Consider the following 121,896-nt stretch of genomic DNA (forward strand, 5'->3'; position numbering starts at 1 on the left):
AGCTTTAGATGTGCCATCAGTCAATTCATTTCTGTTTTTGAGTGGAGCATCAGAGTGAATGATTTAGACACAAGGGGGCACAATGGGCACAATGTTTTTGGCAGACGCAGCAAATCAAATACCCGACACGACCGAAACAAATCATATAACAATCAATACAACCACAGAGCAAATTTTTCTCTTTTATCTTATTTTAATCGTATTTCTTTGCACTGAGCGATGTTTGAACAGCTACTGTGAGCTCTCTGGTTCTATGCTTTCCTTCTCGTCCTGGCTTTGTGTGGAGTCCAATAATGACCACATTGTTTTTGGTGCCACCAGCATCACTGGTGGCGAAATGCTCTGCTACCACACACACACACACACACACACACACCGATCGCAGCAAAGAGCAGGCTTATAAGTTAGTGTGTGAGAGTGAGGTAGTTTGCCCGTTTGAAAAGCCGGCACGTCCGCTGATGTGTGTGTCCACATATGTTACTGTCTATCTGTGCCCAGTTGAACACCTTTGTGTACATGTGTGTGTGTGTGTGTGTGAGTGTGAGTGTGAGTGTGAGTGTGAGTGTGTGTGAGTGAGTGAGAGAGAGAGAGAGAAGTAGAGAAAGAGTTGGCCAAGGCAGTGGAAAATGTGCGAGCCAGAGACGATGACGTTGGCAGAGTGGAGAAGGACAAACTACTTCCTGATAAATCTATTCAACGCTTTCACTAAACACTCTCCAGCAGACCTTCTTGTACTCTCTTTCTGTCTTTCTTTGGCTCCAGACTTTCGGTTTTTAACTCGTTGCAGTCTAAAGTATAACCAAATAGAAGAAACAAGATTTTGCTGTTATGGATTTGCGGAAAAGAAACATTAAATGGTTCTCATTTGCCTCTCTTAGTTGAAGTCATTTTTATGATTAACATTTTTTATTACAATAACCCCCTTTGCTCTGGCCTTTGATTAGAAAGTGTTATGGCTATAATTTAAAACTTAATTGTACACATTATTGTATTCATCTTTAAACTCGGCATCTGCACACTCAAATCTGAGCAAATTTAGTTTAGACCGCTTCTTCAAGGTAAAGAATAGGTAGCAAGGCATTGTATTCATGCTTCAAAGTGATTTTGTTGTCTCTTCTTGTCTTTTATCTGTTTGATTTCCCATGAGCATGCATTGGTCCTAGATTGTACGTTAAACTGCACTAACATGTATGTAAGGTGCTATAGAAATAAAGACTTCAGGGTTATTCTTTGCCTCTAGTATCGTCAAGACTCAAAGGATGATGAGGACGGACATTTTCATACATTGTATCCCACATCATCTCTGAGAATGAAAAAGATCAGGACAAAAAGAGTCCCTGAGGGATTTCCACCTCAACACGAGACGAGGTGTTTTACAGCAAAAACACTAAATGAAACAATAATAAAAGGTGGATACACTGAGGCTACACTCTGTCACAAAGATTATTATGTTCACGCTGCAAGGACACACACACACACATGCTCACAAACACATAGATGCACATAACGGTCATGCTCGTCATTTTGCATGCTGCTGTAATCGCCCATCCTTCTCAAACCAGATGCTCCCCCCACTCAGGACTCAGTTTTGTTCAGCCCTGAAGCAGTTCAAACACGAGGACAAACCCACCAGAAACACACACACACACACACACACATTGGGTCAGTCTGTAGATCTAAGCTTTAATCTAATCAAACCACCCAGCCTTAATTCCACCCATGAGTTTGCACAACAATTTACACAACAAACACTTTTCCTTTTTTATCTTTCTTCCGCTCCATTCATCTCAATTAACCACAGATTTGACATTTTTATCAAACACATTTGTAATTTAACACACACCTGTTTCCCAAAAGAATCCATAATGTGAGACTCTTACGCTTTGTAATCATAATTAACATGTTTGTTTATTTGTAATCACATTAGTCTATTCCTCTTAAGCCTTTATAATGAAACATTATTGGGTTTTGTTTGGTTTTGCTGAGGGCAAACTTTGGGTTGAGAAAACTGACATACAAATAATTGATTGGTAAAATTCGAGACATAAAACAGTAAAGATTAAAGAAAGAATTCTTCCTGTATAACTGTGTAGGTTTAGGGCTTTAGTTCTGTTGTGACTTATTATTAACAGATCTTTTAAAGTAACTTCCATGCATCTAAATGTCCAGGGAACAGAATAAAGGCTGTTGATTCTATGCGATACCCTAAGCAGACCCAGATACAATATGCTCCTGGGATATACAGAAAAACTCAGATTTCAAACTTCACATGCATAACTACAAACTTTTCCTTCTTTTTAATGGACACAAGTGTGAAACAAACAAGTTAAGAGTCTTCAAAGAGTTGCATTTCGTCCTCTCTTGATGTACTCTCTTTGTCTTTTTCAAACGCACAAAAGTCAAGTTAATTAGTGCTCAGTGTGCTGTAACCTCAAACTCCGTCATGATGCCACAAAATGAAACAGCCCAATTAAATCTCAAGGTTCTGTGAGTCTTTCAACGGAGCACAAGACGAAAACAGAGATTCTGAGAACAAAATATATTCCTCTGTTTTATCACACGAGTCATCATTTACCTCGATGTAAAGTCAGCTGGTTTTTTATACTTATACTTAAGTGATGGGATATTACAGCAATGTGGGCCGGTCTGAATACACTACACATCACTACCGCCAATGTTCCACCATGTGAGTAATAACAATTATTAATGTTATTACTCACATTGAGATACTGAGATCTATATGTAAACTAAAAAAACAGTAAAAAGGACGAGCAATGCCAGCTAGATAGTCTCCTCTTGTTAGTTTCTTGACTGTCCATGCAGATCTGTGGCCACTCAGTTTGCCCCAATCTAGTCCTAAACTCAACCCATTACACTTCTGCAGCCGACAATTTCATCATTGGAGAGATTTTTCACGCCACTGCAGTTCCTGTTTACTATTTCTACAGCCGTGACATGGTTTATTCATCTGTAAAGTTTCAGCATGTGAGTTTGTGTGTTGCACTGAGAGTAGACAGCTGCAGTTGTCTAAGAAATAACTTCTGCCTCAGGCCAGCAGCCTGCCTCTTAGCAAGAGAGAGAGAGAGACAGAGAGAGAGAACACCGAGGATGGAGGGAGGAAAGAGTGCAAGAGGATGGAAAGAGAGAAAACATTTCTGCGACTCGTTTTGCCCTCAGGAGACTGAACAACAGAGAAACCCATCCACTCTGACACACACACACACACACACACACACACACACACACACACACACACACACACACACACACACACACACACACACACACACACACACACACACACACACACACACACACACACACACACACACACACACACACACACACACACACACACACACACACACACACACACACACACACACGGCTCATTCTTTGCTCTTGGACAAATTTGCTGGCTCATTGGGTCCTTTTAGAAATGGTGGGCAGCAGCCGTTACAAGACTCTGCCTGTAACTAGAGTAACGATGACTTATTTTATTTATCAATCTTTCCTATAAGCAAATTCAGTACATCAGGGCAGTCCCAGCCTGCGGAGGACTTTCATGAAGCCCTAGAAGGCTGGAGATGATAATAAACAGGCCTACTGGAAATATGATTATTCTAACAATCATCTTGTGAACCTCTAGGCTTCTAGAGAACACACAATAGTTATGTTTGGGGAGAAATAGCTCAGGATAAAATGACAAAGGTTCAAGATATTTGATGTGTTCATTTGTGTTAGTGGATGTAAATGATTCGCAGAAATACATGGCACAAATGATTCTAATGATGTTTGTTCACAATGAACAGCATACAGACAACACATAGACGAGATAGTGCATGAACCGGTGTGTGTCTCACAATGTGGCATCCTGGCTTTATAAGGAGAGGAGACAGTTTTATCTGAGGCAGTACCAAAGACAGATACAGGATATGGAGAGGACTGAACGTTCAGCTGGGCTGTCTGGAAAGAGGCTTGTCGTCACTGTGAGATTGTTTTGTTAGTGCTTTAGAGGTACCGCGAGGCACATTTTGATCACTTTGGAGTGAACCAAGCTAGCCATTCCCCCCGTTTCCAGTCTTTATGCTAAGCTACGCCACTGTAGCTTCATATCATGCCACTCTGATATCTATCAGAGTGGCATCACTCACATCTGAGAGAAAATTTCCCAAAATATTAAACTATTCCTTTAAATCACAAACTGCTGACTTGGTTCTATTAGGTTTCTTTGTCTTAAACAGTTGTATGATCTGTTTAAAAGCACTAAGAGGATCATACTATTCTCATATTTAGATGTCTCTCAAGAAAAGCTAAATGCAACGACAGTGATTTCTTTTTCTTTTTAAATGTATACTTTTGCACAATGCATCACATGTTCTGTATTTCTTTGAAGCACAACGTTTCATATAAGTCAGATTTCCCCTTTAAAACAGCTAAATGCTATAAAGAGTAGCAGACTGGGGTGCTACAATCAGTCACTCCATTTTATGTCAATCATCAAAGACACAGGCCCCAAAAGCATCATTTCTGTAACAACATTAATTTACAGGACATACATGAATCACTAGGGGCTGAAAATAAAAAGCAATTGTCACAAAACTTTCAGAGAGAAAGTTATAGCACAGGATCGTGCTGCCTGTTCTAGGATGAGAGGAGTATTGTTACACTCCGTTCAAAGGAATAGTGACATTTCATGCTGTGGAGATATTAAAAACTGTGCTGCCAGTCGTGTGCCAGGGACAGGGCAGAGAGTGAAACAGGATGCACCGTGTCCCTGCCAAATAAAGTCAAACTGTTCATCTGTCAAGCAGAATAAGTATTATTGTTGTTATTTATAAACTAAACTGAAGGCAAAACTTCAACCTGCTCGCCTGTTTATGTCTCCGACACATCCTGGTGACCGGTCACATGGGTGGTAATGGATGTGATGATGGTAAATGATATCAAATCTCATGTTTCCTCTTTATATGATTATGTTTATAACATTACACACTGGAGAGAGAGAGACGAGATGAGAGGACTGACATGCAACACAGGAAGAAGACTCGCCCACAATCCAGACTGCTCGTTCAACACAGAGGAACGAAGGCAGCAGTGTGACACGGCACATCTAAAGCCCTCGTTTCATTTAAGGGTAGACAGGAAGCCACAACATAGATTCAGAAGGCTAGCAATCATCAACCGTATGAGTATCCACACACACACATCATGGCAGCTGGTGCCTGCTAGTCAAAAACACAATCTATAGAGAGTATAAAAACAGCATTTTAGTAGGATTTAATTGTAATTTGCACAGAAAAGCATGTAGAGTGTGTTTCCATCAGCTTGCAAATGCAAATGAGGCAGAACAAGTCGTCCCTAAATACTGCAACAGTTATATTCAAGCTCTTGTGTCTGGTTGAAATAATTATGAATGTTCTTTTAGAGTGGGTTTTATTTAGAGAAGCTTTGGGTTGGTAAGGTCACTGAAGAGTACGCACTGTACTCCACTTATCTCTTCATCTCTTTAGTGAGGCTGAAAGTTATTCCTGCATGTGTAGGAAAAGCTTTCTTTAAAATATCAACCAACCACCTCATTCACCATAAAGAGGCTTCTACTGAAGTGAAGTACTAATGAGAGAATTCAATGCTGTATGTGGATGGAGAGGCAAAAACCTGCAACAAGGGACCCCCGCGAAGAGGCATGTCTGACGGTGTGATGTCACTTTGGCCGCGCAGACATACGTCACCATCACGGATGTATCGAGCATAAATCAAGCTTAATGACGCCCATTTAGACAAGCTGTTAAGTGTGCACTGGACAGCAGGGCCAATCATCTACCACAAATACCAGGATCCACCAACAACACACTGGCTTTCAACCAGGCACAAACAGAGAAAGAGATGAAATGATTGTCTCCGTCATACATCCCCTCTTTCCTCGACCGCTTATATGACATCTGTCACCGCAAACTAACGCTATCTGAAAGAAGCAAAACGCTAAGAGACACAGAGGACAGACGTGAACTGAGTTAACACTGCATTGTCAGCACGCAAGCGCATGTAAAGAGCAATGGGTTCTCACACACACACACACACACACACACACACACACACACACACACACACACACACACACACACACACACACACACACACACGTACACAGGCAGACACTGGAGATCAGAGTGCCAGAGCTGTCACCGGGGTCAGTCGGGAGACGTGCGATATCTTGACAGAACTGAAGTGTTCACTGACACAGAAACACACTGAGGAGCCTCACAGTCTGTCCCTGTTCCTGTGAGCGACCAAGAGTGTGTATATTTAAGTATGTGTGTGTCCTTTCTACATGAAGTTAAGTCCGCCTTTATTAGAATATTTGGTCTGGACTGGGAATCTGCTCTTAGCTCCTAGAAGGAGAATTAAATTAAATCCATTCATCCTTTCCAATCTTATGCTGTTGTTCTTTTGTTGTCTTTAATATTATGATTACTTCAGCACAGTCAGGGCTCTTAAAATCTAAACCCTTATTATATCCAGTTGCTTGTATTTCTGGACGGGCACTTATGGGTAGAGAACATCTGCTAAACATAAAACATTAACATATTTAGTGCATAATATCTGTCAGATTATACAATCAATTAACCCTGGTTCAATCAACTGAATACCCGGTAACTAACAACCTGTGTTGGCAAATAAAAAATGCATGCTCTTCATTTTAAAATAGCAAACATACTTCTGCTAATTTCAGCATCAAGTACAAGTATCTTGCAAAAAATACAGTACTACAGTCACACCCTGTACAGGGAAATACTGCAGCTACATTTGTAAGACATCAAAGATGTCATGCGCTGGTTTATACACTGCTTTGTTCTTAATTTACATTTTAGTGGTTTGTGCTGCATTCTCTTTTTAATGTTGTTCATGCATTATGTAAAGCTCTGCAAATCAACATCCCTTGCCTATCCTGTCATATCTACTGTCTAAATGTAAAGTGAGAAACCATAGTGGTTTTGTAAGTACTATAATGATGCTTTTTACAAGAAGCTATTGTTTACTCATTGTTCACATTATTACTCAAACCTGTGCTTGCCCTACAATGGGAATTAAAAACTCAGATGGAAGAAAATCCATATAAAAATCATATTAAAAGCTAAGAGTGGTGGCTGCTGGTGTTCAGCACTGAACTCAGCAGAGTGTGTGGGCTTCTTTCCCTAAATCTTTTGAGAAATACTCTTGTATAATCAAAAGCATCAACACCAATATGATAATACAGTATGTCCTCATTGCATAAATGAATAGACTATGCCACCAGTACCCTCATTTCCGCTGCTGGTTATATGAGCTCACCTTGTGTCACGTCTTCAGGGACCAGGTGAGACATCGCTGCTTCACTCGGTGGCAGTTTCTGTAACATGAGGAGGGTTGTACATCACAATGCTACCGTCCTGCAGTTAAAAAGTGATACAGAAGATCATATTAATTGGTACAAATTGACATTAATACAAAAAATATTGTATTCACCTCTTCCGCTCTGCACTTCAACAGTAGATTTTTTGAGTATGTGTTATTTTACTTCTCAGGCCTCTATGCTGGTTGATATCATACCTGTCAAACACAGGTGTGACCAAAAAACTATTAATTAAACATACTGCATTGCACCTTAAATGAACACAGCTAATTAGTTACACCTGTGGTGTTCATGCAATAAAAAGTACCATTGGTGGACTAACTAGCTTTAGGTACAATTACTACTGTACGTATACTTGAGGTACTTTTTTGTACTACTTCAAACTTCTACTCCATTATTACGCATCACATAAAACTCTCACGGGGGTATTTTTTCTGCACGAGGAGCACTTTTACTTTTTTAATGTTACCTGAAGTTACATTTTGCTACTGAGACGTATATAACGTTACTTCTACTAGTATTTTTTGAATGTTGTATTACTGCTTTTACTTTACAAAAAAGTACTAAAATATCTTAATACTTCTTCTACTGTCGAAATATATATTTTTTTAAATACCCGCCAGGTGAGAGTTAATTAAAACACCTGTGAGCCGTCATATATACAAACAACGGTTACCACATTAGTTTACAGCACTCTTAAAACACTGATAAGCTCACCTTTTCTTCTGATAAAACTTAATGCGGGTTGTTTTCTCTTTCCTTGCTTTCTTTTCATGTTGGGAACTCTTTAAATCGGAGTTTTGGGTTAAAGTATCTCACAACCTGCCCGTTAGCAAACCTGTGGAAGTGCAGACCAGATCAAACCATTTGATCCTCACTGAGAGGGGTGCGTGAAAACACATTTTTGTTAAATAAATTGTATTAACTTGTTTAATAAGCTAAAGTTAGCAATACATAATTGCACATTGTCGTTATTTCAATATTCATTATTTCCAAATGTGGTAAAAGAAGCTTAAAGGGCAGTTTTGTTTTTCTCTATTTTGTGTCTTCACCTATAAAGGTTTCAAATTGCCCATTTTAATTGTATATCAGGTAATTAGAAGGTGAATAGTCCATATTTATGTCCACAATGTCTCAAGAGATTAGATGTCTTTAAAGCTATTTTTATGTTTTGTTTTAAAATATTTTACAAGAAATGTAAAGTTAGAACCTTAAAACATAACTGAAATGTAATGCCTTTCCAGTTCTGTGGGTAATTCAGCCAAATCAAATAGCTTTTCATCATCACTATAGCTTTTGGTTTTAATATTTTCTGTTTCCCCCCCAACATAAATGTGAAAATGTTCGATTCATATTTTATCTTTTCCTTTTTATCTAAAACGGTACAATTTTAAGGTAGCTGAGCTGCTGAGTTTTTGCTCTCTTAAAAATCTCCTCTTCTCTGTGTGTGCTCATATCAAGACACAGCAAGCAGTGCGTGGGAGGACAGAGACCTCATGCAGTAGCTGCTTGAACTCTCCAGCTTTAAGCATAATGGATAATAGATTAGACATACCAGGGCCTCTTGGTAAACTAAAACACCCACCATGTCCTCCACCACTCTGAGCCAGGACTGCTTCTGCAGAGTTCATGTGAGGCTAGAGTCTATCCAGCTACACATCAATCTAAAGCTGCGGGATTGATTTTGACTAACTTCATAACGTCTTAACCTGGCAGCAAGAGTTCATATTCAAGCTCTGGATCCAGCTCTGTGAAATATCACTGGTTCAAGTCTTGTGTTTTCACTAACTACAATATTTCTGCAGTAAGGTTTTTGTCCATAATCTTGAATGTAGTAGAGCTGTGTGTGGAAAGGTTTCCCTTTCGAGTTACCCAAGTATTCCTTGAGAAAACAAAAGAAATCTCATCTTCGGTTACAGGACACACAGACAATAAATGAGCACAGGAAACGTTTGTGGGACCTGACTCGAGCGCATTTTTATTGACTGTTTATAACTGTTAAAAACATGTATAAAATTGGTCCTGTTTCAGAAACAAGGCACACATAGTCATGTCAATGTTCAGTGTTCATGTCATTATTAGCATTATCATTTATCAACATCAGCATGTTCCATCTCAGTATTTCTCTAATAGTAGTATCAAGCATTCCCTAATATAAAAACACGTTCCAATTACTTTTCACAGAGGTTAAAATTTTATTCCGAGCAGCAAGACAATATTCATGCAAAGACGAGAGTGGAGGAGAAGACGCGAGCTGACTGGACCGATGGGTCTTTAATAGTAGGTCTCCCGTTCCACCCAACCTGGACACACAGGGAGAGAAAACAAACAAACACGGGATTTAGAGGCAACTTCTTGGAATATATCTGATCCTATTGAAAAGCATGCAAACAGACAGAAGATTTTAAAAAAAGAGAGGAATAACACCCTCACTAAACATAAGAATTATCCACGAGGCGTGGAGGAAAAACAAGGGAGAAATTAGCAGCAGAGATGGAGAAAGAGGCAGAAAAACAACAGCAGAGGGAGAGAGAGAAGTAGGAAAACACAAGAGAAGATAATAAAAGCATGGATTCTGGACTCACCTCCTGGGCTGCGTCTGAGGATCAGCTTACGGATTTCATCATAGAAAAAGATGAGCAGGGAGTAAGGGAAGGCGCAGAACCACCAGTTGGGCCTGAAAAAACACACACACAAGAGGTGAGGAACATGATCCAGTGCCCCGGCCTGCATGAGCAACATGAGGTAGGTGGAGTTTTGCACGATTACGGAGTCAACTCGATGTGTGCACGGCTCACTGGCGGATTGTGAGAGACTTCTTTTCTGTGCTTTACTCACTTGAGCGGGTACATTCTGAGGGCGACGTCCATGCCCGGGCAGTAAGAGAGGAAAGCGGCCAGGGCGGTCTCCTCGAACAGTCCAAAGATCAGGATCTTGTTCCTGAAAACACACAGGGGAACAATTAGGACTCACCGTTTGGGACAACGAAACCGGAGACATAAACAAACCAATCCGAGTTGACTGAAAATAGCGAGGATTTTAAAAAACTTCTTCATCTTGGTGCCAGGATTTCAAACTATTGACACTGAGCCAAGGCACTGACGCAAAGCACAGTGTGAAATGCCTTTTAAATACACTTCATATGGTTTAAAGCACAAAATAAACACTGAGGTCATCTAGAGTTCTTCCTAAAAGCACAGCAGCACTACTGAAAAAAGAGGCGTGACATTCAACATGGCAGCTGTTTGAGGAGCAGAGAAGAGACTCGACGTGTTTTCTGATGAAACCTCCACAGCTCAGAGTCGGATGAGGACACGGAGGTGCTTTGAAATATATACTGGGGTGTTTTTGTACTCACTTCATGCCCTGTTGGAAGACAGAGTTCCTCCTGGTCTTACAGATGATCAGATCGGCCCACTGGACGACCACGATGCTGGCGAAAAACGCCGTGTGGCAGGTGAACTCCACGATCTTCCTCTGCTCGTAAGTCTGACAAGGGAACGCACGCACATCAGAAACAGTGTCAACCAGGCGCCGACGGCCAGGTTATGACCTTCTACTTGTGATCTGTGCATTGCTGTTACTGACCCACTGCTGCCCATAGCTGTCCTCCAGGTCATTAACGTATTTATTGTCCCAGTTCACTCTGATGCCCAGCAGGGTGGAGGGCAGGAAGCCATTTTCAGCCAAGATCACAAAGTAGGTGAAGAAACCTGCCAGCGCCTGGATCATACCTGCAGGGAGGAGATTATTTTTTTGATTAATGTCGGAAATTAGTTTGTCTTTCGAGCAGTTTCAGACTGAAGAAATTGATGCAGTTAATTACAATTTGAAACCAAGGATCAATAAATGATTAGGGAAACAAATTGGCCTCGAGGTCTGTCGGGGAAAAATCCGCTAAGAAAGTGAATGAATTTCAGTCTTTTGAGGACTAAACCATGTGTAATTTGATCCATAAATACAAGAGACTCAGCTGTCTTCTGAGGAATTAGAGGCTTAATCAAAATGATGATTAAATGTTGAAATTGTTGCGATGAATAAACCATGAAGCCCATCTGATTATTACAAGATGCAAATACATAATAGGAGAATTAGACAATTGTTTTGAGGAGAACCCGTAAAGAAAATAACAAGACTGGTCTCATAAGGTAGTACAGGAAGTTCAGTGGGTGGGGGTGGGGGGGGGGGGGGGCAAACCTTTTCCTGGCTTCATTACCAAAGAGGGGAAAATCCAAATCCAGAGACACAGCTCTGTCACCACTCTCACACACACACACAACACACATCAGTATGCGCCTATATATGGTGAATGCCTCTACTGGTTATCTTGGACCACCCAGATGCTGAGCTCCAGAAAAATCTACCAAGGAGACATGGTTTAGCAAACTCCTGGTTCTGGTGTGACTTCAGCCGTGTACTTTGTACATTTGGACTTCTCATCGAAGCGACACAGACTGCTTACCGATCTGTCCGTATGCGATGCTGATGAGCCTCTCGTTCACCAGCTTGTCTGTTTTGGGGTTTCTGGGCTGTCTCTTCATGATGTCGCTCTCGGCTGCTTCGTAAGCCAGGGAGATGGCAGGGACCTGGCAGACGGGACACGATACGATTGATGAGCAAGTTGACACATTGAACTAACCTTACAGTTTTGTTTCATCCGGCTTCGGTCAACATGCTAAGCTTTTCTGTCTAGATGTAGGTAGACATTCGGCCTAATTCTAAGTCATTCAAATGTTAGAAACTGAATAAACCAGAATTTATGACACAATAACAGGAATAGAGTGCGTACTATATTATTGATTTTGGATACTTTCACCACATTGTAGAAATGCAACATTTTATCAGCACATAAGTCTTCACCATGTCAGTTCCCAGGTCAATGCAGAGGATGGTGACGGTTCCCAGGGGCAGAGGGATGTTGGCGATGATGAAGAAGAGGAAGGGGGTGATCTCAGGGATGTTACTGGTCAGAGTGTAGGCGATGGACTTCTTCAAGTTGTCAAAGATCAGACGGCCTGTTGAGAACATGAACATTTTAACCCTCCAGCCAAATAGGGACGTTAAAAATCCAGTGGAAATATCATTTCTTTGCTAAATTTAAAGTCCTTCAGCTCAGAAAGGTTTTAGTATTTTGTTAAGTCAAATCTGTTACCTTCTTCCACTCCGGTAACGATGGAGGCAAAGTTGTCGTCCAGCAGGATCATGTCAGCGGCCTGCTTGGAGACGTCAGATCCAGAGATACCCATAGCGACACCAATGTCAGCCTTCTTCAGAGCCGGAGAGTCGTTCACACCGTCGCCTGTCACGGCCACAATGGCTCCCTGCAGAGACAGAGCACAGAAGCGTTGAGGGAAAGATTCATTGTGTGTGTAGGAGTTGTACTCAGACAGAGAATTAAAAAAAGAAGTACAAATGACGATGAACTCCATTTCCAAAAAGTCACGCAAGCTCAGAACTTCTCTGCAACAGGTGTCACAGCCACTTCAGAGAAAAAGACCCATTCTTGCCGTTGAGTGACATTTCCATTTTCTTTACTTACACTGCATCACACAGCGGCTTTTCTTTCACACAACAGGGAATTATTCTGTTTTTCAAAAAGGTTTCAGGGCAATTCTACTTCATCTGACAGTACAGACAAGATAAAAGTGAGGAGGAGACAGAGGTGGAATCAGACGACAAACAGAGCTCTGTGTGAAATGTGAAGATAATACAGATAATTACAGATATGGGATTTCCTTGAAAGAAACGCATTGTTTTTATCATTCGGTATCTTCCCGGCTGTGTTACGTATGTATTCAAATCCAAACATTTAAATTTTGGTCAAAGTTCGTATGTTTTAGCGCGAAAAATCTATTTTCGCACGTGTGCAGACATAGGTTTCTGAATGAAAATATTCTAAATATAGCCAAAAGTGAATGGAGAGACATTTGAAATACAACCTCGGTAATTCTGCACTGCAAATAGCTTGGAGTGTCCGAGTTACTGAGGAAGTGAATTTAAGTTACTGGGTTCATAACAGGAAATATCAACAAGTCATCATTGATCCCTTCCCACTCCTCCTCTAGGAAACATTTGGGAAACACTGGAATACAATATGCTAATTCGTTTTCAACTATTTCAGTAGAAATGGATTATGTAGTCGGGGTTTTGTTAAATATTAAACGTCAAGAGATGAAACTGACATTGTATCAGAATAATATAATATTCGTGGTTGCCCTTGATGAGGCGATAATTAACAAAAACATTTATATATAAATAAATCCATCGTCCAATTCCACACTAAACAGAGTTCTCTGCCTACTGATGCACTCATGAATATTCATGTGAGGTCACAGCTTGACAGATGCTATGCTTGATTATTCCGCCAACTTAAGTTATCAGACCAAAGCAATAATCATAAATAAGCATTGGGGATAGGGATATCAAATATGCACTCATGAATTTACATAATAAGGCGTCGGCACATGCTGTGTTTGTGTTCATGTTTTTCCAGTTTGCCAAACACTACAGAGGCTCAGAGGAGCAGGGAAATGTCCTCCCTGACACACAAACACCTCCTTGTTTGTTTAGTTCCTACCTGTCTCTGGCAGCCCTCCACAATGATCAGTTTCTGCTGCGGGGAGGTTCTGGCGAAAACAATCTCAGTGTGGTACTTCAGGATGTCGTCAAGCTGCTCGGGCGCCAGATCTTTCAGGTCTCCGCCATGGACGACACAGGCCTTGGCATCTCTGGAGTATACAAAGCAATTTGGTTACGTAAACGCAGTTGCACTAGATTAATCAGAAACGGGTTTCTGAGGTCTGAAACAAATGGGGCCCAGAACATGATCTTGGGGTGCTCCAGGTGCAGTTGTATTTCCATGATAACTGGAACAAAACGCACCCAGGGTTCCTCAGTATTGTCAGTACCTTGGGTTGACTTCGTTGATTGGGATGTTCAGACGGGCCGCAATGTCTTCAACGGTCTCGTTGCCTTCGGAGATGATGCCCACACCCTTAGCAATAGCCTTGGCTGTGATTGGATGATCACCTGTCACCATGATGACCTGGGAAGAGAGGAACACTTATCAAGCCTGAGCATTATACTTTAACTCTCCCATTATATTGCCACTTAACAGAACCACTCCATGTGATGGAATTAGCTTCATGTTGACAACAAGTCATTTCCATGATATTGTGGGCTTTACCTTGATTCCGGCACTCCTGCATTTGCCGACGGCGTCGGGCACAGCAGCACGAGGAGGGTCGATCATGGACATGAGGCCGATGAAGCACAGGTTCTCAGTGGGGAAGTTCACCTCCTCAGTGTCAAAAGCAAAGCCCTCTGGGAACTGGTCATCAGGCATGCTGAAGTGGCAGAAACCTGGAAGGGAGACAAGAAAAACATGAATGAAGTGATTTTCAGAGTGGTTTCTGCTCTGTTAATTCATTTATTAATTTCAATCCCAGCTGCCGTCCATCCTTACCCAGCACTCTCTCTCCCAGACCCCCCAGTTCCAGGTATGCGTTCTGGAAAGAGTCCTTCAGCTCGTCGTCCAGAGGCTGCTCTTTGCCATGCAACAGGATGGTGGAGCACCGGTCCAAAATCCTCTCTGGGGCACCTTTCATCACCAGCAGGTGCTGGGACCCCGTTTCAGGTGTGTCATCTTTGTGAATGGAGAGCTAGGTGCACAGAGGTAAAAAAAATGAATTAATATCTCTAACAGCATCTGAAAACAACATGAACAATTGGTTTCCGTATATTAAATGATTGATTAAACTGGAATCTAGCTCCTCGTTCCATACCTGGTACTTGTTAGTAGAGTTGAACGGGATCTCAGAAATTTTGGGGGTTTTGTTTCTCATTTCCAGGACTGATCCGCAGCACAGCTCGATGCATTTCAGCAGAGCCGACTCAGAGGCGTCACCGGCCACATCTCTCTGGTGGGGGAAGATGGAGAACATTAACCTCGACAAACGGCGACTCTATAAACTCAATGCGTCGCTGTAAAAGCCTCCTGAGGACGGACACGAGGATGTGGCACAAGGCCTGGTACCACCGACTGTTTCAAATAGTAAGGTTATAGCGAAGACACACGTGTTTGAGAAGTAGTGAGTATTCAATTAGATTAAAAAAAGATTATATTGCACGAATTGGGAGTGTTTGCAAATGGATGTTTTGATATAGTTTTGCTTTTTCTTCTCTTTAATTCTTTGTTCACTGTGGAGGCATGAGAGAATAACAAAGTCTTCTTCAGGAATTAAACTCAACACGGGTAGTGTAGTTGATATGTCATTTTTGGGGTGAAATATTCCTTACAGCCAATGTTTGTAACTCCCTCACTCAGTAAATCAGAGACAGATGTTTATAGAGCTGGCCCCGCTTTGCTGCAAACCAGCCAAGAATAATGCGTAATGACAGGGAATGACTGGTAATTAGAGCCATGATGCCAGCCAGCCAGTTACAGGTGATTAACACACACACACACACACACACACACACACACGTCAACGGGTTTTTAACACAGGGTGGAGACCGGGCTCCAAGGAAAATTCTGGGAGCCAAGAGACATGCGTACATCTGTGTGCGTGTGTTTGCCGGTGTTCGGTATAATCATGTGGTTACAAAATGTGTGTGTTTACTCCAGGGAGGGAGGTATACGCTGGAAAACAAGCCTGTTGGGCTGAGAGGAAAGCATCTCCATAACGTGCATGTATTGTTGCTGAAGTGATGGGCAGCTGTTGTATATTGCTTTCCAGGAGGCGTGAATTTGTATGAATCTTTTAAAATACATTGCAGTCTCTTGACCCTCATCAGATTTGAACAAACACTCATCTTTTATGAAGAACACTTGAACAGGTGTTGGCATTACTAGAAATGAAGCCAAGCCAATATCAGTGAAAGAAAAAAAGAACAATAGGGACACTTGTTTGGTTTTACTGTAATTTTCAAACCGTTTGAAAAAGGGCACATTCAGATTGAAAGATGAGTCAGCAGTACACATAATGAGCAACAGAAAAAAAGCTTTATTGTTGTTGAACAAAAGAGGACTTCTGCTTTTAGTTCAAAGAGCTAAATTATTTGTCTGATAACGTCAGCCCTGAAAAAAGGGCCGTTGTCTCAGAGAAGCCTTAATATTTGGCATTATGTATTCAAGTAAAACACGATTGCAGGGTACATAAACCCACCTTCAGGATGGGAAGGTTGGACTGCTCTGCCAGGAAGACGGCGCGGTTACACAGTCCGGCGACTCTGGCCAGGGCAGCCCAGGTGGCAGAGCTCTTGTCGAAGGAGGTGCCGCTCTGGTTCTCTGTGGTGTCGGCCTCGTGGATCTGGTTGTCGAACCACATGTGGGCCACGGTCATCCGGTTCTGGGTCAGGGTGCCGGTCTTGTCGGAGCAGATGGTGGAGGTGGAGCCCAGGGTTTCGACAGCTTCCAAGTTCTTCACCAGGCAGTTCTTCTTCGCCATACGCTTAGCAGTCAGAGTCAGACACACCTGGAGATGGGAATCAAGTGTTTCTAACAGTAAGATCTCCAGTCCTTGCATCAAATATGATCTATTGAAAATGAAACTCAGGGCAGAAATGCTGGTAAACTCACGGTGACTGTAGCTAGGAGACCTTCTGGCACGTTGGCCACAATGATACCGATGAGGAAGATGACGGCCTCCAGCCAGCTGTATCCGAGGATGAGCGAGAGGACGAAGAAGGAAACGCCCAGGAAGATGGCCACGCCGGTGATGATGTGGATGAAGTGCTCGATCTCGATTGAAATGGGGGTGCGTCCAACTTCAAGGCCAGAGGCCAGCGTGGCGATGCGCCCCATGACGGTACGGTCTCCGGTGCTGATCACGACACCACGGGCCGTTCCTGTAGCAAGGATGATTACATTTTTTTATTGAATTTCTTTTCAACAGCAAACATCTGTTTCATTACATAGTCTCTGAACTACAGACGAAATGCAGCACCGTCTCTGAATGGCTTTTATGTATCCTGTTGTCGTACCTTCAACACAGTTGGTGGAGAAGAAAGCAATGTTCCTGGTCTCCAGCGGGTTCTCATTGGAGAAGTCAGGAGTACGAGTCTGGGGCTCTGATTCGCCGGTCAGAGAGGAGTTGTCCACCTGAGAAATGAAACATAAACTGTGATTGATGGAAGACGGAAAATCAATGTGGCTACAGGAAAAGAAATAACATAAAAACTGGGAAGAATGCTGCCACAAACAAACTTTATCCTCTATATGTGGCTAGTGGAAAAGCATGCGCAATAAATGGGTCAAGTGTTGCTCTAGGGTGTTGAGTTTAGTTCAGGGCTTAAAATGGGTCACAGACTGGTTTTTTGACTTCCACTAGTCACACAAAAAAAAGACCGCAAAGGAAGGCATACTCTGATAATCAAATGTCAGCGATATGAATGGCTTTAACTCAATTAATATGGGACCTGGAGAGATGAAAAATAACACGCACCTTGCAGCCGTGGGCGGAGATGATTCTCAGATCAGCGGGGATCCGGTCTCCACCCTTCACCTCCACTAAATCACCGACCACCACCTCCTCAGCGTTGATGCACTTCTTCTCGCCGTCACGGACGACCAGGGCTTGCTACGAGACGAGACATGACGGAGATGCATGTGAGACAAAGAGACTGATTGCTTCATTTTTTTTGGTCTGTTTTAGCTGCTGTCGCTTCTTAGTATATTTATGAATGTATAAAACGTTGATGCAGAAATCAAAAGTAAACAGTTAAATGAATAAAAGGTGTAAAACGGGAGGGGCACCTGTGGGACCAGGTTCTTGAAGGAGTCCATGATCTTGGAGCTCTTGGCCTCTTGGTAGTAGGAGAAGCAGCCAGTGATGATGACGACAGCAGAAAGCACGACACCCAGGTACAACTGTGAACGTGAGACGAGGTTAAAGAGGTTTGACCCACCGGTTCAGCTTCTGATTTAATGTAAAAACTCATGAAATGTTTTACATCAAGACACTACACAGGCTACAAGGACCTTTTCTTACATTGTCATTAGCTGGCTCATCCTCCATTACAGCCTGGATACCGTAGGCCAGGAAACAGAGGACGGCGCCAGTCCACAGAAGCATGGAGAACCCGCCAAACATCTGAAGGGAAACAGAACAGGAGGGACCTGCTAAGCCTGAAATTTGAATGAGCACCTGAACCGAACTTCAACACGGACGCTAAAGGCGTCAATATCAACAACTGTAGGAAAGACAACGTGCTCATCACGGCCCTGCAGCACCAACACAGACAGCGGATGTTACCTGTTTGCAGAATTTGACCCACTCTGGGGTGGTGGGAGGAGGAGTGAGGGCGTTGGGTCCATCACGAATCAGAATCTCAGCAGCCTTCGCACAAGTCAAACCCTGATGTGAGCAGAAGATACACGTGTTGACAATTCAGCCACATTTAAAAGCACACTGCAGGCCAGCTACACGCGTACACGCAAACAAGTCCATGGGGGACTGTAGGTGCTACTAGTTGGCTGGCAACACACCATCAACAGAAAAACAGGACGACTTCCTTCATCAGCAGGTAGGAGGAAGAAAAACAGAAGGAAGAGGAGGAAGAAAAGATAAATACACATTTTCCTCTTCATCTCACTCACATTGTTGAGGTCTGTTCCATATTTGCGATTGAGCTCATCAAGGGTCAGCTTGTGATCATCCTGCGAGAACGACACAGAGAAAAGAAGGTGGCGTCAGTTCAGCGCTTATGTCTGCCGCATGCGTGTATCCACAATATGTGTGTGTGTGTGTTCAATATGCAGGTGACATTCAGCGCTCATTGTGTGCCGACCTCTCCGTTTTACAAATGACCACCTTTCACAAGGTGGAGCTGCGACAGAAACAGTCAGAGGTGAGGGAATGAGGAGCCAACAAAAGACACGGGGCAGGTGAGAGGAAGTAGAGAAAGAAGAGGGGAGGATAAAAGGGAAATAATGAGGAGGAAGAGCAGAGGAAGATCGCAGGTGAGCAATACGTCGAGAAAAGAAAGGCATGAAATGAAGTGAGGAGGGAAGGAGAAAGCTGGATGAAAAAAAAAAGAAGAAAGTAAGTGTTTTACGATGAAAGACGGGAGGCAAGAAGAGGTACTTCAAGGGAGGAGAGGCAGAGGGAATAAAACCCACACAATAGAGAGGACAGGGTAGTGATATGGGAAGCAGGAGACAATCAGAGAAGAGCACCTGAGGATGACGAGAAGAGTGAAAAAAAACCCAATATGCAGCTGAGACACTCACCATATCCACTTCCTTCTTCAGCTCATCCATATCCTTCTCTTTCTTCTTCCCCTTCGCCTTCTTCTTGCTGACCTGCTCCGAGGTCGCAGCCAGCTCATACTGCTCGCGGCCTTCCTGGAGACGCAAAATAAACATTGATTAGTAAGATATAATATAAATGATGAGAGGAGATAGAGGCTGGTCAATCGAGACACGACATAGTGAAAGCACAACAGGTCCAGGATCACAAATATGTGGATCCTGTCTTTGTGGACACCAGAGCCACCAAGAGGGAGGAGCAAACGTCTGGCAGTTTTTGGTCAGTTTTTGACAGATCAGGCGGGAGGGTGAAAACAAAAGCCGCTTGTTTAAACACCCACGTTGGCACTAAAGGGTGCCACTGTGTGAGTGAGGAAAAGCACACAACGCTTCCCTCATTCACCAGCTTTCCAAAACATAACCTCGCCAATTAAGTAGCTCAGCCAAACCCCACAGAGGAGCAAACACCCACACTGGAGTCTGTTACTGCTAATCACACTTGGGGACATTTTGTTGATTTTCACTCCGACTGCGACACAAACTCTCTCGCTGTAGGCGGGAACGATTTTAATTAAAAGATAGTTGAACCTGGATCTCACACACACACGCACACACACACACACAGTCCATAATGTGTGTGTCTTCCCCTATCACACCATGAGTGTCGGCCCCTTTCTCTCCGCTGTCTCCTCCACACACATCCCCTCTCACTATCGGCGGCCACCATGGCTGATGGAGCAACAAAAGGTTGCGTCTTCTAGACGGCTGAAAGCCAGACGTTGTGTGTGTGTGTGTGTGTGTGTGTGTGTGTGTGTGTGTGTGAGGCAGAGTGACGGAGAGAAGGTGAGATAGGGAGGAAGACGAGCACTAAAGTGAAAGTTCAAAGACAGGTAGATCACACGGGAGGAAACAACAAAACGATTTCCATCATCTCTTAACTAACCCAAAATAATTTGCCACGTCAGTGTCAAACATCTGCATCCTTGTTGCTACCAGCACCTGTGTGAGCCCACACTCCATTTATAGAAACGTGTTTAATCACAGGGAGTTAAGAGCGTGTGCTTCAGGTAGGTAACAGGAGATCGCAACACTAGAAGCCGACATCGATTAGCTGTTAAGGCTCATCTATAATCCAGCACTGCACACGGATCAGAGGTGTTAGCATGTTAGCAGGGAGGCTGCCCAAAGACTACAAACGAGCCATGTGTCTGCGTGTGCAACAGCCATTTTGGAAACTCTTTAGAAGGTGATATACTTGACATAAAAACGACCCACGTGTGGCTGCCCCACTGCCGGTGTGACCACATATGGACATCCTGCACACAGTGCCGGTCATGGAAATATGCTAACTAATATAGTGTTTCTGCTGCGTTGGCCTTTTAAAGTTTCCCAGGGAGTCACCAGAGCGGGAGAGTGTGATCCCAGCACATGTTGTTATTGTTGATCCAGCCCCCCCCGGCCGGCCAAGCTGGGAAAACACAGAGCCTGGTTCTGGATCACTGCGGCCAGATCCCACCCTCTGGACCCCGAGGACCCCCAGGGGCCCATCTGGCCCGAGGCAAATAATTCACAAACGGGGCAGAAGTACTAGAGGTTTGAGCCTCATTTTAAGCGCCAATACTTATAATTTCAGTTCTGGTTGATTTAGAATTTGTGGAAACAATAGTACTCAGAGTTTAGTAGTCTGGAGTCTTTTTATTAATACATAAACTTCTAGTTCTTCAGATTTGTAATATTTCATAGTAAATATGCAGTTATCTGGATTCATACTAAGGTTTCAGAAATACTGTTTAAGCGTACTAAATAGCATATTAGTGTGGAATTTTGGAGGCAACACTAGTTTGTAATTCTGCAAATATATAAATATTGTAATTCTAATTAGTGTGAGTTTGGCGACTGCACGTACAGTAATCTCAAAACACCTGTGCAGAGCCTTCAAGGGAGAGTCCCATTAGATGGTTTCACTTCATCACTCTGGACTGAGCTTCAGAGATAACAGTCGGGGATTAATCAGTTTACTCACATCGTACAGAAATGAGCTCCAGGCTACCTGCGCTAATCTAACACGAGACGCTTCTATTTGTCCATGTTAGTTAGCGTTTTACAGGATGCTCCTGCAGTAGAGACGTATAGTGGGCACTGGTCGCGGATCTGGTCCCAAACATTTTGGTATGCACCATAGGCATCAAAAGGTGAAATCTGTTGGTTTTACTTTTTATTTTGTATGCAGCACTGTTTTCCATAAAAGACAAAGACGAACTCCCACAGGAGACGAGGAAGTAATCCCCAACCACGAGGAGCAGCGTTCAAGTTTAGCGTCACCATATTGATAAAAAAAAAAAAGAATCAAAGTATAAGGAGGAACAAAGGGAAGGAGGGGAGAGGGTGAGAGGAGGGCATGGAGAGCAGATCTGGAGGGATGCTCTCCAGAGAAGATGTGGTGGATGAAAAACAAACACACAAACAGAAGCCTACTGGACACAGAACAATGGCCCTTTGTACAACTTCCATAAAATCCGCATCAAAAACAAACAAAAGGCTCAAATCTTTCCATGAGACCATTAAGACCACGAGCATGGGGCCACTCCATCCGACGAGCGCTGCGTTTCTTTCCTTCAAGCCCTTAATGGAGATTTGTGGGGATTTTCTAAATGGACTATGGCCAAGGAACAAAACTTTACAAAAATGCAGCTTATTTACGTGTGTGTGTTACAGATCGAGACGCCTCATTCAGTGACGTCAAGTTCGAGAGAAAGGCAGGATTTGTGTGAGAACTGGACTCTGAGAACCCCTTCAGATAGATGAATGAACGATTCTCTCTGAATACCAACGAAACCCCAAAAACACAAGAATTCTTGAGGCCTCCCCCCCCCCTTACTGCTTTTTTTTCCTCGCCTGAGAGAACAACGACCTACGGGCTCAAACCGACATCAGAGGAGAGTGCTCGGTCAAGCGGACGCATATTTTAAAGCACGCACTGGTTTTTACAGGCAGGGTGAATTCCTACGAACTGTCCTCCCGAGTGCCAGCAGGGTCTTTAGCCAGATACACAAGCTGCTCATTCAACTGTGCCGACACACACACACACACACACACTCCTGGGACTTTGCCCAGTTGCTACCAGCAACTATTACCACACCTATTCAGATATGTGAATGGACAGAGTCAAGTGTTGTAGCCCCCCCTCTCCCTCCTCCACTCGTTCATTTCCTCCTCCATTTCCACCCGTTTTTCCTCTCCCTCTCCTGTTTAAAGAGTGAAAAGAAAGGGTGTTAATTTACACACTCGGTCGTGTTTAACACTCCGTTCACGTCCTGAGCATCTCTCAGCTTTCCTCCAGCAGAACAAAAGTGAATGAATCAATCAATGCGTGTCCTTGTTGGAAACTTTGCGGGAACTTGTTTTTTTTTTTAACCGCCAGAGTGACGCACGACGACACCGACATGAAAGATGAACAGACGGCCACCATCAGCTTCCAGTGCGTTTGTTGGTCATGTGAACGTGGTGTCACCCGACTCGTCTCTTGACACTATAATCTCTGTTAAATGTGACAACCTGCTGCTGACACAGACGTGGCTCTTAATGAAAGTCACCTTTCACTGAGTCACAATCCACAATATTTCTTCAAAAGCTTTGTGACCACAGGGTCTTCTAACACAGCGCTGCTTTGGACTAGAATGAATGAACCAGTAAATCAACGGCTCTCCCCCCCCCCCCCACTTTCGGGCCTTTAGCCACACCTCCACGACATCAACCGGCCAACACAACATAGCTGCAAGTTGCATCACTTCCTCAAACCTCCTGCGTTTTCCAGTTGTCATAATCACACAAACAAAGTAGCCTCTGATTCAGGTTTCAGTACCTGACCTGGATTATGGGTTTTCTTTTGGTCACATGTCCTCATGGACAGACACAGGGGGACAGTGTCCTCTGGAGTGGTTTTTTTTTCTCTCGATGAGACTGTTCACAGTGAAAGTTCAAAGAGCCTCAAAGAGCCTCAAACACACACACACACACACACACACACACACACACACACAGAGAGAGAGAGGCCGGAGAGGAAAGCAAAGAGGGAAAGAAAAGAGATGAAACACGGCACAACAACGAAGGGAATTACAGGAAGAAGAAAAAAAAGAGAGAAGGAGAGAGGGAGTTCGCCGTGTTCTGTCACAGACGAGAGGTGGCGTGTGACAAAAGCTCTGGTTAATACACAATGACTGCCGAGCGGAAAGAATGTTAAATCCTCAGAGAGAGAGGGAGGGAGGGAGAGAGAGAGGGAGAGGGAGGGAGAGAGAGAGGGAGGGAGAGAGAGGGTCAGAGGGAAGGAAAACAGGTACAAACACAGAGAACAAGAGGGAAACAGACTGTAAAGAATGGATGTGAAGGTGGAGTCGCGGTGCCCCTTCGGCTGAGATGAAAAGTGGCCGGGGGCTGACATGCTAGGTCAGCTCACAGTGGGAGGAACCATGGGGGGGGGGGGGGGGGGGGGGTTGGTTTGTTGTCCAGTGTTGCCATCTCTGGCCACTAAAGAGATAAATCCTCCATTAGGGAATTCACTGTCTCCTTTCTCCCAAAAGAAAAGACGCCTTTAAATCTCCCCAAAAGACAAGTGATGTACACACTGGAGAGGCATTCGCTAACAAAGCAAACAAGGATATCAAGCGAGTGCGATGCCCCCCCCGAGACTCGTCTGCACCGTATATGTCAAACAAACCTTCGAACTGGGAAATTATTTAATTTCAAGTATCAGATAGCTATAAGATGGACAAGAATATTTACGTTTTGGGATGAAATATGCTTTTGAATTGATGCCGACTTTATAACTGAGTCAATTAGGGAGAAGAAGGAGGTCTGTTGACTCAGGTGAGATTATGAAATATTTAGCTGGACCCCCCCCTCGTCGGTCTCCTGTGAGTTCGACAGCTGTCTCCTACTTTCTGCTCTGCATCGCTGCCCAGTAAACCAGTCACACTGTGCTGAAGACTGCCGACTGTTTTATACATCTTGAGCTCCATATCTGCATTCATTCAGAAAAGAGAAATCATCCACTAACATATAGACAGATGACATCTGTATTCATGTATTCATGTATCCCTTCATCTAAAGCTCAGCACTTTAGAAATGTAGCAGTATTCAGCCTCCGTCATGTCTGGGAGCAAAGTTGCTCAACGGTGGCAATGCGGCAACTGGTGCCTTTTGGCTCCCCCTAATATGCACCCCCCTTCTCCCCTTTGAAGCAATCAATCCCTTCTCTCTCTCTCTCTCCCCCCCCGTTTGTTGCACTGCGCTGCCGACGTGATGCGAAAACACCAAAAAGAGTGATGTCACAAGGGTGGGACTGGAAAACAATAACCAGCACTGTTTAGACTCTTTATACCTGTGCTCACTCTCTCCTCCATTACAACAAAACAACTTTTCTTCTTCCCTCTCCTCCCCCCCCTCCCTCCTCCCACCAGGAGAGCTCTGTGGTGGCGATCATCTCCTCCAAGTTTAGCCATTTGTTTGTGCCAGCACTGAATGTATGAGGGGAGAGGAGGGAAGGAGGGGAGACTCAGTGGGGAAGAGGAGGGAGGTTGGATGGGGGCAGGGCATGGCTTTCATCACATATGGGAGGAAAATCAGCAGCAGAGGAGCCAACGGGAGAGCGAGCAACGGTTCTTTTAGGACCGTGAGTGAGCATCATGGAGAAAGGAAGCGAGACTGAATGAGCCATTCTGCTTCACTTCTCCCGCCAGATCTCTCTTGGTCCATCTCTCCACACACACACACTTTCTCTCCCTCCATCCAACTCTCCACGCCTCGCAGGCTGAATGCATAATGTTTCTGCAGCATGGCAGGGTGTGGCGAACGACTGATATTTCACACACCCGGGTTCAGTTTCATCTCTTACAATTTAAGTTTAGTGGAAAAAAAACAGAACGATAACAGAAGGGCTGCTGGGAGATCCGCAAGCGTCTAAATCCTCCTTCATTTGACAGTACAGCCTCTAAAGGAAGCCTCTTGTCAGAATCTCACACTCTCAGTGGAAATAATACTTTCGAATAAATAACAGGACAGAAAAAAGACACGCGAGTGAAAGATTTTACAACACAAACCACACAAAACCCTCCGTCTGAAGCCGATCACCCCTGCAGGGGAGGAAGAAAAGACGGAAGGAAAGATGGAGATCTTCTTACCGAGCCTGAAACCTCACAGTACAATGATTAACAACAACTTTCACACGATTTTTAGGCAATATGACACATTCTAGTTGCAATATCTATAATCTGTCGGTGATTACTGCTTTTTGGTGCAATTTTCATATTTTTATGACATAATAAGAAAGCTGTGATGGAAAAAAGCTGCAAAAAAATAAATAAAATATGAAGCTTTTTATATGCTTTATTCGTGAACCTATAGGACTAATGTGTTGCAGCCTGAAGATGCAGACACACGCTCAGCTGTTCTCCCTGAACAAAGTGTGCAGACCTGATTTAAGATGAGTTTGGAGATAATTGGTCACAGAGCTCCAAAATCTCCCAGCAGACCAAAAACGTGGGCTGGACTTTGCTTTACCGTTATCCCTCCCACGAGCGAGCCAGTACCCAGAATTCACAGCTGCTCTGGGAAAAAAGTGACACTAGAAGAGCGACATGTTTGCAAACGACTAAAACACATAACGGCACATTATTCCCCCTGGAGGGAGAGCATGCGTCTTCATGTATCCGTCATAAACACAGGAAATGCACACGAATGAAGATAACTAGTTTTTCGGATTAAATAAGACACAAACTAGCCGTGAAATAACCCCCCGCAGCCGTCGTTTTCTCGGCTTTTCCTTAAACGTCGCAGCTAATTCCGTTAGTCGGTGAAAAACTTTTGACAGTCCGGGCGTTCGAGATCTTCCCGTTATGTAACCGGACACCGAGAAGCATCTTTGTATCTTTGTGAGCTATGGAAACTTCTTTCTACATTCTTGTTTCCCCTGCCAGCCGAGTGAAATGATACATTGTCTTGTGCTTTTCTTGGGGGGGGGGGCGACAACACGGAAGTCCTTAAAGTACTTTCAAACAGTTTTGTAGCGAAAAGACATAAGGAGTCTTGTTGCTCATCTTAACACGTGTGGCCGTGTAGCTCCCCACGCGACAGCATCAACATCGAGCCAGTAAACCACTTGTTTGAATGGTAAAGTTCGACATGCCTCTTTCCCTCCACCACATATCTCAATATGAACATGCATTCAACACAAACAACACGGATACTCACTCCTCGTCCCATGGCTGCTTAGGATGTGGACCTAATTCTTCCCAGTTCAAGTAAAAGTTGAGACACAAATCCTTTAAAAAGTATGTACAATATAAAACATTAAAGCGAAATGATATATCCTGGATGTGTCCGCTGTATATATATATTTTGTTTTTTTTATTATTTTTTTGTCCAACAGCACGTGTCACTCCTCCAGGACACACATCCGAGCTCGCGAGCAGTCGCGGCAGACCCTCCAATACTTATAGACGGCGTTCCTTCCATTGTGACGTCGAAGCCGTTTGCCATGGTAACTTCACGGATGGAGGCGGGGCGTTCTCCATTATTGGGCATTTTTTCTTTTTTTTCATGCAACACACACACACACACACACACATATACATCATTCACCATGGACGGGCGAATAAAGACACACTGATATAAATCCAACACAAATAACAGAGCTAAGTTATCAATAACTAAGATGATATTACAGGAAAACACGATGACATCATTGTAAATAACATGCAACAGCTTGAGAGAAATAACATTATTATTTTCCCACAATACACACGTGCACACCATCAAACAAACACACACACACACACATCTTGAGGGGCTGTCCAGCACCTCTAAAACCCACCAATTACCGTGTTATATCTTGTTTGTTTCATCTGAATTTTGCACAAAAGTATAAAAATGTTGCCAACAATTCCTCCTACGGTCTGGTTGCCTGGCAACTGCTCCAAGCTAGGAAATAGTTTGGCACACCGCCCCGCGTGTGAATTTACATTTTTAAACTTTTTGTACGCTTTAAACAAAGTACAACGTGAGAAAGTAGAAGTGCCTCTAGGTGAATTTTGTTATCTTCTGACAGAGCCAGGCCACCAGCGAGGAGGCCCACCATACCCGACACACACACACACACACACACACACACACACACACACACACACACACACACACACACACACACACACACACATCTGATTCATCTGCATCTCACCCGGTTTTAACAGCTGGGTTTGCAGACACCTCCTTCCCCCTGCTGCTCTGACAAGGTTGTTGTGTGCTGAAAGCGGGCAGCCAACTTCTCAACCCTGTGCTTCTAAATCCAGAGCTGCGAATGCAGATTCATCCGTGCAACACTGCCGTCATCGCAGACAGTTATTCTATGATGAATGCATGGGCCCCCTTTAGCTCTGGGGCCCTCTGAAAGTATCCCCCCCGTGCAATGTTTCCTCTAACATATCCACCCATCTTCTCTGTTAACTCTGAATCCCTGCTAGCTCCAGGATGCGCTCTGACCCCTGACCCCCTGCAGAGATGGAAGTTGGAAGGAGGGGGAGGCCGGCCTTCCATGCAGAGACCCCATCGATTATCACATTAGAGCCATGCTAGCAAGTTTAGCTGTACTGTACCCTTGTGGCCAGGAGCTCTTAATACCTTTTATCCCACAACACAAATGAGAGATTTGCTCTTTCATCCCTGGATCTACGCCTGAAACCAGAGACACGCAGCGACTTGTTGTATGTACGGACAGGAGAAGAGGAGGAGTGTGCCTTACCTGCATCATGCAAACCTCTATCTGAGCTTTTGGATGTTTCCAAGGCAAACCGGTTGAAAAGAAACCCATGTTTCTAACCGCAGCAGTAACAAATTCCCTCCATCGCGCTCCTCTCGGCAGCTTGAAAAGCGACCTCTTCAACCATGAAGTAGACTCAGGCAGGATGAGTCCACCTTTGGAGTGCTATTGTACCCTGATAGGTAGACTGTGTCACTCACTGTCGAGCTCCCTGTGTATTCTAATAGACCTGATCAGTTGGCCCGGAGAGCAAGATAAACCCGAGACGGATCAAACAGCGACGGGAAGGATCTGCTCCATCTCGGGCTTTAAAAATCTTTTCCAAAATATGATGAAAATACACAGAACAAACAAAACCATGAGTAAACAAACTAAACCACAGGTGGACTCAATTCACAGATGGACACACAGCAGCCAGCCCTGGCATTGTGGCGGAGTGTGTGAGTGTGTGTGAATGTATCACACTTACACACACACACTCACACTCCATAACTATCGACAGTCTATATTTGTGTTTTGGTGAGTGCATTCACACCCATGCGTGTGCGATCAGTGTAGCTGTGTTGCCAGTGCTGCTCTATAAATAGCCTCGATTTTATTTAGATGTTGGAGAGAGAAAGAGAGAGAGTTGCCATAGCAACAGGCACGTTCAGGGGGCCCTGCTTGTGAATGTAGGATGAAGGTATGATAACGTAAGTGTCTGTCTGCCGCCTCTTTCTCCTCTTTTCACAACAGCTTTCAAATCATAATACGATGATTAATTACATATCTTGAAGACGCGCGCTACAAATACGCCAATATTGTCTGTTCTCTTGCTCCGCCCGTCACTCTCTTTCTCCCTCTTCTCTCCACATCCCTCCATCCTTTTGTCTGCAGACTCCCGCCGTCTGTCTCACACCAGCACCATCTGCTGTAACAGAAACCACCTGTGAATCAAGGAAAATGACCCCCGATCGGCCGGTTGAACCATTCTACCTGAGTCGGGCAGCATGCGGCTTTCACTAGGATGCTTTCTGGTTTCATTCTGCCTACAAGCTCAAGTGCTTCCTAAGTGTGTGTGAAGCAGGCCATCTGTGCACACACACACACACACACACACACACACACACACACACACACACATATCTGAGGGGGCGGGGGCATTCATAATGACCAAGGTAAACAAAAAGTAGATAGCACGAGAGTGGTTCATTTTCACTGAGGGCCTCTTTAGCATTAGCGGTCAACAAAGCTATCCATCACAAACACCATTGTGGCAGACTCTTGAGATAATGGACACACACACACACACACACACACTACTCTGAGATGCTTTTCCTTAATATCTGTTCGGTAAAGATAAATAAGTAGCAGATAACACTGATTAGTCAATCAACAGAAAATTCACTGATCAGTTATTTACTTTAGTCACAAGTATAAATTATTTTGATTTTCTGTTTTCATATATTGTATGTGGGCTGCTGTAAAAACGTCTAAAACAGCTCATTTGCTTTTTGAAGTGTGAATGATTCTCTTTCTCTTTATCATGATTGCTTTAATGTATGTCCCCCTCTGTGAAACGAATCTGAGCCCAGAAGTGAAGTTTAGGAACCGTTGAGGTGGATAATCCCACTGCACGGGTCAGCGGACCTGACTCACCGGTACACATCTATTGAACCTTGAAACAACATCCTGCATCGAAGCCCTGAAAAGCTGTTGTTAGCCTCCACGTGTCAGAGAGGCAACAACAGAAGTCTGAGCAAAAACAAAACAAATTTTCAACGAGCATCAATGTACAATAGTACGGAAATGTTTTATTGTGAATGACATATACATCAAAATAATCTTATTTCATCCATGCTTTTTGTTTTCGGGGTCTGACTGACATATCAGACAAATATGTAACATGGCAGTAAATAACGATGGAACACTGACTGTGTGTTGAGTCAGTAGTATGTCTCCTGCTCCACCCAACCTAGAAACCAAAAGAGACAGAGTTAGGGACAGAGGTTTGGGGGAATTTTTCACCTCACATGTGGGGTCTAAATTCTCCATGTTGTCTTTCACAGTCAAGTCAAAAAGGGACGACGACTCTGGATCTCTGTGACTTTGCACCCAGGCTGCAGGATGACGTCACCTCTCATGTTGACTGACAGCGATTCAAAGAAATTAAATCTGGGAGCGTGAGCGAAAACTGAGTGAAACTGTAAAACTTAATTTAGCACAGGTTTAAAAAGTTAGCTTTGGGCCATGGACACCTCACTTTCTAAGTGTTTGAGTAACCTAAAATCCATCCTTAACATGTAGACTATGCCGGTTTGTTGTAACACTGTGGATGGGCAATGGGATGTTCACTGATAAATAACACAATGAGCATTGAAGTAAAACTCCAGTGCTCAAAGAGTACTAAAAATATAATCTTATGGGCGAAGAAAAATAGCTGTTTCAGCTTTGTCACAATGCATTCACAGCTTTAAAATTGTGTATTTAGCGCATGAAGTATTTTCCTAGACCAAAAAGTCACACTTCAGTCTTTAAGTTATTTTTCTGAATCTGATTTTGCATTTGGCAAAAGTTAGATTCACTCACCTCCAAATACAGAGAACAGAAGCAAACATGTGGAACACAAAAGCATCAGAGTCAGTAAAGGTCTTACCGCCTGGGTTGCGTCTGAGGATATATCTTCTGCCTTCATCGTACAGGAAGATGAGGAGGGAGTAGGGGAAGGCACAGAACCACCAGCATGGCCTAAGGTGAGACACAGACACAGACATTTGATGTTTAATCGGTTCAATATCTGCTGTAGATTTCTGTACATCTTGGACTTTCTTCAGCAATACATTTTCATGCCGTATCTGAATATAAATTGAGAAGCAAAGAGAGAAATAAAAGAAAGAGAACAAAACAAAAACACAGAAGGCAGATGAGACAGAAATAAAGACAGGGAGACAAAAACTGTGAGGAGAGAGACACGAGACTCTCAGACGGAGAGGAGAAGACAAGGTTATTCAGACATCAGCAATCCCTCGAGAAGAGAAAGGTGAGTGGGTGGATGAGGAGACGGAGAGAAGATGAAAAGGTGGCGAGGACAAAAGGAGAGCAGAGGAAGACGCAGAACAATAACGAGGAGAAGAAGACGAGGAGACATGGAGACTTCAGCTAATGAGCCTGTTTTCTGTTTTTCTCTGTCGGGCAAAGAATCTCATTAGTACATTACTATAATTGTTGTCATTTGGGTAAATTCAATATCATGGCTGAGGGATAAATCCCAGATTGAGTATATAATTGTCCGTGTGCATGGTGTACTCACTTGAGAGGGTACATTCTGAGGGCAATGTCCATGCCGGGGCAATAGGACAGGAAGGCAGCCAGAGCTGTCTCCGCGAACAGACCAAAGATGAGGATACGGTTCCTGTGGAAGCAAAGAGTCAACACAGTGAGAACATTTTCACTGAAGCTGAAGCTGTGAAGATATAAAATAATTAGTCTCTCAGAAATTACTCTCAGATTAGTTAGGGCTTTTTTATTGACTCTTATAACGAAGTAAAGTCTCTCCCCAGAGAATAGGAACCAGCTGAGGAAGTCATTACGTTTAGACCAGAGTCTAAATACAGTTTTGGGGACATTTTACCCCCTTAAATAGCCCTGGTTTGGGGGGGAAGTACTTTCTGAAAGTACAGGAACTTTCAGGGTAAGGTTTACAGGGATGACCATCACTGATTGGTCAAACACGCACAGTGTCGCTTCCTCAACTCGTGCGGCACCTCATTATTAAAACAAGGAAGTACTCTATCAATCTAGGACCATTTTAGGACGAGGGGAGAGCATTTCTCTCTCTTTTGTTCAACCTGATTTTTAAATTCCAGCAGCCCTCGTCCCATGTCGGGCTGAAGGAACCTTTTAGTTCTTTGACAAGTGGTCCCCGGTATAAATGACAAGGAACTTCTAAAGATATTAGAAACAAAGCCCAGACTGCAGAAGTGCTGCATTTATTGTGTGAGAAAATAGAAGTTTGGAAGTGTCTGTATGTGTACGTACTTCATTCCTTGTTGCAGGATGGAGTTCCTCCTGGTCTTACAGATGATCAGATCGGCCCACTGGACCACCACGATACTGGCGAAGAAAGCTGTGTGACATGTGAACTCTACGATCTTTCTGCGCTCGTACGTCTGGCGGGTAGAACATTTAAAAAATGATTAGCACAACTCCTCCTCTGTTCTTGCCTTGAATGTGAACATTCATTTTGGGCTTGGCATGGCAGCGTTATTAAGAACATGAGCACTACTCACCCACTGCTGTCCGTAGCTGTCTTCCAGGTCATTTACCATCTTGTCGTCCCACATCATTCTGATCCCCAGCAGGTCAATGGGGAGGAACCCGTTTTCAGCCAGGATCACAAAGTATGTGAAGAAGCCAGCTGTGGCCTGCATCATACCTAACAGAGAAGAAGAACTTTGATGGGTCTGCTGGAGACGGAGCGTCGCCCTTCCACAACACGGAAGAGGGTTCAACCATTTAGAAAAAGCACCAAATAACAACAATCATTCATGCTTACCGATCTGTCCGTATGCGATGCTGATGAGCCTCTCGTTCACCAGCTTGTCTGTTTTGGGGTTTCTGGGCTGTCTCTTCATGATGTCGCTCTCAGCTTCTTCATAAGCCAGAGAGATGGCAGGGACCTGGCAGACAACAAGTAAATAAAACACCAGTCAGTTAAGTATTTTCAATCTCTTTGTCACACAGAGTTGCTTTTATAGCGACTGACACATGATAAAAAAAACGTCTGTTATGCCGTCGCTCAAAGAGCTCACCATGTCAGTTCCCAGGTCAATGCAGAGGATGGTGACGGTTCCCAGGGGCAGAGGGATGTTTGCGATGATGAAGAGGAGGAAGGGGGAGATCTCAGGGATGTTACTGGTCAGAGTGTAGGCGATGGACTTCTTCAAGTTGTCAAAGATCAGACGTCCTGAAAAAGTAATGTCAAAATTAATATGGCGAGGAAAATTCAAGCGGTTACACTGATGCTTCTTGCGGTCTGTATTTCCACATTTCTGGAGGTATAATGAGCTTGGCTGCTAAGTCTTACCTTCTTCCACTCCGGTAACGATGGAGGCAAAGTTGTCGTCCAGCAGGATCATGTCAGCGGCCTGCTTGGAGACGTCAGATCCAGAGATACCCATAGCGACACCAATGTCAGCCTTCTTCAGAGCCGGAGAGTCGTTCACACCGTCGCCTGTCACGGCCACAATGGCTCCCTGCAGAGACAGAGCACAGAAGACTTAGGTTAAACCACCACAAAGAATCGAGGACAACAGACATTTCCGAAAGCTTTTAATCCCAATTTGTGTCTGTGTTTGTTTCCTAAATTCTCTGTGACGCTCACCTGTCTCTGGCAACCTTCCACAATGATGAGTTTCTGCTGAGGGGAGGTTCTGGCGAAGACGATCTCAGTGTGGTACTTCAGCACATCGTCGAGCAGCTCTGCGGTCATTTCCTTCAGCTCACCACCGTGGACAACACAGGCCTTGGCATCCCTGGAGAGGAAATCACAGCAGCATTAGGACAACAGTTGTCATCCCACATCCTGTTTCTGAGAGGAAAAATAAGGATGGGGGATAATCAAAGAGGAGAATCATGGGGAAACAGGAAATTCCTTTCAAAAACAGGCAGCGTCGGCCTTGACACCCCTTGATTAAAATAATGGCACCATCAGCAAAAAGCTCTACATCTTACTAAAACATCAGACCTTCACTTCAGACAATTAATACTTTTATTACATATTATCAGTCCCATGGTACAGGGTAGTACATATTATTATATGTACATTATACATATGTTTTGTATATTTTCATATCTGTGTCTATATATTTAGAGACACAAGACCGCTCAGAACTAAGCTTTAGTATTTTATACACATATTTAGTATGTGTACTAACCTGGGGTTGACTTCTGAGACTGGTACATTCAGGCGGGCAGCAATGTCTTCAACGGTCTCGTTGCCTTCAGAGATGATGCCCACACCCTTAGCAATAGCCTTGGCTGTGATTGGGTGGTCACCTGTCACCATGATGACCTGAGGGAGAAGACAAGTATTAACACAGGACGTGATAATGTTTTTGGTCTTGAAATGATGCATACATGTGCTGTACAACTGAAAAAACTCACCTTGATTCCGGCGCTCCTGCATTTGCCGACGGCGTCGGGCACAGCAGCACGAGGAGGGTCGATCATGGACATGAGGCCGATGAAGCACAGGTTCTCAGTGGGGAAGTTCACCTCCTCAGTGTCAAAAGCAAAGCCCTCTGGGAACTGGTCATCAGGCATGCTGAAGTGGCAGAAACCTGGGTGAGACGGGAAGAAAATGCTTCACATATTACTGTTTCTCCACCAACATTTTAAAGATAAAAAGATGGAGCTTTAGAATGGAGCTGTGTTGTACCCAGCACTCTCTCTCCAAGTCCCCCCAGCTCAACGTAGGCGTTCTGGAAGGCGTCCTTCATCTCGTCGTCCAGAGGCTGCTCTTTGCCGTGCAACAAGATGGTGGAGCAGCGGTCCAAAATCCTCTCTGGGGCGCCTTTCATCACCAGCAGGTGCTTGGTCTCTCCGGGAGTTGCATTCTTGTGGATGGAGAGCTGTGGGACGACAGGTAGGCTGGATTTTAAATCCCAAGTTACGTTGGAACTCATTCATCAAAAAGTGGTCGACGGAGACATGACCACTAGAGGGCGCATATCAACATTTCCCTCCATTACCACCACTAGTATTGTGTTACAAAAGGTTTACAAAGTTTTATAGACAGGTTGAACAAATGTCTGCGTCACTTCACCTGCATAGACAGGTTGAACAAATGTAGAGGCTGTGGGAAACTCTGTGGGTTGTTTACCTGATATTTGTTGGTGGAGTTGAAGGGGATCTCAGAAATCTTGTCGTATTTGTCTCTCATGCCGCCAACGGATCCACAGCACAGCTCAATACACTTGAGCAGGGCGGCTTCTGAAGCGTCACCGGCTACGTCTCTCTGTGGATTCAAGCAAAGGACAAAGAGTTGGATCATATGGATCATGTACTTATTTACAATATATTGTACACAAAATCTGATATAACAGAGATACACTTAGAATAACCTTTGATAAAAGACGAGAGTTGTGTTTCTGATTTACATATTACAATTTATAGTAGGTGGATGAAACAGATGAATTCAGACCATCTTAAATTGCAATGATTCGTTCCACAAAAATACTTTCATGATTAAAAGAACCTCCTCCAAAACTATGCAGTTTGAGAAAGAAATAAACTCGTCAGTACTCGTGAAGGAATAAATCAATGGGTCTGTCTGGCCACCTCTTGCTATAGCTGCAGTTATATATTACTGAAAGACCGTTAATTATGTTGAGTTTCCTGCCAAGTCATAATGCCAAGTCACCTCCCACACAGTCACTGCATCTTGGGACTTGTCGGGGTATTGTATCCAATTTAACAAGATGTTTGAAGGAGGAAAAATATTCCATGAGGTGAAGATTCTGCTCTGTGCTTATTTACAAGAGATGGTGTTACACCAAAAGCCAGGGATATCTTCCTCCACTGGTGAATTGTTTCGACTCTTTAGTGGTCAGAATGGTTTTAGTGTTTGGTAACCAGAAGAGTTAAGAGGAGGATATTCATCGAAGGTAATAAGCTTTTCACCTTCAGGATGGGGACGTTGGTCTGCTCTGCCAGGAAGACGGCGCGGTTACACAGTCCGGCGACTCTGGCCAGGGCAGCCCAGGTGGCAGAGCTCCTGTCGAAGGAGGCGCCGCTCTGGTTCTCTGTGGTGTCGGCCTCGTGGATCTGGTTGTCGAACCACATGTGGGCCACGGTCATCCGGTTCTGGGTCAGGGTGCCGGTCTTGTCGGAGCAGATGGTGGAGGTGGAGCCCAGGGTCTCGACAGCTTCCAAGTTCTTCACCAGGCAGTTCTTCTTCGCCATACGCTTAGCAGTCAGAGTCAGACACACCTGGAGATGGGAATCAAGTGTTTCAGCCATAACATCTCAGTCTTTGAACCTATCGAAAATGAGACTCGGGGCAGAAATGCTGGAGAACTCACGGTGACTGTAGCTAGGAGACCTTCTGGCACGTTGGCCACAATGATACCGATGAGGAAGATGACGGCCTCCAGCCACCCATACCCAAGGATGAGCGAGAGGACGAAGAAGGAAACGCCCAGGAAGACGGCCACGCCGGTGATGATGTGGATGAAGTGCTCGATCTCCTTGGCGATGGGAGTTTTGCCGCAATCCAGACTGGACGCCAGGGTGGCGATACGACCCATGACGGTGCGGTCTCCGGTGTTGATGACGACTCCGTTGGCGGTACCTGGAGAGAGCAACAGATTGTCTCCATTAATAGCCCTTTCAGAACTTTCATATTCCTCTAACTTGAACTTAACTTTAATCAAATGAAATCTGTACACAACTAATTTTGACGCAGTGACTTTTGTGTTGTCTATTTGTTAGTTCTCTACCTTCAACACAGTTGGTGGAGAAGAAAGCAATGTTCCTGGTTTCCAGCGGGTTGTCGCTGGAGAAGTCAGGAGTACGAGTCTGAGGCTCGGATTCACCGGTCAGAGAGGAGTTGTCCACCTGAAGGAGTGAGAAGTAAAGCAAGACTGAACCACCAAAGATATCCAGAGGAGTGAGAGTGACGTGATGTCTACAGGACAGTGTAAAAAAACAATGACTGCCATTGTTGAGTGGGAGAATAGAAGAAGATGCATTTAATCCCAAATAAAACTTCAACTAAGGAACAACTCGAGTCAGTCAAAAGAAACATGAGAATAAAAAAAGTAAACTTAACAACTTAACAACCACACCTGTCAACATATAGTATTTCCCATCAGATGTTAATCAGCTTTAACCATGACAGACTGTACGGTGTGTGAGTAAATCATGATTTATTTTGTCTCAGTATCCACTTGCTCCATGTTTGTACTCAAAAACAATAAAAATACATAAATATTTAACATCTTAAGTGCGGTTGAAGCCACTGCTCCAAAGTCTTTGAGGTACGGACCTTGCAGCCATGAGCAGAGACGACTCGCAGATCCGCGGGGATCCGGTCTCCACCCTTCACCTCCACCAAATCTCCGATGACCACCTCCTCAGCGTTGATGCTCTTCTTCTCGCCGTCGCGGATGACCAGGGCTTGCTACGAGAACAACGGTAAAATATGTGTTTTCAGGGCAATTTCTTAACAGGATTATATACAATTGTATTCCCAGTAGCGAGAGATTGTGCAACATGTTGTATTATTTGTCACTGTCTTGATTGTAGTAAGTAAGTCAGGAGAAACTCACCTGTGGGACCAGGTTCTTGAAGGAGTCCATGATCTTGGAGCTCTTGGCCTCTTGGTAGTAGGAGAAGCAGCCAGTGATGATGACGACAGCAGAAAGCACGACACCCAGGTACAACTATAGAGGAGAGAAAAGACTCAGTTAGTCAGTTCATCTTTGGTGGTATCAACTCTTTATCTCACACTAACAAAGACCCCCTTACGTTATCGTTGGCCGGTTCGTCTTCTGCGGCAGCCTGGATACCGTAAGCCAGGAAGCAGAGGATGGCACCAATCCACAGCAGCATGGAGAACCCACCAAACAGCTGGAAAACACCATAAAACAACATGCAAGTTTCAAGACGTTGCCGGTTTTCACAGTCTGCAAAGAATCGATTTGCATTTCTAAAATTTGAGTACGCAAAACAGGATTCTGTGGCACTCCTGACTAATACATTTCAGCAGAGAAGAAGTGACTTATACCTGTCTACAGAACTTGACCCATTCGGGCGTTGTGGGGGGAGGTGTGAGGGCATTGGGGCCATCTCTGGCCAGGATCTCTTTTGCTCTGGAGTTGGAAAGACCCTAAAAAAGAGACATAAAAAATGTTTTGACATGGTTTGAGTTAAGTATGTGTGGTTATGTCAGTGTAAACTGAGGAAAATCATAAAAGGAAAACCTGTGAGTCCTGTTTTTTGCTCTGCTACTTTACAGCTTTGGGACAAGGACGAGTCTTGTTTCCTGCCAAACGGCTTTATTTGCTAAACACACACACCGCTATTACTTGAGGATGTGGTGGATTAAACTTTGAAACAAAAACATCAGCAACCTCATCGACAGGAAGAAAGAACTCCGTAATCTTACAATTACTGCGTCCTCCTTCAACAATCGGTGTAATTAGACAACAAAACGTGCAGTTAGCTGTCATTCACAGCTTGGGATATGGAAAGAGTGATAACAGAGTGAGCGGGAGACAAGACAATCAGGTTGTATCTCTGCTATTATTGAGCCGTGCGTACTTAAACACGGTCACGGTTTTCTTAAAGTGTAAAAAAAAAGGAGAAGAAATCAAAGAAAGTGTGATTAAAGGTCTCTTTGGAGGGCGACCAGGATTAAACCTCACAGTTTTTTATCTTGTTGGTAGAGTGCTGCAGTAAATGAGTCCTAAAACCAGGAAATGAGTTTGCATTTTCCCTCGTCTCAAAGTCAGATTTTGGTTAGATGCCTGAAATAAGGTCTGTAATTAGCACAAGCTTAACAGATTTTCTTCGACATAAATACGTCAGTAAACCCCCTACTAGTGAATTTCGAAGCTTTTACATGTCTTAAAAAAGGCGGTCGCTAACAAGTGGCTGAATGAAACTACAAAACGACATCACTCAGAACACTAATCCGCCCCTGGCTTAGTGGTGGTGACGTGAAGTCATGTGACCCTGGTCTAGTTCCTCTATAGCCTATCGTTATCGTATTGCATTCAGCGTCATGCACTTGTGTTTGCCACAGAGCTGATTTTCCCTGCAGCGCTCTATAAGACCGGTGTTCCTGCGTGAATGAAGTCTTTGTTTTGGATCAAACTGAGACAGATCAGACTTCAGAGGATAATCAGCATCAGTGGAGCATTTGGCCAGTGTGCGGCTCTACTGGGTTGTGTAATGGGATTCTGTGTGTGTGTCCTCAGCGTGGTGAAGACCATGGTCCAAACAGGAAAATTACATTTTGTGTAGCAGCTGAGTTTCCCCCTTTTTCAATACAATGTGACATTTATTGACTCTTTGAAAGGTTCAGTTCACTCAAATGACAACTTTTTCCTTCCTCCCTAGTGGTTTCCAGCCATGCAGACAGTTTTGTATCTACTATCTTAATGGACAGACACCACTGGGACTGACCCATTAAAATCATTTCCCCTACGTGAGTTACTGCTGCTACTTTGCACGAATCTAACACACAAAATATCTACAAGTGAAAGTGCGTCTGTGCTTTTGACCTCAGTATGTGCTGTGACATCTTCCCTGGCCTCTGGCTTTATCTGCCTCTGTGGCTCACACACTCAAAAACAAACACACACACACACACACTCACCCTGGATAGGTCGGTCCCATATTTTCTGTGGAGTTCATCCAAGGTTAGTTTGTGATCATCCTATGGAAAGAGAGAGAGAGAGAGATTGAGAGACATTTGCTAAACCAAGCTAAAACCCCTGTCATTTTAAACCTGCAGATATTATCTCCTTTGAGGATTAAAAAATGTGCCGTCAGGTCCTCCAGAGGGACACAGGGAACATAACGATGACAAGGCGAAATCTGATCAGGATTATGGATGCACGCCGGTCCATACAGTGCGAGGATTAGTCAAAGCGGACATTCAAGTAAAACTAGAGTCTGCTGATGGTTGAAAACTCGCAGCCAAACACAAGCCCTAAGCCGCCATGAGCTCAGTTACATACGGACTCATCCAAACAGTTTGCTGCCAGTAAACAGTCCGACTGATACACTGGTATTTGCTCCACAGAGTAATGCTCATGTGTTGAACTCACATCAACAGCGGTGTCATCAACATGAATTTGTTGGATGATTTAATCACAGAAAGTGTTGTTTCAGGTAATTAATTGATCATAGAGTCTATCATTTAGAAAAAGGGCTCATCCGGTAGCAATCTGTTCATTATTAAATGAAAGAGCCGAGGGAAAGTGCAAATTACAGCGGATCTGCAAATGAACAACCAGAGAATCTGGCACATTCATGTGCCTACACTGTTTGTTGAATAACGCCTACAGCGAGTGAATGAATAGAGATTCTTCCAGCGTAAATTGTACGATCTGCAGTAATATCTGACTCCCACCTTTCATTTTTGTCATCCTGCGAAACAACAAAGCATTGTGAGCTTTATACAAAACGCAGGAGAGTGAAACATCCCCAGTAAAGAGGCCAACGCTGGTTTACTCACGTAGGTGACAAATTCTTGAATTTTACATTTCAGTTTTCTTTCCCTCAGCGACTACTTCTCCATGAAATAAAAGCTGCACAGCCTGCTGCATCCGGACAAAATATCCATTATATAAGTGGAAATGTTGAATGTAATGTTGAGTGACCTGTTTTATGAATGACGTTTGTGCAGTAAAAGCACATTTCCTATGATAGACGGCAGCTTTGTTCTCGGCTACTGTTCGTCTACAGTGAATGAATGAATGAAGCATCAGTTCACACCCCTCAGTGTGTCCCATTGTGTTACGTAAGTACAAGTTTACATTGACCTCTTAAAGCATAATGTCTCACATCCACTGCTTGGAGTATACATGAGTCCTGTGTGAACTTAGACATTTACATAATGGTCATTTGAACACAATTGTGTCGTCCTATCTTTTTATATTCACACTCTTAACGGCTGGAGGAGAAAACGGGTGCAATTGCCACCGGTTTGCATTATAATAGGCGAAGGGCTCCGTGGATAAAGTGCTATCACATGCCCCAAACTACTCTCTTCTTTTGACCGTTTGTCAGCAGTTCTTTTGAAGCCTGTGGGGGATTTCTTCACCAGCTTTGATAGTGCGGCTCGTAAACACACACATATTTAAATCCTGATTGGATGGCCTAACACACACACACGCCTGCACTACTTTCTTGTGGACGGTTGATGTTGCACATGATGCTATATTTGGCATTTTCTGTTGGACTTTGTCTCATTTTATAAAATCACTGGCTGCTATGTGTTGCTATGGGAATATTCCGCTGGACTTTGACGCCTCAGTTAATTGCATGATGGTGCAATAATGATTAACATGTCGGCTTCATGGGCTCCATAGAGACACACCTTCACACTTATTACTCCTTTACTACTTACCGATATGCTATTCTTCTTAAACCGTGGTTCAAATCTGAAACCTGAGGATCATCAATACCCTGTTGCCCAAAATCAAACCTTCTGAAGACACAATGTGCTTTGGACAGTAGGCAGACACACTAAAGACACCGCCTGCTGTTGATTGCAGTAAATGATATGCTAAGTTAAGGAGGTCATGGCATTGAGATGTCCTTCAGCGGCGGCAGACTTTGAGATCTGGTTAAAGCGTACCGAGGACAATAATCATTAATATGTCACAGAGATAGAAACTTTATTACCTAATGACCCACAGCACTCTGTGACCTGGCGAGTGACATTGGGCAGAGACTGCTGCAGAAAAATCCCCACTAATTAAAGAATTAATTATGAAACTGGCAACAAGCCATCACATTCATATAAATGTCGTTTTTTGAAAAGTTACTTTAGTTCAGCGAAAAACTGACAGCGTCAATCAACCTTCACTTGATGACCCTGTGAAAGTCAAAGAGCAGCTTACAGCAAAATGACAGAAAATGATCATTATGATACGATCCAATCATCAGGGAGTCATTTGAACAGGTTCACTTGTATCTACGTTGGGCTTTGAGCTGAACTTGAGACCTCAATCTGCCTCCTTGTGAGCTGACCTTGTGAAGGACACTATCCTACAACACAAAAGACGCTTTGTCTCCAACAAGACGTTTACGGGTCGTGTGTGGACCACCATACGAGAGAACCGCTTTCAGAAGAGCAAAATACTCGAAGCTACAGATGAAACACCTTTAATGAATGTATATCTGCCTTTAAAACGCCACCGTTTTAACATACAGTGGGCGGTATGATATCATTCAATCGCTCGTCTCCTTTATTGGGGATGAACTGAATGCCTCGCTGACCTTGGGAAATGACCGCCGCCAGCTACACATACAGGCCGAGAAAGAAGAAGAAAAAGCTGACACAAGTGGAAACTGGACAACTGTTCGACACAGGAAAGCCACCGAAACCTCTCTCTGCATGCAACTTAACAACTCTGCACATTTCTGTGCATCTGAGTGCAGTTTGGTATCTGCATGATTGTGGCTGGAGGTGAAATGAACTACATGTGATCTGAGAGTTTGAACGGAACTTAGAATCAGATTCATTTGTGTTTACGGGCTGCAGAAAAGGGAGCAGTTCATATGTTTTGAGAAACTGAAGACAATATTGACAACAGAGCCTCTGACCTGACATTTCAGCGTTGAAAGCTAATCTAGATAAGCATGACTTAGAAGTTAAGTATAGCTGTGAACTCCTTAATAACATGTGACAGCACATGCAGGCGTGTAAGTAGCAATCTTTATGAAATACGGGTCAGACAGCTACATCTCATGTGACTAGCCGAGAGGTCAAAGCAGCGGTTTGTCTCGGCCGTGACTGTAACACTGCTGTGATTGATGGCAGTGGCCAAGAGTGTTAACATGGCCTGAATAAAGCTGTCATTAAGCATGAGGCAAACAATGTACGAGAGGACAATGGTTGTTAAGTTAAACAAGGTCAACGCCTGTTCCTCTCGGCTTGAATCGAGTCTGATTTTGCAAGTTACAACACTTTAAAAAAGTAAAATACTCTGTACTTTACAATTACAGAGTGGTTTTACATTTCTTTGTGTACTCACCAGGTCAACTTCTTTCTTCAGTTCCTCCATATCCTTCTCCCCTTTAGCCTTCTTCGATTTCTTCGATTTCTTGTCCTTGCCATCGGAGGTTGCCGCCAATTTGTACTCATCTTTCCCTCTCTGGATTGAAGAAAGTGAGAAAAAGTAAGCTTCTGAAGACCGAGCACACGTGGGAAGTTTGCTCCAAGGCTTCCTCTTAAGTTGCACCAGCAGGAGCGCAGAGCGGTGTCAACTTTGCTGTTCAAACATGCTGTAAAACGTGTGTTAATCATTGTTAGAGGGATTGTGAATGACTCTCATAAATATCTCCGATTTAAAAAAAAAAAGTTTGAAGAGTTCCCTGAAACTGTGAACAAAAAAACTGAACGCATGCACAGAAGATTTCGAAACTAAGGTACAAAGTACTTCAGGCGATTCACAACTGTCAAGCTTAACCAATGACTCAAGCTCAAAACTGAAAAGCACAACCAGCTTAACCTTAACCTAAAGACTCTTGAAAAACTAGTCCAAAACATGTGACAAAGCTCCAATACTTACTCCCAGCCCCATGGTTGCAGTGCAAGTCTGAGAACACTCAATCCAATTGTCTTTTTAAATTGCAACTTTCCTACTCCGCCTCTCTCTCTCGCTCTCTCTCTCTCTCTCTCTCACTCAGCCCTGAGTCTTCTGCACTCTCCAGAGCAGAGAAGATAGGTTGCTTTGCATTAGCATACCTTTATACCCACAACTGGCTCACCTGCCCTGAGAGGAGGAGCTCGGGGGGGAGGGGGAGGGGGTTGGGAAGGGGTAAAACTGGACAGGTGAGTAGTAGTGTGGGAAAGGGAGGGGGTGTTAGTGGGAAAGGGAGGCAGCGGTGGAGGAGGACTACAGGAGAAAGGGGAGGGGTAGATCTTGCTCAACTTCCCTGTTTTGTTCTCACCGCTTCCGTTCCTCTTCTTTCGCTCTTACTCATTCAGTCTCTCTCCTCAATCCATTCCTCTTTTTCCATTCAGCTTCGTCGCGACCTTTACATGCGACAGGTAGGTGGTTTGGACAACCAAAGCGCCCACGCCCTGCAGACCGAATCCCTCCAAGTGGTGTGTCCTGCCTGTGTGCGCTCCGTTTACAGTACAAACAGGGATGAAGGAATGAAAAAGAAATAGTGGATAGTGGAAAAGGAATGGGAGACAGACAAAAGCAGAGCTTTTTAGGTGAAAGTCCAGCTCTGCAGGTGATTAACTGCACAGAGCTGAAAGGAGCATTTGAATAACAAAGATCCAAGAAGAAAAAGGTGAGAAGCTGATAAAGACTTGGGAGGAAGGTTGAAGGAAACCTCATAGCAGAGATAACAAGTGGAATGCAAAGGGAGGACTCCTTTAGCTTTCCCTCGCTCTCTGAGGTCAATGTGCCCTGGAAGAAAACTACCTTGTAATTGATTCTGAAGTCCTTTCACCTCATGAAAAGTCAGAATGTCTCTCACAATGCTAACACATTGTGTTTAGATATAGATTCACATCGCTGCCACACTGCGTGAGCTCAAAAAGGTCGTTGGCTGACTCGGATTAATATACGTTAATCATCCACAGAAACGCGTGGAAATCAGATTTGAAACCCAGCTCAGGTGAGATTTAGGTTTCTCGGCCAACCTTGAGCAAAGCTCAGCTGCTACTCAACTAGGAAATGGATATTAATTAACCAAAAGGTTTGCAGCTACAAGTGTAAGCCCCACCCTGGTGTTCCTGCGGTGAGCAGAAATCTTAAGCAAAGCCATAAAGTTTCACTGAGAGGGTTTTAAATGAATGATTGAGCCACACAATGACCCGCACACTCACTGTGTCCTTGAACAGACAAAGGGATTTCTCAACTGGTCAACAAGCTGGTACAGAAAAGCAAAATACCAAAAATAACTATGGCATGTGCATTAGTGCAGGAGATGCACTGGACAAAGGCTTTATCTTTTATCTGTGGCTGCCACCTTAGCTCGTGACCCTGAAGTCCCTCACACAACCAAGAAGTGGCTTTCCTGTTCATTGAAACTCACAGGGAGGAGGAGGGCTTGTCCTTGTTGGCTGGCTGGCAGCTGGATGTGTTTGTAGTAAACTTCCTACTGTTTATAGTCACTAGACTATGCAGGGAGGAGGGGGACGTCATCATACAAAGATGAGGGGAGAGTGTGAAATAGGAATCCTCCGAAACTGGAAAAGAAAAAGGTAAAAGATAGACTAGAGCAGTCAAGTTTTAGGTATGGTACAATATATGCAGCTCATTTTGCTGCTGCTGTAGCAGAATACAGGCCTCGGCAACCTGCCACGGCAGCGCAGTCTGCAGTGCATTGAATTCAATTTGTTCCAAATCCATTCATGAGGAGAAAGAGCACGGTGATGTAAGAGATAGATAACGGGAGAAAGGTTGAGAGAACCCTTAAGGGGACAGTTCAACCCAAAATAAAATTCAATCCAATTACCTCTTACCCGCGGTGCTGTATAACCACTGAGACAATGGCTGTAGCTCGCCACAGTACAATAGAAGCCAATGGAAACTGGTTTGCGGTGCTGTCTCTCGTGACAATCGGCGGATATTCATTGGGATGGTAACGAACAACATGTGCTTCACGGCCCATCATGTCAGGAGCTGGAGATGTGCTGTGCGTACTTTCACCACCTGACATACGACCACACCTTCTATTCAAACACATTCACACACACACACACACACTCATTGAGACTTTCTGTTTACACTTTTATCGGCGGGATTTGTACTTGAGAATGTTTAAGTCTTTGGGAAATCGACCTCCCACGCAGCAGTGATGTCTCTCCTGCATCTATAAAACCAAAGGAGCAAACCATGATGGAGCCTAAGCGGCTCCCTCAGAGTTTTTACGCGACTGTCGGGGGTTTCAGCTCCATAATTAATGCAGTGTACGTTCTTGTTTAACCCCAAACAACGCTCTGACAATCATAAACAGCTTGGGAGGCGAAGATGTAAACATGGCCTTTGGAATGTCATTGTAGTAGGAGTACAAGGAGTAATACTGATATTATCAGAGTAAACATACCAGTAAGTAAACTGTCACTTAAAGGCCATATTAGTGGGATTCGGAGACTATATTCACAGCTAAGCACCACTAGTGGTATGTGAGGGAGTTTTTGTTCTTACTTTTTAATACGTTCTGTGCGTTCTCTTTCTCCTGACAGTTTCTCCTGACACGAGTTTAGGGCATTAAAAAGTCATTAAAGTCACTCTAGCTCCAGCGGCCTGAACAAAATGTACATTTAAATGTTCCTTTGGCTAAACGTGTATATGAGGGTACATTGTAAATGTTTCACTCGGCTGCAGATTGCCCTTGTAGTATTCAAACTGTCCTGACCTTTGTACCGAGGGTGACGTAGAGGCATTTTGAAACGTTCAATAATCAAACCACAACCACTAGTGTTTTACACTTGATAGAGGTCCAGCACTGAGTCAGACTCAAATAAATACAGCTGGAGACAGTCCGCATCCATCCAAACAGATACATGATGACTCCAACACCACTAACTGAGATTACACTCTGATACCAACAATCTGTCTGAAGTTTATTTGGCAAAGATAGAGATGTGTGTTTACTCGTTTACAGCCTTTTGGGTTTGACTTCATGTTCCATCTTTTTTTAAATGACACCAAACAGCTCACAGTGAAAAATAAGCCACTACGTGTTAAATTCAAGTCAACATTTATATCATTCTGTTGACGATCATCTGAAACATACATATAGCACACAGTGGAGAATATTGGGAAAGACAGCAGCGAGGAAGTGAATAAGAAATTCCCACCCACCACATCATAAGAACAGTGTGTTTCTCAACCCACCGAGCTTCCAGGGCTCCCACAGCACACTGCTGTATTGTCACAGCACAACGCAAGTTACGTAAGTAAGGACATGTTTATAAACCATCCCAAGACAGTAACGTTTTCTGTGCACTCAAATGAGCTTTCTCGCTGGAAAACGTGACTTTATTCACAGTAAATGACATCCAGTAACACCTCCCTCTATGCTGTCAATCCCTTCATCTTGAGAGTTAACCTGCAAATCTGTCTGCCTTCACAGCATATTTGTCTCGTACAGACTGTAAATGTACTTAATTACTGTAAGATCAGTGGGAATCGTGATTAACTGAAGGAGAGAGCAGATTATCTCTTTTACTCACAAATCAAATTGTCTCATTTTTGAATTGCTACTAGGAGACGTTCTGTGTTTTCCTCTTATACGTGAACGACAGTGTACTCACTACAAGTCTCTTACAGGATGTTGAGCTCTAAATCACGCTGAACAAGATGTCACCTCTCTCGTTTGCCTCTGCAGCACATTTGGAGAGCGAGTCACAGAAAGTTCTCAGACGACAGAGCAGGAGCAGAGCCTGTGTTATAACAGATACTTATGAATCACGTCGGAGATTAGATGACTTGATCTACTGGCCTGTCTGTAGGGCAAGACTGAAGACTATCTGATGCTCTCAAACCTAACGGGGCGCAATTGAAAATGACAAAACAGCAGGCTTGACCCGGCATTACTGCTCTAAAAAATAAAGCTTTAAAAACACGTACAAAGAGCAACTCCCTGTTAATGCTATTGCTGTCCCACATTTTGGAGCATTGGCTGGTGACACCCGCAATTCCCTTAAGAGCACACTGATGTTATTGCCAGCTTAATGCTTCCATCACCAATCTGCCTCAGTATTAAGCACACCAACAAACCAGGAATAGTTATTTTTGGTCGCAGAGCCAAGAGACTTTCAAGAGCATCATGGTCTGAACTCCCAGAAAGAGACTTCACACACCTGCTTGAAATTCCCAACCCAGGTGTTTGTGACAGGCTGTTGACTCTTAGCGCTCAACATCAAGCTCAATTCAGCAAATGTGGCTTCAAATTTGAAATGTTTTAGAATTGTTTCGGGGCGAACAGAGATTGCTATCGAGTGGATGACACCAGAACAGAATAAAGATGGAGATGTCCTATAAAGCCTCAAACAAACGTCCCTCTTGTGAAAAGACATCATCGACCCCTCAGTCTCCTCACTTGTCTGCTACTGGGGATATCTGTGTCAAAGCCCAACATGCTTCTTCTGGAGAACATGTCGGATGGAAGTGAAACCAGTAGCCTCTTGCCCAGGCTGGTGAGCCTGATGAGGACAACAAGGTGGCCTCCCTGATCCCCCACCTCCTCTCCTCTTAAGCTCAGGTCAGATAAAGGAACAGGACTTCATGTGAGTGTTGCTCTCTGTCTAGAAAGAGATCATTTTGGCCAAAAGAAAATGAATATTGGGTCTTTGGTTTGAGACAAAATATGAGAGATTGACAAAATGTCCTGTCCCTTTAATTAAGGTCATTTTAAATATTTTTAAATAATTGACGGCCTTAAAGACGAGATTGCAGTGAAATGGATGGATCATAAATGCACAATAATTAAGAAACACGACAACCAGGCCAGACTTTGCGAGAGAGAGGAAGAGAGAGACACACAACTGAGTGTGCTGCTATTTATAGGTCCAAACATTTGCCAGAAAGCCTGTTCCTTCCAGGCCAACTTGTATCAAAGAGAGAGCAGGCAGGATTTATGAAATTGGGTTTTTACATCAAAGGAGAACTGCTGCAGAGTTGGTGATATTAAGGATACAGCATCAACGTATGCAAGACATAGGACAGCTGATAGATGTATTCGAAAACAGGCAGCAACAACAAACATTACAACATATTTGTCATGACGTAAACGCTGAGTGGTTTGCTTTGGTTCCTGCCGGATCACATTCCTCATACGGGGAAAAGTCGGCAGAGAGCAAATTGGATTGGTATTCCTGTCAGTTTCAACTCGTGTGACGATGACAGGGATCGAGTAATCTCTGAGAGATCTATGCATCGTTCATTCAGACCACACACACACATGCACAAGAGACCCTGCACATCAGGAAGAGAAGGACGGACCGGCAGGGTGAGAGATGTGCTTTTCTAATTTTGATTATTGTTATCAGTATTAGGGTATTCACTGCCTGATGAGGTCACTGTCAAAGCTGCGAGCAGGTATTTCAAACTTAACCTGGAATGAAATTAAACAAGAAGTTAACTGTGATGATCTTGGATTTTTGCAACCATAAACTCTATCGTCTCAAAATGTATCTATAGCTGCCGAAACAAGTATCAAAATGTCTTCAATGTGGTTAAATGCAAATAGTAGCCGCCTGTAAATTTAAAATATCCTGGAAAACTACTATTTGAAAGGCCTGCACAGAAAATCTCCCGTTGTGTGCTTTATGTGTGAAAAGGAAACTACGGACAACATTATCCAGAGTTCACAAGAGAAAATGGCCAGAAAGAAAAAGGAAAATCCAGCATATAACTTCATATAATATATATTAAGGACTCATGATCTTAAATTGTATAAAATTGCACAAATAAATAAATCTAAAGACCCAGGTATCGCCTTTTCTAAAGTAGCATATGCTTCATTCTGCAGTGGAGAAGTAGAGCACATAGAAAACGAGTGAAAGAGTGAATGAAAGGATAAAGAAAGAAAAGAGTGACTGTAGGCACTGCCAGCCTGGCTGATCCCAAACACTGGCAATGGCAACAAAGAGCCACTGTCCCTGCTCGCTCGGTGCCTCACACACTCACGCATGAATACTGTACTGTGTCCACGCCGGCACACACGCAGACAATGACCCCCGAATGGGAATATTGTTTTAGTGATTTCCTTGTGAACTTTCCTCAAGATTCAGTGCTACTTTAATCAATCAGTGTCTGGTTTGGAGTCAAGACTGGGGTCAAAAGATCAAGAGGTCCATGTGAATGCGTTGACCATCGAATGCTGCAGATTGTTAAGGAGTCATGAACTCATGATAAGGCGAAGGTGTTGCTTAATTGTCTGCGCTTGGAAATCTTTCTTCTGCTCCAAAATCAACATCCACAGCTCAGGCTTTCAGCTGACAGGCTGCTGAAGTGAGCTACATTATACAGTCAATTGTCATTTTGAATTGCCATAATTGTAAACACGCCGCTAATGACTCATTTTCGCTTCACTTACCAAAACAAGATGACACAAAGTTGTTTTAATGATTATCTTTACACCTTTTCAATTGGTCATTTCCTCCCTGTCAGCTGTCCCGGTAATGCAGTGTTCACGTCATCTGATTTAGAGCTGCGGTGCATTGTGTGTGTGCCAAGTGAGGCTTTCAGAATAAAAGCCCTGCTGCCGGGTACTGACATTCCTAACCAAAGTTGTTTTCACTTCCCTGACAGATAGCAATAACAGGACCTCTGCTCGCTGACTGGGTCAAAGGTCATTGAGCCGGTGGAAAGTTCTCAAACTAGTAGAAAAAGATAAATCAATGGTTGACACAGAAAAAGAGATTGAGAGAAAGAGATGGTTAACTAATGTGACGTTTTCTTTGAATATACATTTTTTTATTCTCTTCAAGTAGCTTTAAATCGGTCACAATCGGTTTATTTCACACATATATTCTACTTTTTATAATATATTTAAGACAAACTTTGAGAGAAAACATATTGGAGAAGGGGAAAGGAGTTTAAATCTTGACAAAAGCATGATTTTGAAAGCTTTTCTGTCGCTGCTTTTGACTCGTTCTTCCACACTAGTACCGATGCAGACAGCAGCTTCCTCGACTTTACATTCACCTCCACATCTCTGAGTTGAAGAGAGAAAAAGAGAGAAAGAGAGAAAGACGAGTGGAAGTTGGAGAGGGAGGAGTCAAAGAGACAGGGGAGGAGACGAGGAAGAGGAGGAGTCTCCTCACATGACGCTCATGGCATGTCTGCTTGTCCTTGGAAAGGACACCGGCGTCTCACAACAAACGATTTCTTTGTCTTTCTATCTGAATCTGTCTTGTTCTCTCTTTCTCCTTCATACATCCTCATCTCTCTCGCCCTTTCTTTTCTGTCTCTCTTGTCTTTCGTCTTTGCACTTTAGCAAACTTTTTCATACTGCTGAAAAGTTATGAAATGACACGACGGAAGGATTTTCCCACTTTTCTGCGAGACGAGTGACCCTTTGTACTTTTCCGCTTTCTGCTCTACTGCAGTTATTGCCCAATAGTTCACACACACACACACACACACACACACACACACACACACACACACACACACACACACACACACACACAACCTCCCCCCACATTCTCTCTTCCTCTTCATTATCATAATCATGCTGTGTCACACACACACACACACAGAATTCCTTTGCTGACTCCTCCCCTCAGTGAAGACTTTCTCCTGGGGCCCTCACAACTTTCCCTCATGGAAAACTACCAGTGCGCACACACAAAGACACACACACACACACACACACACACAGTGAGATCTGTGTTAACAGTGGACGGCACAATAATGAGAGAAGCGATGGAGAGAGAGAGAGAGATGTGATGAAAGTGGGAGAGAGAGGGTCTTTGATGGTATTAACAAAATCTGATGAAAATTGTAAAGCTCTCCAACTTACCCACCCACCCACACACACACACCCACACACACACACGACAACACTCCTATTTACATTCCCAACAGCCTTGAGAGACTAACGGACGGTTGACTAGAGACAGACCCTCCCTCCACCGTTACCTGCTGTAGAAAGAGAGAGAACCAAAGCAACACCACCTCCCACTGGACTAATCCTCCATCGACCTAACTATGCCTCGCAGGTGCTTTGCTGTGTTCATTCAGTTTTTGTCTTTTCTGTGAAAATAAACAACATATCTGTGTTATAATATTGTGCGATTCATAAACCGGTGTTTTTGTTCAACATCTGACATGTGACACTTTTCCTGACGTTAGATTTTCAATGATCTACTTAAGCAACTGGTTTTGTGTTTGCATGCATTTAAACAAGTTAATAAAACCAGCCAACTAAGCATGTTCTCTGTCGTGGTTGTAAGAGTAATTAATGTCCTCAGCCAGGAAAAACTTTGCTGTTACTGAAACGTAGCTGCTTTTTTGACAACTTCTTATAATGAGCTTCAATAGTGCCCAAAAATATGCAGAAACACTGTTCAAACACAGCCGAAACTCAGGCCTCAGCTTGCCACAAGAGGATTAATGCTAACACCAAGGGAAACATTGAGTGATAACTGGTTTATGGAGTGTGAAAAACGATTAGGAAGTTTATTATATTAAGTCACATCTCCATCAAATCAGGTTGAATATCAGGAGAGAGTCTCTATCCTTCATGTAGACAATCAGCGGAGCAGACAGGTGAGCTGACGTTTGTTTAGTCACAAACAATGAGCTCCTCTTGTATGCGGGTGCACACACATATTTCCACACTGTACCAACAAACTACGCATATTCACTCAACTGAAAAACTTGACAGGCTCAGCAGAATTCAACGCCTGATTGCTGGTGCTGGTGGAAAAAAAATGTGATGACTTGCTTCATTCTATATTGTTTGATACTATAGCGTAACATCCAGACGTGCAGACATGTGTTGCTTTGAGCTTAACGTGAGGATTAGACTGCACATCCTGCCATGTCCTCCAGCGTCAAAGTATGTAATAACGTCTGGTGTGCAGCACCGCTATTCTGGGAAGAACAGGAAATTATTCTGTATCTTATTCTGGCAGCAGCAGCAGCGGTTTGATGAAGAAAAAATAGAGGAAGAACTGTGTAGCATGAACATTTATGGCACAAAATTTGATTTTGTTCAAAGTTTGATTTGTCATCGCTATTAGCCACAGACGTAGACATAGAAGTACATAGACTGAATAATATAACTTATCTGATGTTTCTGTCATATTACAGTTTCAAACACAACGATTGCCCTATTTTTTTGATGAAAGTATTATGAATTTCTAGTTCTTCAAATGAATAATAAATTGATTTAAAGGAGAGGAAACACGCTGCACCATAGTGTATACTCTCTCTACTCCCTGTACAGCTTAACACACACACACACACACACACACACACACACACACAGCGAGTCGGATCTCTCGTGCGGGAGGACGTTCTGCCAGTGTTGCATAGCAACAAAGCATCACGCACAATGAACAAGTGTAGAAGTGTACTGTCCGCGCTGCTGCCACGTGTGTGCGTGTGCAGAAGTGTAGAAGTAATTTGAATGAATTTAATGTAAACAAAAAAGATGCGGTAGAATCACATACTGGGGCTGATGTTTCTCTTTTTCTGATAAAAGAGTGCAAGAAGGGGAGGATTTGTGCTGAAGGGGCCCTCAGGAGCCCTCAGGGGCTGGTTTTAACAAGGAGAGAGCAGATGGATTTCACACACACACACACACACACACTCGTAGGGATGGATTTGCACTGGGAGCCTCTAGGGGCCAATATGACGCTGGATGCAAAGTAAAATATTTCCAGATCCCCTCTGAGCTTCTACTGCAGAAAAAAACCCTGTATTTAGATTTAGACTGCACTTACAGCCCTGGTGGATCATCTCACTGGTCTCACACACACGAAACCACATGAGCATGGGTTTGAATCAGGACGACAAAATCACACTCACACGCGCACGCGCACACACACACACACACTTGACAGAGACACACACGCTGGAGCCAGAGGGACCGATCTTAGCCTCTTAATGATGATGAAACCAGAGAGATGGTTTTACTGTGGAGGGGAGGGATGAGAGAGGGCAGCCCTGATAGACGTTTTCACTATAAAAACACACACACACACACACGAGACGATGTGTGTGCAGTGTTTTAGGCTCAGAAGAAGGCAGTCGGTGTGAACAAGTTCACCCAGTGTGTGTGTGTGTGTGGGATTAAGGGCATCCATACGATGGATTAGCAACGAAAAGAGCAAGATGTCATCAGCATCTGCCATCGCTCCATTTAACTTTCTATTCCCCATTTTACTGTTCTATCCAAGTCTGTGTCTATTATTAGCTTGCAAATTAAGATGACGTAGTTACATTTTCATTTTGAGGCAAACATGTCTGAGACAACATTGGCAGATTTCCTAATACAGCGTTGACTGTAGAACAAGTGGAAAGCAAAATAAAGAATTATTAAATGTATATTCTGTCTTTTCTTTTAGGTCTTTGTATCAGCTTTTATCCTGCAAGCTCTTATCCACTTTAAATGAACGTACATATGAGTATATTTACAATAAATATAAATGACTTCATACAACAAATGAAATAAATGGACTATTGCAGCAACGCTCCCGTCCTGGTGCGTCCTTACATCTAGCAGGAGTTGCACCTGCTGTATATCCTGTATGCCATATCTTGATGTATTCATATTAATCTCTTTTCATCAGCCTTGACAATCAGGAAAAACAAGAATATATTTGTGGATTACAGTCTGTTGCAGGTCAGCCGTTTCGTCAAAGCCTCATTTTTCAATCTGATCATGGCGGGATTTGCAGGGCGCTTGAACATTTTGAAGCTGAATATTTTCATGTGGTTACTTGAGGGGAACATTCACATTTACAGCTGACTCTTAGGAGTGTTTAATGAGGAACAGATATGTGGCAAACATCATTTATACTGTGTCAAAGTATGATCAAAAATGAATGTCTTGTGACATTTAGTATTGATTTTTCCACTCCCTGCTGTCTCTCCAACTTTTTGTCCATCTGTTTTTCTGCCCGTCACTCTTGTGAATGAAGATTCTCACACACACACACATAGCAGCAGCGCAGCATGTCGTATGGTGTGGGCAGCTGACATTTCACTGCAAGCAATCTGCCAGTCAGAGTTGGACGCACTCACGCGAACACACACACACACACTAATGCGCACACTCATACACGCAAAACTGGTCAGTGAACGAGGGATTTTTCTTCAGCCCCAGTTTACTCGATCGCGTGCGCGTGTTACATAACACTTCATTCCCGGCTCTGACTTTCTGCCATTTAGTTATCCATGTGTGCAATGAATCACCAAGCTACCAGTTTAACATAGCGTGCACGTGCGGACTGTTATGTAACAATCGAATCATCGTGTAGTTGGAGACGTGTGCACTAAACGCTCCATGAACCTTGGAGCCAAAGAGATGCACTACAGCTTGTAAACTAGCAGGACATATAGAAGTCTGACGTATCCCCTCACTCATAAACGCATAATAAATAGGTTGGGCCTCATGTGAGAAAATTCTGATGAGCAGCAAACACTCCTAACTTCAGATAACTGTGTACATGTGTAAACTGTGTAAGTGGTTTAATAGCACCAACAGCCAATATGAACACATTTAGAATTATATTAGCGTATGATTTGAATTAGAGGGTCCAAACGTGATTATGAAGGGTAAGTAGAACGGTGGTGGGACATATTAGGAGTGCACATGAATTAGTAGAAAACACAAATAAATGTAATCCCATGCACTTCATTTAGAAAACTTAAAAGATGGATTTTGTGCCTGGTGGTATCTGCTGGTAATATGGGTTTAAGATCTTTAATGGAGCTTAGTGGAAGGTCAATCAGGGAGAGTACTCCATTCAGTCTCCCTCATGCCGTCATTCATTCATCCCTCTCTGCTGCCAGCCATTCATCCTTTCAAATCAACAAAGAAACATTCTACTTTATTTCATCTGATTGATTGAAGCACAACCTATGATACATCTCACCCGCGCTGTAATACACACAAAAGATAATGAGCAGAACTTTTTATTGTAGTCGCAATACTGATATCCCTGAAACGTCGCTTGTAACTGCACTGCATTCTGGTCTGTTGTCAATTACAGCTGCTATTCATACACACATAAAGTCATATTGTTTGTCTATCCCGATGTTTTTGAAAGTCAGAGAAGAAGCTGCTGCTGCGGGAGGAAATCGTCAACCGTTGAGCTTTTCTGCCAGACTGCCATCGCAAAATTGCTATTTTGAGATGGAGTGTGTGTGTGTGTGTGTGTGTGTGTGTGTGTGTGTGTGTGTGTGTGTGTGTGTGTGTGTGTGTCCCATCGCCTTGGACTAACCAGAGTTCATTATCTCTCCTCATCGGTGCTGCAAGACGTGGGCCAACTCAGTCTATAATGAAACAGCGAGGAGGGGATTTGCATAAAGAAGGTAAAGATATAGTTCAAAAAAATATTAAAATTATCCAAAATAATTTATAAAAATGATCCTCTGATATGAGATTCCACAACTAATGACCACCATCAATAATGTGCAGCTGCAGCTGTACGAGTGCTTCCTGGGGCTGACAACTGAATTCGACACTCAGGATTAATTGCTGTTGAGCCACAGATATAATTCCTACTGTTTACTGCACATTTTGAGAGATTGTGTTCCCGACTCTGCATGCATACCCACAGGATCTGTATCATCATCATCTGATGGCAGAAACCCCAGATCTGGATCTCCACCACTGAGAAGACTTTATTACAGCATATCTGTTAGAATAATCTATTAACTTCATTAACTTGTCTATACCCTGACACACTGAGTCCTTTTACTTTTATTCATATGTAAAAATTCCCGATTAATCAGATGTATCTAATGTGTTTGGCCTCAGTTTGTCTTGGGATCAGCACTACAGAATGGGAGTGACAGCTTCAGTGAATCATCTGACTGTCAGCAAGGATACCCGATGAATAATGCAGCAGTACCGATGTTCACGAATCTTCATGTGTTCACGAGCTGCAACCTGAATGTGAGAAACGGGCAAAAAGCAACACAACGTGGTGGAAAGGAGGACAAACAGCAACAAGTGAATCTGTGTGACACACACACACACACACACACACACACACACACACACACATCAATTGCCATGGCAACAGCAGCAGCGCCATCTGGATGTGTGCCTTAAATAACCCTCGTCTATATAGGGCTGCAGGAATCAGTCCTAAAACTCACAAACAAGTCAGCATTTTTGCACTTCCTGTTCCCTCATCGTGAAGTCAATGAGTTTTTGGTTAGATCAAGAGATTTTAACCTTTTGTCTGGTGAATTTCTAAGATTTTACGGTTGCTAACAAGTGGGCGAAATGAGACTACCATCACAAGAACACGAGTCCACCTTTACAGCCTTGCTGTTTATACTCTAATGCGACTGTGGTGTAGTTCTTTTACAGCTCAACGCTAACGTTCAGCTGTAAAAGAACTACACCACAGTCGCAGTTCATTCTGATTAATGAAACTGCTATATTTAGACACATATTGTATGCTTCTGCTCGAAGGACAACGTGAGACAAAGCGGGAACAGAAGCGAGGGAGGAAGTGAGAGCGCGAAAGAGTCAGAGGAGACAGACCATCTGAAGTACAGGGTCGGCGTGTACAGCAGATGGTTGCCACCGGCGGTCCAGTGACGTCCCTCTGAGTGTGAGATCACTACAGACCTTTGTACGTTACGTGACTCTGCTTGAGTGCGAACGTCAGTTTGCTGTAAATTTCATCTCTGCCAGCATTCAGGGCCGCTGACCTCCAGGAACAACACGTCACATTATTGACCAGCGCGACAATTGTCATCGGTCAACTGCAATTATTTACAGCGATGTGAAATGTGGTGCGACATGCAGATGGTAAGATTAACGCAATGCCGTTCGTTTGGTTTTAATTTACAACGTTCGATGCAGGACTTATAGATCAGCGGTTCAAATGATGTAATCAGTTTTGGATTAGTGACGTAATCAATGTACGTACAAGGCTAAACAAAGCACAAGGTATGGAGTGTATATATGCATTTCCTTATGGTATCAAGTGTTTTACTTTGAGGCACGTATAAGATAGAGATCTACTAGAATAAAGTCTTAGGCCCTGTTTACATCTGGCATCTCTATGCATCCTGGGTGATCAGTTCACACCTGAGTGCGTCTCCACATTTATCTCGAGGGACGAGCACTTCTAGTTAAGAAGAGAAAAGAAGACATTTTGGTTGCATTTGATCGCTGCGATCATGATATAAAAACACAAAAAGGTATTTTGTAAACTTGAGAATTGATCGATCCACACTTCTTCAAAGTGTTAAGAGAAGAGACAGTGCAGTACTCCTCCGTCCTCTATCTGCTGTGTTCTCTCATCAGGGAGCCCTTTTTTCCACATGTTGCTCCACATCTGCTTCTGATCATGAAAAGTAATGCAATATTTATCCAACGTAACATCTGACTGTCATTATTAAAACAAATAAAATATGGAGCCGAGTTAAAGGCCAAATCCCCAGATCGGAGTGTATCAGCTTTACGCAGCAGAACACAAAATACGGGTCTGAGTTTACACACAAAACAAACTGTTGAGAGCTTGAGAGGAAACGCTGGGGCGGCTCTGAGATCTTAACCTCTGCACCGTGAGCTCAGTCATCAAGAGCGACTCTTCATTAAACGTAAACAAGGGAATAAATCGGAATTTAAAATTCTGCTGCTCTGCCATCGCAGCCCAAATCATGGGAATGGAACATTTTGACCGACGCAGGCTGGCAGTCGGAGACGGGAAAACCAGAAGTGCTGGCTAGAGGTGGAGGTCCTGTAACCTGAACGTCACATGTTTGATCTCCATGACAAGGGTTAGAGGAGAAAGGCTGCTCAGACTGTATTATCGCTGTGTTTTTCTTGCTGAAATATATACTGTATATGAAAACACTAAATCCAACAATGTGTCTGTCTGTGGCTCCCTGAGACCCAATCACTGCTGCTTGCACTGCAGTTCAATCTGGGTCAAATGTAAAATCAGAGCTAAAATTATTCTATAATAATAAAAAAAAGACATGCGCTCCTCTATCTGCCTCGCACACATACACACAGATGTTGTTTATATTTAAGGAAAGCCCTCCTCCTGTCTTTCCCAGAATCCCTTGTTGTTTCTCCCAGCATGCTCGCAGGTTGCAGGGAGAAGGAGGAGGAGCCAAAATGTCAGAGGTCACCTGACAGAAATGTTTGATCTGTCTTTTTCCTCTCTGCACGTCATCGACCACCTCTCAACCACCTCTCACCCCCCCTCCTCTTCTCCCCAGTATACATTCACTCAGTGATGAAGTTTGGGATGGAGGGATGTCTACGTGCACTTTAACACGCTTCCTCTGCTCTCTGGGGTCATGAATCAAAAAAAGTCCAGACTTTTCCCATTTGATAAGATCACAATGACAAGAAGCGAAAAACAGAATCCGCTCACTGTTTTCTGCTCTGGTTTTATGCAATGAAAGGTTTCAGCTCCTCCATAAGAGAATGTCTTCTGACGTCAAACAACTGACAAAGGATATTTCTTTATATTTTTAAATTAAATTGCCTTAAAACTTTTTCCAGATATGGTCACACTGAAGAGTTCACAATATGTCTTCAATATGAGCGATTATATGTCAATAATACGATGCTTCATTTATTGCTGATGAAAATTCTCCTGCCGTCCTCAATCAAGGAGGTCAGAGGACAAAGTTGTCCGTCTCAAAAAGTGAAACCTCCTTAATCTATTTCCTTACAATCCTGCAGATTGTACCTTGATTTCATGTTGTCTCAGGTTGAGTTATTCATCCTCGTAAAATAAATCTATAGCTCCATCTAGTGGACCATATTGTGTAAGACAGGTACACCTGTACACATGTAAGTCTGTGTCCGGGTTGATAGATCCTGCTAAGAAGCCTGCATACTCCGACAGTCCTCTTCGGATTTTGATATTGAAACCCAATCTCAGATTCCTGGTATCATTGTACCTAACAGCTGCAGGGGATGACAGCATGGAGGAGAATGTCACAGTACCAGCAGCCTTAAATGGAGCCACTAGTGTGGTGTGAGTCCTCCAAATGACTCCGATATCCATTTAGCAACCTGTTCACTGACACATGCTTGTTAGCGGCGGTTATGTGTTTCCTTTGCCTTTAAAATGACTCAATATCTGTTCCAGGAAGTTTTAGAGAACATCTGTGTTTGCCAAGCAACTGCCACAAAGGGATTAAAGCTATGTGACCTGCAGAGAAGGTCACATATCTCTGACGACACTTCGCAGTGTCAGTGGCTTTGGGGGTCCGAAACTCTCCACTTGAAGAGATAGCTTCGAGAGCTATTGTCTGAGAATGCAGGCGACGCGTGTCAACACTGCATTCAAATCTGCCACGGTGGGATACCGTTGTTAAATACTTGAAAATACAAAAATATGTTTTTCAAGACTTGTCCATCGATCCTTCATCTCGTATACATCGTTACACATACACAACAATTAAAGTAATACATGCATTTCCTTATCAGTGTCCCATACATCACTGAGAACAGCCTCAGCCTACACCGTTTTTCTTTGTCACGCAGTTTAAAAGCATTTAGTAGATACTGTTGTTTCTGCCCGTTCTATAGCTCACTGCTCTATATAAATCATTTACTAATACTGATGCGACTCCAGTTTGACCTTATTTATGGGTCAGCGTGACTCATGACTCAAGGAGCTACAGCAGGTGGGGTGTCCTTTCTCTTCGGAGGTTTAACTCTGCATGTCTGTTGAGCTGGGTGATCCACAGCAGAGCTCGGCCTCCCCTCTATCTTTAGTGAGCCACGGTCTGTGAATGGGGGGGCCTAACTTTATCTGGACCTCTGTCATTGAAGCTGCTGGTATTTTTAGGTGGTGGCTTGCAGTGGCAGCAGCTGCGAAAGCATTTAATGCCGCCCCCCCCCCCCCCATTCCAACTCTCTCTCTCACTCTTTAGCCGTTGGACAATGACACTATCAGAGCTGACGCATAAACCAGGCGCTCGGCTGAAACGCTGTGGCCATTTCCCTCTCTGCCACCTGCAACCTCACGCCAAACCGAGGGGACGCAACCAAGACCTGGTACCTGTGACTATGGGCCGCCAAGTGTGAACGGAGGATTGACTTTTTCTCACTTGCTATGACTCTCAGCGAAGAGGAGGTTTGCCAAATGTGAGCCAGAATCTACAAACAACAAAGCAGAGAGACAAAGAACCAGAGCTGAGGAGACTCACGGAGCAACAGAATATCTGCCAACTCTACCACTCAAATTGAAGGGACATCAATGAACGTTTTGAGGACATAAACCTCACATCCGTGACAGAATGCTTTAAAGACAGCGACTCATATCGCGGTAAGTTTATCATGTGACTGCTTAAGAAGAATGATTTCTACCCATGTGCCAACACAATGCTCAATGAGTAGCTGAGCCTCTTTCGTGTGTTCACTGATCATAACACTTTAGAAATAGCTGACATGCTACCCGGAGAGCTATTTTCCAGCCAAGACACGAGCATGACTACATGATCCATGCTGTGCAGAGGACACGCATCAGATGTGAGTGCGGTGCGTCATGCGGCCGGGACGGTTTATGCCAAAAGAAAGATGGTGACAACAAGAGGGAAAGAAATGAGCCACATGAGAGAGATGACGTTTTCCACTGGCTGCTTCAGGATCAAACCATAAGCTGTCAGGAAAGAGGAAGTTAGCTTAAAGAAGTCAATGACTTATTCAAAATGGCAACGAGACAAAGACAATCCATCAGGAAGGATACAGCTGGCATTCATGCTCCATACATACATCAGCTAGTCAGTTTTGTCTTCTTTAGTGGCTGCAGACTGTTCAGTTTACCTGCTATGTGGCACACGGGCTCTGGTCTTTTTTTGGACAGACTACTTTATAAATACACTCTTCAGTGAGTTACAGCACCAGCTGAGAGACGACCAAGAGCGGTTTACGATTGCTCAGAACCTACTTTACTAAACCACCAAGCATGTGATAAACACCTCACTGAACATGTTCAGCTAAGCCTTCATGACTTGTACAATGTATGTTATATGAAACATTGTAGAACACTCCTCCTGCATCGAATCATCTCGATCCGATTCCTGCCCATAAAATTTCTCCCATTTGAGGTCAGGTGTAAACAGGCCAATGCGTCACTAGTGTTTAGATCGTGACTTTGGGTGTGAGCTTCCATTAAAGTCCAACGCCTAATGAAATATGCATCGTCTTTATCTTACAGCTCCTTCACCAGAGATAAGAGGCTCTTACTGAGGTGATCCCGCAACAAAAGAAACTCATTCAAACCACAGAGAGGGCGACTTCGTCATGGATATTTTTGGAGGTGCTCCTCGTGTTTTGGGCTACCCACGCCCTGTGGTGGCACATTGTGGCTCAGACGCCACACTGAGGTGCCAAATTGGTGGGGACCCTCGTCCCGATGTGATCTGGGAGCGTAAAAACATCCAGATTGTGTCTGATGGACACTGCAAGCTCTCCGAGGATGGAAAAGCGTACCTGCTGACCATTACTGGAGTAACTCTGCAGGATGCTGGCCAATACATTTGCAAGGCCAAAAATAGCATAGGTGAAACTTATGCTGCAGCCTCACTCAAAGTGGAAGGAGAGGCCCAGCCACAGGAAGGGGGGCAAACGCAATTAGGAGTCAATGGTATGCAGCAACCGCTGAGAGAAAATGGAGAATTTGAAGGACACCAGAATGGCTACTGCACAGGGGAAAATGGTGAACACAAGAAAGAAAATGGAGAGGAGCTGAAGTTAAGTGAAAAACGAGAGGAGGTTGATTTAGTGTCTGATGACAAACCTCGATTCCTCATCAAGCCCCTCTCTTTGCGCGTGGATCGGGGAGAAGATGCTGCCTTCTCCTGCAAAATCTGGGGCACTCTGCCTGAAGTGATGTGGGAGAAAGACGGGAAGAAGCTCAGTGACATCTTCGAGAGTGCACACTTCAGCGTGAGCAATCAAGATGGCGGCTGGTTCCAGTTCAAGATCTACAGGACGCGCATGCCAGACAAAGGTGTCTACACCTGCAGGGCCGTCAACAGCCACGGCGAGGCCTTGGCTGGCGCCGTCCTTCTTGTCGAGCCCGTACCGGAACGAGAGGAGGGTAAAATGTCCTCAAACGGTCACGCTAACAGTCAGTGGTCGCCGAAGCACAGGGGCGGGAGGCTCAGTTTGTTGAGGGTCATAGAGGAGCCGCCTGTCAGACCCTCTAAAGCCAAGAAGTTTGCAGTGGCCGAGGGGAAGCACGCAAAGTTCCGCTGCTTTGTGACAGGGAAGCCCAAGCCAGAGATCATTTGGAAGAAAGACGGGGTTCCCCTAGAACCCGGGAGACGTCATCTGATATTTGAGGACCGAGAGGGTTACTACACGCTGAAGGTTCTGTACTGTAAAGTGCAAGATACGGGACTGTATGTGTGTGCAGCATCAAACGCTCTTGGAAACACCCTCAGTGCCGTTCACCTGTCCGTCAAAGGTAGGAGATAACTTTCTGCTTTTCCTGCAGAATCGTTGTGTCACTGATGCATCCAACCTCAAGCTGCGCTTGTGCGCGCTAATTGCTTGTGTGCATTGTTGAAATGCATGGCATCGCCCTTTAAAGTGGCTAACTATTTTGTCCTAATCCCTTCATAACGGGCAGATAATTGTCAGGGTCAGATGCCTTTTCATATGTTCAGTCCTGCACTGTGCCAGCTGCCCCTGTCATTAAGTGTCAGTTTAGTCTTGGGGTCAACATTTCAGTCCCTTAATGTACAGATAATATAGAGTGGCATTACAGCAACGGAGCACAGCTTACAAAGTATTGAGTGGTGGTACTATTATTACAACTATCCTTAATCTGCAAATCATCCACTATTCTTAAGTTAACACATCTATACTTACCCGTTTCCGTTGTTCTTCAGGCCCAGCGGTGCGCTTCAGGCGTCCATTAAAAGATGTAGAGGTGAGGGAGAGGGACGTCGCCGTGCTGGAGTGTGAGGTGCCCGATGAATCGCTCCCATCTGCCTGGTACCTGGAGGACCAGCGGCTGATGCCCAGCAGTAAATACGGGATGGAGCAGAAAGGAGCCACACGGAGACTGACCGTCCATGATGTTGGGACGGACGACGATGGAGTGTATCTCTGCGAGATGCCAGATGGAGCAAAGAGCATTGCAGAGCTGTCAGTTAAAGGTATGTTGTACTGACAGGGTAACACTTTAAATTTTTAGCAAAAGAAAATTGTTGCACAAAACAAATGAGCGTAAATAAAATCATTTTCTACTTTCAGGGACTATTGTTCGTAAACTTCAGCGGAAGTTGGAGGTCCTGGAGGGTGAGAACGCGGCGTTCTGCGTGGAGGTGGACAGCGACGACATGGAGATCCACTGGTTCAAAGATGGTTTGAAGCTGCACGAGTCTCATCACACGATCCTCAAGTCTTTCGGCAAAACTCACATTCTGGTTTTTGTCAACGTGGCCTATCAAGACTCGGGGGTAGTCACCTTTGTCGCAGGAAGTTCCAAGACCTCATCGCGTCTCAAAGTCAAAGGTACATTAAGGAAACGCTAACGTACATGTTTGTTTTAACCGTTTTCCAGTTCTTTAAATTGTAACACTTATTCTGCTCATTTTCATACTCATTATATTCTTTGTCTTTTCCCACTTTTAGCCACAAGACATTGCCCTCCTATCTGCCCTGTGGGAGTGAAAATGGATGTGGACCGACCCAACAGCACCCTGCTCACCTGGGTTCCTGCCCCAAACAGCCAGACCTCCACCCGATCCATCTTTGTCGTGGAGAGACAGGAAGTGGGCTCCCAAGAGTGGCAGAAGTGTTTCACCTCAGACGACACCACCTCAGCCGAGATCACCAGCGACAGCGTGCCGTGCGAAGGCGACTACCGGTTCCGTGTCTGTTGCATCAACAAGTATGGGCGAAGCGGCCATGTGGAGTTTCCCAAAGCTGTCCACCTGGGTGAGGAACTTCCTGCAGAGTAGAATTGTACATGTTAGATGGCAGACTGCCTTTAAGTAGACTAACTTTGTATCGTAATGAGTGGAAATCAATCGCTACCAGGAAGGTGAAACTGCTTTAAAAATGGACAGCAATGAAAAACTTTTTTGTGATTCTAATTTTTCCATCTTCCTTAGTTCCTGGACCAAACATCTGCTGCAGGCTCAAAGGCTGTGAGGTTGTGGAAGGAGAAGACGCTCCCTTCTCCATCGAATTGTCCGTCCCGATGGTTGGAACCTGGTTTCTGAACAGCACTCAACTGCAGCATGGCGGACGATACTCAATACAACAGTCCCAAACACAGCACTCACTGGTTATCCGTGAAACTAGCACGACGGAGGACACGGCAGAAGTCACGTTCATAGCCAATGGAGTCAGGGATTCAGCTGTGCTCGAGGTTAAACGTAGGTGTAGCGATCCGCTTTTCCTTTTATTCAGCATGTGATGGATGCATTTCTTTGGAGTTTATTTGTTGTGTATATTTCTTTGCAGCTGCTGTGGTGAAATTCAGTCCTCTGTCAGACTTAGACAGCAACAAGAGGGTGGACATTAGTGACCCCATTGTTCTCTACTGCGAAGTCTCCCACCCCCCCACTAAAGTAACCTGGTTCAAAGATGGCATTGAGCTGCAGGTGACCGATGGCCTCAACATACAGTCAGATGGGAACATGAGGAGGATCGTGATTCAATCAGCTGATGCATCTCACTCTGGAGTTTATTCATGTGAAACTTCAGGAGATGTCATCAAATTCAACGTGGACGTTGCAGGTAAAAGGTTTTTGAAAAGTTGATAAAGATCAGGTCTTATTATACAAGTACTCTGTACTCATTCATCGTTTTTATTATGAATTAATAGCTTTTTTTATCTTTAGAAATGTTATTGTGACCTTCGGCTCTTAATCTTTGGTTTAACCAAATTGTCGTCGGATTATTTCTCATTTTAAGGAGGCATCTCCGGTACCTTGTCAGCTGTTGATCCGTCCCTCGCTCCTCCTTTGGTTTTTTTTCAGGTCGCGCGGTGGAGTTCAAGCCGGTCTCAGAGGAGGAGCTCCATAAGAGCGGCATGGAGCTGGACCCCGTGGTGCTGCTCTGCCATGTCTCCACAGACGATGCCGAAGTCGTGTGGTAAGACGACGAGGAGCTAATTCCTGTCAGAAAAATTTAATTGAAAATGATCCACTGAGGCTTCTATTTTTTATCTTTGATCACATAAATGTATCTATACTTTGATAGTCAGTTTTAAATGTCATTATGTTGTATCTAGTTTATTACTTGAAACCCCGTGTATGATTCGGTGTGTCTCAGGTATAAGGACAGCTGTGAGATCCAGCCCACTGACAACATCACGCTGCAGGCAGAGGGAAGCCTGAGGAGGCTGATCATCCGCTCTGCTGACACCTCAGATGCTGGCAGCTACACCTGCCAGGCAGGAAACAATAGCATGGAGTTCACCGTCAATGTCAGAGGTATAGATACCCGTCTGACATCTGTTGAGTAGCGTTTCAAGACACATTGATTTGCTAGTGCAAGTGCAGAACATCTCTCTTAATGCCTTTTTACACAGACTTAAGCCACATTAGATATGTGATTTGCCGTTACTGTGCTTCCTCTAACGACAAACACAGAGCCTCCAGTGATGATTGTGGAACCTAAGGATGATATTGTGATGGAGAGCTATATCTCAGAGGAGATCCACCTGCAGTGCGAGTTGTCTCGTTCCATTGGGAAGGTGCGGTGGTTGAAGGACGGCCAGGAGGTGGAGGAAGGCGACAACATCCAGCTGATATGTGAGGGTCCTTACAGGAGGCTGACCATCCTCAGCGGCTCGGTGGAGGACGGTGGAGAGTATGTCTGCGAAACAGATGGAGACTCTGTCTTTTTCCAGCTTAGTGTCAAGGGTAAGACTGAAATTTCCCTGAGTGCTCACTTCTGATTGTACCATACATCTAATACAAATGTGTGGAGGTGTTTAACTGTCGTCCTCCTGCACCAGAGCCGCTGGTAAGAATCGTTTCCCCCAGTGAATCAGAGCTGGAACTGACTCATTTGGCCTCCGAGAGGCTGGAGCTCACCTGTGAGATCTCCCAGGCGGATGCCCCAGTCTGGTGGTACAGAGACGGCCTGGAGGTTGAGGAGAGTCAGAACTTGATCCTGGAGGTGGATGGGGCCCGACGCCGGCTGGTTATACCCATAACCACTGTGGACGACACAGGGGAGTATGTATGTGACACTGAAAATGACTCTGTGGCCTTCCTGGTCACTATTGCAGGTAAGAATGAGCACATTAGGACAGATCTAAGACTTTTCAATAGTATTTTTATCTTTTATGATTCTTTCCTCTTTAATGACTTTATTCCTTTTCATTTAGAGCCACCAGTGACGCTTACTCGTCCCAAAAACACGCCGGACAAACTGGAGAGTTTTCCCGGCGAACCGATCGTGCTGGAGATCGAAGTGTCCCGGTTCAGCACTGAAGTCGTGTGGTGGCTGAATGGCAGAGAAGTAGAGGAGAGCAGTAACGTCACCATCACAGAGGACGGGCTCATCCATCGTCTGACCATCCACTGTCCCACCCCAGAGGATTCTGGGAAATACACCTGTGACGCTGTTGATGACAAAATTGATTTCCAGGTCAAAGTTAAAGGTAATGTCAGCGCTGGAGACGCTTTCCGTAACAAAATGCAATTTTCAAGACCACCATGATGTTATAATGACTGTCAATGTGTAATTCTGCATCATCAGAGCCTCCTGTGAAGATCCTGAGAAAGACAGAGATTAAGACGCATCTTAAATCCATGATTTCTGATGAGATCGTGCTGGAGTGTGAGCTCTCCAGAGCCGATGCCGTCACCAAATGGTACAAAGGTAACTGTCGCGTTGGGGGCGATGAAAGGTTCTGCGAAGAGGAAGAAGGTGCTTTCCGCTCATTGGTCATCCTAAACGCTGAACTCGGAGACTCAGGAGAGTACTTCCTGGATGCTGGAGACGACAATATCAGCTTCCAGGTTACGGTACAAGGTAGAGTTACATTAGTGAATTTTTACGAATTAAATGATTTAGTTTTAAAACTGTTCCTTAAATGAATCATCTGTCTTTTTCCCCTTTGCCTTAGAGCCTCCAGTGACAATTGTGGGCAACTCAAATGACCCCGACTCCCAGGAGATGGTGGCAGGGGACGACCTGATCCTGGCCTGTGAAGTGTCCCGTGCCAACGCCCCCGTTCAGTGGTACTGCAATGACAAGCTGCTCACCAGTGACCCCCGGACCTACATTGAGAGCTCCGGCACGCTGAGGAAAATGATCATCTCAAATGTCCAGCCCTCAGATTCTGGGAAGTACGTGTGTGATGCTGCGGACGAGAAGATGATCAGCGTTGTCAGGATTCAAGGTGAAAACTCACACTGATGTCTCCGGAGATATGATTATAAATATGATCACCTAATGTCTTTCTCTCTTTCCTCTTCCATCGAAGAGCCCGCAGTAACGTTCGTAAACAAGGAGGATGACATTGTCGTGACAGGGTATGAAGCAGAGAGCGTAATATTGACGAGCTACGTGTCCAAGGAAAGCGCTTTGGTGCGTTGGATGAAAGACTGGACGCCTGTGGAAGGCGAACGTTCCCGAGCACTCACGGAGGGCCATAAACGCACCCTTACCATCGAGCCTTTGAGGCGCTCTGATGCTGGAGAGTACACCTGCGATGCCAACACGGACCAGATCCACTTCAGCTTGCTGGTGAAAGGTTCAAATCTCCTATTTTCATCCGATAAAATGATAAAACACAATTCTTTTGGACTGAAAAGCGATTTTAGCTTTGATTTTCTTTGTATCACAGAAATGAGAATCAAGTTTGTGAGGCCACTCCGAGACACGGTGGCTCACGCTGACGGTATGGTGACCCTTCGCTGTGAGGTGTGCAAGCCTAAAGCAGACGTCCAGTGGCTGAGGAATGGCGTGGAGTTGGTGGCGAGCAGGAGGATCACCATTCGGGCGGACGGTCTGGAGCGAAGCTTGACCCTCCACCGTTTAACCAGAGAGGATGCTGGGGAGTACGTCTGTGAGTCCAGGGATGACCGGACCGTGGCGGCACTGAGAGTAGAGTGTAAGTATGCCTGTGCTCAGATGTTCTGTCTTTTCTTACGTGAGGTAGCAGGTTCATGAACTTTCTTGTGTCTCTTCAGTGCCTCGGGTGGTGGAGTTCCTCACAGAGCTCCACAACACCACTGTGCTTGAAGGAGAAGACGCCACCTTCAAGTGTGTGGTTTCCCCTGAGGATGTCCAGCTGGTCTGGCTCATGGACAATGAGGCCATCACTCTTGGTGATCGTTTCTGGGCAAATCAGAACGGCCTGTGCCACACTTTGGTTATCAAGAAATGCCAGATGTTGGACTGTTCGAAGATTACGGCAGAGGCCGAGGGACAGATCAGCAAAGCCAGCCTCAAAGTTCAGGGTAAGGCCATTTAATGAAAAGAAAGGAGAGGTTGTATTACCAGAACTGACAGCAGTTCATTGTAATTTGTACTTCTGTCTCTCCTACCTTATATTCAGAGGCTCAGGTCATGTTTACTAAGAAAATGGAGGCTGTCATGGCGGAAGAGTTTGGCGACGCCACCCTGGAGACAGAGATCGGCCTTGAGATGGGAGAGGTCCAGTGGATGAGGCAAGGGGTGGTCATCCAGCCCGGTCCCCGACACACGCTGGCCCAGAACGGCTGTAAACGCAGTCTGATCATCCAAAACCTGACTCTGTCAGACCGGGGAACCTATCGCTGCGAGACTCTGCACGACCGGACGCAGGTCAAGCTCAATGTAGAACGTAAGATGTGGATGTTTGATAAATTACCTTCATGATTTATCAATTCAAATTATAATAAGCAGGGTTAAGGTTAATTGTATAATGTATGGATGTCATTTATAAAACATTCCTCTCCCTCATCTCCTCCAATCAAGCTCGTAAAATCTCCATCCGTAAAGGCCTGACTGACCAAGAAACCGTTGAACGAGAGACCGCCTCCTTCGAGGTGGAGCTCTCCCACACGGATGTGGAGGGAATCTGGCAGAAGGACGGCATCCGGGTGAAACCGAACAACCAGTGGCGGGTGAGCACCAACGGGCTGGTCCACGGCCTCACCCTGTCCAACCTCACCCTCGAGGACACGGGCACCATCGTCTTCTCCGCTGAAGGGGTGCGCACCGCTGCCAGGCTCACTGTCAAAGGTAAATACAGGCCTGTGGACTCCCTAAATAAGTGTTGGTAGCCTTTGATTCATTTATTGGATTTGTTAAACCGACAGAGACTCCGGTGTCTATCCTGAGGACGCTAGCCGACGTCCGTGTGGAGGAGGAATTTCCAACCACTCTGGAGTGTGAATTCTCCAGACAAAACATCGAAGTCAAATGGCAAAAGGTAAAACAAGCCTTGAATATGTTTTGGCTCACTGTAGAAAATTGCAGGGTGTGAGAAATACCTCTGTTCCTTTGCTTCCGCCAATCAGAACGGGACGGAGCTGAAGCCGGGGCAGAACTGTCGGATCTACTCCATGGGCCGCAAGCGGTTCTGTCAGATCATGCAGTGCTGCCGGGCTGACTCTGGTACCTACACATGTGACACAGGGGATATCAACACTTCCTGTTCACTGGAGGTTTATGGTAAGTATCTGCTGCTACAACACACATCACGTTAACTCTAAGTTATACGTTGTGTGTGCAAACACTTTGCTATGTTTTTGCTGATCTAAATCTCTTTACTAACCTCCCAGAGCATAAGTTGGAAATAGTGCACAACCTGGAGGACCTTTACATTCAGGAGGACCAGAACGCCGTCTTCATGTGTGAGGTTTCTCTGGACAATGTTCCTGGGGAGTGGTACAAAGACGGCCACAAGATCCGGCCCACTGGCGCCATCAAGATCCGCACTGAAGGTCAGAAAAGGAGGGTGTTGATTATTGATGGGACTGAACGATTCTGTTAACCGCTTCAATGTAGATTCTACAAGTCTGTTGTTCTCCTTCAGGGACCAAACACTTCCTACTGATGTGTAACGTCAATGCTGAGGATGCTGGGGAGATCCGCTTTGTAGCCAAGGATGTTGAATCGACAGCTTCCTTAGAAATAGAAGGTACGTCCATTTTTACCTGGAGCATATCCTTTTTTTAGGATGCCAACAGCTGGAAAATGTTCCATACTAAATCTTAAAAACGTTTCCTTTTACTTTAGAACTCCCTGTTTCTATTGTAAAACCCCTGCGAGATCGGACAGCCCTGGAGAAACACCGCGTGATCCTCGAATGCACCGTTTCCACGCCTCGCTCCAGCGCCATCTGGTACAAGGGCAGCGAGGAGCTGGTTCCCTCAGATCGGGTGGAGATCCTGGCCGACGGATGCTCCCACAAACTGGTGATCCAGCAGGTGGCTGTGGAGGATGAGGACACCTACAGCATCGAGGTCGGGGAGCACACATCCAAAGCCAAACTGATGGTGGAAGGTACGTTGGGTTGGGAGCGAAGGAGCTTTAAATTAAAGGTGAATTAAGTAGTTTTGCACAACCTTTACTGCTCCAGCTTACATATGTACCAAGAATGTTTAAGGGTGATGGGTGTGCAGCAATACTAATGTGTTATAATAAGGTAAAATGTACTTCTCTCTTCTGTACCTTACCATGATAACACTTGTTTCCCTCTGTGCAGCCCAAGCTCTCGTCATGGTCACAGAGCTCGAGGATGTGGAGGTAACCGAGCCTGAGCCTGCATCCTTCCAGTGCGAGGTGTCCGTCGCCATAAACAGGCCCCCTCTTTGGACTCTGAACGGGGAGACCCTTCAGCACGGCCCCTCTGTCCGCCTGGAAAACCACGGGACGGTCCACAAACTCACTCTGAAACACACCAGCGCCGACATGAGCGGGGTGGTGAAGTTCACCACGGGCAAGGCCAAGAGCAGTGCCACGCTCAGCGTCATGGAGACTTAGAGGAAGAGATAGAAAGTGAGTCTGAGACAAAGAAAGAAACTGAAACTTTTCAACATCCATGTCATGTTTGGATAACCTGCATTAGCCCTGTTCTGATTTTCTTTCAAATTGAGGGGATTCAGTGACGCCAAGTTATTCCTTTTTTTTTTTACTGTGTAGTCTATATTTATTTGCCTGATTTCTAATTGACTTTATATTCTGATGAAAATTCCCCAAAATAAAACAGTAATTATATGGTATCAACTACATGTCATGTATGTTCTCTGAATAGACACAAACTATTTGGTAATATCAAACATATCAATGCTAAATAAACTGATATTTTTGCATGATAATGTAACGTTAAAATTGCATTCAGCTGTATTTGTTAATTATTAAATTATTGAGCTTCAACCACTCATAAATGCCATCTAAATAATAATAATAATAATGTTTTACTAATATCTAATTGGTAAATTGAGAAGGGAGAGGAAATATGCCCCCCAAAATTACTAAAAACTCATTTAATTTACGCTGTGTGAGCTAAGACGCACAATAAGCTTAATTCTCCTAAAAAATAATTAACCAAATGCATACTATAGGAACGGTAATTGAAATATGCAATACATATGATCTATAATCGGTGTATTTGATGATATTGGACGTACATTTATCAGGTGTCCAGAAGCACGACTCCACATGTTGCTCCGTGTTTGCTGGCTGCGGCTCGTAGGCACCTGTTAGCTAACAGGTTAGCCACCAGGTGGCTAATTAACGGTAATTAGAGCAGACGATATCGTCTTCACGGCCTATGCTGCCCCCTGGTGGCCAAACACAGTAGTTCACTAATTGACGTTACTCTATAAAGTAATGTTTTGATATCATAATAAGCATAGCGTTCATTAGCATGGTTGTTAATTCAAATATAAGGAATTAGTGGATAAAACGTATTACCATAAACAATAAACAGCACTTGGACCATCTTTCATTTAGCATTTATGGGGGAAAAAACATTATTACATACAGTCCATATATAATTTGGTATGATAAAACAGGTCAAAAATTTGGTTACATCTGTTCAATCATGAGTACAGTAACATGAATATTCCATATATTAATGAATGACTGATAAAATGACTTAACGTTCCTATAAATACTCCTGTTTGCCGAAGAATTCCTAAAACAACAGTTATCGGCACTGAACCTAGATGAGACGTGTGATGATGGCTTACATGAAACACACCAAAAGAATTACCCTGTTACGTGTCTACAACAGTAAGATACAACCCTTTTAGTAATTTACTGGTGCTTCTGGTCCATATATTGCCTATTAATATACGAGGTAAACAACCAGGTCTTGCATGAAAACAAAACTAACTGTGAATATTGTATCAGAGTCGCACTCCTGGGCAAAACAAAACACTCATTTAGAAAAGAAACAGGCTAATTTGATTGCCAATAATTTGTTAAAACATAGAAAAATAATGCAATCGCTCTTAATATGTCGGGTTTAATTGTCGTCCCTGCCTCATCTCGGTAAAGTCATATCACAAGCCTGCTATGGAGGCTCTAAGTCAAACCCACGGTTTCATTCTTCAGTCAACACATGGTATTGTCAACGCATACGAGGGAGATAACAAGAGGCCTGCTACATCACCACGTAGAGCTAAAAGAAGCAATACACAGTCAATGTGCGAGTTTGTAAAGGAAAATTCCACCTTAAAAATCATCTTTCTTTGAATGAATAATAGCAAATTCAGTAGCAGTACTGTGACTATCTCTTTATCTTGTGATTTAATTCTCCAAATGTGGCTGTGAAATAGAAACAACACGAAAGGAAACCCGACATGTTTAATATATATTAAACTCCAACGTAGCTGCACTAGAATGATCTCGCCATTACGTCACCATTAACAAAATAAATCTCCACTCGCTGTTTCAGGGTGGATTCCTCCTTTAAATCTCACTTTCTGCTCACCAGACACCTCCTCGAGTCCTCGTGGCAGCTCCCCGTCCTCCACACACGTTTGATTACAAAGTCCTGAACTTGTTTCCAGCCAATGTGTACCGCTTAGGAAAAAAGAAAGAATACGTTGAAGCTTATGAGAACCAAACTGACAAACCAAGCTGTGACCATCACACAACTTTCAACAGAATTCAAGTTGTGTGTGTGTGGCTTTAAAACGGAGGACCAGAAGCCACCAGAGGAGTCCATCCTGGTCCTCAAAACGCTCACGACGGTACACGAGTGCAGACGCGGTGCGTGTTGGCCGTCCATCAATCTTTACACCACCGTCCGATAAACAGCTGCTCTCTCACCGTCACGTGCAGATGGTTTGATATTCATATTAGTGTCTTACTTGGCTCATTGTTTTGGGTTATATTTACTCATTTTAAAAGGGATTAGAGTTGTGTACATAGATTTTTCCCACAGTTCAAAAAGTTGCTGCAAAAGGACATTTTGTCCATTTTAAAGCCAACAATCCTAAATAATGATCAAATGCTGCTTTTGTAAGTTTGAAAATTGTGCTAAAATAATGTTCTGCATCACAGTGAAAGGGAGGACTATAGACTGTACTTGATCAGATTCATCCACAACTCTCCCAATTATTCAGAATTACCTGATCAAATCGCTGTAAAAACTGATAATTGACTGAATTTGTGACAAAGATGTTTAAAAGACATCTACAGTACGTATACACCATCTGCTCTTTCGATGACGAGGCTGACGAAGTCCATTTGCATGTCAATCTTTTCTGCATCTTGTGCAGAATCAGACTGATGAATCCATGAGAAGTACCCAGTCTGTGTCCAGAGGGTTCACGGCGACAGACGTCTTCTGCAAGCTCAGTGATACCGCAGAAACGTCCTTTAACCATCCATCCATCCCACATCGAGCTGACGTGGAGAAAAGTTACAAATATCAGGGAGTTTTCTTTTTGACCAGTAGGTGGCAGTGATGAGGCCACTTAAAGTCAGAGCAGTGAGAGCTGGAGCCTGGAGCCTTGCTGGTGTGGGTAAATCCGTGTTGTACTCCGTTTTGTGCAGAACACCGTTAGCTGGCGGCCCCTTGGTGCTTGAGGACCGTGTAGACGTTGTCCACTTTGCTCAGCCTCTCGAAGAAGGGGATGAGGTCCAGCAGCTCGGTGTCGGACATGTCGTCGAACCACGAGGCCACGGGCACCTGGATGGAGACGCAAATTATCAGCGAGCACACGTGGGAGTTACTAGCACCGCCGGCATGACTCGGGCGCTGCGTGTTCTACTCACTGCGTTGTCGGGGTGGAAGATGTAGGAGGCGGGGGAGTTGTCCACGATGATGACTTTGTTCAGGTCCCGACCCAGGCGGCTCAGGTCCTTGACGTAGTTGCCTCGGTAGAAGACGCAGGACTCCCGGAACAGGCGGGAGCGGAAAGCGCCCCACTTGTCCAGGAGGTCGGAGACGGGGTCCGCATACTGCAGCAATAACAAGAGAAATGAGTCGTAAGCATGTGTTTGCAGTAGTTTACTGTGAGCAGCAGCTGGTTTCCTCACCTTGGCTAAACTGGCAGTGAACAGGACGCACTCAAACAGTTCCCCCATTCTCTTGAGGAACTCGTCGACGTGGGGCCGCTTCAGGACATACACCTGGAAGACACAGGAATCTTAAACCAGGTTCCTACACAGCTGACATATGCAAAAAAAAAAAAAAAAAACATGTTTCTACAAACCGTAGCTGCCCAAGGAACTATGACGCTTTGTTGTGGTTTAATATAATCTGTGCAAACGATGAATTAACATTTTAAAGGTTTACATAGGGGTACAAGACCGAGCATGCATGAATCATACATTTCAATCTCAGGCATTCAAGACTCATATACTAAATGTACTTGTATGGATCACAGACAGACAGACATTTGGCTCCAAAAGTAAAAACCCAGGACTTGTTCCCTTGAAGTTCCTCCAGTTTTCTTCCTCCTGCGGTGTCGGCGGATGAGGGTAGCGTTCCTGAACCAAGTCATCCGGAATAGGCTGTGCTTGTCTGAACAAACCTATCCTGGATTACTTGAATCAGGCCCAGACCCACGGTATGTCATCCGTCTCCAAATCCCTTACAAAACGCAGACAGCACCTACTACGCTCAGCAATGTAACCCTGAGAGCCCAGCTATCACACGACCACAAGGCCGGCGAGGCGACAAGTTAAGAGTGAGGACATTTTGGGGTTTGTTTTGAGTGGGAGTGTGATGCCAACATTACCTGGTGTACTGTTCCATCTATTTCCACAGGAATGATGAAGTCTGCATTGTTCACAGGCTGTTGGAATGACGACAAAAAAAGATATCGATGTCGACATGAACAAGACAGAAGATTGAAGCTTTTCCAATCATAAGGAAGTGTGTGTGTGTGTGTGTGTGTGTGTGTGTGTGTGTGTGTACAAGGAGGAGTGACTGTTTATTTGGGTTTGAGCACCAGAAATGTCACCGTCAGAGCCAACAACAACCAGATGTTTTATTATCTAACATACCGATCTCGTGATGTCACGTGATCACGGGCGACGACTACGTGCTTTACGGCCCAAATCATATCTTTTGAGTCCCTGCATGATGCGGAAACGGACCTGCACATGGCCGAAACAATATTGTTCTTCACCTTGAACGAGCTGTGAACTAACGTCTCATCCAGATCTATAACCACGCAGATCTTTCCGGAGTCTTTAGACTTCACTGGAGCCAGCAGTGGCTTCACCTGGAAACAAAAAATATGTACTTCAACCTGGGACGCAGCTAAATCCAGCAATAGGAAGCACAGATTGTTATCTCTCCAGTAAACACACCTTGGAGACGGTGCCGTTCTCTTCCACCAGCAGAGGGGCGTTGTTGTTGACCGGCGGGGGTTCGGGCTGGTCCCGACACAGGCAGCAGAAGAGGCTGGAGAAGAGGCCTCTGCTCCTGGGCTTCTTGGAGGACAGAGAGGGGGAGGAGCCTGCAGAGGAAGAAGAAGAAGAAGAGGTGGTCACCAAGCTGCAACCCAAATGACCTCTTATTTGAGAAGCTAGAGCTGATTGAATTTGTGTCAATCGATAGATTAAACAACTTATTGATTATTTTAAAAGGTTTGTTTGTTTTTTAAACAGTTAAGACTGACAAAAATCCTGCCATGAGCAGATTTCTGCCTTTCTAAAAACAAAGCTGTGTTAACTGTATTTTGGTGATAATAACTCTCACGCTGATGACTCCATCTCGTGAATATATGACAACAGTACAAAGTACGTCCAGCAGCTTTCCTCATACTTTAGTCATGTGCACAAACCCTCCTGGAGACACGCGGCACTGCCAAGAGCTCTTGCGTAACGCTCTTATGTCAGCAGCAAACAGCCCCAAACATCAGCAATGAAGTCGCAGCTCTTTAACAGCGTTATAGAGACATCATGAGGACATCATGAGGACATCATGAGGACATCAGGCATTCAAAAAGTAAAAGTTAACCACTGACGGCAATTTAAAACAATGAAATGCACATACAGGGATGAATTTAGGTTAGCAGTGATAACTTCTCAGAGGAAGACATTCCCCCTAAAGTTTGTCATCCATTGAGCTGAACTCCATTGGTCCATTTCCGTGTCCCATAAATCTCTCATTAACACTCCTCCTCACCTCCTTTTCTGTCTCCTATTACTCTTTGTTTCGGCCTCTTTCTGCTCCCTCTCTCTCTCTGTGTGTGTCCGGACGTGACCGTGTTACCAACACACAACCCTCTGTTGTGCGTCTCTCTCTCGCCTCTTTCATTCCCTCCTACGCCATTTGTGGATTCAAACTCCGTCTGACCCTCTGGCGCGCTCGGGTCGAAAACAGGAAGAGGAAACAGACGGGTATCAGTGGAGGAAGCTGCTTGCCATCATGTTTGAGTGTAGCGGGAGCCGGCTTCATGATACTATTCATTTAGCTTCAATTCATTCACAAAGAACTTAAGCGGTAGAGATTTGTAAATTAACCTTATTTACTCCCTTGAGTCCTCACTGCTTGCTTTCCTTTTTCCCTCCCTTGAGCCCTCGCTCGCTCCCTTGTGTCCATGTAATTTCCTCACAGTTGTTTGAGAAGTAGAACCTCATTCTGCAGTGTTTTACGTCGTGGTTTCTAACACATCTGGCTTCAAACCGAGATGAAACAATTGTCTGATGTTTGTGGGTCAAGTCTTTAAATGTATACGAACACTGAAGTAAGTTTAGCCGACCTGGACGTGTCATCTCGTGTTACATGACTTTCTGAAAATGAATAATTCCAACTCTGCGGAACACCAGGGAGGAATAATTCACACTCAAATTTTGTGCGATTGATGCTCACGCTCTTAATAACCGCTGAGCTTTAGTCACATTATGAAGTTAGTCGTCATAACATATGGAAAACACCGTATTGTTGGCTTCCAACACTGCTTGCTGCATTTACAAACAGCCACAATCAGTTGATCTCAAAAGGACCGTCGGCATATTAAGCAACAGCTTGTGAAGTTGAGAAACGTTCACATACCACATCAAAAACAGCACCGGCATAACAAGCCATTCATTCGTAGACTTACTTTATACAACCGCAGGACATTTCATTTAAAGTTGGATTTATGAGCCAATCTATAACCCTCAAAACGCTTTAAAACCACTTCATGTGGATCCTCTAAACTACGGAGAAACTGAAACTAAAAGAGTTTGATTTGACAAGGCTTAAAACAGCTTTGGGTTATCATGTCAGAATTAGGCGGGACAAAGTCAACATGCTGTTTGAGACAGTGAGTATAAGCATGTGTGAGGACGCAGTTACGTAAAAGATTAAGCTGCACATGCACAACAAGGCCTTATACGTTTGTGTGCATGCAATAATAAGTCCAACTCCACGATACAGATGTCAGTGTTGTTCAGACATCTGCTATGTGCTATGTGAGCTGCAGGTTTCTCAGGGATGATGACTGACAGGTCACCAGATTATTCAGTAACCTGCATTCTCACTCCCCCGCCTGTCCTGCAAAAGCTGGTGTTGAACACACAACAACTGATAAAAAGTTCGTGTTGCATTGAGAAACTCACAATTTCACAGGCCGGTTAATGAAGTTAGGGAGGAAACAGAGGAGCACTGTAGTAAAATAAATAAGCACTAAGAGCCATGACAGAAGAGATAAAAACACACATTTCATTATCACACTGAGGCCAAAGTAAACACATTTTTGTGATTGTTTTATATATGCATGGTGCTGTAATATCTATATTATTTAAAGTGGGTTTAAGGTATTCTCATGCTTTTATTAAAGTATTATAAGCATTGGTACGTCATTTCCTTGACTTTCATCACAGGCCGAAGGGCCGCAGACGTGATCTTTGTGCAGAAAAGTGAGACAATGTGACAGTTTTAGTGCTGCGGCTTGTTTTCAGTCCACTTTACACCAAAGAGCGGTGTTCATGTATCTGTGCAGAGGTTGTTGCAGCGGTTTCTGCGTCACGGAGCTCCGCAAAGCACACTTATAAAGCCACTTACCTCTCTCTCCTGCGGCTTTATTCCCCTCTTCATCCCGGCTGACTTGGGTGATTATTGAGGACGGGTTGTCCATCACATCCAGGTCTGCTCCAGAGTGCTGATCTCACACTTTTAAAGTTACAGATAGTTCGCTGACTCGGTGCATTAAACCAACTTAACATGAACAAACACGGAAAAACATCGCAACACGTCGCCTACAGCGCAGCCATTACACTTCGGGCTAAACGTTTTGAAGTCTGAAACTTACAAAGACATTTGTCAAGGAGGTAGAAACTTTGATTCAATATGGTGCCTCAACTCCGCTCGCAATTTCAAGATACAAACATGGAGGTTTCAAGGCTTCCCCATTTCACTTAAAGTGACGCAGTAAGAGAGAGGCCGTGTGCAACACACTCCCTCCTCTGGTTAGTCTACGGGTTTGACGACGATCCCTTAACCTCAGTAGCCCGAAACAAAGTTACTCAAAACATAGCTAGTTAGCTAAGCTATCAGGCTAGCTACTGGACATATTATAGTCAAATATATTGCATAAAAAACATGCATTTACACTGATATCGGTGGATATGTTGGTCTACAACACATTAACAATGTTTTACTATTCAACCATAACGGCAAAATATGAAATAAACAGTTAATTATGAACAGGCTACATGTAGCAAAACTAACCAACTTTAGCCGACGGCTATTCCTGCGATACCACCATTGTACGATACCATAGATAGATATATAGACAAATATTTACACCATATTTGCAACTTCTAGCCCGGCACGTTTATGTACATATGTGTCTGTAGTACTGCAGTTGTTGTGTAACGGACAATATTAGTTGTTAAAAACTTTTTTTTGTAGTAGCGGTAAAGAAACGCCCAGTTTGGGTCCCCTTGAAACTGCCTTGATCCAGGGACCGTCGCAAAAGTACCGACTCTCTCTCTAGCGTGCATTTTTGTTTCTCCTCCAAAATACAGTAGCAGGGTATAAAGTCTGACTGCTTGAGAATGCACTGTTGTTTTAGTGTAGTTTGCATGTCATAGTTTGTCAAATAAAGAGGTTTTGTGGAAATATTTTGCCTTTATTTGTCATATTTGATCATAGAATGATAAAATATGACATATCATAGAATAATAGATGTTTTCCTTCCCTTGCCATTATTGTGGTGTTTCTTTGCAGAAAAAGGTTATTGTTAAATGCAGGAAGGATAAGCAAAAATCTACTTTTTCACATTTTTTTGTTTTGCATTGACTCATGCATTTTAATTATCTGTATATATGAATATAATCCTATATCATTGTAAGGTAACACTCATAAAACATGCAATACAACCAGAAAGCAGTACTGCTTATTGATTTGCAACTTTGTCTTTCTTGTTAATCAGACATATTAAATTGCAAAATGTCTAATGATACACATGTATATTGTACCACAGTAAATGTTGTCATATTGCACAACCTTATACTGTACTGCCACAAAATATATATAGGAATATTATTGTTGCAAGCTTACCTTTTACTTTGCAAGCTTTATGGTGTTCAAGTGTATAAATGCATTTTTATAGCAGCAAACTTCTTTAAAGTATAAAAATAATCCCATCGAAGTACTCAAGGGCTCATTTGGAAACCCAAGCCCAATGTTGCATTCCACAAAGCTCAAAACTTTCCCCCAATTGTATCAATAGTTTATTACATACCTTCTCATAAAAACATCTTCAACTTCCCCCCCACATATAAACACCGCAAATTGGTACATTTATAAATCTTCAAACGTCCAAATTCATACAAAAAGGAACACTGTGATAGAGCAATACACAAGACGTTCTATCATTACAAGGACTGCGTGTACTGTATGTATGCATGTATGGAAGAATCTAAAGTCCAAATATTGCACTCAAACGTTTGCTTTGTTCAGAGTCAAACATTTGTCATATCAATTGTGAATTATTACCACTGGAGACACATTTACAAGAGAAGTATTTTGGATATCAATCCGATTTAGGCACTGACTGGGTGATCATGATTGAAGCAACCTGACCAACCGATGGGCAATACTGAGAAACCACAGCAGTTTACCAGTGGATGACTTGTCCACGTAAAATGTAAAATCTACATTACAGACTGCTTTTCATAGTTTATTACAGAGTTCAGTTTCAACCACAGACCAAGAAGTTGTACCAAAAATTCCTAGCTCACCCTAAAACCAATCACAAAGACACTCCTTATTTTTATCCTTTTTTTGTTGCATCGATCAGAATTCAAAAAGTGATTCAAAAATGCTCTCGCACGCACACACACAGACACACACTCACACTCACACATGCAAATAAATTAACATGTAAAAAGTAAACAATTTCAAGAAGAAAATAATATTTTTGGTTTTGAGTTTTAAAATGTGTAATTAAATGCAAAAATAAATTAACAGCTTAAATCATGGTACATTCACATGAGTTGTTTACTAATAAATTTAGTGACAAACAAGGCAGAAAAAAAAGCTAATGATACTCATGTTCCAGGTGTTTCTGAGCAGTTCTTCAATTCAACAAACATGTCACGGCGGTCGTCTCTTTAGTTTCATCTCAGAATCCCTTTAGTGTTGAACGTTGAAGTCTCCCAAAATAACACGTGGACTCCCGTCTGTCCTGTGGATACTCACGCTCTATCCAGCTGTCTGCCCGTGCCCTGAGCCTTGACCTGTGCCCCACTGGTCAGGCGAACGTTTTTCATGCAGCGGTGATTCACAGAGGTTTGATTTGGCAGAATCTGACCCTGCAAAGCGTTGTGGTGCTGCGTTTTCACCGTCGTCTCACTTGGGGCTGGGAACGGTCGCTGGCGAGCTCTGGTAGGTGCGCAGCAGCACCTTGTGCTTGGTGGTGGCCTCTGAGCGACGGCATTGTTGTTCCACCAGGAACTCCTTGAGTCGACCGGAGGTGAAGGTGAGTGTCTGTCTCCTCAGCTTCATAAGGTAGGAGTCCTGCAGCCAGGCTTGTGTGAAGCAGTCCCGCGTAGTCGGACGGGCCCTGGGAAGACACAAAGAAATACACACAACGTAACATTTCATATTCTGTATTACAGGAAGTGTAAAACCTGACTTCGCTGACTCTCACCATGGGTAACTGCTCAACATCTTCTTGAGAAAGGCGGAGGCACTTTGGGACACGTTTGGGTGAAGTTTCGTCGGGTCAAACTTCGCCATCAGGATTTTGGATTCAACTTGCAGAGGGTCTTTATCTTCAAAGGGCAGTCGACCACTGAGCCTGGATGGAAAGAGAGGAAAAATGAAGTTGAGCAGGAGAGTTCCAAAATGTAATGTACTGAATTAAAATGTGGCGCCTACTTTAACAAGGGATTGAGCTTTTGACACATTAAAACACACATCAAGGAAACATTAAACAAGTATTTTCTTGTCTTTAGTGTTAACTAATAAGCATATTTTTTGGGAACGCTTCAAATGTATGCAATATGTCCACACACATGAGACGTCTCACTCACATGATGTAGGTGACAACGCCAACAGTCCAAATATCCGAAGGAGGACCAACCACTTCACCTTTTACCATCTCAGGAGCTTTTGTCAAGAGCATGAGAATTTAGAAATACATTTTTGCACAAAAAGTAGCACAAAAAGTGAGTTTGCTCCAAATGTTGGAGTCAGAGACTTATATCTGAACTTCGGAGAAGTCAGAAGACGTTCTCGTCCTCACCCATGTACTCCAGTGTTCCTGCTCCGGAGTCCCAGAGTTTGAGGCTGAGGGGGTTGAAGCTCTGGGCGCTTCCAAAGTCCACGATCTTGACGGCGTTGAGGTTGGTCACCATGATGTTGTCGGGCTTCAGGTCCAGGTGGAGGACGCGGCGGTTGTGGAGGTACTCGACCCCCTGGAGGATCTGGACCAGGTAACCCACCACGTCGTCCTCGGAGTAACGGAACCTGTCGAGAGCGAAAAGAGGTTATTAGATGGTATGGTTGTAGTTGGAAACTTGGTCACATCACTATCGACTCTGCCTTTTTATATGCATGTATACTCACAACTTGGATACATTAATATAAAAATAAAACATAAATATTCAACTTTAAATCAATCAGTATATGGTTTTACCATCTTTTATGGTAAAAATCATCAGTATAGTGTTACTGAACCCCTGAATTAAATCTATGGTTTCACCATTTAATTAAAATACATTTAGCCTTAACTCAAATAGACTAAAGAAGGAAAGGTCTCGTCTCCGGCCCCCTGCTCTGTAACTCTGTGTGAGTTTGTGTCTCTCAGTACGAGGGCGACGTCTCCGTCCTCCTACCTGTCTATGAGGCTGTACAGCAGCTCCTTGCCGGTGCAGTACTCGGCCACCAGCACCAAGTAGTGCGGCGTGACGTAGGCTTCGTGCAGAGCCATGACCTTTTCATTGTGAAGGGATTTCAGGATCTCGTACTCCTTCAGGACCTCCTGCTTGTTCTCCTGGTTGTAGCAAATTATCTTCGCCATGTAGATTTTGCCCGTCGTGTTCTCGCGGCACTCTCTGACGACTCCGAAACGACCCCTGGCACAAATAAAAAGGAACATATGAACCTAATGTAACAATAGTAGGCGATGGAGAAGATTAATCTTGTCGAGACAGTTCTCTATACGTCCAGTCTGTCATCCAATATAGGATTTTAATAAGTCATTCTTATATTTCTTTCTTACAACCATATCAATATGAGTTATACATCATTCTTACATCAGATTTTTATCATCTTTTTATGGTAAAATATTTTCTAACTGAAGCCCCTAAAAGCTAAATGTTTGTACAGACATTTAAATCATAGAACACCTGCACTGAGCCGCCTCGAGGTGCTGCTGAAGTTAATTAATCCTGCTTTTTATGCACTTTAAGAGTTTCCACCATGATATAACATTCTGAGGACAATTATATGGGTTTTGTGTGACTTGCCATATTTAAATTGACCTTAAAGCCCTTCTGTCTCACCTGGCTTTCTCATCCAGGAAGGTGTAGGGTTTCTGTGGAACCCCCTGTCGTAGAGCAGTGGAGGGCGTAGCGCGTCCTGATGGGGTGCCTCTGGTGGGGGTACTGACCCCGTCACCAATAGGGCTCAGGCTGGAGGACTGGAGCACTTGTGGGGAAAAGGCGACAGGAGTCGGGGTCACACGAGTGGTGACGGTGGTGGTGGGGACGTATGTGGGCACAGAGGCCACTGCTGGTTTGATTGGCGCCGATGGCGGGGATATTGGAGGGTTCTGGGTCATGGGAGACACCACGTTTACTGGACTCTGGGGTTTGGGGAGGACAAAGGGTGGAGGTGCTTTGACTGCGGGTGAAGAGGGATGAGAGGAGCTTATTTTTGGAGCGTCTTTGGTGGTTGCACCTGCAGATGGCAGTTGGGGGTTTGTGGCGGGGCCGGAGGGCAGAGAGGGTGGAAGAGGTGAAGCAGCAGGGGTGGCTGCATATTTTGAAGAGGTGGAGGTGACGGTGGAGACAGCTGTCCTGGGAGCGTTGTTCTGGACTGGCTTTAACGGAGGCACCGTCACTGAGGAGGGGGCAACTGGTTCAGGTGGTGCTGGGACTGTCTTTACGACGGCCATGGCAGGTGAAGCTCCTCCAGCTGAGAAAATAGAAATATAACCTTTAAAGGTTACTGCCTTTATCCACCATGTTGTGATTGAAGCCTTCAGCGGCCCAGTCCAGCACTAACAACTATACCTGTTGAGTCCAAGCTGACTGGAGCAGAACAGTTGCTGTACGGTCCCTGTCCTGCCTTGTTGATACAGGCCACTCTGAACCTAAAAGTGCCACTTGGTGGCAGGTCTGTGACATTGTAGTAGCAGTCCACAACTCCAGTGGCTACAGTCAGCCAGTTAGAATCACCTGCAGCACAGAGGGACAATAAATAAGTGACCTTTAAGGATAGAGCATAGAGGGATAAATGAGGCAACCGAATGCTGTATTTGTAAATCTTGAAGTATGCATATTGGATATATATGTATTGTAAATGGAATTATGAAGAGAAGAAAGACAAGTCTCAACAAGTAAAAGTTAGAAAAGGATCTTGTTTTGTTCTTGTTGTAGTTTACATATTGACCACCAGAGGGCGGTGTTGTCAAACGGATGGACAATGTGGACATGCACATGGATGAAGCCTAAAGCTTGTAAAATGTTATGCATAAACAAACATTTCTTATGTTGGCACGGTGAAAAAGACCTGGAGTCAAATGTAAATTAGGAAGTGACAAATTATTGTGTGAGCACCTGAATCAATGCTGCCAGGCAAACAATACATTTGGAATGAGACGACAAGGCAATAACAGCCAGAAGGAAATCAATCAGAGCAAGAAGTCGGAGTCTGCTACTCCAGGTTTGTGCGTTTCACCCACCACATTATAAGATAGTGATGATTCATCATGTTAAATGAGAAAAAGCTGTGGCAGCAGCACCGGTGCAGTCACTATTCCCTCGAGGGATGACTCGTTTACTCTGTCTAGGTTGTGTCTCTGGGTATTGAGACTTATATCCCCGGACGTTCTCCACATACAGTATATTACAAAGCCAAACATCGTCAAAGCTTTTCAAACACTGCTACCAGCAAAGGGAATGTAGTTTTAAAACCATCGAAACTACCTACAAACCAATTCATAGTAAAGCATTTCACAACTTACTCGATATTCATTTGGATGAGCTGAATGTTGCTAAATGATAGATGAATAAAAAAGTAGAGAGGGGACTCGCCTTCTGTTTTTCTTTCCAGGCTGTAGCTGCACGGAGACTTGGTGTCCGCTGGCTTCCAAAGCACCAGGGCTGTGTTGTTGTACGTCTGGGGGACTTCAGGGGTCCCCGGCCGCTTTGGGACACCTAAAAAAGAACAAATTAGATGAGTGTGCACAGGCATGCAGACACACACGAGTTACATAGTTATACTGGGCAGATGTGAGTGCTGAATACGAGTAGACATGTGGTCAGAAAACCCACCCTCGGTTTTAAAATTGAAGATATTCAAGTGGGTTTTTTAGTCTCAAGGATTTTCATGTGCATGTGATTTTAAGTGTGTGTATGTGGGTGGTTTCACTGCAACGTGTGCATGGTTTTACTACTGCGTGAGCAGGATTGAATTGCGTCCTTCACAGGCTTTCATGAAAGCGGCTTTATTTCAAGTGCTTCACATTGCAAAATGTTACAGCAATCACTGATTCAGTAGATTCAAATGTCACTTTAATGACGTTGAGGTTCAAGACACCAACGACAAGATCTTCATTTTCTCGAGCGCAGGATAAAAAAAAAAAAATACGATCCAGACGATGGTGTGTGTTTTGTAGTAACACCAAATCAAACTTGACACAAACGGTGTCGTTCCGTAATTTCAAAATGTATTTCCCATTAAGCCTGTGCACCGGCTGCATCAGGCGAGATGAGCTGTCTGAAGTATTTTTCTCACAGCAAGAGATTATTATCAAGGGGAGACAAATAACATCAGTGGTTGAGATTAGAAATACTACACGTCCAAAGCCATGTCAAATAACGTTCAAATGAAATCGATTGCACCTGACGTCTGAGGAATGTATTTTCCACTGAAACCTCAAAAGTCTCATTGCTATTGTTGGATTTTTTACACACCATTTGTGCAAAGGCATGACTGGAGTCTTAAATAATGACCTGCTGCAGACGATTCCTAAATCCCCGGAAGCATCATTTGTTCCCATTACATGATGAATATGAGAAAAGCCGAAAATCCATAAAGTCAATCTACTGTAAAAGTTAATCTCTTGACATTAATATTGATTTAAACTGTATCAATATTCATTCCATTCTTCCTGCAATTAAAATTAAATGATGTAAAATACATCCCATCATGAGGATAATTAGTGTGTGTCCATGAAAGGCGAAGGAGCAGCTGTGCCTCGAAGAGATCTTGCTCTATGTTAATGAATAATTCCCAACTCCCATTGTCCGTCCCCCCCCCATTCTGAACAATAACAACATTAAGAAAACACTTTCTGGAGAGCTATGGGCTGAATAAGCTACTTACAAGCTATGGTCAGTGTGCAGGAGGTGGTGATGGTCGCTATGGGGTTAGTAGCTACGCATTCATAAACTCCAGCATCCCTCCGGCTGGATTTCATGATCATAACAAGCTGCCTGCCATCTGGATGAGACATCAGGTTGATCCTGTCGTCCACCTCCAGCGGCTTCCGATCTGGAACGCACAACAAATGTAGGAACTGAGCGGCACTTTCTGGATAAAACCACGAGGCAGAAATATTCTGGGAGGCTTTAAGTACTATACCCATCGCCCATGTGATCTCTGGATGTGGACTTCCAGCTGGAAGGCAGCTGAGAGTGACCGACTCCCCCTCCAGTAAGATGTGGTCTTTCAGTTTGATGTGGAACACGGGGGCAAAATCCGAGGCAGAGCGGATGAACTGCTGGCTTTTTGACAAGCCCTCCTCTTTGGGGACGGAGGAGGGCAGATCAGACTGAGAGGGGGTTTTGTCTTTCTTGCCCCTCGTCAAACCCCACCTGTCCCACCGGGATCGCCTGTCTGTCTCTGAGGCTTTTTCAGAATGGATGCTGGATGCGGATTCAATCGATTCCTTGGATGCAGCAGCGCCGGTCTGTTTCGCGAGCTGATTCTCAGGGATGCCCATTCCTTTGAGACCTCGGCCCTCAGATTGGGAATGACGATGGCGGGTAAACAGAGGCGTCCTCTTCCCCTCTTCACCCTCTTTTCTCTCCTCAGACTGACTGCGGATCTTCGAGGTAATTCCTGCCACTTTGTTCTCGAACTTGTGTCGCATTGCCAGGACTGGGGAATCGGTGACTTTCTTCAAATCCATTTGTGCCAGCTCTTTCTGACTTCCCCCGGCGTCTCGGTCCTTCCTCTCCTCGGACTGGGTCTTTATTTTGGCAGAGATTCCTGCCACTTTGGACTCAAACTTGCGCCTCATAGCCGAAACCGATGACTCCTCAGCTTTTCTTTGTTCCCTCTCGTCCAGCTGCCTCTGTGCTCCTGCACTGCTCAGCTCCTTTGTATCCAGGGACTTACTGCGACCGATAGCCCATGAAACCCTCTTGTTTACAGCAGTTTCCTGCACATCCTGATGCTTTTCCTCCTTTGGTTTCTCACCCTTCTTATCAACGGATGTGGACCTCTTGGCCCGCAAGGAAAACCTCCCAATCAGGCTGAGGCCTGTTTCTTTCTCTTCTTCTCTTAAATCTTGAACAGATTTGGATTTCTCCTTTAGTCCTTTAGAAACTATTTCAAGAGGCGCCCCCCTTGGCCCCGGCCTGTAAACCTCCTCACCCTCCTCGCCCCCCTTCCGGTTTAGCATGGGGGATTTCTCCTCCGACTTGTTTCTGGTCAGTTTCCGGAGGCCACGAGTCAAAGACGACTCCCGCTTCTTAAACCTGGCTTCGAAAACCTCCTCCGAGTCGATGTCTTGGATGTCTGTTCTAAGCACGGGCTGGCGGGGGATGCCAGCAGGATCGGGGTTTGACGAGGTGGAAACAGAACCAGGAGATCGATCAGCAGCTGCTACTTTGGCAAATACTGCTGGATGTTCAGGCAAAGTGGGGATTTCTGTGGACTTTGTGTCATTTGTTGTGGTCGAAACAGCATGGATGACACTTGCATATGCAGAGGAGGGTTTGCTGTTTTGCGTTTTATCTCCCTTCATATCCTTTTCATTAATACGTAACTCTTGATTTTCTTTCTTCTCTTCATCTTCATCATCATCCTCCTCTATTACAATTATAGGAGTAATAACAGAGGGTGATCTAGAGTCAGATTCTACTTTATCTGGCTTTTCTAACTGGGTTTTGGTCCTTTTCTCTGCTATACCATCCATGTTCTTCTCGTTCATACTTTGCATATCATCACGTTCTTTCACATTGTTCCGTTTTTGCTGTTGGTCCAACCTTCCTGGTGTTGGGAGTAGAAAGGAAGTCTTCTTTGTAGGCGAGGCAGACGTGGACTCCAGAGTTTGTTCTGTGATTGCCGACATTGAGGTCGCCTCCTGGAGCTTTTTTCCTTCTATGCTACCATTGCCCACCGATGGGATCTCTAAGGGGGCTCCAAACCTGCGGTGCAGGGGCATGGGCTCAGAATCCCCCTGAGTGAAGGAGGCGCTTTTACAAAAAACTTTGGTCTTTGGCGCGTCCTCTCCGGGGTTCTCTGAAGACGCTGCTCTGGCGAGTGTTGATGGCCCCGTTCTAGATCTCCTCAAGTTCCGATCAAGAGACCCAGTCCGCCTCTCGTCTTCCATGCCGAGTGTTTCAAACAATGGCCCTCGCAGGCCGCTCATCTTTTTGTCCGCGTTTCCTCCCCTGAGCAGCCGCTGTCTCATCAGTTCCAGTTTGAGGGCATAATCCTCCTGGCTTAACTTCGCCGCCCCAGGGCTCGGGCTGCGATTGGGTAGTTCCATAGAAACAGCCTTTTTCAGGCTCTTGTTACTTTCTTCTGAATCTTTGTTTGCGTTTCCCTCTTCTGGGTCAATGTGGAGAAGCAGTGCTGAATCAGCAGAGCTGCCTCTCCTCATCGTAGCCCTCCTGGTTTTTGACGGAGTTTCGTCCGCCTCCACACTTGTTTCTTTTTTAAGGGGGGCTTGTTTTGCCTTTTCCATTTTCTCCTCAACTTGGGTTTCCTCTTCATTCTTCACGCCTTTATTAGCCCCTCCTCTCGTAACTGCCGTCTCCATGTTGTCCTTTTTCCTTGTCCCATCAGCAGCAACACTAGGCCATGCAGTGACATCTTCGTCCCCCGGGATCTCGTTAAGGGAGACCCTGGAACCAGAAAAGACCATGGACAGTGGCATAGGAATGAAGGGAAGCTCATCTACATCTGCATCGGAGTCAGAGGAAGAGGAGGGTGGTGGGGAGCCTTCTTTCAAATGCCGGGCCACAGCAATGGAGACGTGTTTAGATGACTCATTCAAAAGCTCTGGGATCGACCGCATCACCATCTTGGATTTGTAGTTGATAAGGGAACGCTGAAAAAAAATAAAAATAAATAAATAGAGGACAACATGAGTTAGTTTACTTCTCCTACTTTATCTGCAAAGTTAACACTACACCTTTCAGACTGAAACAGATAGTGGTCGGAATAGACTAAAAACTATATCCTGCCACGTTTAGAGGTATAATATAGGCCTATGGACTAAGTCTAATCCTGCTTTAAGAAAACATAAAATAATGTTCAGTGGCTTACCTGCCATCGCCTTCTAGACAAAACTTGCTTCAGCATAGCTGTGCTGATGCTCTTGTTCGTTGGCGACTGCAAGACAAAAGGAGGGGAGTCAGCATTCACTTACATACACCAAACTTTCCAGTTTCATTCCTCTCTATATTCTGAAGGTTTTTACTGAGTTTTTTCTTTTATATGTATTATTCATAGCTTGATTTAGACAACATTGTATCCCTAAAACCAGGTGAACATATTTTTTTGTTTGGCTGTTGTGATAAAAACAGCTAAATTCCCTCTGTAAAAACCTTTTGACTCTTACAACTAAATGAAACAAGAATTTTGGACCTGGCTTTGTCCAATGTTCACATTTCTGCTCTGGAAATCTGTGCAAATTACTACCTATTTAATAAGACGATGCTTAATTTGCATATTTACAAATAGAATTTCATATAATTTGCAATACAAAAAAATAGTCTTAATGTAAGGAATCAATTGGGGAAGTTTCGTGGTGATATCTAATAGTTAAACGCAATGTTACCCTATTCACCTGTAAATAGTTTGAAGCTGGGTAAAGTCTTTTTTTTTTTAAAGATAACTCACCTTGAACCAAGGATGACGAAGGCACTCGATGGCACTGGGCCTCCTAGAAGATGAAAAATGAGGAAGGAGCATGCTACTGTTTAGACAATGAGGAAGGAAATCATGGTCGGTTAAAATGATATATCTTTACATATGTTTATGGTAAAAGACAAAGCCATCAAGATGCTTACAGTCGGTCCGCCACCAAAAGCTTGATGACAAATCCCTTCGCTTCTTTGCAGAGGTTGGCGAACATGCTCTCCTCAAACGCCACATTGTAGTTACGGATGTTTAAGGCCGTCGCTCGGTCATTCTCACCAGCAAAAGGAGACACGCCAGTCAGGCTAAAACAAAACAAAGAAAGATATCTGTGCTTGTTCTATTCTATTGAAACCATACAAAGTAAAAACAAATGATAACAAATCCATAGAACATACCAGAGGTACGTGACGACACCAGCGGGCCTGTGGGAGAGCAGGACAGACGAATGACATTTGGATTTTTGAGAGCAACACAAAAGATTTCACTCAGATAACAAGGTAGTGCCTGCATTGTGTAGTCACGCTGGAGAACAGGTGGCTCACCATATGTCTGTTGCTGTAGAGACGGGAGTTTGGTTAACAATCTCTGGTGCAACATATTCCGGCGTGCCGTATTTGCAGTAGTGCTCCTCAGATGTCTCCAATTTCGCGGCGTTACCAAAGTCACAAATGCGGATCAGGTCGCTCCCAGGACTCGCCATTAAAATGTTTTCTGGCTAGAGGGGGGGGGGAGAACAAAAAAAAACAAAGTTAGGTTGTTATAAAAGAATGTGATGAAATAGATTTGATGCGGCATCAAAGGTGGGGTGGACAGATACCTTTACGTCAAGGTGGGCAATGCTTTTTTGGTGAAGATAACGAAGACCTTCCAAAAGCTGCTGAACGCTCCAGCGGACCTGCAGAGAAAACACCGGGGAGTGAACTTAACAGTCATGTTACATAATGATAGCGCAGTGCAGGCAGCAGAGGAACACACACCTCCAGTTCCTTGACTGTTGTTTTTTTGGCCATTCTTTCCAGCAACTCCTCGTGACATCTTCACACAATAGCTAAGGGGGAAAAAAACCCAGAGCTGTGGCTTGACTGCACAGTCCAAGTGGTAGGTGCATGAGAAATGAATTATAAATGAGCAAAACTCCCACACATCCTATCTCTTGCTAATTCCACTCATCGGCAATGAGTCAGAGAGAAAAAGCTGTGCTGCGCTGTATTCATGCCTCCAGGGGAGCGCAGAAGACATTAGGAGTAATGCTCGGGATCTTTCGTGTCCTTCAGATGCGTTTAAGAGCACTTTCGTTCGGCGAAGAAGATACAATTTGAAACAGTACTGCAGGAAAGGCAGGGCCTTCTTGACTTAAAGATATGAACATCGAAGCAACAAGAGATTAAAAAAACCTATTCTGTCGTTGGACAATACAGATAAAAGCAACATGTTAAAGCAGAGTATTTCCCATCATAGATAATACAATTGCGCTGAAAGGATACAGCTCTGTGATGAGCACCACCACACTCTTCTTCTCAAAGGCATCATGGAAATAGAGAATCCTCTCGTTGTCCAGCTCAGACAGCAGGTCCATCTCTCTGAGGGCCAATGCTTTCCTCTTTCCTCCCGCAGAAATGAACTTGGCGGCGAACTCGGCCTTTCCCTTTTTCTGAATCACCCTCTTCACATAGGAGAAGGCGCCCCTGAATCAAACAGCGGAAACATTTACGGTTTAATACCAAACAAATAGTCCTATTTAACAGCACAGTAAAATAAAAATAAAATGCAGTGCCACCGTCAAATAACAAATTCCTGATTCATTCTTTAATTTCAAACCAGACAAGACATAAAAAAATGATACCAAAGGAATATTTTTAATACGAGCTGGAGCCCTCGTTACAGGGCACAGGTCAAAATATAGCTATAACAGCATATTTTGACCTTTGTGAACAGTATGTCTGACAAAATAACACCAGCTCAAAATGTCAACTGAAGGCTTTTATAGGAGCTTTAAACCTCGAGAATAAAAATGTCTCTAAAGGTATTTAAATAGAGACATGACCTCACATTGATGTTGTGGAGTCAACAGAGTACTCCTTGAGAAGATTTAAGTCATGAATCACTGATAGAGGCTACAGGAGAATGGAGAGACAAAGAGGGAGGCATGGCCGTTGTATAATTGACTTTTTGTTTTTCTGAGTCGTTTGGGAAAAGAAATCAGAATCTGAATTCCATCCGAGTTTGCTGCTCTGCTTAATAACCGAAACACATCGCCTGCCTGTTCTGATCGCTCTACAATTCCCGGTAAACGCTGCGTCTCCACCACGTCAGACCAAAACAAATCATCTGTCGGCTAATGTATTCGCTCCACTCAGGCTGCTGGTGACTCATCTCTCGTTGCCGTCTACTGTTGATAAGCAGGTGCGACTCCCCACCGTCCCATCAGCGCTCAATCAGCCATTAACGCCAATGTACTCGCTGTGTGTGATGGGACGTGAGACGGCGTGAGTGTGCCGTCAGACACACACACACACACACACACACACACTCACCTCCCCAGCTCCTTGTGGATATCATAGTAATCCGTCAAACGCCTCATCTTCCTCAGAATGGTTCCTTCGTCCTCCATTGGCTCTGCTGCTTCCTTTCGCTCTGCAGGGAGCAACAATGCAGGCATTTTTAATGCGTGCATGTGTTTGGCTGAACATGTGTGCCAGCATAGTGACAGATGGTTTCATCAGGTGGTCCTTCCCATATGGTGTAGATTTAGAGGTGCAATTTTCAACAACAACCAGTGTATATTGTTTGTTTGGCATCGGCAAACGCCTATAATCTAGACTAAATGGTAAAGATCAAAAGCAAATAGAGGAAAAGCCTGTCGGTAAACCATTTTTGGAACAGGCCTTTAATTCTCTAAACAAAACAGATTGAGAAATGATCATGAAAAGATGCTACCTCCTCATATCTTTGAATCTCATAGGATTATAATCATAACTACTAGGGTGAATCTGTTCACATGCAAAGCATGTTTGTGCAGACAGTATTGTTGGACTGCAGACCTGTATGAACTGTGAGTTCAGCTTTGCAGGAGTTGGAGTCGGCCAGGTTCTTCGCAGTGCAGGTGTACACACCGGAGTGTTCGGGGCAGGCGTTGAGGACAACGAGGGAATACTCGGGGTCGTCGTACACAAATGTGAAGTGGCTGCTCTCAGAGAGAAGCGCATCGTCCTGCAACAGACCAATCGAATACGGTTAGTATGGTTAATATGGTTAATATGGTCTTGGATTACACTCATAATTCTGCTATTTTCAATGTCACGTTTCTCTGGCTGTTGTGCTGCATCACTTCAACTCCTCTTTATCTGATATCAGGACAAGTGTACCTTATACCAGAGAATATCTGGGTCTGGTTTCCCTTCAACCACCACAGCCAGACGGGACGTCTCCCCAATGTGCACATCCACATCCTCCATGATGGTTTCAAACTTGGGAGGCACTACGGAAGAAGACAAAAAGAGAGAAAGAAGAGAGAGAGAAAAAAAAAAAAAGATTAGAAAAATCTCACATTTAAATCATGGCTGAGTAAAAAGGAAAGTCATTTTTGGAGAGCTCTACTATATTCATGAGCCTTTACTTCAAAAATAGCTGCAGCTCAAATTAAATTACACACAGCTCCTCTTTGTTGGCATTAACTGCTGCCAGGAGTAAGTAGTAAGTTCTTTGGATTCAAGCTGAAATGCTAAATTTATCATGTGGTGTACTGCCTCAACTAAACCGACCTGCCATTGCCAGCTGAGGCGTGCAGAGGTCGCTGCCAAACTGGTTGCTGGCCGTGACCACGAGCTGACCAACGTCTGAGCTCTTGACTCTTTGGAGCTTCAGGGTGTGTTGATCGTCATCTGGCATGCTCATCTCATACATCCCCAGTCGGTTGACCAACACCACCCCCCTCCTGGGTAAGACAAAGGCATTATGTCAACGTTATGCGACGTGTGTGCAAGGATCTTCTTCAGCAGTTAGGCACCAAACACCCTGCAGAGAACAAAGCTTTCCCAGAGCTCCACGGAGAACATGTGCTCGAACGTGAAATGTTAAATTCAATCAGAGCAAAGTGAACCACTGCACAGCGGTGCTCCTCAGTCCTGGTCCACTGGATTCCTGCTATTTTAACTGGAATCTGTAGAAGTTACGATAAGCCTGTTCACAAAATGTCCTATCTCGATGTATAAAACAGTCTCTGATGAGAAGAGAAGTGGGATGAAAACCAGCATGAGCTCCAGCTCCTCAGAGACCTCTTCTGTTCTTTGGTTTCTGTTTAAAATAAGCTTCCTGTTTTATATTGCAGACTAGGGTATTACTGCGTGTACTATTTTTGCACCCCAAAAAAAAACTCACACTGTGCCACAAGAGATGGAGGAACTGACCTTTTCCAGGTGACAACTGCGTGCACGTGGTTCAGCGTGATGGTGATGCTCGCAGGTTGGTTCTCAACGACATACACCATGTCAGGTTTGTCCAAAATGACTGGTGCTTTCCTTGAATAGGGTCCTACAGGGGTAACAGATATATCAACTAAACATCGTCTCTTTGAAAATACAAACATATCAAAGCCTACCTCGGCTCTTTTACCTCTGTCCAGCAGCTGGACCAGGTCAGTGGAGGGTGATGGTTTGCTCAGTGTCTTCCCGGTGGACGTCAGGATTCTGAAAGCGTAGCGGACTCCTTTGGACAGGGAGGTGGCGGTGTAGTTGGTCTCCCTCAGGTTGGACGCCACGACAGACCACTGGATCGAGCCCAGAGCCTGCTGCTGGACCACATATAGCAAGGAGCCGGCATCTGCACACACACGCTCGCACACACACACACACACACACACACACACGCACATGGTGTTTAGGTACTCAATCTGGATGGCAATCAAACACATAGTGAGGTGCTTAAGATTCAGAGAGAAAAGGATTTTGTTTTCTTTTCAAATCTGTGCTGATGATATAAAAAATCCAAAAGGGGTTTAAAATAATCTCAGAATGAAAAGAAAGCAAATAAACATCCACGATAGGCGTGCTATAAATAGTTTGTCTGCAAGTGTTTTATGTACATTTTATTTTAACTGTATTATTAAAGCCTTTCTCAAGATAGAAACCAAAAGAACCTACCAAATGAAGAGTCAAGCCTCTTTGGTCGCTTCCAGCTGAGGCTTATAGTTTTCCCTGTGATGGCCTCTATCACTGGAGGACCATCAGGGGGGTCAGGAACGATATCTGTTTCCAAATAAATACACAGATATATACATATCAAATGGGAAATATTGTATCTCTCAGCTATGGCATCAAACATTAAGCCTCCATCTGTACCTGTGACGTATAGATGTGCATAGCAGGTTGCTTTGCCCAGTTTATTGGAGATGACGGCCTTGTAGACGCCCCCGTGAGCGTGACAAGCGCTCCGAATGACCATACTGTGGACATCCCTGTCTGAAGAACAGACGCACAACTTTCTTATTTACTGTCATTCAATCCCAAAATGCTTTGCTTGTTGTTCGGTTCTTTGCTTACGCTGGGTCATCTTGCGCTCTTCGCTGCTCTCGATGCGCTTGCCGTTGTGGTACCAGGCGATGGTTGGGTAGGGCAGGCCCGCCACTTTGCATTTCAGCAGCACCTCTTTGCCGTCAATCACCTCCACATCAGCCAGAGGCTTGACAAAGTCCGGCATGGTCCTCTTCTCCACCTCACTCTCCAGAACCTCAGGCTCCTCGGGGATCGATGGCATCTTCTCCAACTTGGCCCTGAAGGAAGGAACGAAAAATCGGAGCATGTACACTGAAAGACTGATGGGTTTATTTAATGTTTGTCATGCGCCTTCACTCCGTTAGAAAGATATATCTCCTCCCGAAGCATTTTTCTTTGCCCTTGAAAACAAAAATGTCTCCTCTGACTTTTATACTGACAGCTTAGTTGTATTTTTTCCGCTTTTAAAATGACAAAATCTATTTGAGTTCATTCATTCAATGTATGAGTTGCTTCTCATACATGTGAGAAGAGATGGCAGCTCGAGGTTCTTGCATGTAGAGCTCAGCGGTGCATTCAGACTTTCCATGAATGTTTTGAGCGACTGCTGTGTAGAAGCCTTCGGTGTCGCTGCTAACGTGGGCGATGACAAGTGAGTGACGACCCCCCTCTTGAAGGAGGCGAACATCATCACTCTCCTCCACTCTTGTCTCTGAAAGAACATCAGCATGAAACGGAATCAGACACGGGCGTTTCCTCTGAAGTGCACCGAACACCACGTTCATCGAATATCAGACACAACACTGGGGATTCTTACCAAAATGCATCCACGTGACTAGGGGAGGAGGGGATCCGCTCACCTTACAGTCAAAGCGGGCAGTGCGACCTTCGATTACCTCCAGGATGTCCAGCTTACGGGTGTACAGAGGCTCCTTGGACGGGGCGACGCTCAGGTTTGAGTTCGAGGTCAACTCCTCTGTAAATGCAATGACACGTTCTTTAGCAACAAGTTTTTTTGTGCCAATTTTCAGATCTGTACTTGATCCTTTCCGCCATGTTTCATTGAAATCTGTTGACATGTTTTTGAGTTTTTTAACTAAAAGACGAAGCATCGCAACAAAGAAACACAACCACAACCTCTTTGGCAGAGATATAAACCGATATGAATGTGTGTTTTCCAACTTCTCTTAAATACCAGTGTTTGTAGTTCACCTTTGGCAGTGCTAAGCTTGCAAGTGTATGTTCCACTGTCATCCTCGTGAACTGAATTAAGCAGCAGACGGCATCTGTAAGACAAAACAAGACAGCTTTTAAAAAATGATAATAGTAATTAAACAAAACTAAACTAACTAAACTAAGTAAAGCAGAAAAGACTTAAACACATAGAAGACATGAACCCACCTCTTGCCATCAAAGTGCATTTTGCAGTTGAGCAGCGCCGGCTGGATCAGCTTCCCATTTGAGAGCCAGTCCACATCGACGTCTGGAGGTCCTGTCATGTGACACTCGAACATGGCCGACTCTCCGGCCTTCACCGCCACACCTTTTACCTCCCGGGTGATTTTCAGTGCCGCTTGTGCTGCAGACGCTGATAAAAAAACAAAACAGAAAGATTAGCAGCGCTGAAATATTACACGATATTTCTCACAACATGATTGAACGAGACAGATTCAATTCTTCATTATTCACCTTTGACCTCCACTCTGCACTCCGCTTGCTTGGATCCGTACTCGTTGACGATCTTGCAGACGTAAAGCCCCGTGTCTGACCTCTGAGCTGAGCTGATTCTCATTTCACTGGTGTCGTCGCCGGTCTCTCTCACAGCGAAGCGCCCTGCTGTCTTCACAGTGACTCTGTCCTTCAACCTGGGTCAACAGAAAGTGGCTGTCACAGTCGATTGTACTCGTGTGTTTAATAGAGGGCCGTGTGTGTGTGACAGTAAGTGGCCTTGGTCGAGATAATAGCTTCGAGTGTCTGTCTGACATAAAGATCTCTTACCAGTAAACCATGGGTTTGGGCTGTCCTGCCACCTTCGCTGAGATGACGACATCTTGACCCTGAGTCACCTCCTGGTCACATGGCGCCACCTTTTAAAGGTAAATCACAACATAGTTATGTACAGAGACTTTAGAGGTTTGAGGGTGGTCCCTTTCAATCATACAGAAATTGTTTCAAGCAATAATGAAAAACTTTTGCACCAGCTTCTGAATAGTTTCTGCCTTTTTCCCCCTGAAGTTAGAAAATTGATTGTCTTTGGATTGATGGTTGCACAAAACAAGCTAATTTATGATGGCACCTTAAGCAATGGGAATTGGTCATTGTTCACAATTTTACAGACAAAACAATTAATAATCTAAAGAATGATCGATAATGAAAGGAATTATGAAAAGAAAAAAGAAAAATACAGTTTCCATGATTTCTTTAATGTTGATCGTCAGACCTAAAGATCAGCTATGAAAAACATATCTAGATGTTGCATCGGAGGCTCTCCTACCTGAAATGAGGGAGTTTCTTTGAAGTGGACTCTTTTACTCGGAGCAGTTGAGGGCCGGAGCTCCATTGCCTCCTCCTGAGGGCTCAGATCCTCCTCGTCTGGCTGCTTTGGGCTTCTGACTTCCAAGGCCCCGACTTGTTTCCCACATTGCATGTGGGTTGACTCTGCAAGAACAGGAGTGATGTTGGACGCACATATAATAGACTTTAAAGCAAACATCATCTAATTCACCTTTACTGGGGTTCATGAAAAAATTTACTCTGATTTGCTCTCAAACAGAACAATCTGTCAGGGCTCTGATGTTTACAGTCTTTGCTTGCTTTTCTGGAGATGATTATCTTTGCCAAGATGAGCAGTTGGCAACATAGAGTGCAGAGTTAGAGATGAGTGGGCCATGTGCACCCACATATACGCACAGAGAGCGTAGGGACCTCTCTGAGGTGACTGTAACTGAACAGATAATGAATTAATCCCTTAATCCCTGACCCAATCATTCGCTTATTCCCATGGAGTTCCCGAGCAGACACTGTGTCTGGACCCGTGGCAGCTTCCACTAAAGTCAGAATGAATTCACCGCTGGATAGAGAAATATAAGACATCTTTAGACTGCTCTGCTCGTTCTCTCGCTGCCTTGTCGCTTTCTTTTTCTCCCCGCTTCTCATTTTCTCTGTAAAACCTGAAACTCAGACATCTGGCATAAGCAGATAACACTGTGACAACTGAGAATGAATAATATCCATCCGGGGAAGAGAATTAAGTCATGTCCTCTCTTAAGGAGAAAACAAGGAGTACTGCTATTGAACTAAATCAAAAGTGTAAAAAGAAAGGAAACTGGCTCATCTGCTTTAAGCTGCAGGTGGAAGAAGACAGGTTTGTCCACATGCGCAGATAAAAGATACAAGAACTGACTTAAAGCAAGAAAACATTAAGAATAAAACCGAAAAACACAAAGATGCTGGATTATTTGTCTTCGGTAGAAAGGTATTCTGTTGGATTGTCATCACGCTGGCATTAAAAAGGGAAAAATGACAAAATAACCTACCTAGAGTCACATCTCTGAGCGGCGTCTGTGCACCAGAGGATAAGTCCCGGGAGTATTTACACAGACCTGCCAACTCTTACACAACTGCTGCCGCACAGTCCGAGTCAACTAACCTTCCTTTTCAGTCTCATCCTCTATTCTCTCTCTGCCTCCCGTCACGTTTATGTCAATAGTCTCCAGCATTCCTGACATCCCGAAGATCACACAATAGCATCTGAAAAGTTAAATATTGTATAAAGTTTTGAATTTTCTTTTTTTGACCAGAATCCACAGAGGATGGTGATGCTCTTAAATGAATAAACAGCTGGGAAATGAACTGATAATCTCTTTCACCATATTGAGGTCTGACATCCTTCCGTCATTCTCTTCCTGCCAAAGATCTACTCTGTTCCCAGCTTAACCAGCTGAAGTGACTCACGTAATCTCCCAGCACATTGTGGCAACTCTGTAGCATGAAATCTAGAGAGATGAAAAACTGCCTGATTAATCTCACACAGGGACATAAAGCAGACTGCAATTACCCGAGAGAACAAGAGGGCGGCTAAAAATACTCCTGCAAGCTAAGACTCCGCTGGCCTAATATGGAAACACAGGCCCTGGTGCTGCTGGTGAGTCGGCACCAGAGTGTACGCTCACATTTGTTGACAAAGCTGGGGAAGTGCAGGTTGCATTTACATGAGCTGATTTAACACTCTGGGAGCGCTACGAGCTTTTCAACACAAACACCACCGCAGGCCCCTTTATAACAGGAACCTCTTCCAGGAGGAATATTTATTTTGTTTACACCTCATTCCGAATGCCGTGCCTGCCTTTAAGACTCGGGAGACCTTTGTGTGTGACGGGGCAGGTCTGCGTTGTGAATCCCGCACCGAAGGGGGGGGCTCAGTGCCTTTTAAGAATTAATGGGATGCCATGGCAACTATCGCTGCGAGGAGCCCCGGTTGGGATGCTGAGCTCCAGCAGGCCTTTGTAGTCATTAAGACAGAATGTCAGGCGGAGGAGGGCTGGCAGTGGATGAAAGCCAGTTTGTGTGTGTGAGTCAACATGCATTTCAAGGAGAGCATCGTCTCCGTGTGCCTCAACGTGTTCGTCTTCATTTAAATTTGCGTCGCATCCTTGTGAATGCGTCGCTGTAGCAGCAGATCGAACAAAGCAAATCCCTGTGCGTGTTGGGATATCCTTCCCATCTCTGGCCTCGTCTCACCTGATTGGATATAGAGCGTGGCGCTGCAGGACGCTCTGCCTGCCGCGTTGACAGCTGTGACGCAGTACGACCCCGCGTTGTTCGGCCTCATCTGCTTTACCGCCAGACTGTGCTTCTCCCCGTCAGCCTTAACCACATGGAACGCATCGCTCCGTATCTCCACATTATTCTTCCTCCATGTCACTGAGGAGGCAGAGAAGAACACACTCACACAGATGACAAACATAGTAAAACCTCCCACAGAAAAGCAGATAAAGCACAATCCACCGTACAAAGATAAGTAATGAATAAAGCTCATCAGTTTTGGTTCTCCTGAAAAAGACTTGATGGATTTTAAACATATTGTCAGTTGTACCTGTGGGAGGCGGACTCCCGGTGATGACGCATTTAAGCGTGACCGCCGAGCCGTTGGATGCCGGGGTGTCCACAAGAGTCCTCTTAAACCTCGGGCCCTCAGCTGGCTCCTCGTCAGCAGAAAGGTCGGAGTCATCAGACGAGGCCCCTGGAAACAACAGGTCTGTTTGCTGTTACCTGGTTTCATAAATAGGTCAGGCTTTGTTTTTTGGGGTCCCCATGTGAAATGAGTTCTATCAATGAGTCTGAGCCCCGCGGTGGGTATTTGATTCATTTTCTTTACAGACAACATTATACATGTTCTACTTTATTGTTCAGTTTATTAGTTTGAAGTGATCATTCTTAAGTTAAATCCTAAGGGATTTTCATTTACAGTAGGTATACTAGGTCACCAAAGATCCATAAACAAAGGTGACATATTTCTGTAAGACATAACATAACACCAACCCAAACTAACCCCAACTATCCCGAATGTGTATTTAAGCAAAACATGTTTTTCCTCTTTCCTAATTGTTTAATTATCTCGTAACCCCTTAAATTAATCTAGTAGGTTAGGAACCACTCACTTAGGCTAATAGAGCTGAAGTGCTACTCTACACATATACTTCTCGATAACCCTTAGAAATATAAAAACCAAGACAGTGATTTTGTTCATTAACTTTGGGGCAGTTTAAGTAGTTGTGGATCCAGCAGCTTGTGGCCATTAAAGGGACCACGTCAATTCATATGCTTTGGTTTCAACATTCATCTGTGGTGGCTGCTGCTTGTGTCGACTTAATTTAGATTTTTACAAAGACGCTTATCAACAATCCTCATACAATACCTTCCTCTGGAGACCTGGGTTGAACAGAACGCCTTTTCTGGCAAACTTTCCCCTCTTTCCTTCTAGTCTTGCTTCTCACGTTGCTCCTGTCTGCAGCACATTCTGTCTCCATGGGTTCGTCCTCCACCAGGATAGTGGGGATGTTCACTCTCATGGCTGGAGACGTCCGCCCCGCCTCCGCCTTCCTCCTCTTCACGAGAGGGCTGATGGAGGGAGTGGGTGATGGGGCGAGCCGGGGGGGCTTGGGTGGGTACTGGGACCCTGGTTCCCTCACAGTTAGTGGGGAGGCTCTCTTCCCATTCGGGCTTGGTGCTCTATGGTCTGCTTTGTTGTCCGTCCGAGTCTCCCTCTTTGAGTCCGTTCTCAAATCTCTGATGGGAGACGAGGATTTCTGCGACGTGGTAACCAGTGCGTCTTTGTCAGCTCCCGCAGAGTTTTGTAGAGTTTCCCTGTGTGCAAAGACAAGAAAACTGCAATATTGACAAGTATGAATATTAGATTTTGAGTAGTGTAAAAATGAATATCATTTGTCCAGACCTGTTGACAAATAACTAATCTTACAAAGAAAAATAGACAAGAAACGTGATTAAAAAAAAATTAAAAATCCAAACCTGTTGAGGCTTTTTCTCGTGGCTGTTGGCAGTGGTTGCCCTGGTAACTGGTGAACTGGTGCCGTCTCCATGGTAACAGAGATTTTTTCTGTGCGTTCGTGTGACGAGGCCTCCACCGGCATCCCCCGTGAATCTGGCTGTGTCATCTTACTCTGTTCAGGGTTGTTACTTTGGTTCCCCGGGCCTTTGTCGCGCGCCTGTGGAGAAATCTGCAATCTGGCGTCCCCGGCCTTTCCGGCCTCCAGGGCTCGCTCCCTTGCCTCCAACTTTTTAACCACTTGGGGAGGAATGGGCTCTAGCTTCCCCGTGGTGAGCCTCTCTTTCTGCGACAGCTGCTCAGTGGAATAAGCCTTCTTCAAGCTTGGTTTCCCCACAAGTTTCTTGATCCTTTGGAGCTCTTCAGCAAACTTGCTCTGGTAGCTCTGGACCCTCTGGGAGTAGCTCGTCTTGTCCTCTAAAGAAGAGGCTCGCTGCTTGAACGCCGCTCGCTTCTGCAGGATTCGGTCGTCCTGTTTGCCGGGGCCTCCTGTCTTCTTTCCGCTGTCGTCCGAGTCGCGGGAAGCCGCTTGTCCTAATCTAGAACCTGATACAGATCCGACTCCTCCCGGCAGATCAACACTAGCCCTTCGTTCCTCAAAAGCAAGGACCTTGTCAAAGATCTTGGGCCCAGCACGAGCCAGTTTGGGCGTCATGATAACACTGTTGACACTTGACGCCTGCTCTGTCTTAGAGGATTGGGGATCTGAAGGTTTGGTTTTATCCGGGTCTTGGTCTGGGGTACTGATGCTGTTTTTGTGCATACTGGGAGGTGGCTGGGGAGAAGACAGGGGGACACGGGAGGAGAGCCCCTGTGATTCGTCAGCAGTTTGAGTCCTAGAGGGGTGAGGATTGAGGGGAAATGGAGGTGTGAAGTTAGAGCTCTGGTGCAGCTGCCGTAGGCTTTGGGAGAGTAATAAAGAAGCAGATGAACGTCCATTTGTGTCATTTTGTCTTATGTTTTTATATTCCCCAGTGAGTTCCTTGTGTTTTGTCTGTGCTCCGACAGTGTAAAATGAATTGGCAGAGAAAGGAATAAAAATAAAACAATGTCGCCTACATGTAAGATTTCAAACGTTCCTCAGAACTTAACCTAACTGCGGTGAAGTGGAAGACACCATAAGACAGTAATAATTGGAAATTGTAGGCAATATTGCAGCAACAAAACTCACGACATGAAATAAAGCTTGCTGCTTTAACTTTAAATACAAAAACATGCCTAAAAAGAACCTGTGAATCACATGATCATTAATTCGTGAGAACATTCATGCTAATATTAGCTCGGATCAAAGCCAGCAACCCATGCATGCCACAGCAAACCTATAAAGATATGGTGTTAATCCAAAAGGGAGGGGCCGCTCTACAAAACATGCAGTGGGTAAAAAGAGAAATCACAGTTTTCAGAAGTGCTGAATAATACACATTAGCAGATTGTACCATCGTGTCCTCTCTAATGGCTTTAAGAAATATTAACAATGATATTTTTTAAGACCTGTAATCATCGTTAGATAGAAATCAAACCACACTCACAGCAATAAAAATCAGAGTCGAAGGAAAGTGTGATATCAAAATAAAAATGGGAAGTAACAAAGCTGTATGAAAAAAGCTTGAATATATGAAATAAGAGTAAAAAAAGAGTCACTCATGTAACTTATTACATATGGAGTACATTTTTGCGAGTTGGGTCTATGTAGGATGCAATGTCTTGTCTTATGTGTCAGTTTTCTTTGCGATTTGGGGTTTGTGGCCAGTCTTTTTCGTTTTTTTAGTGGAATCCTAAAAATGAAATGCCATGTGCTATAACGGCATAGAAAATGTCCTCCCTCTGTAGAGGCTGAACATGCTCCCATAGTAGTCGCTGCCGACAGAAACACTTTCCTCCGAGCCCTGAACAGGCCGTGCCAGGTTAGCGTGAGACGCCCGGATCAGCGGTTCCACACCCAGGTGACGGACAGGGGGGGCCCCCTCAGTGGGAGCCCCACCGAGAGCTTGCCTGGCAGGGTTTGTGGGGTCCAAGTGGAGCCCCGGAGGGCGGGAGCCCAGGGCGCGGAGCTCTCGCTCCACCACAGGGTCATAGGCACCAGGGAGGGTGGCCCTGCGATCTGAAGGGTCTGGGTTATAGTCCATCATCCCACCTCCCTCACCTGGAGGGAGGAGAGAGAGAGAGAGAGAGAGAGAAAGGAGTTAGTGTGGGTTAGTTACTTAAACAGGAGTAAATGGTGCGTTTGTGAGGGTTTAAAAAAAAAAGGAAGAAGCATAAAATGTATAAGAAAGCATGGACAAGAAGGGGGCCAATTGTCTGTATTATGTATTATTGCCATACTATATCCCAAAAAGAATGTAATTAATTAACTGAACGATTCAGCAATACAAAGAGCAAGAATCCTGAGTTGGTAGAAAATGATACTGACGTAAAGCGGAGTGCAGGAACATGCACTAAGCATAAAAAGGGCAGGATGGATCAAGACTATTGATCGCTAGGAAACAGGAAATGAAACAGAACAGAGCGTGCAACACTTAAAGAGATCCTCCCCCGTTGCAAATCAGGTAATGATTGACATTTTAGTGATGAGCAAAGGAGACAGAAATGCTTTGGCAGCGAAAAGAAAGAGCGGTCAGCATCTTCAGTTAACGACGGAAACCTTGAAACAGCGATGGTGTCGGGGATGTAAAACGACAGACTGCAAATACAAATGATAGTGACTCAGCGCCACAATCAACAAACTATATCAGTTCCTCTTACAGCAAAAAAAAATCGTTCAGGGGGGCCACTGAGGAATATATTACACACTTCAAAGCCTTGACATATTGAGCTTCAAAATCCAGTTTTCTTTTCTCTGCAGAAGCTTTCATTTTTACTCGGAAGGCAGAACAGCAGAACAAGCTTTTAGTGCCGCGTTTTGACACTAATGGACACATCATTTTCACAAAGAATCTTGTCTTGTTTGTCCGCTGGATTCTAAACAAGATCCTTCTGGACACAAAACTGAATCTCCTGCAGAAATGTTTAACGAGGTGGCATTCTGGTTTTTGTATGCAGCTGAGGCAGCCAGAATCAGTTCCAATAGAAGATAGCAAATGATGCATCACCTCATCCCTCCCTCATTTGATATGCTCTTTCTATTCTTCGTTTTTTGTTGCTCGTCTCTGGAGGGACGTGATGAGGGCGTAGTCAGCCCGCCGACACGAACGCTTAGAAAGTGCAAACAGCGACAGAAGAATATAAAATGTCTTCCCGGTGGAGGAGAAGGGTGTCAATATTTCTGATCTATATTCAGACGTCCTGTTGCCGGGCTGGGAGCGAGCAGTGGGGGCATGCAGGTTCTGGGACGCCAGTCCCCCAACACCACTTCAGCAAATGAGTAAAGACTCTTTCAGGAATTCTTTTGACCTGTGTAACGCTGACAGGAACAGACTCATTAGGTTATAACTTGGAAACGTCTTCCATTGAAATCGTTTTACATTTGCATTTCTAGACAATTGCATTAAGAGATCACGAGTAAGTGAATCAATAGTTGGCCCCTTTCTTGTAAAAAAATGAAATGAGGTCTTTAGGCTTAATTAGATTTGGCTTAAGTGTCATATTAGAACAAAAGGGTTGATGGGACACCACGCTATACAATGGCTCCTCCATTTTTAAATACAAGACGCATCATGACTTTGCTTCTGTTGGCAGAAAATGCTAAATGTCAGAGTTGAGACTTGAAGATCTGCTGGAGTCATCTGAACTCACACTGACAGGGAAGCCATTTAATGAAAGACCTGTGGAAGGGTGACCAAACCTTTAGACTGCAATTACAGAACTATCGAAGAATATGAAAAACCGCAGGGCTGCAACTAACTTCATTATTGATTAATCTGCTGTTGTATTAAATATATGTTGTTACAGAAAATAAGATACAAAACAGAGAAAGTTGCAAATCCTCACAGCTGCAAGAAGCAAATGTTTTACGCTTTGACTCATACAAGTAGCTCCATCACAGCTCTATCCAAACTAAATGTACACACAATAGTAAAATAATTGTTTCCATTCGCTTCAACCTCATTCTTATCAGTTTCCTACGCTGCATGTCCCCTGTGGAGCCTCGTAGTGAGATCCAGACCTGAGACAGGTTCCTTGCTGAAACTAGGGCAGTGTGTCACACTGTTGCATCACACCAAGAGGGATTCATGCATTCTGCCATATCGGATTTTATCCAACGCATGTTTCGGGCCAAGCTGATAACCACCCTCTGTTAAATCTATCAAACCGCATTGAATCACAATTTTGTAAGTGTGTATTTGGCAGCGATGTTGAATCATATAGACTATAAATAAGGTTTGAGGAGCTAGTGAATATGTGCATGCCGTGCTTTAGATGAAATACCTGAAGGTCCTCTCCGTCCAGCCTTGTCTTGGTGCCTCCCGGGCCCTTCTTTGGTTTCCATCTGGGGTTCTGTGGTCTCATCCTCTGTGTTCTCAGAGTCTGAAACAACGGGAAGTAGAGCACAATGATGAGTTAAGATGGAGGAAGACGGTGGAAATTCAGGAAAGAGAAACTGAGGTGGAGGAGAAGAGGAGGCTGAAGACAACAACGGAGTCTCGGTGAAAATGACATTTCACATTTGCTTAGCGGCACAGAGTTTGATGGCGCCTTGAAAGGAGCCGCGGAGGGCCCCCAGAGGGAAATAAAATGGGTTGAAGCTGGAGTGTGACATGAAGCCAGCTGTGGTTCACAAAAATACATGGCTGATACATGGAGGGAGGGGTATGTATGGATGCTCTCTCCTCGGGTCTGGAGCCATTTGACTTTGGTAAGAATACAGCAGGCTGAGCTTAGTTTCCTTCGTTAGACTGAACGCTTTGTTCCTCTTATTTCTATTGTTTCTATAAATATGTCACCTGCTAAAATTATTGCTAGCACCCTTCTAAAACACAGTACCTCTTAATGAAGCCTAAAAATAGCACAAATATTAAGAAAATGACAGAGAAGCGGGTATTAAAAATTTTCTTTTTACATCATGACTCCAAACCAAACAAAAATGTGTCTCGATGGCATAATTATGAGATGATTACTGTGTAACCGTTTCAAAGGCTCCGTATCAGTGAAACGACATGAAGTGAAAATGACAATAAATGGCAGATAGTCACAGCAACTGAAATCACAAAAATGTAACAAAAGACGGACGGGGGACAACATTTGATCGTGGTCTCGATTATATAAGGAACAAATACAGATGTAGACAAATGAAATATTACGGAGCACTGATCTCTCGAGGGAAGAAAACACAATGAAGGGAAGTGGACGGAGAGAAACAGAAAGCACAGAGACAGTAGGGTCACATGTAAACCACATCTCTGTGGCTGAGATCACGTCAGCGGGGTGAACGGATGAAGTCAAACGGGGATGGATGGGAGGAAGAAGAGAGAGAGAGAAAGATGAATCAAGACAGGCAGGTTTACCATAGCTTTGCTTTCGGCAGGAGCGGAAAACTTCACTTCCATAGTGGCAGCAAGAGAGGGCAGACGGGAGAGCACCGTTACTATGGAAACCAGCATCTCTCTCACCCACACGACCAATCCTCTTCGTACCCATTAGAGTCTAAAAAGTCAGCAGCCAAACTGCTGGGTGGCTGACAGATACGTTTACTGGTTAGAGAGCTGGCGAAGGAGGACGAAGACAACCGCAAAATAGGTTGCAGCTCATTGCGCCTCACATCAAGTCAGATCCTGATTAGATAATTCCAGAAGCTCTGCCTAATGATGAGAGAGCCAGAGTAGTAGGAACAAAATCACCATCAACTCATTACAGGAGCGCTACTTCCTGGGAGTGGGTATGTAGATCCACCCATCTGTGTCAAATAGCTTGCACAGCGGGCGCGGGGAATCGACTCAGCTATGTAATTATGAGGGAATGTATATATCACCTTGCATGGATTGTATTGAAATGTAAATATGATTTGGAGGAGAGTACAGCGAGCCTCTGGTTTGGCTTGATGGCGGATTGAACAAATATTATAACATAAATCATCGAGGCCACATATTATTCACTCGAGCATTTTATGCAGAGAGGCAACAGCGTGATTACAAAAATATTGCTTTGTGGGGGTGGATGTACAACAATAAAACCCACTCTCGTAAGCAGTAAAAACATATAAATACAATAAAGCAATTTAGATGTTCTACAACAGCAACTTTCATATATAAAAGCGTTATGAGGAGAATAAATCAAAGTGAAGCAGATGCTGTCGAAGGCTAAAGACAATACAGAAAAAAAAGGCCGGAGAAAATCATAACCCTACAGATTTCTAACAGAAACAACCGATAGAATAGAGTAGATTGGGTGTGAAGCTTATACTGACAACACACCATGGGTAAATCTGCCAAATGTCCTCGTGGAATGCCCAGTTCTCTGAAACAAGATACAAAGTACAATGTATTATTCAGCAGCAAACACAGCCAAAGATTCAGTTATACACAAAACACCAGAGTGAAAACTGCAAAGGTCCCTTTTGCCCAAAAGCACTGTTGTTGTCACACCCTAAACTCTAAGTAGAAGGTGTGATAACTTTAAACATGCTGGATTCGTAGTAGAATTTGTCGCCGCTTAGAAATCACCAATGTGGACGAAGAAATGTGCACACATCTAGAGTTGACTGTATGGAAACTGCATGGCAAGAAACGTTAGATATCATAATGGCATCTACTGGTGTATTCCTGATGCGTCACAAAAATAATCCACAAACCAAAAGATCCACCCGTTTTTGGAGCTTTCTCCAAAAAAACATGGCCCTCACAAAGTCCACTCTTCAAATGTCTAGTTTTGTCTGACCAACAGTCCAAAAATGTATTTGGTTTATTATGAGAAAAGACAAAGAAAAGCTAAGAAAAATGACAACTGCTTATTCATTTGGTGTTGTCGGTTGGTCTGAATGCAGTGAATATTTTTCCACTTAAGTGTCAGTCAAAGAAAACTTCAATAACTACATTTCTTAGTTTTTTTAATCTAATTTCGTTTGAAGACCTGAATCTAGAAAACAGACGTCTGAAGCACTAGAGGATGATATGATCATATCAGGATAAAAATTCAGCTGAGAGTTGATAAATGGAGAATATTGAATCTTCGCCCCGGCCATATCTATAATCACAGATGAATCCCTAAAATGATAAATATCTGACAAACTCTCCAGGCCATTCTTCCAGCGAGTGTCCCTGCTGATAAAGCAGTTGGTGGAACTGCTTCTTGGACAGTCTGTCAATCAGCACCGAGCAGACCTCCTCAGAGTGACTCACTGCTTCGCAGCAGATGGAAAGCTAAAGTAGCAAAAGTGTGAAATTAAATGACTCATTTCACACTCATTTCCCCTCACGTCTGCTGCGCACTCAACCATTGGTTCATCTTCTTTTCTTTTTTTGAGTGTCAGGCAATTTGATTAACTGTTGCCTGGTGGTAACTGCTGTTTGACTCCACTAGAAGCTTCCATTCATGTCGTGATCTCCATTGTTATGGCCTCAAGGCAATCATATCAGCAAAAGCCAGCCACAAACTGCATCCGTTTGAAATGGCTACATTTGGCAAATTCTTCAAAAATATTCACTGGGTATAATCCAAATCCTACCGGCATTATTCTCACAGATCGGCTGCTGGAAGCGAAAGAACAGGTCTCAAGGGTTTGATACTGATGCAGAATTGAGGGGAGCCAGAGCGCCATCAGAACTCAGCTTCATCCTGAGCTTTGCTCACTTCGGAGCCTTTCTGACTGGCTGCCCTGATTCTCGTGTCTCCATGGAGTGTAGCCTACTGACACACTTCTCATCTGCTACCAATTTGGGAAACCTGTTCTAACAATTAATTATTTATACAACAAAACTGCCACGACTTGCAAGGCGGGATACATATTTCACAACACAAAAAGCGGGTACAGCAGAAGTCGTAAGTGGATTGTTGTGCTTTTTTTTCCGTGTCTGTGTGACGGTCTTAAGAGATGATTTTCATGCACTTAGATTCATTTTTTCTACCTGGCAACCGGAGATTTCCTGAGCTGACCTTTGCCACGTTGTCCTGATTTGCCCTCAATTGTTTTTGACAGATAACAGACAACGAAAGTGGAAAACAGGGTATCCATACTTTCACTCTTTTGGCTTTTCCCCCAGTGGTGCTCGGTTGTAAACAATATATTCCCCAGAAAATTTTCCTAAAATGTTTCTTTTACCACAGTTATCTGTTACAAATCAGCACATTTGTGTCTTATTTATCAGGTAAAGGGTGTGGCATGACATCCCAATATGTAAACCAATAATCTCTATAAAAAACAACCTGGATATAGCTTTACATCACAATCATTAAATGCATTCATTTTTTTCCATAAAAAGGAGCAAACTCACCTGAAATCTCTTCTTGGACCAGATTTTCTTCATCTCTTCAAGTAGTGCGTCCCGTCAAGCGTGCGAGATTACCTGTGGCATGAGCTCACAAAAACCTCCCCACAACCCGAATAAGCCCAGGGTGTGGCATCATCAAAAATAAATAATGAAATAAAGATTCAAAAAACGGGATTGAGCCGCCTTTTGTGCGTGGGTGTGTTTACTCTCCAGTCTGGCAGCAAGACGGGGAGAAAGAGAGACAAGATGCAAATCAGCCGGAGCCAGGTGTCTTTATGTCTGAGCGTGTATCCGCTGATGTGAACAGCGTCTCTCTGTGACGTAGACGAGGCAATTCTCAGCTGGTTTGTCCAACCCCCCCACCCCACCCCGCCCCTCTCTGCCTCGATCGAGAGCACTCTCAGTGCAAGAGGAGGTGGGGGTTGGAAGTCTGAGCATAAGGGGTGTGCTGTTCTTGAGCGGTGATGAGAGTGGTGAATAAGAGGAAGAGGAGGAGGAGGTGGGACAAAAAATGTATAAAGAGAAAACAACTGGCTTCAACAGAGCATGTTTCTTATGAGCGGCAGGAGGGAAAGATGCGAGCGACAAAGAGACAGATTGAGGCAAAAGAAAGAGTCAGAGAGAGAAGAAAGAGGGAGAGAGAGAAGAAAGAGGGAGAGAGAGACGTGGACAAAGGGAAGAGATGGAGAGGCAAGAGCGAGAGACGAGGTTGGTGGGGAAAAGATTCACGAGGGAGGAGGCAAAGCAGAGGAGAAAGAGGCATAGATGACTGGAGAGAGGGGATGAAATGTCTAGATGGTAAAGAGGGGGGAGGGTTTGTGAAATATATCTCTATTTCCTCTTGAATACAAACAAAAACAACTCCTTACTTCATTCTTACACCCTGTACCTCTCAGTCTATTCTCCTATATTCTTTGTTTTCCTCCCCACAAAACCCACAATTATGTATCTATAGACCATGTCTGTTAGCTTTAACCAGTGATAGGGTGAAGGTTACCCCCCGCCTCAAACCGCCGAAGGCTATTTAGAGCAAACACGTTCCCCTTCTGGATTACAGCATGATGGATGTTACTTATTCCAGGTACATAACAAGCAGCCACAGCCTCAAAACAAGAATCATTTCCACTGTGGATTAATCTTGTAGTCTATTAAATGATGAATAAAATAAAGCAAAATGCTTATTTTCCACAGCCCATTGCAACATCTTTTTGTCTAACCAACAACAAAACCAAGATATACTGTGTGCCATATACAATGTTAGACACAGTAACAGATTGTAGTTGATATGGCTGGCATATTTTCATCTCAATAAACCATTATTGGTATACTACTGATTTCTCCATAGAGGCCTTTGTATTATAAAACACTCTCCTTCAGGATGTCTGATTTATGGAGAAAAACGTGACGAGAATATGAACCGCCTCCCACCGTCCTTCAAGCCTCCGTCTCTGAAACACACTCTGACACCCGTTAATTGTTCTTTCAGACACATCTGTGCTCCCCACACCACCTCCATCAAACAAATCTAAAAATAATTACAGGCAGACCCTGATCTCTAACTAGCCGCCCCGAGTCCATGTCCACACTTCAGGACTGCCCTTCTTTCCCTGACTAGCTCCGCTGAACAATGTGCTTTTTAGCGTCGTTAAAGTGAGGCATGTTACTGTTTATGACCTTGTAAACACAGAATCAATATGGGAGATTTACTCCTGCCATGAATCACGAGTTGCTCCGTGAATGATTTTAATTCTGGTCATTATCCCTTTTTCCTCTTCCTCCTTTATTTTCACGATAATCACCCAGCTGTATATGTTTTTTTAATATCTTTTTATCCTAAAGGCATCCCCATCTAGATTTAAGTTGAAATAGTCTTTCTTTCTCACTGAACACAAACATAGATGCAGTGGATTTTCACTTGGTACTTTAACAAACCTCCCTCTATCCGCCCTCGCCCGCCTCGCACTCCTCCTCCATCATTGAGAGGCATTCGGTCTGGCAGAAAGTGCAGCAATCAATACCAGTGCTCTATGCATGATATGGGATACACCCCCAAGCAACAGTTCAAAGGCAGCCGGATCAATAGGCTCATCATAACACAAGATTCCATGACCGTCACCCAATCAGAGGGCAGATACGGTCGTGAAGCTTCCATTTGCTTGGAAATATCTCTCATGGGGCAGTGTTTTTTATGCTCACTAAAATCCACAACGACTCAGCTTCCACCAATCTCTGGCTGGAATATCATAAAGCATCAGCCATTGAGACAAGATAATTAGATTTTATTGGTGCGTGTCATCTATCTTACTCTGAATCTGGTTTTGTTTGACGGCTCAGGAGGCCACATTTTCCTCTGCACCTCTCAAACCTGCAGTATACACAGACAGACAGAAGCCGATCCTCATTATTGACGTCCAACATGCATCAGAGATGCCTGCGCAAACAAATCACATGCATCTCATTTCAAGAGTCACATTTGAACCGCTCTGTTGAAGCAGCCCGCCCGACGGCTGCACAATTTGGCTCCTGCGGTCTCAAAACAGATGGAGAAATCGTTTACACTGAATGAGCGTTAAAAACATTTTGGACAGGTGAAATTCAGAGCGCGCTGTGGTTCAATTATCTTAAGACAACAATATAGTAAGCAGACTTCACGGAAACCCATTGATTTTGTGACAGAGGCTGCTTTCTGTGGAGCCGGCCTTGATGGATGCCTTCCAGGCATGTAGCTTTATCAGCAGCAAGTCTGGCAGAATCTCTCCGCAGCGGAGAACAGATCCTGCTGCTGTTACATCACACTGTGATCAATCTGTTTCTCACATCCCACCAGACCTTCCATATCATGCACGTCCACTTTGTAACCAGTCTTCTGTATGGAAAAGAGCTACGCTGAAGAATCCTCTGAGAAAATCTGCCTATAACAATAACAATTATATTTTCTTGATTCACTTGTCTCTCCTGATTGAAACCCATGCTCAAAAATGAGTATGTTCTTAAAACTCCATGATGCTTCTTTATTTGCCCCCCAAAACCCTTCAGAGGCAGATATGGCCAATGTCGACAGTCACACTGCAACCCGATCCTACCAACTAATCCTCACCGAATCCCTGAGGGTTCCTGTGAATGACTGTGCACCAGCGGGATGGAACACAAACACAATTTTTTGCCAGACCAAGCACCAGGGAAACAGCACTGGCTTTACCCTCACATGTTGCCTCAGCTGCCCCACGAGAACGGAGAACGGAATTAATTGCAACGTACGCTTAATCCACTTCAACATAACATTTAGAGAATGTGAAATCATCAAGCAGCGATGGAGTATTTCTGCTCCAGGATGCCAATGTAAGACAGACTGGGTCAGTAAGAAATGGTGAGAGCAGGAATGCCGTGCTATGTGTCATCTATAACAGACATTGACCGTTGGTTCAACTGCAACACATTTGCAGATATAAAACTATTAAATATCTCATTTATAGCCCTTGGAATTGCAAGCTTGGTAGTCCATGTATTTATACACCTGTAAATTAGTTTGGGGAGTCTAATTTCAAATCTTGTTATCTGGACTTCGGGGGTGGGACGACCCCTTTGTTTACATTTGATCATGTGAAGGGGCCTTTAAGGGGATTTCTGTAGTTTCCTTCTTAAATGTTTGAGCGAAAACAACAGATAACTTGAGTGTTTGTGGGCAGCCATATATCGCCTGCAGTGAAAAGTATTATCCCCGCGTAGCTGGAGCTTTGCAGAGCAGGACGAGGTGCAGAAGACACACACATACTGAATCCAATTAAGCAGCAGCCTCAAGTGCATGACCTTGTTTTCATTTCCATTTCAGCTGTTCCACTTAGTCGAGTATGCATTTGCCGCGGTGTGATCCTTCTCTTACTGCTATCGTAGTACATATTTTGTATTGATGCCGGCTCCCACTCACCTCTCTGCTTCTTGCTTCTCGGCCCACGCACACCTTCCCCAGCATTCCTCAAAGCTCTCCGTGCATCAAGCAGCTCCTTCCGCAACATCGTCTTCCTCTGTATGTTCCTTTAAAAAACGACTAGCTGGCTACTTCTGCCCCAAAGATCTTCTCCTCTGTGTACAAGACTTCCAACGGGGCCTTTCCATTGAGACACACCACCTTCAACAAGGGAACTTTCTCAACATGACTCCAACAGGCCTATTTCTCCCAGTTTCGTCTTCTCTTAATATCTTTAAAATGGCTTCCCTTGCAGCATGAAATGAGAAATTGGCCGGGCATGGAGGTGCCGTCTTAAGATGGCTGCTGGACCTTTTAAACGTTATCTTCCTGAGCCCATGTCTGTCTTTTTTGCCCTCTCCCTGTCTTCCCCCAGTCCTCCCTAACTTTGACTGCAGTCTATTTCCAGTCCTGCATAGTACAACCCCTCCAGTTGTAGTGTACTTTCCCTTTGCACCCCCTTTCAGAGAGCCTGCCCCCGCAGTCAGAGCAGGAGATTAAACACACCACGACACAGAAACCGGACAACCTTTGATGTCCTCTGTGGGTCACTCTGCTTGGGCGGCAGGGAGTTTTCAATCTCGAGTACAATGCAGACATCTTGTTATACACCATTAAGGACAGCCTACAACTGCACATACATTATGGGACAATGGGACAGTTACAGGGACACCAGTCAAAGAGAGGTGCGTCTATTTCAGACAGCGAAGAAAAAAACCTGAAGCCTTGAATGAGGTAAAGGTCTGTTTGCCCACCCTCCCCTCCTTCATCTTTACACTGCATCCCTTACTCCCTACATTCATCCTTGCATCATCAACACATATTTTTATTCTCTAAGCCATCTCTTATGGGAACGGGTGACAGAACACCTAAATCCGGTCCCGTACACCGACTCTCCCACTACACGTGTCTAGACCAGCTCAACCCAACAACTTCCTCAAATCCATCCATCCACAACGTCCAACACTTCCCTAACACATTTAAACCGTTAATCACACCATTGTGATGTCAGCGACACAAAACAAAGAACATATAAGCATAGACAGGTCTGAAATGATTTGATTGCCTTCGGGATGTGTTTCCCACCTGTTTCGGCACGTGACCTGTAGGAAATTTGGGTTTAGAAGTGTTTTAAGAAATCATAATAGAAGTGTTTAATGATTCATAATTAAGAAATCATAATTAGAAGTGTTTTGGAATACATAATTAGAAGATTCATAATTGTAGAAGTGATTTGTAGTTAGAAGTGTATCTTAGTAGCACCTTTATATCTGTTTGTGAAACTTGTGAAGTTTTTGCCAAAAGTTGCAAATCCATATCTTTATATAGAATGTTTATCATAGAAGTGTTAAGCCATAAAAGACAGTCATTGAATGTATTAAACTGTGAAGAATAGCCAAGGGAAAGTCAGACTTCTAGACAGACATTTGCAGGTTGTGCCCGCGCGAGGGTTTTCGGAAGCCTGACGCCAGGAGGAGGCAACCGAAATTAGCCAATAGGAATTAAGATGGACAAAAGGGAGGGGATTTCAAACTGTAAGGGGAAGTGCTGGAAAGGAATTCACTCTTTTTCTTCTCGGCTCTCAGCCTGGAAACATCTGTGTTTCCAGGCTGAGTCGCGAGTGAATAGCTTTTCCGCGCGGATCATATATTATACATTCTGTTAGTAGTGTACTTCATTCTGTAATTGTATAAGCTTCAGTAGGATTAAATACATTTTAATTGTAAACCAGTTTAGGGTAGATTTATTAAGAAGCAACTCTACTGTAAAACAGTGGAGCGTGCTCTCCGGCCTTCTCTCGGTGGGGAAGATTTCAGCCTCCACAGACCCCCTAAAATGAAGAGGATGCATACATCTACGGGTTTTTGAAAACTGCCCGGCTGCTTTTTTTCTGCTCTCCTATCTTGTTATGTTGTCCAGACCCACAGGCTGGAAACCACTGCTTTAAATAGGTTCAACAAAGATCTCTCGGATATTATCTTATGACTAATTGCAAGTCCTGTCTGGGACATTCATGGCCCTGCGTCACAATATGACAATAATCTGCTTTAGCTTAAAATGCTTTGCTTCTTCCTCAGAGCTTGCATGAAGCTTTCCCGGCCCTCAGATGCCTGACAGTGGGTTAATCAAAAGCTATACACCAGAGGGTGACGTCAGTAAAGTGGTCTAGACTTGTGACACAGCACTACTGTGGCTTCTGGTTGGTCTGATCGCTCAGGGTGATATCTTAAAGTGACAGACCCGACTGTCTGTCTGTCTGGCTAATTCAGTGATGCTTAAAAGCTAACCGCACAACAGACACCCACACAAATACACATGCACCCCCCCTCCCCCCGCCGCAGCACACCCACCCAGTCTCTCTTTTATCACCCTGGCAGTGATTGAGAGTGACAGTGCCGCGTCTTGACCGTGGTGATGCTATAATTATCTGTGATGTCTGCTGGTGCAATCGGAGACGGGGCCGGCGGCATCCACACATCACTGGAGCACGAGCCCTCCGGCCAGCACGGCACATACCAGGCCATAAATAACCACGAGGAGAGAGAGAGAGAGAGAGAGAGAGAGAGAGAGAGAGAGAGAGAGAGAGAGAGAGAGAGAGAGGCAGAGGTCAGATGTCAGATGTCAGAGGTCAGAGAGATAGTAAGACAGCTATGATCCAGAAAATGGATAAAAACGAGGACGTAGTGGAGAAAAAAAACATGTTGTTTTGCAGCCTTTTGCCATTCATGTAAATAGTAACATTAATCGACCAAAAGTTAAACAAGAAACAAAGAGACAGTGCTGTTTTTAAGTCTTGGTTAAAGCAAGCCACGAGCCTTGATAAGTAATTATTTTCAGTTCCAACTGCTGACAGTTAAAATGTCATGCCTTACATATTAAATCCCTCATACATTACATACACAATTCCCAGGTCTATTCAATGCATAAGACTGAAAATTAAATATTTAAGTTTCGCAGCTATGCAAGGCCTGACTGCCAAAGTCTTATATATTTTTTATTGTTCCAGGATTTTCGTGGGCAAGAGGAGGAGGTTTTTGTTTTTAGGTCAAGCCTTTGGAGGATGAAGTCTCCAGTAGGTTTCACAACAGTTAAGTCAAGCTTAACATGCAGCTCTGGACACAGAGAGAGAGAGACCAAAAAGGGATTAAGAAAGAAATACATGCGATCTGTGCCGTCTTTTAGCGTCGTAGGATAAATCTAATTCATAACTTCAATCAAGCTGAAGTTCACAGCGAGAGAGAGACAAAAGAAGAGACAATGAGTGACAGATGAAAAGAAACAAAGAGCAAAAATGATGAGGAACAGAGAGGTCAAAAAGTAGAAACTAACGCTAGATTGTAGTGAGAAGATCAAAACTAGGAGAGCGAGACAGAGAGGTGCTGAGTGATGGGCCAGCTGAACAATGTGTGCCAGCTCATAGTGTGAGAGCTGGTGACATGTGAGCTCAACTGTCAACTTTCTCCACAGGCCAAGGCAGCGAGAACAGGATCAAATCCAGCCGGCAAAACAAGGAGCGTTTAATTCCGTATTCCACGCATGGGAATCTGTCATTGAAATGGATGCTGGTCAGGAGTACTTATATCAACAGCTGTGACGGTAATATCCTTGTAAATGCATTTGACGAGCCAGCTCTTAAAACATTTTCTGTTTATTAGGCCCTTTACAAAATCTCCACCCAATTTAATCGGAGGTTTGGTTGTACTTGACTGCAGTTTCAGAAGACTGTAACCCAATGCAACTGTAGTGCGTATAACATGCATATCACATACGAAAGAATAGAGTCAGATCCACCGCAAAGACACTGATACACTGAAACTATGAGAAATAGGTCCATGTGAGACATACAGGGCTCTGGCGTATGATTATGCTACAGCTAGTTAGCATAGAGAGTTGAGCTTAAAAAAAAGCCACAGAAGCTTCACTGACGAAGGCCATCCTTATTTCTGCAAGGCAGAGGCGACGAGATAAACCGGGAAATAATAGACAATCCATTCAAAGCCATCATGCTACAGTGCAAGACACTACAGCCTTTCCAGACGGGTCTCTGCTTGTTATCTCTAGATGAATTGAATCGGCCACAGTGCAATCTACCTGGTAGCCTAATTTAATTATAAATAATCATAAAATAATCATATTTGCTGAATATTACATTTTTTAACCTAATTATTTTATGATTAAATGATAACAACAGACTCTTAGCATATAAAGTAGCCTTGTGATGCATGGGGCAGATTTCTTTTATTACCTGCGCGGACCCGTTTTTCGAGAGGCTTATGGGATGTTCCCATATTTCCTGGCTTAAATTAGATACAACATATCATAGTAGGAATGTTTTTACCAGCTGCACAAATCCCAACTTCCTCAGCTCTGTAAACACAACAAACAACAACCAAAGAGTCAGCTGTGCAGCAAATAGAAAGCCTCTGCAGGTGACTCTCCTCCCCTGGAATGAAATGAAAACGTCTTCCTGTGAAAGAAAAGTCTCAGTTGCTTGCGATTACCTTCACCGAGGTCCATAATGGCCAAGACAGCACTGCAGCTTGCTTCTCCCAGCTCATTGGTCGCCACGCAAGTATACAAGCCCGCGTCGCTCATGCGGCAGTCCCGAATCCACAGCCCGCCCGAGTCCTGGGCTTCAGATGGAGGGAGTGGCTCATCGTTGTGGTACCACGTCAGCAAAGGTTTGGGAGATCCTGCTACCGACACCCTCAGTCGGATATCACAACTTGTTCCTACTGCTGCTTTACGGAGTTTGCGGATGAAAACTGGCGGCGTCGGTTCATCTGGAGAAATCTGGTCCTTGGTGAGTTTGGGCCTCTTGAGACTGGGACTGGATCCGGGGCCTTCTGCCATCTTGATTTCTGTCAGACTTCTTTATGGGCTTTTTACCTGGTAATTGATTGTGTTATCGAGATCAGCGGCAGTTATTGATGGCCTCTTCTAAAAGACTCCATGGCCTCTGATGTCTCACGGGGAGTGCAGAGGATGTTTGACCCGGTCTGTTGCACTGGGGGACTGTAATGACCAGAGCACATCCATTAAAATGACATCGCAGTTATGTTTAGTTTGCTGGTCAATGTGTAACAACACATATTTGTATACATTGTTATGAAAAGCAACCTTTTACAGTTCTGTGAATAATGACTTCCTGTCCATAAAAATGGCATCATTGGTGGGCAAAACGCTTAATAAAACAAGACATTCTACGTTCAGTAAAGGGTTGAGACGCCAACTCTAAGAAAAATACTCAAGTGGCATTACCCCGGTATCACAGCTTTGGCTTCGTGACAACAAATGTTTAACAAAACTTGAGTGGCAAACTGGGGATATGGAATTAAAAAAAAATAGATATAGTCATAAGTGAATTATGGGAAGTGTATGATCTAGATTTTTTTGGAGTTTGATCCATACTGAGGGCTAAAAGTCAAGATGTCCCTGTCTCTTTTCCTGATGGGAGCACCGCATCAGAAGAAGAGCTCACATGGGCCCCATGTTTGTTGGCTTTGGGACTTCCTGCAATTATTATCATTCTTTTAGTAATATTTAGGGGGGGAAATGTAATAATCATTCAAAATGGCAATACACAGAACAGCATAATTACTGATCAAAGCAAACATCAGCATTTGGATTTGCTGCATATGCTAATTTATGATGTCCCGCTAATACGCTGATCCAAAAGAGTTGCTTAAAATAGACTTTACCCAATAAAAGAAAGAAATGCATCTTACCTCACTTTTGCCATCAAAGATGAAAGGAATCCCTTTGGACATCCCCGCAAAGTCAAAGTTAAGGTAACAAGATCCATGGAGCAAAATATTTCATCTCAAATCATTTGCTAAAGCCCGCGTCTCTACGTGTCCTTTAGCGAGCTCGGGCTGGAGGTGTAAGTCCACCCGAGATCATGTAGCATTAGCAGCCGCTGCCATGGTCCCTTTCAACAGCTTCAACACTGCTGAAGACTGCTGAGACTGAGATCCTTCTTCTTAAAGGTCATCCACTCAGGCCTTCTGCTCTAGTGTCGTTTCAGTAACTACATTTGAGTACTTCAAAAAAAAAAAACTTTTGAGCTTTTTGGTACTTACAGCAGCTCATGTTATATCTCTCTCTCTCTCTCTCATCTCACTGCTTCAACTCCCTCAGGTTAGGAATGACAGCTGCACCACCACGGATAGGTCACATTTCTTGGGCTGCCATCTATGACACACACACACACACACACACACACACACACACACACACACACACACACACACACACACACACACACACACACACACACACACACACACACACACACACACACACACACACACACACACACACACACACACACACACACACACACACACACACACACACACACACACACACACACACACACACACACACACACACACACACACACACACAAGCTCCCTTTAGATAATGTTATCAACCAATGTGTGTGTGTGTGGACATTTTGGCCGGGCCTCACTTTGGGACAGACCTTT

At 44.2% G+C, this 121,896-nt stretch overlaps 5 protein-coding genes across 6 annotated transcripts; 1 reads left to right on the forward strand and 4 right to left on the reverse strand.

Annotated features, from left to right (window-relative positions):
• Positions 1 to 9,344: 9,344 nt before the first annotated feature.
• On the reverse strand, positions 9,345 to 27,129 carry LOC142952680 (sodium/potassium-transporting ATPase subunit alpha-1). The gene is made up of 23 exons (XM_076094548.1): positions 26,889 to 27,129; positions 19,626 to 19,739; positions 18,993 to 19,052; positions 18,649 to 18,750; positions 18,385 to 18,486; positions 18,150 to 18,263; positions 17,839 to 17,973; positions 17,378 to 17,495; positions 16,974 to 17,242; positions 16,561 to 16,869; positions 15,178 to 15,312; positions 14,859 to 15,054; positions 14,580 to 14,755; positions 14,302 to 14,438; positions 13,971 to 14,121; positions 12,546 to 12,714; positions 12,254 to 12,408; positions 11,856 to 11,979; positions 10,982 to 11,127; positions 10,752 to 10,882; positions 10,232 to 10,333; positions 9,979 to 10,070; positions 9,345 to 9,696 (listed from the first exon to the last, which is right to left on the reverse strand). Exons 1-23 carry the CDS (start codon positions 26,898 to 26,900, stop codon positions 9,668 to 9,670), a joined length of 3,078 nt encoding a protein of 1,025 aa, XP_075950663.1. The 5' UTR covers positions 26,901 to 27,129; the 3' UTR covers positions 9,345 to 9,667.
• A 3,096-nt stretch (positions 27,130 to 30,225) lies between these two features.
• On the reverse strand, positions 30,226 to 72,533 carry LOC142952566 (sodium/potassium-transporting ATPase subunit alpha-1). Of its 2 annotated transcripts, XM_076094354.1 has the most exons (33): positions 72,423 to 72,533; positions 71,469 to 71,682; positions 70,598 to 70,727; positions 70,281 to 70,408; positions 67,200 to 67,417; positions 66,885 to 67,009; positions 66,509 to 66,663; positions 66,085 to 66,231; positions 65,774 to 65,960; positions 64,544 to 64,785; positions 63,700 to 63,939; positions 43,209 to 43,328; positions 39,818 to 39,877; positions 38,222 to 38,323; positions 37,963 to 38,064; positions 37,764 to 37,877; positions 37,481 to 37,615; positions 36,933 to 37,050; positions 36,516 to 36,784; positions 36,115 to 36,423; positions 35,315 to 35,449; positions 34,871 to 35,063; positions 34,597 to 34,772; positions 34,368 to 34,504; positions 33,815 to 33,965; positions 33,518 to 33,686; positions 33,243 to 33,397; positions 32,987 to 33,110; positions 32,721 to 32,866; positions 32,470 to 32,600; positions 31,742 to 31,843; positions 31,088 to 31,179; positions 30,226 to 30,406 (listed from the first exon to the last, which is right to left on the reverse strand). In XM_076094354.1, exons 10-33 carry the CDS (start codon positions 64,583 to 64,585, stop codon positions 30,378 to 30,380), a joined length of 3,351 nt encoding a protein of 1,116 aa, XP_075950469.1. In that variant the 5' UTR covers positions 64,586 to 64,785; positions 65,774 to 65,960; positions 66,085 to 66,231; positions 66,509 to 66,663; positions 66,885 to 67,009; positions 67,200 to 67,417; positions 70,281 to 70,408; positions 70,598 to 70,727; positions 71,469 to 71,682; positions 72,423 to 72,533; the 3' UTR covers positions 30,226 to 30,377. The 2 variants fall into 2 exon arrangements, with proteins under 2 accessions (XP_075950469.1, XP_075950470.1); XM_076094355.1 differs by lacking the exons at positions 63,700 to 63,939; positions 64,544 to 64,785; positions 65,774 to 65,960; ... (6 more) ...; positions 71,469 to 71,682; positions 72,423 to 72,533 and adding an exon at positions 43,746 to 43,859.
• obsl1a (obscurin like cytoskeletal adaptor 1a) lies at positions 64,729 to 71,775 on the forward strand. Its single transcript, XM_076095113.1, has 21 exons — positions 64,729 to 64,792; positions 64,950 to 65,216; positions 65,305 to 65,580; positions 65,823 to 65,937; positions 66,118 to 66,278; positions 66,438 to 66,710; positions 66,806 to 67,081; positions 67,181 to 67,456; positions 67,555 to 67,830; positions 67,925 to 68,200; positions 68,285 to 68,554; positions 68,648 to 68,914; positions 68,994 to 69,263; positions 69,362 to 69,628; positions 69,763 to 70,029; positions 70,107 to 70,219; positions 70,308 to 70,461; positions 70,572 to 70,733; positions 70,826 to 70,930; positions 71,029 to 71,295; positions 71,498 to 71,775. The coding sequence occupies exons 1-21, from the start codon at positions 64,729 to 64,731 to the stop codon at positions 71,773 to 71,775; spliced, it is 4,680 nt and encodes a 1,559-aa protein (XP_075951228.1).
• A 199-nt stretch (positions 72,534 to 72,732) lies between the features above and the next one.
• On the reverse strand, positions 72,733 to 80,081 carry ctdsp1 (CTD (carboxy-terminal domain, RNA polymerase II, polypeptide A) small phosphatase 1). The gene is made up of 7 exons (XM_076094356.1): positions 79,253 to 80,081; positions 76,570 to 76,718; positions 76,386 to 76,481; positions 75,993 to 76,049; positions 75,289 to 75,381; positions 75,025 to 75,210; positions 72,733 to 74,938 (listed from the first exon to the last, which is right to left on the reverse strand). Exons 1-7 carry the CDS (start codon positions 79,323 to 79,325, stop codon positions 74,810 to 74,812), a joined length of 783 nt encoding a protein of 260 aa, XP_075950471.1. The 5' UTR covers positions 79,326 to 80,081; the 3' UTR covers positions 72,733 to 74,809.
• Positions 80,082 to 80,908: 827 nt separating this feature from the next.
• Positions 80,909 to 121,633, reverse strand: LOC142952744 (striated muscle preferentially expressed protein kinase-like). The gene is made up of 41 exons (XM_076094647.1): positions 119,908 to 121,633; positions 107,447 to 107,545; positions 105,074 to 105,224; positions 103,045 to 103,917; positions 102,434 to 102,882; positions 101,612 to 101,758; positions 101,257 to 101,439; positions 99,011 to 99,174; positions 98,515 to 98,603; positions 98,206 to 98,381; positions 97,918 to 98,104; positions 97,729 to 97,802; positions 97,334 to 97,492; positions 97,039 to 97,228; positions 96,565 to 96,794; positions 96,364 to 96,483; positions 96,166 to 96,270; positions 95,639 to 95,845; positions 95,434 to 95,557; positions 94,789 to 94,961; positions 94,393 to 94,505; positions 94,069 to 94,237; positions 93,562 to 93,661; positions 92,512 to 92,712; positions 92,005 to 92,062; positions 91,845 to 91,922; positions 91,570 to 91,742; positions 91,423 to 91,449; positions 91,177 to 91,329; positions 91,007 to 91,049; positions 90,431 to 90,496; positions 87,512 to 90,212; positions 87,254 to 87,421; positions 85,960 to 86,082; positions 84,937 to 85,101; positions 84,205 to 84,838; positions 83,536 to 83,775; positions 82,944 to 83,167; positions 82,732 to 82,807; positions 82,347 to 82,496; positions 80,909 to 82,259 (listed from the first exon to the last, which is right to left on the reverse strand). Exons 1-41 carry the CDS (start codon positions 120,257 to 120,259, stop codon positions 82,046 to 82,048), a joined length of 10,128 nt encoding a protein of 3,375 aa, XP_075950762.1. The 5' UTR covers positions 120,260 to 121,633; the 3' UTR covers positions 80,909 to 82,045.
• Positions 121,634 to 121,896: the final 263 nt, after the last annotated feature.

This window comes from Anarhichas minor, unplaced genomic scaffold (genome assembly GCF_050575085.1).
Source record: "Anarhichas minor isolate MPS153535 unplaced genomic scaffold, ASM5057508v1 ptg000018l, whole genome shotgun sequence".
NCBI classification, from domain to species: domain Eukaryota; kingdom Metazoa; phylum Chordata; class Actinopteri; order Perciformes; family Anarhichadidae; genus Anarhichas; species Anarhichas minor.

Coding starts and splice junctions, on each gene's coding strand:
- obsl1a (XM_076095113.1), top strand. CDS start 64,729: ATGGGCGAAGCGGCCATGTGGAGTTTCCCAAAGCTGTCCACCTGGGTG. Junction 64,793..64,949: donor GGTGAGGAACTTCCTGCAGA/GTAGAATTGTAC, acceptor CATCTTCCTTAG/TTCCTGGACCAAACATCTGC. Junction 67,831..67,924: donor CTTCCAGGTTACGGTACAAG/GTAGAGTTACAT, acceptor CCTTTGCCTTAG/AGCCTCCAGTGACAATTGTG.
- LOC142952744 (XM_076094647.1), bottom strand. CDS start 120,259: ATGGCAGAAGGCCCCGGATCCAGTCCCAGTCTCAAGAGGCCCAAACTC. Junction 105,225..107,446: donor TGGACGGAGAGGACCTTCAG/GTATTTCATCTA, acceptor TCCTCCCTCCAG/GTGAGGGAGGTGGGATGATG. Junction 97,229..97,333: donor AGTCACGTGGATGCATTTTG/GTAAGAATCCCC, acceptor ATGTTCTTTCAG/AGACAAGAGTGGAGGAGAGT.
- LOC142952566 (XM_076094354.1), bottom strand. CDS start 64,585: ATGGATCGGGTGGAGGTCTGGCTGTTTGGGGCAGGAACCCAG. Junction 38,065..38,221: donor GGGTCAAGTTCTGTAGACAG/GTATAAGTCACT, acceptor GGTGTTTTCCAG/CTGTTTGGTGGGTTCTCCAT. Junction 35,064..35,314: donor ACTCCACCAACAAATATCAG/GTAAACAACCCA, acceptor GTCGTCCCACAG/CTCTCCATCCACAAGAATGC.
- ctdsp1 (XM_076094356.1), bottom strand. CDS start 79,325: ATGGACAACCCGTCCTCAATAATCACCCAAGTCAGCCGGGATGAAGAG. Junction 76,482..76,569: donor AGAACGGCACCGTCTCCAAG/GTGTGTTTACTG, acceptor TTTTGTTTCCAG/GTGAAGCCACTGCTGGCTCC. Junction 74,939..75,024: donor TCTTCCACCCCGACAACGCA/GTGAGTAGAACA, acceptor GTCTCCATCCAG/GTGCCCGTGGCCTCGTGGTT.
- LOC142952680 (XM_076094548.1), bottom strand. Junction 18,487..18,648: donor GGGTCAAATTCTGCAAACAG/GTAACATCCGCT, acceptor GTTTCCCTTCAG/ATGTTTGGCGGGTTCTCCAT. Junction 15,313..16,560: donor CCAACCTTCCCATCCTGAAG/GTGGGTTTATGT, acceptor TTCCCCCACCAG/AGAGATGTGGCCGGTGACGC.